This window comes from Pan paniscus, chromosome 16 (genome assembly GCF_029289425.2).
Source record: "Pan paniscus chromosome 16, NHGRI_mPanPan1-v2.0_pri, whole genome shotgun sequence".
In the NCBI taxonomy this organism is placed as follows: domain Eukaryota; kingdom Metazoa; phylum Chordata; class Mammalia; order Primates; family Hominidae; genus Pan; species Pan paniscus.
In genome coordinates this window covers 81911032-82021449 of record NC_073265.2, presented here as the reverse complement: position 1 = coordinate 82021449, position 110418 = coordinate 81911032, and the positions used below count along the sequence as shown (strand labels likewise).

The following is a 110418-nucleotide window of genomic DNA, read 5'->3' as shown; positions in this document are numbered from 1 at the left end:
GAATCCTGAAGACTCACAGCTGCATACGTTTCACTTGCTTTATACCACTGAGCATCCCCACTCCCTCTACCCAATTTCTCTATCTACCTTGTCCTGTATTTGCATTTTTGCAATAACTCCATAAAGGAGGTTGGTAGGTGTCTTCCCCATTTTACAGACGGAAAAATACCAGAGCCAAGTCTCGTTCATGCCCTCTAGGTTCTTGAGTGGCAGGCTTTCAGATCATCTGGTACTCCTTCCAGAGCTCCTGACCAGAGATGGGGCATTTGTGAACACAAGATACAGCCAAGCAACCTGTCCCGCTGTTGTTATTACAGTGAGTTATATTCTTGCCCACCTAGGCCACTGGAATGAGAATGCAGTAAAACAGCTTGCCTCAGAGTGGTCTTCCCTGGAACGCACGGCTTCTCTTAAGCATTCATGATTCTGACGGGCCAGTCATCCCTTCATTGACTTTGTCCGGCAGCTCCACCATTACAGTCTCATTTTAGAAGATAAAGACACTTGGAAACAAATCGAAAGGGCGTTTTCCTGCACCAACCCCATTTGACTTGCCTCAGTATGCTGAATGGAGGGCTGCACTCCCCCCATGACTGCCTGGACCCATCACTCTAGGGTCCATGTGGGTTGCATGGCAGTCCTCCCACTTTTTGGCCATTGGATCCTCATTTTCTATTAATTCCTTAAGGGATGGCCGCTCATAGCTGGTTCTGGGTCAGTTTTGGAGAACGCTTTTAAATATTTAAAAATGTTGTCATGACTGGAGAACTTGAGGTCTTTGTTGGCATGGTTCTTGGAAGCCCATAGTAGCCCCATTTCCCATCCCCCAGGTTCTAGGGAAAGGTGGCTGAGGAAATGGTGAAGAAGACTGAGAAAGGCCACAAGGGACCTTTAGTGCTCTTTGTTGGGTGGTTCTATTGGGCTTTGGCTGCAGACAACTAGGATGATTCTAGAGAAACTATGATCTGGGGCTGGATGGCTCAGTGGACTATATATGCAAATTGCCCTGTCACCTGGATTGCTAAGAACAGAAATTACATTACCCCCATCATAAAGCCCCAAACAACTAAGATATTGCTTCTAGATGGTAACCATGGAAACATCCCATTGTTGTGGATGACCTGCCACCAGAACAAAAGCCTGTTTGTTTTCTGCTTCCATGAGGAGTGGCATACAGTGCTCCCCACTCCACACTCCCCTCTTTCCTGCTGTCTCACAGCATTGCTCCAGGTCAGGGCTCAGGGACCCAAGAAGAAGGGATGCCACTCAGCTCTCTGGGCTCACTCTGCTCCTGGTGAATGCCAAGGGAAGAGCCCTGAAGACAGGAAGCAAAGAATAGAGATAAAGATGAGAAGAGATGACATTCGGCAGTGTTGGTGAGAGACAGAGGCTGGGGCAGGCTGTCAGTGTCATTGGGGATACCATTAAGGACATTCATGAGGCAGTACACATGTCTGGAGTCCCATCTGACTGGCATCAGTAAACATCCTCTTCCGTTCATTCTGGAGAGGGAGCCTTAATTAGGCATGAAGAGATTTATCAAAAAGCAGCCCCCTGGAGTTGTTAGTCTCCCTGCCATCTGGAAGGATGGTTTCCTACCCTCAACAACAGCAGTGGGAATGATTGATGGGGTCCTATAACTCCACCTCCCAGGACTCGTAAAACCCAAATGGCTTTCGTCCTTCCCAGAAAGGAGTGAGATTTTGCCTGTGTTGATGGGGTTCATGCTGAGGTTTGTTGGGTCTCTGTGTCTAGGCCTCTGCATAGGGCTAGTTTTCAGTTTGCAGTGATCCAACCACAAAGATGAACAGGAAAAGCCCTGAAGTGAGGATGAGAAGACCTGGATGAACATTCTACCAGGAAGCCGTGAGGCCTCATGGAGGTTTTTGGCCTCAGTTTTATGACCTATACAACGGGGATAATGATTTCTGCTTTGGTCCAACCCACATGATTTTTCAGAGGTTCTTGTGATATTATAGATGCAAAATGACTTCCTTAAGTATAAAGCCCTCTACAGGTATTAAGGATTTAATCCAACAAACATTTATTGAGCAACTGCTGTGTGCTATGCACCACGCCTAGTGCTGTGATGGATACAGATGAATAAAACACAGTCCCTGCCCTTGGCGAGCTTACAGTCTAAGAACAGTCAAAGGACAAGTGCACAAATAACTATAATACAAGGCAGAATATGGTAAGTGCCATGAGAAAGGTACAAATAAAGTGCTACGGTGGTTCAGCAGAGGGAGAGATCCCAGTGGTTGGTACATCAGGGAGGGCTTCATGAAGGACGTGGTTTCCGCATGGGCTTTGAAGGGAAGAAAAGGGAGCATTCCAGGGGATGGGCATAGCAAGACCAAAGGCACAGAGACAGTAAAACGCAGGCACCCTTTCCAGGAAAAACAACTCTCCTAGGCTGACCAGGGGAGGGTGTAAAGGAAGAATGGGGCCTTATCCGGTGGTCTGTAATGTCAGAATAGAGAATTGTACATTTGTTCACGGGCCGGGGAACTTTTAAAGGTTTGTGTGCAACGGGAGAGGAAAATCACTGTGCATGTTCAGGATGGACGGGACCATGTGTCAGTGTGCACAGAGGTAATCTGGGAGATGAGACTGTTGCTGAAATAGTCCAAGTGACAAAGAGTCGAGATTAGTGCTAGTGGGAAGAATTAGCAAGGCAGGACAGGGAAGAATAGTCGAAGATAACGTCAGCATCTCAGACTGGGTGGCTGACGGGATCACGGGTCTTTTAGTAGAAAAAGGAGGGATTGTGGGGGAAGGGGACACAGATGATCCACTTGGCTTCTGACTTGTTGAGTTGATGGTGCTGCCGTGGGAGCAGATGGGGTGAGTGTCCCTCCAGCGGGTGTAATCCCAGCCTAGAGCTCAGGAGAGGGCTGGGTTGCAGAGAGGAGCTGGGGCAGGGGCAGCTTAGGAAGTTGCAGCCGGGTCTGAAGGCAGGTGTGAGGTTGCTGATGGAGAGTGCGGAGGGACTCAGGAGAGGACGCCAGTGTAAGGCATGTCCATGTGGTGGGACAAGGAGAAGAGAGGGGAATACTGGTCAGATCTACCTTGATTCCTTTGTCAATCAAAGTAGGGGTTTCAATAAATAAATAATAAATAAAAAAACATACATATATAAATAAATACATGGTTGAGAGGGATTGGGAAAGAAGGAGGAAAAAAACACAAGAATGTGGCATTCTGGGTGCCGAGGGGCCAGGGAGCGTCTAGGAGGGGTCGCTGCAGAGCCAAGTGGCGTGGAGAGCTGGGAGGTGAGAGGGGCAATGTGGAGGCGCTGGGACGCTGCTGCCAGGCTGGGGGGAAGCCGAGGGGCATCAAGAGGAAGGGCAGTCGTGGGTGCTGGAGGCCCTTCCTGCGGCTAGTGGAGGAGGTAGGGAAGAGGCGGCAGGAGCCAGCCCAGGTGGAGTCAGTGTGTGCTGATGTGCAGAGGCAACAGAGATGGACGAGAGAGGGTGAGGGTGTACAGGAAACGTTAACTGGTGGGGATGACGTTTCTCAGAAAGGGGAAGGAGAAGAGATTTTCAGGGTAGATCTCATTTCAGAAGGCTCCGTCTCTTCCATGAAGTGGAATGACAGGGGCCTGTTGGGGCTTGAGGTGAATGGAGGTCGGAACCACTCGGGTGGCTGATGGCGGGCAGGCTGGGTATCTGACAGGTGGCAGGAGGTGACAGAGGGGTGCCAGAGGTGACAGGTGGCAGTGAGGGCTGGCTGAGGGTGGAGGCCCATTCTCCCGGGATGCCTGTGACCCTGCAGTTACAGCAGAGGATCTGGGGGCTGGGTACAGGCTGTGTGACTCCCTGGGGCCACCCAACACCAGCTGGCCCACACCAGGAACTGCAGTGGAGGCTCAAATTGAACTCTGAATGGGCAGGGAAGGACAATTGGCCCCCGACTGTGTATGCCCAGATGGAGAAGGACAATGAGCCAGAGAAAGCCAAGGCCCCTGGAGCTCCGCCATCAAATGGCCAGGCCATTTTGGTAGTGCAGGACTCAAGCCAAGGAGGGGAACGGTGCACATGTTGATTGTCCTGGGGTCTCTAACCTTTCTCCAGAGAGAACCTGAAGGCAGGGTGGAAGGACTCCTTGCACTCCAGCTCACATCAGCTTCAATTTTAGGAGCCATGACTAAGATAGGCAGAAGGAAAACCATGTTCTGGTCCCCCAAGGAGTTCTGGCCCTTTGACTCCCCTGCAAAGGGATGGTGGAGTGCTGGCTTGGTGGATAGAGCTCAGGGCCAACTCCAGAACCTGACATGTAGGTTCTCCACAGTGCTTACCATGAAACATTCTGGAATCCAAGGCCTTGGTTAATCCACCGAGGCCCTGCTGGAAATTCTACCTGCTCCTCGGGGCACTTCAAGCTTTAGAAATTAAATGTCTTCTACGGTCTTTGAGATCCTCAAGATGAAAGGCTCTGGAGATGTATAAAATATGGTATTAATTATTTCCACCACCTGTGAGGAGTCCGAAACCACTCAGTTCCCACAGAGGCTATTAGGGCTGTTGCTTTTTAAAATATTCATTTTATAACGCAAATCCCCAATCACAGACTTCAAGCAACAACAAGGGAAAATGCAGAGATATATCACCTTCCTCACGGTTTTGGGCTGGAGTGTTCTTGTGTAGGGTTAATGGTTCTGCCGCCTCCAATCCCTTCCGGTCAACCATTAATTTAGAGCCAAGGTCCTGTTCTGCATTGCCATTGATTAATTACATCTGGTCTCATATGCTTAGGAGCAGGTCTTGATTACTTTTCTTAACTCCCTTCACCTTCAAGATGGTAGTTTTTTACTTACCTTTCAAATATGTTTTAAAACACTGTTATTCATCAGGTGAAGGAATACGACTAACAAATTCAAGCTGGCTATTTCTCTAGGTGAGACCTGTGATTCCAGCCCCTAAGTTGTAGGCCTCGAGCCCAGATTTCCCTGGGAGATTATGTCCACTATTTGGAACTGCATTTGGCTTTGGGTATTTTTTTTTTTAATCTTAAATATTAATCTCAATAAGGGGAAAAGAATTTTGCAAAATTCTAAAATTGCTTCTGTGGGAAGAGGCGGGTGCCTGGGGGTGGGGTGGACATTGGAACCTCTCCCTGCAAAGATGAAAACCTCAATGTCGGAGCTTGGTGTGGGCTAGTGTGACCATCAGGGTAGGAAAGTGACAAGAAAGTAACATTGACACAGCAGTCTGGCTGCAAAGGCCCCGCAGAGTGCAGAATGCAGAAGGCAAACAGAGAGTGGTTGCAGGGACGTGGAGCTAGATGCTGAACATTCTTTCAGGTCTCACACTCTGGGGCTCTGTGAGGCACCCAAAAAGGCAATCATATGTATTTTAAGAAGGATGACATTTATCTTGACAGCACCCTTTCAAGCTCTCATTGTGGCTTCCCTGGTGACAGAGGGGACAGTACAGTCCCTCGTGACATTCTAACAGGGTGAGACAGAGACTAACCCAGAGGGTGAAATCCCAGGGTCTCTTCCTCCTCAGTGGACTCACATTGCTTTAAAAAACACCCAAAGCAGCTAGATTTTAGACACTCTCCTGCCTTATTCTAGGGTCAAGCGGGCCCTTAACAGGAGGTCTTGATTTTTCAAAAACATGATTCGGAACATTACTCCTCTTCATTGTCATCTGCTTGCTTCACCCAAAGTTCTTGGTGGCTCTTGCTAAGCCAGAACATGAACCATCCATTGTGTCTCCTCCAGCCTTCTCTCCATAGCCGTGGAGGCCTGTCTGAAACGTGTGAGTCATTTGTGCTGTCCCTTAGGCAGTCAAACTCTATGTTCGTGGAACGAGGCCCTCTGTGCTGATGGGGCCTCTGCTGCTTGGTTTCCTTGTGCTCCTTTGCCCGGTTGAACTCTCCAACCTCCCTCTCCTCTGTGAATGGCACCCACTTTAGACTGGGTCAAGTGTCCCCTCTGGGCCTCAGCTCTCCCCGAATCCACATATCCCAGAGGCTTGGGGCAGCTGACAACAGGTGGCTCTCCGTTCATCCATGAGCCCAAAGATCCCTCCAAGCCAGGAGGCAGTTTGTCATCCAAAGTCATGGGACTGGCTTCTTTTCATGTCAAGTCCTTCCACCCCCAAAGATGGATTGAGTCTCAATCTGGTTCAGGTGGGTTCTCCACACCTTCTTCCTGTGGCCTATCTGCCTAATGCTAGATGAACACCACACAGTTATAAATACTCAGGTCAATATATATATGCAGGTATAGATATATATATTCTGGTCACTGTTTTACACTTTAACAAAGAAAACCACTAGCCTGCTTGTTCTATTGTTTGTGCCACCCCGACTCCCATCTGCCTGTGGTGTAGCTGGCAGGAAATGTGAGCCACTGAGTCCCATGGGGTGCCCACCCTACGTGGCCCCATCGCACTGGCCGACAGTCAGTTTCAAAGCCCCCTGCTCATGTAGGCTCTTGAGGGCCTTAAACTCCAAGGGCATGGTATGCGGGCTGGCCTGGGAGGTGTAGCCATACTTGAGGCTGTCATAATAGTGGTACTTGACTGGGTTCTGGTTCTGATCCAGCGGAAAGGGCCAGAAGCCGTAGAGGTAGATTTGGTTGCAGAAACGTGTGGCCAGGGTATACATCAAGAGGCCGGTGGTGGGTCTTTTGATGTGGACTTTGTTGGTCAGCCAGTATCTGGAAAAAAGAACAAGTAGGAAAAAAAAAAAAAAAAAAAAAAAAGAAACATGGGTCTGTGAGTCATCCTTTCCAGGAAGACAAAAATTTTATCCTGCCCAGCAGCCTGCCTTCTGCCACTCCAGGGACCGATCAAGCTACACATCCCTGGTTCCCTCCACAGAGGACTGACAAGCACATGAAGCAAATGAACTGCTCCTTAGCCTGGATGCGGTCACAGACACGAGTTTATGAAATTCTCAAAACAAACCTGTTGTGGGTACAGATGCAGAAATGGGGCTCTGAGGTGAAAAGTAGCTTGCCCATGGTTACCTGGGTAGAAAGGGGCAGCACTTGACTTGAACTCAGGCCCGTGGACAGCTCAAGCAGGAGTTGGCAACCTTTTTCTATAAGGGGCTAGATGATCAATATTTTTGGCTTTTGGGCCACAACAATCCCAATACTACTTGACCGTTGTGTAGCTGTAGCATGAAAGGGCCGCACACAACACACATGGGTGTGGCCAGACTTGGCCCTTGAGCAGCAGTTTGCTGACCTCTGAGAAACCACTGGCTCTTGTGTGGTGCCTGCTGCCTTTCCAAGAGTCCCACAGGGCGTCCCCTTGCGGATCTGCATTCCTGATTCCATCCTTGCCTCCTGAGCGTCTTCAGATTTCCTTGCTGTCCCTGCTGCAGGACCCCCTCTCCGATACCCATCTCTGACCAAGGGTGACTACCCTGGGGGCCCTGGACACTGGTTTGCCATGCAAGGCTGGGTTCTGCCCACTCTCTTTCTTCTAAAGACTGCTCACTACATCTTAGTGTATCCACCTCTGAAACAGAGTCCCCACTTCCTGCCTCAAGTCCTCTGTTAAAGGGTTATGAGAGGAAACAAAGAGAAGTGAAGAGAGAAGGGTGCAGGGTGCACCTTAGCCAAGAATGCAGTGAGGAAGAGACTATGTGCATTCCACAGACTAAGAAACATGCTCAGAGGGGGGAAGTAACTCAAGACCTGAGTTTTAGTGACAGTTTGGTCACCAACTATCTGTGTGCCTTTGAGCAAGTCACATCTCTCTGCTGAACCTAATGTTTCACATTTATGCAATGATGAGTCACAGTCTAGGTGATCTCCAAGATATCCTCCAGGTCTCAACATTCCAAGAAAATCTAGAACTTTCTCCCAAAGTGGGAAAACATCCATTCTATTTGTCATCGTCTTACTTTCCATCACAGTTATTCTCCCTCTGGGACTCAGAACGCATGCTGATGTGTGGTCTAATGTCTTTATTTCTAGTAAAAGCTTCCACTTACCCTAGGCTGAATCCCTTAAAAGGCAATGCTTATGGCTTGGTGGGAAGACATTTTCCTTACCACAAATTTCTTACCATTGTGTCTCTAGACCAGACACAATTCACATCTTTCTGTCCTCAAGCAAACTCCATGGTTTGCCCTCCCTAACTAAAGTGAAGGCCAGCATGGTTTCTGTTGACATCTCCACAGAGATGCATGTGACTGCATAATCAAACACACCCATTAAATTCAGGCCAGAAGTAAAGATATATCAGAGAAAACATTTACATATTGCTGAAAGATGAAACTGTTTAATATGATTTAGTGCTTTTAGCTGAAAGGTTGGGGTGGGAGGGACAGGTTTTCTAGAAGCCCAAATACTTCTTTATTTTTGCAAAATTGTTCCTTTTGCAGCTCATAAAAGGAAACCCATAAAACATCCCACAGTGTCGACCTTAAATCCTTTTTGTTTGTGTGTTTGTAGGAGGTGTTAGCCTGTGAATCAGATGAGGTTATAGATTATCAATAACCTATGTAAGTTCAGTGAGTCACCTAATCATGTAACAATTGATGAAATAAAATGCATTTTGAGAATCCTCATTCTCACACCCCCCATCCCGACTATGGGGCTGGGGTGACTTGAATCTCCCCTTCGACATTGCTGATGAAGTCTGTGGTCCTAGGTGGCCAGAATCGGAGTGAACACGATTCTCCCGGGCACGACAGGAGCCTCCTGGGTGGCCCCTAGACAACCGCGGTTGTTTCATAAGCCTGTCTTTCAAAGACCCCTTTCCTCGCACTTTCTCTGATTTCATCCTGTCTGGGCCAAGAAACTTCCTTGCAGCCAAATTTTTCAACTGGAAACCCAAGGGAGGGACAAAGGCAGACACAGAACAGGGCAATGGCTCTGGCTGGTAACTGCAAACACAGTGCAATTGAAAAATAACAGGAGCAAGTGTTTGTGGACACTGAGATCTTCGTCATTTCTTCCCTGTGCTCTCTCTCAGAAGTCTCTGCAGTGGCAGCCCATCACCGTGATCTGTCCTCCACCTAGTAGCCCCCCAGGCATTTCTCCGAAATCTCTCCCTGCTCCACATACAATCCAAGTTCCATAGTTCAGAAACTCTGCAAGACCTGGCCCATGCCACCCTCCAGCTTCAGCTCCCACCAACACTTGCACCCTCCCCAGAAGGTCTGGCCCACAGCTACCATGGCACTGCACTATTTCCTTGTGCCTCCTGCTACCAAGGCTCAGATCGAGATTCCTTTGAGCTTTTGCCCATCTCTGAGCTGTGCTAAGTTTGTCCCTCTGGGCACCCATGGAGACCTGTGCGCCAGGGGCTGCAGTGTCCATGCCTGCCTTACACACTGAGCTCTGGGGTCCTGGAAGGTTATCTCTCCTGCTGTCTCTCTGCTACGGCTCATGACGGCTGAAGAAGTGGATGGTTATTTCAGAATGGGAAAGGATGCTTCCCAGAAGAGATATATATTTTTGGGGCTTTTTCCTCTTATATTTGTGATTCCAGGGGAACACAGCCAATTTTCTATGGGGTGGGGTAGAGGGCTGGGGCGGGGTGGTACCAGTCCCCAAGAAGTTCTGGGAATGTGAGGGGCAGACTATGGGTGGGGTGTCCCACTGGCCACGTACAGAACTGGTGCCACTCTCAAGAACTCCCAAGATGCCTTGGAATTTTTAGGAGGCTGTGTTGTGATCAGGGTTATTAGATAACTGGCCCATGTCTCCACTTTGCTCTGAGCTCTGGGCTAAATGTCTCGTTTGAAAGGCCCATTTCATGCCCCTTTCTCTCTCTCCAAACCTTCCTAACCACACTGCACAGCTCCTCCCTTCCCTCTGTATCACCCAGCTGAGATCTGGCCCTCTCTCAGCATCTTACCCTCAGCTACCACTTTACAGGGTGTCCTCGACTCAGGCCCACACTTCAGACCCAGGCTCCACACAGGGCACGAGGATTGAGCAACACACTCAGATGGCAAGGGGAAGAGCCAGGTCCTCCTTTCAGGCCTTCTGACCCCAAGTCCTTGTTCTTTCACCTTCATGAAGCAGACCCAACAGATAGGTGGGTGGCTAGGAATGTGGTTGGTCTAATGTGATTGTCCTGGGACTACCCCACACGGCCATTTGCTTAGTCATCAGCTAATATGTAGGAGGCAGGAGGGATGGTGCTGGCTCGGGGATGTTTGATGCTGAGCTTGGGGTTTGTTGGATAAGGAGCCCTTGCCTAGACCACCTCGGCAGCATCTACGCTCAATGGAGCTAAGCTTGGGAGGCTTTGAGGGGCAAAGGCAGGGGGACTGTAAAGAGGAGAAGAATCTCAGAAGAGCAGCAGCTGATGCTGAGATCCTCTCACAGATCCCTGCAAAGTATTCATGCACCTTGGCTTAACTACGTCCCATAACAGGGAGCTCACCCCCTCCTAAACTAGCCCATTGCATTTTCAGCTCTAATGCAGAAGTTCTCAACCTACGCCACATACTGGAATCATCTGGAGCTTTAAACCTGCCTGGATCTCACTACCATGTGTGGCCTAGACACTGGGATTCTCACAGCCTCCTCCAGTAATTCAACTGTGCAGCTACGCCTAAGAACTCCTGTGATGACTGGTGGGTGGTTCTGCCAAAAGGACCCAAGAATGAGATATATTTAGAGAAAAAGAAGAAGTGTCAGGAATATAGTCATAGAGTTTTAAAGGTGATTGGGACTGGAGAGCTCAGTTAGCTCAGCAGCCTTGCAGGGCATGTGACTGAGCAAGCTGGGATTTGGGACATGTGTAAGAAAAACGAACACCCAGCCTCAGTGTTGTGAAGGCAATAGGGAATGGTGAGGACTGGGGCATCGTGACGGGTAGCCAGTCTTAACTGTTGTTGAGTATGGTGGTCCCAGATCTTCAGATTTTTTTTTGTGAGTATTAGAAATCAGGATTTTTATGCAAATTCTCCAAATTTTTAAATGTTGGCAACTAATTAAAATTTTACTTTGAGAGGCTGAGGCGGGCGGATCACCTGAGGTCAAGAGTTGGCCTGGCCAACATGGTGAAACCCCGTCTCTACTAAAAATACAAAAATTAGTTGGGCATGGAGGCATGCACCTGTAATCCCAGCTACTCAGGATGCTGAGGCAGGAGAATCGCTTGACCTGGGAGGCAGAGGTTGCAGTGAAACAAGACTGCGCCATTGCCCTCCAGTCTGGGTGACAAGAGCGAGACTCCATCTCAAAAACAAAACAAAACAACACCATGTGAGGTCTTACTGGGTGATCCCACAGGCCATGTCTGTGTGGTGAATGCATGGGCCTCCTAGACTGAACTTGTCCTCTTCTGTCATTTTAGAAAGGAAAACACGGGAGTCCAGTGTGACTTGCTTGAGAAGAGACAAGCTTCTCAAACAGCTGGTTAGACAGAGTTTGGATAAAACACAGGCGTCTGAGGCTCCTGGTTCTTGAGCATTTTTCACCCCATGGCAACTCCCCAGGCTGGGAATGAGCTGGCTGCAGCTGTGGGCTGACGTTACCCAGGGATCGTCGAGCCACTACGGTGTCCCCGCATGAAACATCCCCCCGATGTTTACTTCCTAAGTGAACACAAGCCCTAACACAGGCCAGATAAACAATGGTTTATTTTCTGATAGCAAGGTCTTAGTAGGGGAAGGCTTTCAGAAATGAATTTCTTTTCAGGCCATCAATGTTATGACCAGAAAGGGGGAGAGAGGAATCGAATCAGCGATGAAACGTCCAAGTGGCCCATAGGTGCTTCTGAGGTTACTCAGGCGTGTGCTGGGCCTCCACACGTGCTGGGTGCTCGCCTAGATGCCTTTCCCCACTGATCCCTGTGGTGAACTCTCTTTCCCACCTCCAGAAACTAAGCACGTGCATCCTATCTTCCTGGAAATATTGCCTTTGTTCTACTGTCATCTCCCCAGTCAGACTGTTAACCACCTCCAGATGATTACCATCAGCTTTGTTTCTACTTCTCTTATTGTGCTTAGCAGCCCAGGCTGAAAATTCATTACTATGCTATTTCATGGCACCTCCTCCTATCAAGGCTCAGATCAACACTCCTTTGCACTTTTGCCCTGTCTCTGGGCAGCTGTGGTCACCCGTGCACCAGTGTGCTTTCCTGGCTACAGTCTTACGCATTGTGCACACCTGCCTTTCCCGCTGATCTGTGGGCTCCTGGGAAGGTCGTTGGTCATGCTGCCTCTGTGCTGAGGGCCTCAAGAACTATGACTGCGGAAGAAGTGAATGGTCATTTTAGAGACGGAAGGGATGCTTTCCAGAAGGGGAACATGAAACTGTACTGTGGTCTCCCCAAGCGCAGGGACCACACCTTACACCCCTTTGTAGTAGGATTCAAAGGCATCTTGCTCAGTGCATGCTGGGTCCAAAGCACTGTTGCAGAGACAGCAGCACTCAACAAACATCTCCTGGCATCTCTGGTAACTGGGCTGGGGTCAAGTGACTAGTTCTGGCCCAATAGCCTGCGACAAAAACAATGTGTCCTTTCTTGGTTGGTGTTCAAGAGCAGGCTCTCCCACTTTTTCTTCCCCTGCCTTGGAGAACTTCAAAGTCTCCTGGTCAGAAGATGTCAGCCTAAGACGGAAGAATCCTAGATCCCTGAATCACTGATTGGAAGAGAGCCCCTGCCAGCTCACATCACAGTTTGCGAGAGTGAGAAATAAACTTCTGTTGTGCTGAAGTGCTGGAGTCTCAGGGTGTGTTACTGTAGCATAGCCTAGGATTGATTATCCTGACTTCTGTTGCACTCAGCAAACATTTGACTCAAATGGAATTGAAAAATGGGAAGATGTAGGTAAGAAGAAAGGAGGAAGCCAGCAGTGCACGCAGCTTTGTAACTGCGGCCAGCTGGGACAGGAATAGAAACGCCCAACCTCTCAGATCTGGGGCCAGGCTTTTCACCCAGAATTGCTAACTGGAAAAGGTGTTAACAGCAAATGAGGCTCCGGAATGAATCCAGAGCTCAGTGGCACAGAGGGACCCACTTATTTCCGATTCTGCCTCCACGGGTAAACAAGAACTCCTGAGCGATGTCTGACAGGGACACGGGAGCGCCACTTAACGAGCAGCTTGTAATAGAAGCTGACTGAGTTATACATGAACAAATCACTCTCGATTTCCTTTATCTCTCCTCCGTTGCTCTGGCCAATTTAGAGGCTGTGTGCATGGCCGACTTGTAGACTATTCCTTTCCTTAGGATAACAGCTGGGTGTTAAAACACAAACTAATTAATTTTGCCTTCCCAAATGAGGTTAGCTGGGTGCATCCGGGACGTTGTATTGACAATGCACCTTTAATATCCCAGTCTTGAGATTTTAATTAGAAGCCAAAGTAATCTCAAAGAAGGCAGTAATTATTTTTCAAATTGGCTACCCCAAATGCCATGACAATTAAGCACCGTATTTTATGAGCACGGACAGAAATCAATGAGGATTGCCAAAATCATCTCCAAAGCACATTTGTCTTTTTCCCTGGGTTCCTGGGCTGGGTATGTGGAAAGAATAGTGGCTGTCACTGTTGGAAAAGGGGACCAAAAGGGCTTCCTCCAAGAAGCTAAAAGCACTGTGGGATAAAGCTGATGATGTCCCTAAGGAGCAGGAATGCCTCACAGGTGGTCATCAAGGGAGACTCAGTGATGCTTTCTGAACAATCAGCAGCAAAGCTGGGAACAGAACTTTCGGGCTCCTGCTCTCCTGTCCTCTGCATTGGCAGCCTCAGCCCTGATCCAGGGGCCCTACAGCCCATGGCTGTCCTTTCCTTGGGAACACTGTTGAGGCCTCTGGTGTGCTGCAGGATATCTCAGAATGAGACACCATCTCTGCAGTATTGGAGAGCTGAGGACTTCGTCTTAGAATTTGGGGCTGTTGGGAAAGGCTGATCAAGGCATGGGGATGCTGAGTCTAATTCCAGATCCCCAGGCCTCCCTGCCTGCCTAAGCCAACACTCTTGCTCAAGTAAGCCAGGCTAGCCTCAAATATGGACATGCCACTGAAAACCCTCCAGTGACTCCTGGAGTCCACAGGAGAAAACCTGATAGCCTCCATCGGGCTTGTGAGGCCCTTGGGATCTGGGCCTGCACATCTCTCCCAGTACCCAGTGTGCACAGCCACACTGCCACGAGGAACATCTTGGTTTCTTCCATGACACGTCCTATGTGGTCCTGGCTAGCAGTCCCTTCTTATGGTCTTGGCTTTGAAGCCACTTCCTGCAGGAAGCCTCCTGGACCTCCCTGGATGGTTTTGTGTCCGGTATGTTGTTCTTCCCCTATCACAGCACCTATCACGCTACACTGGAATTACTTGTTTACTTGTCTTTTCCTTCCCTACAGTTTTAAATTCTATAAGCAAATGTACTGACTTCCTGCTTCTGTATAACTCCAGATCCTAGCATGGCACATATATAAAGTGGGCACCTCACAAATCTTTAATAGAGCAGTGAATGAAAAGCAGCAAGCAGAGGCTAGAGGTTCATTCTGGGGACATTATCAGGAGAGATAAATGACCCCAGCTTCACTGCAAGCCCTTTTAGGCAGCTGCCAGGACTGCACATGGGAAAGGCAGGCTCACACCATCCTAGACAGCAAGTTACCAAAAGAAAGGAGAAAGGTATGGCACTGGGGGTTTTTCCTGCTACATGGCGGGCCCCGCCAGGAGTGGTGAGACTACTGCTCATGCCCAGGTATCATCTCTGTCCCCTGTGGCCCAGCAGGAGGTCCAGCAAGACCATTTCTTGGGGGCTTAAGCCTTCTGGCTGGATTCTGGAGCTTCAATCGATGCCACTCCAAAGAAACAAAATTATATTCAATCTCATTCATAATCAAAGGAATCCAATTTCAAACAACAATCAGATACCACTTTTCATTGGATTGGTAAACATAACTAATGTTGATAATACACCCGTTGGTGAGGTTAAGAGAAAACAGGTATTTTCCATAATTGTAGGTGAGGATGTGAATCGATACCTACCTCTAGGGAGGGTAATTGGCAGTAACTATAAAAATTAACAATGCAAATTGGCAAAGACTTCTGAAAAGCAAAACCTATAGATGTGCATATGTTTGCAGATATCAGCACAAGGGTGATCGATGTAGCCTTGATTATACTGGCAAAAAATTGGAAACACCCTCAATGCCCGCCAATGGCTTCTGCTTACATAAATTATGGTCCAGACACACAGTGGACTGCCAGGCAGCTGTGAAGGAGAATGAGGTGGTGTGTGTCAATAGGGAATACTTTCCAGAATTTAACAAGGTGCAGTACTTAAACCACGTTCCGTAGGTGTAAAAAGGGGTTATTTTTGGAAGGATCCACACACAGAAAGCAGGTTTAACAGGTTGCTTCTGTGGAGGAGGACAGGGGGTGCGGAGCGGAGTTTGCTTTTTACCTTAAATCCTTTAATCCAATTTGGATGTCTTTTCACTATATGCATTGCTATTTAAAAAAAAAATTGGAGAGAGAGAGAATCCATTACACACAAATGCCGGGAGCCACCTATGCCTTCATATCACAGACGTCCCTCCTTTTCTCCTTCACGGAGCACGCTTCCAAAAAGGTGAATCTAGTTCACCTCACCCTCTGTCAACCGGAGGAGACTGGGACCAGCACAGGGAAGGGACCAGCCCTAGGGACACACTCTCTGGACTGCCATGGTCCTGTCTGGGAGGAGCCACCAGCAACCTGTGCTGGTCTCTCCCTATCTTTTTGCACCTTGCTTACTCTTCTCTCACCTTGGGCCCTCAAGTCTCTGCAGCAGGGCTGGCTTTGCTGACCTGGCCCCTCTGGCCCTGGCCAGAGGCAAGCTGAATCAGTGCCGTCCTAAAGCCTTAATTAGGCTCCTGGTGCCTAATTAAGCACCAATTCACAGGCCTTGTCTGCACCCAGGGCTGCTTTCCTGCCTGAGGGGCCACCGTCTCTGTGGGTCGCAGCCTCCTTCGATGTTGTAATTAAATTAGAGCCATTCACCACCAGCTGCCTGAGGCCATACTCAATTGCCTCGGTGTCCTTCCACTCCATTGCTCACCTTCCTAGCCAACAGCCAGCCAGGGCTCCGTGCCACCCCACAGGCCAGCAGAGCCAGGGGCCCCTGGGTGAGCTGCTCAGGTTGGGGCAGCTGAAGCCCGCCTTGTTGGCACCAGAGGCTGGGCCCTGCCAGCTGCTGGTGAGAGCGGAAGGGCAGGCCTTCTGCTTGGGTTTCAGAAACATGCTCCCCTCTCCCTACTCACTGCCTCAGATGGGCAGAAATTTTGTAAGTCCACTGTGGGGGCAGAGACTCAGATGTGTTGAATGAGAGAATCTCAGAGTCGGAAGGGAGGCCATCTAACCCAGCTGTTATGGGTTGAATTTCTCCTTTCCCCCAAACTCATATGTTGATATTTTAACCCCCAGTACCTTGGAATGTGACTGTATTTGGAAGGAGGGTATTCACAGAAGTAATCAAGTTAAAATTAGGTCACTAGGGTGGGCCTTAATCCAATATGACTGATGTCCTTGCAAAGAGGGGGGATTTGGAAACAGGCATACAGGTAGAAGGCCATGGGAACAAGAAGATGGCGATCTGCAAGCCAAGGTGAGAGGCCTGGTGCAGATCCTTCCCTCACAGCCCTCAGATGGGACCAACCACGCTAACCCCTGAGTTTTGAACTTCCAGCCCCCAGAACTGCTAGATAATACATTCTGTCGGTTAAGCCACCCAGTCTGTGAGACGTTGTTATGGTAGCCCTGATTAGCGAGCTAATCTGCCAACTCTGTAAGACAGGGATTTCCTCTCCACCATCCCAGTAATGGGGGGTTCGCTGCTGCCTGAATATCTCCAAAGATGCTGAATTCACCAGCTCCTAAGAGGCAGCCAAGCCCATTTCAGATGATCTTATTTGTTGGAATATTCTTCCCAGTGTCCGGAAGGAATCTGGCTTCCTCCCCCAACCCTAGTTCTACACCTGGAGCCTCACAGAGCAAATCTATGAGCCAATGGAGGGCAGGAGCCTTGTTCTATTGACTTTTTTATTCCCCCAGCACAGGCCTGGAGCCTACTGGTGCCTAAAGAGTATTTGCTGAGTAAATAAAACTCTCTTGTTCCTTGGAACCTTCTCTCTCAAAACCTCTCAGCTTCCAAATTTCTCTGCCACTGTGGCCCCTCTCTGGCCTGGCACCTAAAGAAAAATGTGATTCTCTAAGTGGGATCTGGCCAGGCAGAGAAAAGCAAGGCCATCACCAACCTCCCTGACTCTCAGAGATGCTATCCATTCATTGCTGTGACCCAAGACCATGTTATCCTTTTGAGCAACCACACACCCACTGATGGTTGGTGCTGTTCATCTCTCTGTGCTTGTATACATGATTTGAACCTAAGCACAAAATCTTGCATTTGTCCATGTCAAACTTTTTCCTCTTTGGTTGAGTTGGTTCTAATTCTGAGACCCCAAATATGGAGAATCCCCCAAAAGTCACATCACCAGTGAATGTGCTAAGCAGACCACTGATGCTGTCATTTAAGTTATTGGTAAAAATGGGGACAGAGACCAAGCCCCGTGGCTGGTTCAGAGAGGTCTCTCTGTGGTCCACATTAGTCTAATTAGCATCCTTTGGGTGTCAATGGTCAGCAGATAGTGGTTAAACTATCTGTCAAGGATACAAGGAGGTCACAGTGGAGATAGTAGAGATCACTGATGCCTATATACGTGGATTTGAATCCCAGCTTCTTTCCTCTCCTCATCTGCAATTTACAGAAGGGCAGGCCTTCTGCTTGGGTTTCAGAAACATGCTCCCCTTTCTCTGCTCACTGCCTCAGATAGGCAGAAATTTCATAAGTACACTGTGCGGGCAGAGACTCAGATGTGTTGAATGAGAGAATCTCAGCGTGGGAAGGGAGGCCATCTAACCCAGCTGTTACGGGTTGAATTTCCCCTTTCCCCCAGACTCATATGTTGACGTTCTGTAAATTCCAATTGGGCAATTTACTTTGCATTTCTGAGCCTTAGTTTCCTTATGAGTAGAAAGGAGAGGAAAATAATATCTATCTTATCAGGTTGTTCTGAGAAGTTAACATTTGTCCCCTTTGATTCCCTAAACTGTCCGTCAAGTTGCTTTGTCAAGGTAGCTGACTTATGTCCAGATGTGAAATGACTATACTAACCCCTGGTCTACCCGTCTGCTGCCTGCCTCACAAAGGAACATCAGAACAGTGTGCCCAGGTATCTTCCAGTTCTACTTCTCCATCTTTAAGCATTCATCAGCCATAGGATTGGTAACCTATTTGAAACTCTAGCTTGGTGTTGACATTAAGCTCACCATTGTCCATCCTTTCCTCCTGTTTAGAAAATTGGGACAGAGATTGCCTGTCCCTGATTCCCTTCTCTAATTCTGCATGATTTGGAGAAGATCATGGCCAGCTGCTCAGTGGTCTGACTGCAAGTTTGCCCCTGGGAGGTTCATTGGTTTTGACTCTGTGGATAGCAGTGGTTCTCAAACGTACGCTGTGCAACCAAATTACTTGGAGCACTGCTGAGACACAGATTGGTGGGCCCCACTCCTAGAGTTTCTGATTCACCAGGTCTGGGGTGGGCCTGAGAATGTGCGTCTCTAACAAGTTCCCAGTGATGCTGATGCTGCTGGTCTGGGGACCATGAATGTAAAGAACCACTGCTTTAGAGCAGTAAAGTGGGACTGTCAGTAAAGAACCCAAAGGCCCCGTTCCCCTATCCAAGTAAAAGACTCATCTTTGCTGAAAAGACAGATATAGGGGTTGAGGAGTTCATTAGACATTTGCCCTTTGTAGCCCCTATGCCATCTGCTCCTAGCCCTTTGGTTCTTACTTGAAACATAAAAAGACTTTTCTGTTTTTCTTAATATTTTCATAAACTCAAACCCATCCTGGCCTTGGCCTCCCTGACGTGATTCTCTAGGGTGCCATCACTAATTCCTAGTTATGTGTAATAGGGGCAAATGGATGGTGATCAGGAGCAGGGAGGAGACCTAGATCTGTCCCTAACCAGCCGTGGGATCTTGTGCAAGTTACTCCTTGAGGCTCAGTTTTCCTATCTTTAAAATGGGGATAATGGCAGTAGTCCTCTCATGACATGAGATAATGCTACTTGGCATGGCGTGCGGCATGTAAGCGTTCACTATGTAGTATGTGCCCCTCAGCTGTTTTCCTACATGTCCTGTGGCAAGCCATCGAGAGCGGCATGCAGAATGTGTGACTGTATTTCTGAGCCTTTCTGAGTCACCACCCAAGGATGTCTGCTTTCCTTCTGAAAAATGCCTTTGTTGTGAAGGGGCAGCCAAACAAATTGAGAAGAGCGAAACCAAAGGCACACTCAAGGGCAAGTGGCATGGAGAGCCTCAACTGGGGTTTCAGCACAACTGTGTCATGCCCAGGTGCTGGCTGGTGTTGGAGGGGATGCTGAGGAGCTCTGACCTTTCAGCTTGTTCTCCCTGATAAGGTGCTGCCCCAGGCTCTGAACAACTGCAGTGTGTGCACGTGTAGGCTTGATGCGTTGCTACCTGCCGTGGTCTTCTAACACCTCTTCTCCAGTGTGGCAGCTCCTGGCCCACTCAGCTCATTGCCATCCCTGTCCCTAAATGAGTGCAAATTTCTGCTGCACCTGGTGCACCACGTTAGAGCGAGAGAATGCAGTTCAGTTCCTGGTTGTGCCACTTAGATGCTGGGTGGCCTCATACAAATGACCTAACTTGTCTGAGCATTAAGTTCCTCTTTTGCAAAATGAAGGTAACAAAATGAAGGTAACAAGTTAACGTTTGTCCCCTTCAATTCCCTAAACTGTCCGTCAAGTCCAAGTTGCCCATGAAATGCTTTGTCAAGGTAGCTGACTTATGTCCAGATGTGAAATGACTATACTGATCCCTGGTCACTGCCCTAAAAGTGAATTCTCATTTGAAATTCCCACCAGCAAAGCAGAAGCGTTCCTATTTCTCCACATCCTCACCAACACTTGTTATTTTCTGTGTGTGTGTTTACTAATAGCCATGCTAGAGGGTATGAAGTGATATCTCATTGATATGGTTTGGATCTGTGTCCCCACCAAATCTCATGTTGAATTTTGTAACCCCTAATGTTGGAGGTGGGACCTGGTGGGAGGTGATTAGATCATCAGGGACAGTTTCTTGTGAATGGGTTAGCACCATGCAGTGGATACTGTCCTCATGATAATGAGTGAGTTCTCATAAGATCCGGTTGTTGAAAAGTGTGCAGCACCTCCCTCTCTCTCTTGCTCCTGCCATGTGAGACGCCTCACTCTCCCTTTGCCTTCTGTCAGAACTGGAAGCTTCCTAAGGTCTCCCCAGAAGCTGAAGCCGCTATGATTCCTGGCGAGCCTGCAGAACTGTCAGCCAATTAAACCTCTTTTCTTTATAAATTACCCAATCTCAGGTATTTCTTTATAGCAGTGTGAAAACAGACTAATACATTCATGTATTTAATTTGTATTTCCCTCATGATCAGCGGAGCATCTTGCCATGTACTTATTGGCCATTTGTATATTTTCTTTGGAGAAATGTCTATTCCAAGTCGTTTGCCCATTTTCGAATTGAGTTATTTGGGTTTTTTGTTGTTGAGCTGTAAGAGTTCTTCACATATCCTGGATGTTAATCCCTTATCAGGTATAGTATTTGTAAATCTTTTCTCTAATTATATGAGTTGCCTTGATAGACTGTCCTTTGATGCACAAATGTTTTACATTTCTAGGTAGTCCAATTTATCTATTTTTTCTTTCATTGCCTGTGCTTTTGGTGTCATACTTAAAAGACCATTGCCAAACACAAGGTGATGAAAACCTTCTCCTAAGTTTTCTTCTAAGAGTGAATTTCTTCTAAGTGAAATGTACAATTAACAATGCTTAAAATGCAGACAACCTACAGAACGGGAGAAAATATTCACAAACTATGCATCCGACAAAGGTCTAATATCCAGAATCTATAGGGAACTTAAACAACTCAACAAGCAAAAGACAACCCCATTAAAAAATCGGCAAAAGACATGAACAGCCACTTCTCAAAAGAAGACAAATAAGTGGCCAACAAATACATGAAAAAATGCTGCTCACCATGAATCATCAGAGAAATGCAAATCAAAACCACAACGAGATACCATCTTATACCAGTCAGAATGGCTATTATTAAAAAGTCAAAAAACAACAGATGTTGGTGAGGATGTGGAGAAAAGAGCATGCTTATATATTGTCGGGATTGTAAATTAGTTCAGCCACTGTGAAAAGCTGTTTGGAGATTTTGCAAGGAAAGTAGAACTACTATTCCACCCAGCAATCCCATTACTGGATGAGTATCCAAAAGAAAACAAATCATTCTACCAAAAGACACATGCACTGGCGTGTTCATAGCAGCACTATTCACAATAGCAAGGACATGGAATCAAACTAGGTGCCCAGCAGTGGTGGATTGGATAAAGAAAATGTGGTACATATACACCATGGAATACATCATGGACGCATGGTGTATTAACAACAATACCCATTCACAAGTAACTCTCCCTGATGATCTAATAACTAGAGGCCGTAATCCTAAGTGAATTAACACAGGAATAGAAAACCAAATGCCACATGTTCTCACTTATAAGTGGGAGCTAAACATTGGGTATTCATGGACATAAAGATGGCAACAGTAGACACTGGAGAAGAAGGGAATGGGGAAAGGGTTGAAAAACTGTTGGGTACTAAGTTTAGTGCCTGGGTGGTGGGATCATTTGTATCACAAACCTCAGCATCATGCAATATACCCAGGTAACAAACTTGCAGAGGTACCCCCTGAATCAAAAATAAAAGTTGAAAAAAAAAATCATTAAAATGGTAAATTTTATGTTATGTATATTTTATCAAAATAAAAGTTTATTCACACTCCCCCCCACATACCCTATAAACAGGGGGTTTATTGGGTAACACATCTTAACATAAGGAAACAAGATTATTTTGCAAACTGCAGTCCATTATTGGGACTTCAAGGTGAAGAACTCATGAGTGACTGGTTTAACTTAGTCGACTGCTCTGACTACTACAGAGTCCTGTCTTAAATTCAGCCTATTGCACTTTCCTCCTTGTGGCTCCAGCCTCTGGAACTCTTGAGTCCATAGGACAAGTCTTATGTCTTTCCCACATTGTAGCTCTCCAAGTGGCAGGTGGCAGCTGCCACAATCACAGTAGGCACGATTGATTAATTACATGTGTCTTCTGCGGGGCTCTGGGGTAAGGCAGATGATACAACCAAGCCAGTCACGGAGCTGGGGTCTGGACCCTTTGGAGGTGTCGCTACTGCCAAAGCCCATGGTTTTGGTGCTAGGCCACAGTGCCTCTTGGCCAGATTCCTCCTCAGCCTTCCTCTCTACAATCCCTTGGTCTTTTCTTGTGTGACTTTGTACTGCATCCCTCCCCAGCCCATTCCTCCACTTGCAGTGAACACCAGGTAAGGTCCCACCAAGGCAAGGGCTAAGAACATGCTCCCTACCTTTTCATTGGTGTCCTATTAGACCCAGCACCCTGCAGAGTCCAATGGCCCCACGGAGGGAGAGGATCATTGGCAGAATTCCATTCCAAGCCTCCGTTTCCCCTTCTTCTCCCCCTGCTAAAAGAAGAGGCTAATCTCCTGCAGTATTTCCTCCCGGGGTGGTCCTGCAACTGAAGATGTTGCAGTCTCAGGATGAACAGCCTGTTTGTTTAAAGGGCTTATTACTGGTGCTTAATGCTGTTTTGACAGATGAAAGTGAGTCAATTATAGCTGGAAATAGATCTGGCTGCATCAGTTTCTTCCAGGTGGTTGCCCATTCCCCATTCAAGGGACATTTTCTCTCCTTAACAAAGGGCAGTGTTTCTCCTCTTATCCCCAAGGACTCCAGAACCATCTCAAGAGTTTCCTCCTTCTAGGAAGGAACGATATTTAATATTTAAACAGTCCACGAGATGAGGGTTGCCACTGCAGACCTACTCTGACAGGGATGAAGTGAAAACATGGTCCTGAGAGACCAACCTCTAGGATAAAGTATGTAGCCCCATTGAGCCCCGTGTCCATATGGGGATCATTCTGGCTCCATCAGACACACATGTGGCTGCTCCTTATCGAATGTCTCTCTCGGGCTTTCTTGGGGGCAATGGGTTTTCCCTGTTGATACCCATCTTAATGAGACCAGTGTTGGTCACAGGCTTGGGTGACCACAGTCACCATGAGGACAAGAATCCTTTGTGGGTGGCTCAGAGGGCTTCCCAGGGTCACACTGAGTTATGCTAAGTCCCCAGTGAAGAGCATCCTGATGCCCCTCAGTCAGTGGGGAGTCTGTACACTGGGCTCCCTCACGTCCCTGGTGATCTGCCATGTGGTTGGATGGGCAATTGGGTATAGGGCCTGACCCCAAGCTGGGAGGTCAGGAGTGTGGTAGGATATACATTTGTAACAGGCATCTCACACTTCGTATGCTCAAGAAAGAACTCCCTTCCACAATGCCCCCAAACATGCATGGGCTTCTCTAAGCTCTGCTATCACAGACTATGGCACCGCCACATTGTGCTTGTTTGCTTGGGCTTGTTTGCTCAAACTCTAATTCTAAGAGTCATCCTGGATTTTTCTCTTTCTCTCCCCCATTATGGTCCTTAAATAGAATCTACCGGCAAATCCTGCTGCCTTTACCTCAAAATTTTATAGCAAATCTGACCAACTCTTAGATATCCCATGCCATAATCCTAGTCTAAGCCATCATTATTTCCTGCCAGAGCTATTGCAGCAGCTTCCCAACAAATATTCCAGCTTTCATTCTTGCTGGAGGGATCTTTTAAAGACACAACTCAGGTCTTCTCCCTCACCTCCTTCACTGCCCCTCAAACTTAGAACCAAACCCAAACTCTTTACCATGGCCCACAAACATATGTGCATTCTAGCCCCTGCCTCTCTCACCAACATCATCTCCTTCCCCTTTCTCCTTGCTCACTCTGTTTCAACCACATTTGTCTCTTGGTTGAACCTTGAACACACCCTCCTACCTCAAGGCCTTTGCACTTAAGGTTCCCTCCACCTGGAAGGTTCCTACCCCAGATCTGCACATGGCTGGTGCTGTTTTGTCCCTTGAGACTTAGCTCAAACCAACTTCTTTCTAGAGAAGAGTTTCCTGATAGCACCATTTAAAAGTATCTTATTTATTTGTTTACCTGTAATTTATCTTTCCCTATAAGAAAACTTAATTGTTAATGAGATCTGAGATCTTTATTTTATTCACTACTGTGTCTTAGTGTCTAGAACAGAGCCTGGCGCATAGTAAGCACTCAATAAATATATGCGGAATGAATGTGTTTAAGTTTTAAAACATGTACACAAATTGGCACTTTCCCATTGAGAGGCAGGATCTATGTCTACTCCCCTTGATTCTAAGCTAATTTAATGACTAGTAGATGATAATAGAAGTGACACTATGTGGTCTAAAAATGTGATGCAGCTTCTGCCTTGGTCTCTGGGCCACTTGTGCTAGAGCCTGGGCCACCATGTACACGTCTGACCACTCTAAGGCTACTATGCTGTGAGGAAGCCCAATCTAGCCCATGCAGAGAGATCATTTGGAGAAACCCTAATACAACATAAAGAGAGAGAGACGCATGGGCAACCCCAGCTGCTTCAGCCCCCCACTGTTTTACTTCTAGCCAGTCTGACTGCACCTGACCTAAGAACCATCCAGGTGAGCCCTTCTCAGATTCTTAGCCAACAGAAATTGTAAACAATATAAAATGGATGTTGTTGTTTTTTTAAGCCACTAAGTTATGAGATGATTTTTACTGCAATAGATAACTGGAAGAGAGTGAATGAATGATTAATATTAAACTATTTTTCTTGTGGCTGCTATCATGGGCACTAGTAAATTCCTAGCCAATTTACTGATCCAAGTGCCAGGGAGATCTATGCCAGGTCACATGAATGGGAGGAAACAAGGAGGAGACTGGGAACTACTACTTGTTTGGCTGGGGCTGTTTAAGAATGCCATCCAGGTTGACATGGACTTCTTGATAGGAATAGTTCAGACCCTCCTCAACATTTCCTATTTGTTTTCCTTAATTCTTGGAATCTCTTTCCTGGAATTAGAGATCCAGGCCTAACCAGGAAAATCCTTACCTAATTAGTTACATCAAAACTCTTCTTAAAGAGAGTGGATTCCATTGCTTTAACTCTCCCTATCTCTTTCATATGCCTAGGTAAAAAGTTCCCCTCCATCTTAGAGAGAAGACCTTGTGGACAAAAACATATCCTAAGAGACGCTCCTTTGAAGATCTCAGCCCAATCAGTAAGATGTGCTCTGTAGAGTTAGAGAATATTGCACTGAGACATAAAGATAGCGATGATTGATGATAACATTAAATGTTTCTACCGAAATTTTACTAGGCATTTCACATACATTATCTCATTTAGTCTTCACATCCTCCAATGTTACCATTCCCACTCATATTTCCCTGAAGAGGCAACTAAAGTTTAAAGAGATTAAGGTGAATTACTTGAAGTCAAGTGCATCTGATCCTGATTTTCTTGAAAATCACACACCTGGGATGGTATGTGACTTGCCAGCCGCCATCTCTCCTCCCATGTTCATGGCATCTGTTCCCACTGAGCCTCAAGACAGCCCCACCCCCAAGATCATTCTCAACTCAGCTCTCTAGGCAGGCACTACCCATTGGTCAAAATTGGCATGCCAGATGAAACCCACTTGCCAAACCCCCTCATCTCTCAAGGAATGGAGGCTCAGAAAGGCCAGGTGACTTGCTGAGGCCATCCAGCAAATGAGTGGTGGAGCTGGGATGGAAATGCACCTGGGAAAGGGATACTGCCTACCAAGAATCTCCCACACTTAGTGACGGTCCTACTGGCCTGTAGGGAGGCCGCTCACCCGCGAACAGCGTGCAGCAGGCGCAGCGAGGGGTATGCAGTGCGCACGTTGACGTGGTGCTTCAGGATAAGCTCGTTGACCCACTCAACACGCTCCTTGCCGCCCCGGGCCATGAAGGCAGGGATCCACAGGATGCTGCCATTGAGGCTGTGCAGCCGTTGCAGCAGCTTCTCCCGCCATGTGGCATTGACCAAGTCCTCAAAGGCCCGCTGGATGACCGAGGGGTTCATGGTTACCAGGTCTGTCTTGAGCCCCACATCCCGGGCATACTCCTGTACTGGGGCCAGGTTGCACCTGCCGGAGAAAAAGGCAACATGATCCTTTTGGGAAAGCTGAGACCCCTTCTTCTGTTTAACTCGATCCCATCCTTTGCCTCTCCTTGCTTCTTTCTCATCCCCAAACAAAGACCCAGGGCATCTCTCCACACTCACAGGCCCCTCCCATCATCCTTTCTCCTCCTTTTTCTGCCACAAAGGTTTACTGAGTTCATATCGTGTACCTAGAACTTTGCTAGACCCTGTGGATGTAAATGCCTGTCTTCTGGAGTTCAGGATCTAGGAGAGGAGGAAAGAAGCAAGTAAGCCAGTCCTCAGCCCACAAGATGATGATGCTGTTGCCAAGAGTGACCTGGCCCATTAGGTGACAGAGTGAGGGATCTGAAGGCAGACTCCCAGGCTCTAAACTGGCTTGGACACTTTCTACCTGTGTGAGTCTGGGAAACTTGCTCAACCTCTCTGTGCTTCCTGAGACCTTCCATTACTTTAGCTATGATAGAGATCACAACAGCATCCCTCCCAAGGATTAAAAGAATTGCTACATGCCCAGTACCTAGAACACTACTGGATATAAGAGCTTGATAAATGCTAACTGTTGTCATCGCTCTTATGGGAAGGAGGAGTGTCAGGTGGACTTCCCTGAGGTGGTGACCACTAAGCAGAAGTCTGTTAGTGGACAAGGTACACGAAAAGAGTGCTTCTCCAGTTTGCCAAGTCAGAAGAATCACCCCAGGCGCTCGTTAAAAATATAGATTCCCCGGTTCCTCGGCTGGAGATTCTGATTCAGCAGGTGAGCCTAAGCATCGATACCTATTTTTCACAAGCTCTTCCTCTTCAGGTAGTGTTATAGCCAAGCAGGTTAGGAATACCATGCTAGAGCACTGTAGGCACAAGAAAGGCATCCAAGGGCAGAGAGGTGGGAAACAGCATGGGTGTTTACGGAAAGGCAAGTGATTTGGTCTGACTGGAGCATATTGTGTGGAGGAGATGGGCTTGGGGAGGCAAGCAGAGTGAGATATCAAAGGACCTGTGTGCCAGGGACTTGGTTCTGAGGGCAATAGGGAGCCACTGAGGGTTCTGGAGCAGGAGAGTGACAGGGACGGTTTAGAATTTTTGGCCACAATTAGAAAGCAATGAGATGAAGTTGCAGTATGGATTGGAGGGGATGGATTTGGGTACTGGAGGGCAAACTAAGAGGCCACTGCAAACTCATGCTGACAATCAGGCTGCCTGGGTGAGCAGCCTCTGCTATTTAACCTGATGACTTCCTTGTGGGAGACCCGGCCTGGGTGTGCACACCTGGGTTTCCTGCCTGTGCCTGGGACTGGGATGGCAGCAGAGGGCACTGCAGGGGAGGTCTGGCTGCTGTCTGGCACAGAGGATTTAATGGTGGAAAAGCCCTTTGACCAGTGAAAATAAGTCTGAGAAATCCAGTTAAGAGTGTAAAAATAGAGGCTGGAGACATGAAGACAAGGGATCACAGGTCATCATCAAACGAAGAAATCCAGGAACGTACCATTTATCCTCCCTTTAAGCAAGGACTTTCCTTTTTCAACAACTGGGGAGAAAAAGTGGGTTAATCAGAAAGAAAACTAATATTTTTTGAGCCCCTGGTGTGTGCCAGGCACTGACTGGTCCTTTAACATAGGTCAGCTCATTTTTTTTGTGACCCAGTTTTAATCACCCTCCTGTCACACAGGAGGAAATGGAGGCCCAGTGTGTGAGAATCAACTTGCTCAAAGGCCCGGAGCTAGAAAGGGAACCACCAGGAGTCAAGATCAGGTATATTTGACTCAAAGAGCCTGTTTGTGATTTCAGACTGAACCCCCTAAAATATCGCGTCTTCCCATCCCTGCCCCTAGGCCTTGCTATCTTTGACTGTGGCTAAACATTGTAAGCAGATAGGATTGCCCTGGGTCAATTCACCTTCAGGAGCCCTTGCCACAGGCCTCAGAGACTGAGGTGTCACTGCAGCACATCAGCCAGTGTGGGGCTGCTCTGGTCTCAGTTACTTTTATTGCCTTGAAACCCGGCTGAGCCAGGCTTCCAAGGCCTTCCTGAGGGTCCTGGGGCCAATTCTAGGCCAAGCTCTGGGTCCTGAGAGCAGGGCCAAGTGGATTCCATGCAGTTCAGATGGATTGGGATCAACCATGGGGCAGGAGGGGCTGTGAAAGAGGCAAAGAGAATGAAGGGGATGTGGCACCTGACCCTGGTGGCTCACGAGGGGTGAAGCAGGAAATATACTCCCAACTGCAATGTTGGCCAGTCTGGGATGCCACCTCCTGGAAGATGCTGTGGGTAATGGGAACAGGGGCTGTGAGCTCCTTGCAGGCAGGCCCCAGCCCTCATTCAGTATAGGACTCGGCTCACAGTAAGGGCTCCATACCTTACCTGCAGAGACACAAGAAGAGGCAGGCAGGGATGGGCTGTGAAGTCCAAGCTTTTCCAATGACTGTGCCTCAGTGAGGATGCTGGGTTGGGGGAGCTCTGCCCTAAGTGGACTGTCTAGATGTCTTCTTTCCTCACCAGATGTGAATTGCTTCATTTAGTTGAGAAGGAGGCATTAGGAAGGGGTTCAATCTGATCTAGGCTCTCTTTTGTCCAACAGTAGGCCAGGCCTCCCAAAGTGACTTCTGAGTGGGCTTGGCTCCAGGCAGGAGAGGAGTCACTCCCTTCCAGAAACCACCACACCCACAGGTACACATTGAAGAGTACTCTGCAGGGTGAGAGAGGCAGCTTGGGCAGGCTCTGGAGGCCAACTACCTGGTCCACTGCCTGGCTCCAGCCCTCACTAGCTGTGTGGCATTTGCCTCTCTCTGCCTCAATTTCCTCACTGCAAAGCCAGGATAAAAACAGAGCACTCCATACAGAATAGTTGTGAGAATTAAATAAGTTAATAAACATGAAGTACATAGAATAGCACCTGGTACGTTCAAAGTGGCCAAAAAATGGTAAGGGATAACAGTGATGATGATGTGGTTTATCCATGGAAGGGCATTTGTTCATCAGATTCTCCCTATGGAAGAAGTGCGTGTGTGTGTGTGTGTGTGTGCATGCACAATGAAGTTCTGTTCCCCAAACATCTGGGAACTTATACTCTGCACACACGATCCCAGATAGACACAGTGTCCTCAGCCTGGCACTGCAGGATCATGGGGCTCTCCTGGGCCCAGCCCCTCAGACATTCCCAGCAGCACTTTGTGCAGCTGACGCTTGCTCGAGCAGTGCCCTGCCGGATCCATGCATCTGCCTTCTTGCTTCCACACCCCTCTTCATGCTGTTTCCTCCTCCTCACCACTTTCACTGGTCAAAGGCAAGCCACACTCCAATGCCGCTTCTGCCGGAAGCCTGCCTTGGACTCCCTAGGAGGCACTAGGTTTTGCAAGATCGTTGCATTTTGCGTGCCATGTGTCCCACCAGGACTTACAAGCTTGTGTTCCCCACACAGAGTTTTCTGAGAGGGGGTGAGGTCTTGCGTGTCTTTGTGTTTCTCCCACAGAGGAGGTAGGGTGAATGGATTGAAGACTTGGATTGGCAGAGACAGAAACCTCCATCAGGAGCTTCACAGTGTCTGCCATTCTAGTAAAGCCACATGGAGGCCCTCCTCTGGCCTGGCACAGCCTTGTACGGGAGGCCCAGAGATGGACACAGCCACTCTGCTCTGGAGGAGCTCACCACCTGGGGGTGAGGTGGGTGGAGTGGAGACAGAGTCCATGGGGAATTAACACTTAGTGTCCCTGTTGTGTGGGAGAAACCATCCCAGGCGTATTCACATATGCCGTCTCATTTAATGCTTGCAACATCATGCTCTCTTTACTGTTAGTGTGGGGCTTTGGCCTGTAGGATATTTCCAAGTGCAGGGCACGGAATAAACTCCTAGATGGGAAGAACCCAGAGGAATAGTCCCAGTGGGGTGGAGGAGCTAGTGCCACTGCTGGGTATCGTATCCCTGATGTCAAACGTAAGTCTGTACCCAGTGGGGCTGCATAATCTTGTCCTAAAACACCCCTCAGGTCCACCCCAGAGACACGTGGGAGTTTCAGAGCCATGGACATAAGCCTAAGGGACAAAGAACAACTGTACTTTTTGAAGTAACTTGCTCCTTGGCATTTTTGATCCATATTTTCCAAGTATGTGTGGACGGGTGTGGACACGACTCCCAGGAGTGAGGCAGAGCACACCCTGGCTGCACCTCTCCACGTGCAGTCACACACCAGCAGTGGCGTCCCCTGGGGTGCTTGTTAGAAATGCTGAGTTGCCGGCCACACCCTAGACCCCAAAAACTCTGCATGTCAATAGGCCCAGGTGACTCCTGTCCATGGTAAAGTCTGAGAAGCACTGGGCTAGAGCACAGACCGTATTCATAATGAAAGAACCTCAAGGCCAGCCAGTCCACCCAGCCCGTTTTACAGATGATAAAACTGAGGCCCAGAAAGGCAGAGAGATACACTCCAAGTCATGTGACAAATGGGTAGCAGAGCCAAGGCACAGCTTTGGACTGTGCGCTGCTGACTATGTGAAAGGGTCCCAAAAGGAAACTGTGGCCAAAATCTGCCTCTAAAAATTCCTGGGTCAGGACTTCATGGGGTGTGTAAAGCTCACTGTGGGGACTCACGACTTGTGACAATGGAAGAGGCATGGCTTACATGTGTGGCATTAGGTCAGACAGCCACCCCCCCCTCCCCTGGATACTGCTGGGCACTCCTGGAGAGGATCCGACCCCTTGGGAGGAGGCCTTGGCCCCCACACACTCACCGTTAACACCCACCCGTCACTCCTTCTCCGGCTTCCAATCAGACAGACCTGCCACTCTTCCTTCTTCCTTTCCCCTCCCCTCACCCTCCCTCCACCAGTCTTTAGGCTAAAGGGCTTTGAAAAACAGGGACTGAGCTGTTGGATATGCCAGGCCCAGACAGACCTAGCAGAGGATGACAAAACTCTGGCTGCCAGGCTGTGGTAGCGTTTCAATCCCAGAGGATGCAAGATTAAAGACACGGTTTCTTCCCATGTCCCAAGGTTTAGGGAACTCTACAATAGGGCGGCTTCCCAAAGCCCCAGGACAAGGCTGTCTTTGCCTGGAGTTGGTCCCCACAGAAATATGAGAACGTTTGCAGTTCTGCCAGGGCTGGGGAGCCGGCTGAAATGAAACTCGAGGCTCCGCGTGCCCTAATTTTGACCGGGAGACAGCAAAGCCTTGTTTCCATGACTGTAGTGGGTTGGGGGTCAGGTGGCAGGGCCATGGGCAACCTTGTGTGCAAATGTCCCAGGCAACTGGAAAATGAGAGCTGATATTTTAGAGAAAATTATAGTCAGGTACAAAATTCAAGTTTCCCTGTTACTCTCGCACTTTCCAGATTTTGAGAACAGGGTAATAAAGTCACTAGTAGGGCACCCCCTCCCAAGATACTTACAAGAGTTTTGCAAACTTGAACCAACAACTGGCCAGCCCAGGAGATTTTCTTACCAACCTTTTGTACCAGGCTCTACCTCAGGGGATCAGCAAACTTTTTCTATAAAGCGCCAGATAATGACATTTTTGGCTTTGCAGGTGATATGATCTCTCTGTTGTGACTCTGCAATTTCACCCAATGACTTAACCGTGCCCAGTGACTCCACTCTCCTTGTAGTGAGACAACAGCCATCAATGATATGAAAACGGGTGGCATGGCTGTGTTCCAACCAAACTTTAGGCTGCAGGCCAGCATCTGCCCATCTTTGCTGTGGATCAGTGATTCTCAACCTTGGCTGTAAATCAGAATGACCTGGGCTCCCTGGGTTGCCTGCACCCCTGCCACGCCTCTCTTCCCCTCTCCTCCATTGATTTAATTGGTTTGAGGTACATTCTGGACATTGGAGGCGAAGCTCCCCAAGTGATTCTGATGAGCAGTCATGGTTGAGAGCAGGGGCTAACTCCACCAGGGCCTCTTGTTTCAATCTCTTGGGACAGCTGGCAATGCTCCACTGAAACACAGCCTGCCCGCCGCTCTGGCCCCAGAGTGCCTGCTGGGGCGTGTTACCTGATGACGAAGCTGTGGGCGTCAATCTCCTGCCCACAGCCGCTGTTCAGCAAGACCCCTGAGTTGCCCACAATGGCACAAGTCCCAAAGTGCTTATTCTTCAGTGGCGAAGTCCTGGGGAGGAGCTCGTAGAGGTTCTGGGACACATTCATGGTGCTGTCTCGATCGAAGATGTAATGAATAATATCTCCAGGCTTCAGGGTTCCCTTTAGGACAGAAATGTCCTTTTCAGCATCCAAGAACTTTAAAATTTGCTTCCTGTGAAAACCAAACATGCGTGAGGAAATTCTCCAGGGTGCCAGCTGCCCTTTGCCAGCCCAGCTTTTCCTATCCAGGGTTGCCCTGCACGGTGGCTGCAGCCCAGCAAACACGCAGAGTATGATGAGAGTTCAGATGCCCTCGAGAACAGGTTCCAGGCAGGGATGGCCAGAAGTGGCCCAGAAGCAACTATGGTGGTGGCCAATATGGGGGTTGCCAGGGTTACACCCTCTTCCTTTGCTAGGTGAAAACTGCCCTGTGGAATCACTCCATTAGGGCTGGAGTGAGCTCCTCACAGCGGGCCCCAGAAGGAAGGGTGGCCCACTACCCCAGTTTCCCCAGGACTGCCTGGCTCGGGCACTGAAAGCCCCATGTCCCTGAAAGCCCCACAGTCTGGGGCACACCCAGACATTTGGTGAGCTTACATTACCCTCACTGTCTTAGGGGGATTTAGGGCCATCCTCTGACAGGGATGAAAATGAATGGCTAGGTATAAAATCTAAGTTTCTCTGCTACTCCCACACTTCCTAGATTTTGAAAAAAGGATAATAAATTTGTCTAGGAGCAGAAAGCCAGATGACAGGCGCCTCTCACTCCTTACCGGCCCATTTTCTTCCATGGAAGGTTTCTCTGGGCACATTGCAAAGGGGCTTTCTGGGGGGATGGATACTGTGACGTGTATGGACACTTTCTGCCTTTGAGACACTGAGAGGATGGCCTGCCATCCTGCAAGCTGGAGCACGTCCCCTTGCTGCCCCCTCTAGTTGCTCTCTAGTGTTTATGGGGGGATTGTAAACATGGACCCCTCCCAGTTCCACGGAGAAGGGCTCCTTTGCATTGTTTCAGAACGAAGCACAGCTCTCTAGGCTCTGGGGTAGCTTTGATTTAGAGAAAGTTCTCGAATCGAATCATCTAGCAAAGCACAAAGAAAGGATGGAGTGGGGTCAGGAAAGGGATGGGTGTCCTCTTAGCCTTGCCAGAAAAGCTTTACCTGAAACACACAGCCTTCTGCCAAGGAACCTGAAAATCCTAGCTGGGAGTTTTACTTAAAGAACTGTTTAAATCACCCGAGATTTTAAGAAATGATTCCAGTCATAAAGAGAAAGGAATTGAGTACCTAGATAAGCTGAAATTAATTTCATATTCTGCTGCAAATTCCTATCTAGAACAGATACAAAGATGCTGTTCTTTGTTTTCAGAGTCCTGGAGGTGCAGAATTTTCATGCACTTTGCAAATGTTAGACGCTGCAGGATGGCTGTCCCATCTCGCAGATAGTAACACTGAGGCCTAAAAGCCTGCTGGATTTGAGATGTTCACAACCTATGGTACGTTCCAGTAGGCTGCACATTCAGTCACTTGGGGAACCTTTAAGTATTTCAAATTTCCAGGCTGACATGTGAGAAATCTTGATTCTGAGAGTGGCCCAGTTCTCAGCATTGCTCTCAAAAGCTCCCCGGGTGACTTTAACGTGTGTCCAGGTTCAAGAGCCTCCGGGGCAGCCAGGGGGCAGCTAGAACACTTGGTAAGCTCGGCGCTTCTCATCCATTGTCTTTCCTTATTGATGACCTGCCTCTCTTGCTATCATGTAGGGGAAACCACCCTTGTAGAATAATTCGTATCTGTTGATGGAAAACAGAGGCACTGTTTTTATTTACTGTACTTTACCAAGGATTATATGACTTGACAAACTAATATAGTTGGGAAATTGCTGAAACCTTTGCAATTACTTACCCCAAAGCATTTAAAAACAAAGAGAGCCCCTAGAAAGCCCATAAATAAACACCTCTGTGAGTGAATTAATTTCTAACTAATTATGAGAAATTACCATCAATTATTAAACATCATTCCAAATCACTTGCAGAATCTTTTATTATGGATAATCTTGGTGATTAATTGAAGCTGGAGGAAATTCTTTTTCCCTCTGGGTAAAGGTACATTGTTGCTGCTGAAGGGACTGTGTTTGCAGGGTCTTTATGAAGGACACAGTCTCGTCTTCACAAGGGGTGGGGGAGCTATTTCTCTATCCAATGGTTGGAGAAAGGGACATTGGGGACCATGGGTAGCTCATACTGGCAGGAGGATTTCATTCACGGTGGTATAGTGGGGAGAATGGTGACCCCCTCTAAAATATATGCCCACCTCCTAACCCCTGGAACCTGTGAATGTGACCACATTTCAAAAGAGCATCTTTGCGGATGTAATTAACTTAAGGATCTGGAGATTAGATCCTGGATTACCCGGGTGGGCCCTAAATACAATGACAGGTGTCCTTATAGGAGACAGAAGAGAAGAAGATAGAAGCACAGAGGAGAGGGCCACGTGAAGATGGAGGCAGGGGTTGGAGTTCTGCGGCCACCAGAGGCTGGAAGCGGCGAGAGGATGGGTTCTCCCTTGGAGCCTGCAAGGGGGTGCTCAGAATTGTGGCATCCAGAGCGGTGCAAGAATAAATTTCTGTTGTTTTAGGCCACTGCCACGTTGTTGGTAATTTGTTACAGCAGCCCTAGGGAACTAATGCAGTTGGGGTTGCCAACTCCACGGTGTCCCTGATCAAAGGGGGCGGTTGTTAGGGCTTCGTGAGGGGGATGGAGGGCCACCAGGAGGCCTCTGAAGAGGCGGTAAGTAAGGAGTGCAGGGTGGCAGGGAGTCAGCTAATTCAGATGGTTTCTCAGCTGCTAGGTCCCCAGAGCTCATGCCTTTCAATTCCCCAGCCCTGCACAGGTCCCAAAACTAAGCTTCAAGAACTAGGGTGCAGAGGCATTTCCATTTTGACAGTGAGCCTTGTGGAGGGGGCAACTCCCTGCTCTGTGTGGTGACATTGCTGATGGCTGCTCTCCTCTCTCCCCATGGTATGGCCTGGGATGGTCATCAATCATTCCCCGTCTGGTTCTGCCTATCGTCCCAACCTTACCCCCTTATTCCTTGCCTCCTGCTTCCTGCTCCTGCAGCACTGTCCACAAGCACCAGATCACAGACTCTGTGCATGTGGGAAGCAGCTTGGTGAACTCCTAATTATCCTTCAAAACCCACTGCTCCTGGCCAGCCTTTCCTGGCCAGTCTTCTTAGTCCTCTTACAAAATGAATGACTCTTTGCTCAGTTTGGCCTGTTTATTTCCATCTATGTGTAAGATGCAGCACCACCTCATGTGTATGTCATACCACGCTGTCTTGTCTTTGCTTATATTCATGTCCCCAGCTAGCATGTCTGATTCATGCTAGCACTCCCGGGGCCCCAGCACGATGCCTGGAACTGAATAATTGGATTATACTTACAAATATTTGCTGGGTCAATCATGGCTATATCTAAGCTAAGTGTCCAAAATGCCGAAGTTGTAATTCCTTCTCTACAGTTCCCCATTGCCACTACCCGATGATGGCTGCAGTGCTCTGAAAACATCACTCTGCACAGATCAGGACGAGAGCTGCTCTCTGGCTAAACAGACCTCTGCTTTCTGGTCGGGTGTCATGTCAGTTCCTGGGTTCTCCGGATGCCCCTGTGGCTCTAGGTTTTCATTTTCACGTTGTTAGGGAGGAGCAGCCTATACAAGCCCAAGGCCTGAGGGAGGGAGCAGCTCTCCAGGAACAAACTGGAGGACTGTCACTGAAAGGGGATGTGACTCCCAGGCAGACCCCAACAAGTAAGGACTCTTTATGCCTGGGAAGAAGCAGCCACCTGTAGCCTCCACTGCCCAGATTCCCTCTGCTGCTGACCCGAGACTCAAGGTTTGCTGCTTCTAAGCCCAGAACCTCAGCGGGTGTTCCTGCCACCGCCTGGCCCCAGTCGCCACGGACACAGGCTGGGCCGCTGGGCTTGTCTCGGGTTTTTATTTCCGATTGATCACTTACAGATGAAACCTGCCTCAGTGGGAGGTAAACATTTTATTTCTATCCTGACTTCTTTAGATGACGAAGAGCGGCAATTTGCCCGTGTATGCTCAAGACCAAGTCTACCTCTTGTCCTGTAGGTAATTACCAGTACCTGATCCTCAGAGAGAGCGTCTGGTTATGTCTCCATTTGGACGAGGCTGGCTGGATGTTGTGCTTGATGCTTTCATTACTTCTGTCAACAACAGCTGGTGATGAGGAGCCGTTTATTACAACTTCAGCTCTGGAAGGAAAAAAAAAAGAAAGAGGGTAGACACGATGTGTTAGCAAGCCGACGACAAGTCTAATAGTTTTGTTTTCGCACGGGCTTGAATGTAAACTTCTCCAGAAGAGCAAAATTGCAGTTATTACCTGAGAAGAGAAGGAAGTCTATTTATCTTCCAGTAATGCAGAAACTCTGTCCCTAAGGTATAACCTACATACATTCTTGGAGACAGGAAGTAGGGTGATAAACTTATTTTTCTTCCCCTGCCCCTAGTGATTTTTTTTTCCTGGTAAAACCTGGCAGTCACTGTCAGAAGAGTAATATTTCTTATTCAAGCTATTGATAAGAAACTCTATAAGGAGCAGGTATATGAGCAACAAAGTATCAAATGATGGGCTTACAAACTTAAAAGAGAAAACAAGAACTCATACCAGGACAATGTAATTGTAGCCTGTGGCTTCACCTTCCTCCCTGGCAGCCCCATCACTCTCTTGAGGGTAATTCTGAGATATGCTCCTTGAAACATGGACCTTGTTACACAGTCATCTGTGCTGTGTCTGTCCCTCATAGGAGACTGTACGCAAGGGATCTCCCACATTCATTTTATATTCCCTAATGGTCTAACATAGCGGGTGCTCAATAAATAAGTATTGTTGAATTTAGGTTGAAATCGATCCTGGGGGAGCCTCGAGTGAATGAAAGAACTGGCTGGTTTATACTCCCTGGGTGGATCACGATTCTGGGTAAACACCCCCTTTCCATCTGACTCAGGAACACCAGGTATTATAGGACTGGCTTGAATTCAGAGGCTTGAAATCTATGCTAGTAGGTTTCTATAAACTAGGTTACAATTCTATCTTTAAAGGCAGTGTAAGAGTTAGCCGCCTTGTTGCCGGATGCACACAGATATATGTGGGTCACATCCAAAGTTCTTTTTGTCTGTGCTGACAGCAGATTCTCCCAGTTAGAATAAGTGGATTTGTGATGACACATTCTGAAGCTTCAAAGAGTTCAAACCAAACATCTGTGTCCTCTCCATTTATCTTGAAACAGCCAAGTTAAAAAAGATGAAATCCTGTTAGTGAGTTCTAAACCTGACGCTCCACTTTGACTGTTTTCTTTTTTTTTTTGGAGACAGAGGCGGGCTCTGTCACCCAGGCTGGGGTGCAGTGGCGTGATCTCAGCTCACTGCAACCTCCACCACCCAGGCTCAAGCAATTCTCCTGCCTCAGCCTCCTGAGTAGCTGGGATTACAGGCGAATGCCACCACACCCGGCTAATTTTTGTATTTTAGTAGAGATGGGGTTTCGCCCGTTGTCCAGGCTGGTCTTGAACTCCTGACCTCAGGAGATTTGCCTGCCTCGGTCTCCCAAAGTGCTGAGATTACAGGCATGAGCCACCACGCTTGGCCCTAGTTTGACTTTTGCAGGTAGAGAAGGACTTCGTTTAGGGGTGCATGTTGTCTCACACATTCCCTTCATGCACCCACCTCCATTCCTCAATATTTCTGACTCCTTCTGGCTGATATCACTTCTCTTGAATTCAAATATCTGTAACTTCGCAGAGGATAGAGAATTGACGAGTTTTGAGTAAGGCAGAGGAACTCTTCCTAGCATGCAGGCTTAAGGGAGCTTCCGAGAGGGTACACAAGACCTAACCCTTTGGAATTTTTACTGTTTTCATGCAAGACGCAGAGGGTACAGTGGAAAGATTTCATAAGCTGTGTGACTGTGGGTCGATCGCTTTACTTCTCTGAGCCACAGATTGCCCATTTATAGAAACAAGGTGTAGAAGAGACAGATACCCATCTCGTGAGGTTCTGGAATTTTCAAAGGAGCACCGATGTTTCTGGCATGCCCCACTGGCTGCCACCTCATGAGGCTCTAGCAGGAGCTGGCATTGCTGCATCCTTTTGATACCACCAACTTCTATGCAGAACACAGGCAGGGGCACTGACCTCAGGGACACAGAATTAGCGGCTTCACCGCAGCTTTGTTGAAGCCTACCTCAGTAGGCACGCACAACAGAAATGCTTTAATGTTGGTGATGAGGAGTTATCGCACTAAGAGGCTAGCTGATGTACTCATCAGAAATCAGTGACTGGGCTCTGGTGTCTCATGGCTTAAGGTGGGTTCAGTCTAGGGTGATGCTTCTCAGAGACTGGGGCACACTGGATGGCACTAGGCTCAGGAAAGAAGGAGCTGCAGAGGAATTCTACCGTGGATGCCTGGAGAGGGGACATGCTCGGAAACCTCCAGGAAAGGTTTCCAGGCTTCTCCTGGACACAAGATGGCAAAGGTTGGAAAGGGAGAGAGATAAATGCTGGTGTGGGTAATGGTGAAATTCCATTTCTCTCTCCACTTTCCAGGGTGAATTTGGATGGCATCCTGCATAGCCCATCATGGTCTTAAGGGATTTTAACCCTGGCTCAGTTGCAGTCTACCTGGGGGACTTGGAAAAGTCACTTCAGATTTCTAGACTCTGCCTTCTTATCTGTAAAATAAAGGGGATGGATTAGAAAACTCCAGGGTCCACCTCGGTTCACAGGTTTTACACGCTGTGTGCTGCACAAACACGTTGGATTGGTGAGTTGAGATATTCCTTTTCAATGAATGTGTCCTCCTGTTTCCAGTCCCCTCCCCCATTTCCAAAATGACACTAGAGGTACATTTCAGGCTTAAGTTGCTTCACCTCCCGACTCCTGAACTTCACTCCCAGTGACCTTCTTTTCATGCCACAGATATATCCACAGTGGTAGTAACAAGCATCAAATAAGTACCTTTAACATATCAGGTGTTGGGTTATATAGATTCTTACATTTGGTGGTTCTAATCCTTAAACACTCCTCATAGAAGACACTGCAGTATTATTCTAATTAAACGGGGAAGCCAAGGCTCAGAGGGGTAAAATCACTTGCCTAAGGCCCTGGCTAACAAACACTGGGGCTGAGGCCAGGGCTGCCTGGCTCCCAGGACTGTTTTTTTCCACTTCTCATACTTGATTCATATGAGACTGTGGCCCCTCAAGCTACCACGAGGACTTGGGCTTCAGGGGCAGGATCTTCTTTCTCCAAAATGGGGCATCATTTCATAATAGAACAGAGAGAGACTTAGGAGCACATGGCCTTCTTTCTTTCTGCCATATTCACATTTCACCTGGCATAACACGGGCTTCATGCATAGCTCCAAGGTGGCTAAGAGGTCATTAGAGAGCTAGAAGCAATGATGTCAGGGACAGAGGGAACAGTTTCTCGAGTCAGTCATGCAGGGTCAGGGACAGATGTACTTCACAGGTCTCATACAGAAAAGAGATCTAAAAAAATATGGAAGGGCAAATAATAGACCATCCTCTGCATCATATGGACCTCTTATTCCCACAATGACCAAAATAGGATATTTAGAAAGAAAAACAAGGCCCTGATTTTGAGTAGTAGCCTTTGTTTACATCATATAACTTAGCACTTCCTTCCACCGCTCCTTAAGCTCAAGCTTATAAGACTACAGGCCATAGCTATGGGGCACTTGTCATTGATGGAGAATGGGGACTCAGAAGCATGGTGCAGCCACAGCCAGGGGCAAGCCTGGGTTTGCGGGCTGTCCTGCATCAAGCTGTCCCCTGGCAATGACTGTTCTGCACCATTACATGAAGTAGAAACACTCTTTCAGAATTTGGAGCGTACGTTCAATAATCAGGGTTAACATTACTGTGTTGACGCCCTAAATATTTTAAGAGGTCTCAGCAAACTTCCCGAATGCTTTATTTTCCATCTTAACCTCCTGGACGAGCCATTTACCACAATGAAATTGAGTGAAAATGCTGGTTCCCTTCAGGGTCTCCGTTGCTCAGCAAACATGCAAGTTTGAGTAAGCTCATTGGTGTCCCAGGCATTACAAAGTGGGTGGGCTGTTTTCCAGAAAGTGACTCTTACCCATCTGCATTTTCCATCTCTGCAGCCTCTAGACCTTGGGCCATTTCATGTGATCTTCCATTGACAGCTCCCCCCAAAAGTGATTAGGGAAATGCAAAGCCAAAGTGAAACAAAACAGATCTATTTGCTAAGTAAGAAGGGCACCATCCAGCAAAGAAGAGAAGCAGATTAATAGCTGCCTTACAGCAAAAACAAATGAACACAAAATCTAATTTACAAACCTATTAGATTTGCTATGTAAGCTGTTCACAGCTGATCTGATTGTACCTCTGCCTCCCGAATTCCTGCAAGACAAAGGAAATGCATTATTTATAAACCCAGCTCATCTTTGCAAAGCCCTCTTCAATTGCCAGGAGATCCCATAGCCCACCTGGAAAACTACAGAGGGTGGAAGAGACCTCATTCTGGACTCTGCAGAATGGGCAAAGTCCTGGCCCCAGACACAGCCCAAACATTTTATAGGGTGTGGACCTCCTGGATCCTCCCCTGCCCCTCTCCCCACTTGAATATTGTTCCAATTAGTAAGTACCCAGGTTCTCACTTGAGACCCTCATTTAAGACAGCAAATAAACTCCCTGGGGATTAGTCTCCCCTGGTGAATCCCACAGGATAGCATAATTCAACATGACTCAGCATCTGCTCTAGCATGACTCAGCACCTGCTGGCTGTCTTCTCTTGCTTTTACTCACATGTAGTGAGCTGTTGTCCATTGCATTCTCTCCAACTTTGAGACACCAGAAATTCAACAGAGGCAGCAAGGTTAACTCAACAGTGCCTCCATTCAAATGTGATCACAATTTGCTCTTTGGTGGCAAAAGAAATAGTATTAAGTGGTGTCACTCTACTGGGAAGTGAGAAGGGTGTATGTGAGTCATGAGATCCCTTGTTTCTTCCTCTGTAGGATAGGCTTTTGAAGTAAAAGCACTCTAAGGCCCTTTCCAGCCCTACACTCTATTCGGTTCTGCCAAATCCCATTCTGTCTGGCCACACGGTTTCATCCCGCTTCACCGACACATTGGGTTGGTGGATGGATAAATACATGTGCCTCGAGTACCCCCGACTTTTTGCCCTGCATGTTTTAGAAAAGTTGTATGTGAGATACATTATTTTTATTAATTAAAAAATGATGGGGTATGCGGTGTGGGGAGGTACTGGGTGCTTTTCTCAGTTTTTAAAGTTCCATTTAGCCTTTCAGTCAAGGTGTTGGCAGACTCCAAATAAATAATTAAAATCACTGGGGAAGCTGTGTATTGAAAGGAACCTTGTCATTAAATGAGAACACTGCAGGGGGAGTTATTGCCTATCCACACACTGGTTTTAAGTCTGGATTTTGTATCTGATTTCCTTAGGATTCGCATACTTGTATATATCACATTGTATGTGCACACACATGTGTGTGCATGCTTATATGTACATGTCTTTTCCAGATAAATTGTCTTTTCAACATTATTTGGCAACAGGCTATATTTACCCATTTCATAGGCAGATAATTAGACAACAGAAAGGGTATTATGACCTACCCAGTGTCTCACTTTAGTTCTGCCTTAAGGTTCCAGATTTCATCACTACAAATCTAGTTCTCAATTGCAAAGAGTAACATTGGGTCTTCTCATTTTAATTTGATGCCTAATATTTATTTTTGTCCCTCCCCATTTCCCCTTGGAAATATCTCCTTGGGATAACAGTGTTCTTGTACTTCCATGTTGGGGTCCGGGAATGTCAGGTCAGCTCCTGTCCTGTAACCCACATTCACCTGGGTTGGGTCCCAAGGGCATTGCTGGATGTGCTATGGCCCGTGGGTCACTGTCTGCTCACATGCCACCAGCTGGACCCTAACCCTCAAAATCAGCCCTCCTTGGGGAGAGGGGAGACCTGCTAGGCCAGACATTAAGTCAAGCAGAGTAATTCTATAAATAGTTTGGAAGAGTTGGTTAATGATCTGGTGGTTGAGTTGGGAGAAAAACAGTTGAGTGTTACCTTACTCTAGACAGAAAAAACATCACAGATTTAACAAATGTTTCCCAAACTTTAGTAATTTTCAGATCCCTATCACCAGTTTTTCATATTTATCAACTGCACACACTATTATCCACTTAAATTTTAAAACAGACCCATCTTTAAAAACTTACCCTTACCCTAAGCAATATCCTCTGTGAAATCAGGTTTCATGTCTTGATTACAAAGTTATTTAAAAAAACCCTACACTACCATTAACACAAGAATATTTATCAATAGAATTCCTAAGATAATCTTACATTATCATGACGAGTACCAGGAGTACCTGCACCACCCTCTGAGAAAGACAGAATGAAACAGTTAATTTTTGTTTGTTTGTTTGTTTTTTTTTTGAGACTGAGTCTCCCTTCATTGCCCAGGCTGGAGTGCAGTGGCGTGATTGTGCATCACTGCAAACTCCGCCTCCTGGGTTCAAGTGATTCTCGTGCCTCAGCCTCCAAATAGCTGGGATTACAGGCACCTGCCATTACACCCAGGTAATTTTTGTATTTTTAGTAGAGACAGGGTTTTGCCATGTTGACCAGGCTAATCTCAAACTCTCGGCTTCAGGTGATCTGCCCACCTCGGCCTCCCAAAGTGCTGGGATTACAGGGAGGAGCTACTGCACCCAGCCAGCCTGGCCAAAACAGTTGAATAGTTAAAGAAAGAAACTGGTAAGAACAGGGAAGAGGATATTCATCAAATCTTTGATGAGGGCTGAGGAGTGTATGGGAGGGACTTTTTAAATTTAGAAGAAAAAGAAGAAATTACAAAAAAAAAAAGTCGACAGATTTAACTTTATAAAAATCCAAAATTTGGCTTGTACTAAAAGCAAACCTCAACAAACCCAAACCCAGTTTCTTTCATGAAATCTAAGGTGGCTCTGGATGAGGATAGCAATATATCTAAGTTATTTTTTTCTTATTCATTCAACAAAAATATTTTGAGTAATATTATATTTCAGGCTTTGGCCAAGCTAGATATATATAGTCCCCATGCTCATGGAGTATAGCTTAGGAGACAGTAGAGATGCATTAATCTTTGCTTTTTTTTTTTTTTTTTTGCCAAGTGCCCAACCTCCCACCAGCTTTATTAAGACATAATAGACAAACAAATTGTGTATATATACTATGCGTAACATGATGTTTTGATATCTGTATACATTGTGAAATAATTAAATGAAGCTAACTAACATATCCATCACCTCATACACTTACTTTTTCTTTTTGAGATGGAGTCTCCCTCTGTCACCCAGGCTGGACAGTGCAGTGGCCTGATCTCGGCTCACTACAACCTCCTCCTCCTGGGTTCAAGCAATTCTCCTGCCTCAGCATCCCAAGTAGTTGGAGTTACAGGCGCCTGCCATCACGCCCGGCTAATTTTTGTATTTTTAGTAGAGATGGGGTTTCACCATGTTGGCCAGGTTGATCAACTCCTGACCCCCTGACCTCAGATGATCTGCCTGCCTTGGCTTCCCAAAGTGCTGGGATTACAAGCGTGAGCCATCACGCCCGGCCCACACTTACCATTTTTTGTGTTAAGAACATATAAGATCTACTTTCTTAGCAATTTCAAGTACACAATACAGTATTATTAACTGTAGTTATGCTGTACAGACCTCTAGAACTTATTTCTTCTGTCTGAAACTTTGTACACTTTGCCCAATACCTCCCCTCCTCACAGCCCCACCCCCAGTCCCTGAGAGCCAGGCTTGGAGGAGACCAAATGCCTTGAAATAGCTGGCTCCAGCCTTTCTCTTTTCCTGCTTCCAGCCAGGTCCTGGAGAACATCAAATCTCGCTGATTTGGGATACTACAAATCCATGCACTTTTCCATGCCAGTTCTTACTCAAACTCAGGGGTTCTCAACCTTGGCACTCGATATTTTGGTGGAGATATTTCTTTGCTGGTGAACTCTTGTTTTCTGCCTGGTGCCTCTCAGAAGAGGAGTCCCCCATGCCTCACCCCCGGTTCCACCAGCCCGCCCATCCACATCATCTTTCCATGCAAACCCCCTAACCCAGCATCGGTGCCTCCCTTCCAAACCATCCCAATTTTCAATTCTCAGCTGCCATTTCCTTTTTTCCCAAAGCACTCAATTCTATTATAGCATTTGCCACCTTCTTCTCATATTTAATTACTTCATGGAATCACAGATGGGAGGCTTTACAAAATCTTGTCATTTACACAATCCGAACTCCTCCTCATACAGTCAAAGAGACCAAGGCCTGGGGATTTGTGTGCCAGGTTCGGCTTCCTCCCGCGGGCCACAATAAAGTGTAAGTCCTCGAGGGGGCGTGTTAACCATGTCTTTTATTTTCTGTATTCCAATGCTTTGACATCTGGGGCTTTTCTGACGCTGGAGAAACTGCCCCTCTCAGGGTTAGCTGATTTCTAGAGACAGCAAACGACTCTTCCTGGGAACGCTCCTGTCAAATTGCAATCTTGAATCCACACCCCTACTGTCTCATTTATTGGGGGCCAGTATTCCCCTGCCCTGTTGTAGGGCCAGGTATTCCCCTACCCTAACTACCCTAGGCTAGGTACCATGCAACTAGCGACAGCTCCCACCCTGCAGAGCCTGCTGAAGTTACTCAAACTAGCCAATCCTAGAACCGCTCTGGCCCCACCGTGCCCATTCTTTCCTGTGCAAACCACAATAAAGGCTCTTACCAGTTTCCCCCTCCTCCTGCCTCCAGACCAACCCCAGTATCTCCTTGTGTAGAGCCCCGTGATGTGAGTATAACAAACTATCTTCTTCATGGCAGTCATTGCTTCATCTGTTGGCCTTGACATACCTAAATAATAACAGAACCTACAGTAAAACAGAATAGAAGCCTGTCTTGTTCACTTTCTTAGCCTTGCACAGTGCTTTGCCCCATTGGGACTCAGTGAAGCAAATCAGGCTTCAAGAGTTAAGTGGGGGTTTTCTTCTGAAGTCGTCCCTGCAGTTTATGTGCTGTGTTCCCGCACATTATTTACACTTGTACAAGACACTGCTTCACCTCTCAGTTGTTCATAGAACAGAGAAGACCATCATTCAAAGAAACTGGGCTGCAGATGTTTGGCTCTAGAATAAATCACAGGAATTGATGAGGGATTTGTTTTTTCTAATTAGGTTTTGCCTCAAATGTTATTAAAATAAGCTTATATTCCTTGCGATGGGGAACTGCTGATACCTGCCTGGTTGATTGATAGAAGATGATCGGGTAAGAAACATTTGCTAAAGATAATTCACAGAGTGCTGAAATTGTAGAAACAGAGATGCTTAGATCATCCAAATGAGAAAACATATGGGGATACTTTTTGCACACTATAAAGAACTCTATAAAATAAGGTATAATACTAGTAATAACAACTGTCCATTTGACCCTGCTGCAATATTCTCAACCATTGTAAGGGTAGAGGTTGACGACTTTAAAGGTCTACATTTTAGAATGTCAATTTTTACTTTGGGAGGCTGAGGCAGGTGGATCACCTGAGGTCAGGAGTTTGAGACCAGCCTGGCCAACATGGTGAAACCCCATCTGTACTAAAAATACAAAAATTAGCCAGGTGTGATGGCGTGCGCCTGTAGTCCCAGCTACTCAAGAGGCTGAGGCAGGAGAATCACTGGAACCCAGGAGGCAGAGGTTGCAGTGAGCTGAGATTGCCACTGCACTCCAGCCTGGGTGACAGAGCAAGACTCCGTCTCAAAAAAAAAAAAAGAATGTCAAACTTTTTTTCACACTATGGACATTATATTCTCTCCTAGTAGAATGTACACAGTAAACTATGATAGTAAATAAAAATGGTATGTTAAAAAAATGTAAAACAAAATCACACCACACACAGCTGGATCTATTCTAGTGAAAAGCAAGTAGCAAAACCTGAAAACTGCATTTTTGCTTAGCCTCTTCATCCAAGCCCAATTGTTTATTTTATTTCATTTTTAATAATTTTTTAATTGAAAATTCGTAACTGTGTATATTTATGGGGTACATCATGATGTTTTGATATATACACCAAGCCCAGTTAGTTATAGGTAAGGTAAGGTCCAGTATGTTGGAATCTCCTAGCTGTGTTAGAATTTCCCACGTTTACAGTTTCTCATGGGAGAGTCAGGCTCAGAATGAACTTTCAGGAGCTGACAATTTTAATTAAGAGTCTAGACCCAACTTAAACAGGTGATTAGTCTTGAGAATAGAAGATGAAACTAAAGCACAATTCATGAATTTGCAGATGGTTCTTCCTTCACATTTTTGGGAGACTAATGAATGCTTTTTTTCAATTTGCACATTAAAGCCACTGAGGTTTATGCCTGTTGACAGCCCAGGAACAAACTCCAAGGACACATGGACAGGAGAAAAGTGAGGAACAGGATGACTTGGGGTCAGTCACATGACTACAACCAGGGCTGTCAACAGTGGTCGAAGGCTTTTCAGAATTCTTCCCCTGAATCCCAATTCTTAAAATCGTGGTAAAATACGTATAACATGAAATTTACCATCTGCTATGCTTGAATGTTTCGTTCCCTTCAAAATTTATGGTCGAATAGGAAAATTAACCTCCAATGCAACAGCGTTAGGAGGTGGGGCCTAATGGCAGGTGTTTAGGTCTAAGGGCTCTGCCCATATGAATGGGTTAATGCCACTATAAAGAGGACTTTTGGGAGTGGGTTCACTTTTTTCTGCCATTCTGTCATGTGAGGACACAGTGGTCCTCCCCTTTGGAGGAGGCAGTGCTCAACGTGCCATCTTGCAAGCAAAGAGACTGGGCCCTGCCCTGCTGGTGCCTTGCTCTTGGACTTCTCAGCCTCCGGAACTATGAGAAATAAATTTGTTCTGTCTAAGTTGCCTAGCCTGTGATACTCTGTCATAGCAACACAAAATGGACTAAGACAACATCTTAACCACTTTTTTTTAAGATGGAGTCTTGCTCCATAGCCCAGGCTGGAGTATAGGGGCGTGATCTCAGCTCACTGCACCCTCCACTTCCCAGGTTTAAGTGATTCTCCTGTCTCAGCCTCCTGAGTACCTGGGATTACATGAGCCACTGCGCCTGGCCCATCTTAACCATTTTTAAGTGTACAGTTGGGTGGTGTTAAATACATTCATAATGTGCAAGCATCATCTGTCTCCAGAACTTTTGCATCATCTAAAGAGAAACTCTGCACTCATTGGGCAAAAACTCTCCCTCTTTACATCTTTTCCCCATAACTACTATCTACTTCCTATCTTTATGAATTTGCCTATTTTAGCTATTTTATGTAAGTAGAACCACACACTATTTGTTCTTTTGTGTCTGGCTTCTGTCACTTAGCATATGTTTTCAAGGTCTCATCTGACACACAGCACGTATCAGAAGATGTGGCATTTGATGCAGAAGTTGATACGGCAGTTCTAAGGAGGCAGAACATCACAGAGATGAGCAAGGAAAGACCCCTCCAAAGTGGTAGTGTCTAGAGTCTTGAGCACAGATGATTAGAATAGCAGTAGAGGTCCCACCAGCTGACAAGTGCTTGACTGGCTCAGGCACTCGCCTGCCCCAGAACTTACTTGGCTAGGAGCTTTTTGAATTTGTTGTCTGCAGAACAACCAAAGGTGCTACCCATCTTCTTTTCCACCTGAGGAGGTGGCTGTACTTGGCCAAGTGCTTAGATGGGCAAGGGGCCTCAGCCTTGGTTGACCTAGTACAGATCCTCACCATGAGTTTGGCAATGCAAGAATCTTCAGTCACCCCAACACAGTGGGAAATAGCGCCCTATCCTTCGGCCTGGGCCACTTTGCACCCCTGAAGAGATTCCATCATGGGGTCTGTCTGATTCACCTTGAGTAGGAGGCAGTTGCCCGAGTCCTTGTCTGTAGTCTTGGTAGTTCCTTTCCGGCTGGGCACAGGGAGATGATTCCCTGTCACATGGATATAACCTGCACTAGCAGAGAGCTTCTGCCAAGTTTCTCGGTCATCCTGGTCCAAGGCATCTTCAGTAGACACCACTGAGTAGTCCTTGATGAAGGACTTGTACCTGCCTACCAGCTGGTCAGAAGTGATGTAACTGCTAAGGACATCTGGAGGCTTGAACATCAAGGTCATATTTCCTGAACTGTAAGAACTAGAGGCTATTGTCCATGCCATTCACTACTTATAATACAGCCAGGCTTTCTAATCACATTCCATAGCAGCTCCAGGGTTCTGTATTCTCTAGGATATGAGTCAGCAAACTTTTTCCAAAGAGGCCAAATGTAAATATTTTAGGCTGTATGGGACAAGAGGAAAAATAGATGGTACTATGCAGGTACTTAAGTAACAAGAGAGAAAATAAGTTTCTACCAATAATTTATTGACAAAATTTAAGCTATAATCATAATTGAGACCATGTTTTTGTCATAAAAAACTTCATTAGGCCTGGTAATGAGAATAATGTAATTTTGTGGGGGAGGGCACATGATTTTGCTTAATTAGGATTCAAAGTTATTATTCCAGCCATCATGACGGAAAGGTAGCCTCGTTCTTCTACAAAGCCTTTCCTTGGTTCTCTGAGACACTGTTATCTTCCCTCTTGTGAACACACCAGAATGTGATACCTGAATCTCTCTTTAGGAACTTACCTTCTACCTTTAAAGCACTAGGGAACTTTTCATACAAGGAAGCACGTTAAGAGAGTAAGCTCGGAGCTAACACTCGCTGGGTCTGTAATTATAGCTGAACAAATCATTATCTGTATGATCTTTGAGTATTACTTAACCTATCTAGAAGCTTCCATCTGTTTTCTCATCTATAGAGTAATAGTATCTACTTCATGGGTTCGTTGTAAAGATCACATGAGCTAATGAATGCAAAGAGTAAGAACAGTGTTTGATTTATTGTAAATCATTTGATACTGATGTTATTCTTCTTTTGAATTTTTCTATTTTTGGCTGGAGGACAAGCCATGTAATAACAAGGAGCTGGCTGGATTTCACCTGTGAGCCAATATTTGCTAATTCCTGCTCTACGATGTGAAAAGCAAAACACCCCTTGTCCTCACTAGGAGGAATCTTTGCCATATTTCTGCCTGATGACATCCTTCTGGTAAAGCACGGCTTTCCTGAGGTTACGGTTCTAGCAGGGAGAACCATGAACTCCTGCACTGCCGGCCCATTACCAGTGTGAAAACTACCATGGACCTTGCTGAAAGCTGGCATTGGCTAGATACTTTTGGATTGCCAGCCAGGACCCATTGTGACAGTACAGGTGGCTCCTTGCAGCAGCTTCAACATCACAGACAGCAAGCAGCACTTCTAGTAAGGTCTTTGCACCCAGTTTAGATGTGTTCCCAGTTAGATTTAAATTCATGCCTTCTTCCAGTTTGTTACTGTCCCCCAATTTCACACACACAGCTTCTTGCTCACCAAGACGGGCGGAATAGCTTTATTGAGGTGCTCAACAGCCTTTGAGATACTTTTCCTATACAGCAAGTCTTAGCCTTGTACTGAAGCTCTTGAACCTCATAGATACTGAGACACCGCTGGGCACAGCAGCTCTGGAGACCTATGCTGGTTTCAGCCTTGATAGTATTGTTTCCATGACAGTTGCCATCTCTGGTATTGGGCGTCTGAGGGTGTTGCAGGGGCCAATGGGGAGAATTTTGGGTGTCTCTCTTTTTATGATGACTCCTGAGCTCTCCTTATTGTCTGCTCAGTTCTTTTCTTGCCATCCCTTCTGCCTTCAATTTAAATATTAGCTTGATTGGATTTATCTTTTTGCTTTGATTCCAGCAAACTTTTGCTTGTTAATCAGCTTTTACTGGTGTACAAAAAGGTACCAGCTCACTCTTGGCTCTCTCCTTTGCTCAACTTCAGAAAACATCCCTGAGAACTTTGGGCTTTCATTATGTTCCAGCCAATTTCCCTAGTCTTTACATAAAGGTACTTAGAGGCATCTGCACATCAAAATGCAAGTAAACAAGTCACCTGGATGCCAAGCATTTCTCACTGCAATCGTTCCTGATCCTTCCTCTTTCTCATAATGAAACTGTGGGTCACCTATAACCGGCGGGGGGACAATATAACTTATCATCCAAGTGAACAGAAACGCCAACCAGAAAGGATTCATAAACAGGGACTACCAACTGAAGCAGGACTCGTCCTCTGATCTGCATCCATCTTATAAAGGAGACAGCCTTTAAGATACAGACTTCTGGCTGGGTGCAGTGGCTCATACCTGTAATCCCAGCACTTTGGGAGGCCAAGGCAGGCAGATCACAAAGTCAATAGATCGAGACCATCCTGGCCAACATGGTGAAACCCCGTCTCTAATCAAAATACAAAAAATTAGCTGGGCGTGGTGGTGCACGCCTGTAATCCTAGCTACTCCGGAGGCTGAGGCAGGAGAATCGCTTGAACTCAGGAGGCGGAGGTTGCAGTGAGCCGAGATCGCGCCACTGCACTCCAGCCTGGCGACAGAGCGAGACTCTATCTCAAACAAACCAACAAAGCAACAACAAAAAACAGACTTCTAAGATAATGCTGCATTCTGAAATCCTTAACACTCAAAATCCCAGAAACCAAAGCAATTAAAACCCAGGGCAATACATATATGTATGCTGTTGGTTGAACTGGACCTAGTGAAAAGTTGTGGGCAGAGAGGACTACTTCTCTACGGTGCTCATGGCTATAGAGCCTTTGCTGGTTCCCCCATCCCAATTTTGGAGCTCCCTACTATACAATGAGCCTGGGCCTCTCACCCTGCCTCGACGTCCTGGACATACCTGCAGAAGGGTGCCCCCTATATTCAGCCACCATTATCTCTATGCGTTTGGCTTCAGCACCCCCTCCCCAGACCATGGCCAGGCACAGGATGCGGGTCCTGCTCATCTCTGCGTTGCTGTGGGGGGGTGTATTTCCCGCACACCCAGTGTGTTCTAGAGAGGACCACTCCATGGAGAGATGAGCCCAAATCACCGAAGATGACCCTCTCCTGTAGAAAAGAGGATTCAGAGAAGTCCATATTCCCCTCAGCGATTTCTCTCTCGCCAGCTCTTTGCAAACTTTCTCAGGTCCCTCTACACTAGTTGTCTCTGTTTCCTCACTCCACCTCCTGCTTCTTCTGAGCCTGCCTGGTTTGTGTTCCTGTCCCTGTACCAAGAGAGCTCTGATATGGCCACCTTGCAATGACATTCTTCAGCCCCCAGATGGCTGGAACCGCATCGGTGATGGATGAGGGTGGCCACTCCCTCCTTCCTGGAGAGGTGAACTGGGGCTCCCTGGGTCTGGTTCCCACCTTCTGCCTGGCTCACACGTGGCCCCGGAGAGACCTTCTCTCTGGGAGTGGGGAGGCAAATGTCCCCTTGGGCACCCCCTGGAGGAAACATGCTGTGGCTAAGAGACATGACAAAGGATCCCAAATGAAGGGATGGGTTAGAGTCCCCAGGGCATCTTTAAGAGCCTTCTGGCCCAGAAAATCCTTTATTTTACGTCATCCCCTCGCAACACTTTACGACTTCATTTAAAATGGCATAAAATTCCTCCTTGATCCTACTGTTCCCCTGGCAGAGGTGCCACAATTAAAAATTGTGATTTTTCTCTGTATTTACACCAAACAAGATTTTGTTCAGCATTACTTTCTACAGTTTTTCTTAGCTAATGAAAGTTTTGTAAAATTTCCAAATACTAAACACCGTTTGAATATATACATATATATTTTCAAACTAAACAGCTTCTCTCCCCCTCAACCAAAGTTCACTCTGTAAGAGTGATGCCTCCACCATCCCAAATGACCATTCTTGTCCCAGACAGGACAAAAATTCTCTTGCCTGTCTCTTCCTTAGACATGGATGCAGATTCCAAGACATCAATTAAAAATATTAAGAACTTCATTCCCTTGAGCCCCTCCATGTGCCAGGCACTCTACCAAAGGCTTTTTTTTTTTTTTTTTTTTTTGAGGTAGGGTCTCACTCCTGTCGCCCAGACTAGAGTGCAGTGGCGTGATCATGGCTCACCGTAGCCTCGACTTCCCGGGCTCAGCTGATTCTCCCACCTCAGCCTCCCAAGTAGCTGAGACTACAGGCGTGTGCCACCATGCCCCATATTTTTTTTTGTTTGTTATTTTTAGTAGAGTTTGGGTTTTGCCATGTTGCTCAGGTTGGTTGATCTCCTGGACTCAAGTGATCTGCTGGGCTCAGCCTCCCAAACTGCTGGGATTATAGGCGTGAGCCACCATGCCAGGCCCATAGTAACTTTCTTATTTCTGACTTGGTTTTGGAAATAGGACACCCAGGCTCAAAAAGGTTACGTGATTTGCCCAGGGCCACCCAGCAAGCAAAGCAGCAGAGCAAGGATTTGATTGTGGTCTGCATGAAGCCCAACCTCCTATGCCTGCAGAAAGTGGCCCCCTGCGTCCTGCCCTTCACCTCCTGCCTAAATATATGTCGAGGAGGCCCCAGAGAATTAAGAGGAAGCAAGGGTTACTCAGCAAATAGTTGTGAGACGGCGAGTTAGCTAAGTGGGAAAATATTCAAGCTAGACTCTCCGCTCACATTACACTATAAGGATAAGGTGTGACCCAGCCACTCAAAGCGATGTATAGGAGCAGTTTTATATGAAAATTCATGCAATCCGCCATTGCTCAGTTATTCAGCGTCCATTATTGACAGTCACTGGGCCTCGCACCGCAGATACATTGTTAACCTCGGATGTCATTTTTCCTTTTTTACTGTAGGAGAAATATACTACACAGAACCTTAACCAAGAGGTTGGCAGCCCTGAAAACTCCTCATTTCATTCATGTCACATGGTATGGATAAATCCATGCTCTTTAAAGAGAAGCAGAACACCCATCCAGCGTGCCATGCTTTGCTCTTGAGTCTGCCTCGAGGGGACTTGAAAGACCCCTGCCTTCAACCAGGCTTTCTTCCCTCTCTTTTGTTCCCTTCCTGATGTACCCGCATTCAGACACAACATCCCTGTGAATGTCAGCTGCAGCCTCTTCGTGAGAGAATTTCTGGAGGGCACTCAGTTTGGGGAGGACTTTGAAGTCACTTTTCTTCTGGGTATTTGATGTGTCCCCTTCCCCACCTGCCTGGTTCTAAGGCAATGGCCACTCCCTCTGCTCCAGCGGCCATGGTGGTTACCACTCAGGAAGCCTTGGTGTCAGATGGAAGGAGGATGGATGGGACCACCGGCAGAGGGGACTGGAGTTCTGGTTCCTGATGGGTTCTAGTTTTGCAGCCCTAGACCTCTCTCAGTTTTGATGTCCTCCTCTGTCAATTGGGGTTCCTGCTGTAGGATTAAAATAAGAAGGACTGGACAGAGGTGGATGTTAGTTGCGGTATTGTTGAAGGTGATGGCTACTGCCCTTTGGAAAGGAACAAACCAGTTGCTGCCTGTGGAGTTTGACAAGTCCCCTTGGAAAAGCTGTCCTTGGGTAAGTTGGTTTTGAAGAGTGCAGTCCATTAGGGAGAAATAAGAATCAGCGGAGGAGAGAGAGTGGAGTGTGCTAGCGTGGTAGAACAGGCACCTGCTGTTGCCCCTGCAGCTTTCATGGATGGAGTGCTGGGGCCCGTTCAGAGCGGGGCCTGCTGGGGAGTGGACATGTGCATTTTCTTTTCTTCAGCACAAGAGGCACATCCGAAGATCACATGGCCAGGAGGTGGGCAAGGCCTGCCCACAATCCACGGGGCTGTGCAGGACTGAACCCCGACGGGACCCTGGCAGGGAGACCCTTGCAGTATGTCCCCATGTCTCCCGGAGCGGGTCCAACGGCACGTTCTCTCTGCTCTGTCAGTGACCTGAGCACGACCCTGAAGTACCCCTTAGGCCATAGACTCCCGCCTCCTTCATCCTCTGGCAACACTTTCTCCGGGTTTTCTTTGACCTTCTCTTTCCCAGCCCCTCAGGATGCTGGGGTTGGTGTGAGTGTGCCCTTCGCACGCGCCGGTTTTCCAAACCCTGCTTCCATTGTCCCTCAGTGTCTGATCTGCCTCTGGACACCTCACTCCCGGCTCCAGTCACAGCACAACCTGGCCGCCTCCACACACCTCCCACCCACCTCCACCCCTTCCACCTGTCTCTCCCGGTGTCCTCTCAGGGAATGGCAGCCACCCCTAGTTCATTCAGAACCCGGTTGATGTCCACACTCCCCACTCTCCCTCACTACACCCCCACCCCCTCTTCAAGTGTCCCCCAGCCTCCAGATTTGAGCTCGCCCACCTGAGGGTGAGTGCCAGTGCCCTCATCCCTCTGCCATGAATCTCTCCTGTGCCTCCATCTTATCTGCCCATGTGCAGAGACTGCTTATCTGCCAGCCCTCCCTACACAGACACAGCTTTCCGAAATGCAGTGTGCCACATGCCTCTCTCTCCTTTAAACTCTGCAGAGTCTCTTACCGACCCCTGCAGCTTTCAGAATGAGGTTCAGATTCCTTAGCATGGCACAGAGACCCTTTCTGAACTGCCCCTTCAGCCTCATCTTCTTTTCCACACATCCACCTCCTACCAAGGGGCAGTTTCTGGAATGTGTGACTCAGTTCACAAGCCTGTGTCTTTAAATATCGTGCCCTCTCTCTGGAATCCCTTGTTCTATTTTTCATTTGCTGACTTCAGAGTTTATACACTGCCAGCCCTGGGTCATATCTAGCCTAAACATGTGTTCAGGGGCTTGCATGTTCGACCTTTTTAAAATCAGAGGCTACTGTTTAAAACTCAAGAGACTAGTCGTTATAAAATATCCTCATTTCTGGCTCCTTTTAAACAGTCAGAAGATCTGGTAACACTGAACCATAGTCATTGCTGGAGTTGGGAAGTATCTGTGTCCTCTTGTTGTGGGGGCGGGGTGGGGGGTGCATATGCTACATTTTTCTACAGCCCACACTACTCCCTACTGTCTTACACTGAGCGTCATCACTTATATCTGTGACTTGCCTGGACCCTAAAGGCATTTGGGTTTAAGATCCCTAGACTCATCCTATCAATTAGCAAAATTCAGCTCATGTCACTTTCTCCACAAACTTCCCTGACTCAGAAACCCCTCCCGTGCCAGGTACATTAGGACTGCAGGCCCTAAGGAAATGGCAGAGGTGCTAGTTTCTTGCCTCTTCTCAGTCTCAGCTGACCAGATCCTTATTGATAAAATCAAGCAGAAGCAGTAGGAGGAACACCCAGGGGCATGGTCATTTTCTCCCTGTAATGTTCAGAAACAAAAGCTTAGGAGAAGGAAATTCAGGAGTTCTATGCTTCCTAAGACACCTGATGAGGCTGCTTCCTGGGCTTGCTGAGGACCAACAGATAGAATAGGAAGAGGAAGCCAGCCCTGGCCTCTGGAAGGGTAACAGCCCCAGGTGTCTTCAGGCATCAGCCATGACCTCCGTCCCCACTTTTCCCAGCCATGCTCTTTTAGGAGCCCAGGGCTCTGGGGAGGAAAAGGGGCGGAGGAGAGGTTCTGCCTCTTGGGTCCTCCCTGTGAGCCACTTCCTGATTGGCTAGGGGAAAGCCCAAATATGTGTTCAGGGTGGAAGAAATTAACTCCAGCCATGTTGATTTAGGGCATGGGAAATGGCTGCGTCCAACTAATGCCACGATAGCTTGTGGTGGGTACGGGTGGTGTGGTGACGGGTCATAGAGAGGATGGTGGCCCCAGGGATGTGACCAGCTTGATGCTAGAATCAGGTGACTGGATGCAAGCATGAGAAGAACCTTGCTCGGATGGATGGATGTTGAGAAGAGTAATCATTACCAGAGTTAATGCTGCCTGGGCCCTTGCCACATGGCAGTCCCTGCTGTGGATTTACTCCTTTCATCCCTGTCCCAACCCTATGAGTTCAGCATTTTTCTTCCTCCAATTGACTTAGAGATGTTAAGCATCGCATGCCAAGATTGACAGTGAGGAGGGAGCTCTAGGCGGGATTTGAACACACCTCTGTCTGACAGATTGTCTCCAAATTGGGGAGTAGGTGCAAAGGTGAGGTTGGGGTAGGGGCTTGTCAGAACCTGAGATGAGTCAAAACTGGAATGTAGTGTCACAGGAACAAACTGACAAGGGAAGCCAGAGGACAGGGCCAGGCAGCCAATGTACCTGGGTCACTACACCTGACTCCAGACAGACGCCAGAGCTTCACCCAGCCAGATCCGAGAGGCAGAGGTACGAAGCCAGGTCAGGGCAAGGGGAGTGTGTGCAGGGACCTGGGGTTGTCCCCTGTGATTTTATTCCTATGCCTTCCTTCTTGGCAGTTCTGGCCCTGTGCTTTGAATATTTCCAGCAGATTCCATCAGGACGTTCAGGCTGTGCAGAAGGCGGGGAGGCTGGCTTGTGTTCTGAACACCCACAGAAGAGAGGTACAAAGAAGAATCAATGGGTCCTTTCCTCTTTGCTTTTCCCATTGCCCTGAGTATCAGCACAGACTCCCACTTTGGGCTGGGCCTGGAGGGGACATGAAAGTCACAGCCTATTAGCCCCCAGGGTCTGGGCTGGTGGCTATAGACGGTGCCCTGAGGGCAATGGCTGAAGGTGTCATTGAGGGCATCACACCCGGGGCTGCCTCAGAGCCTCACCCTCTCCCCACACTCCTGCCATCAATTTCTTATAGAAAACTGCAAGAAAGAGGGCCGGAGTGAAAAGGGATTGTCTGCCGCTCTCTAGGGATTAGAAGAATCCAAAGGCAGAGAGAATTCTTCCCTGCTGACTTCTCCACATGACCGCAGGGGCCTGACAAGTGGACAGGAGATTTAACCCTTTTGTCCTAGGCAGATCACATGCACGTGTCAAGCACCCTGGCACACAAAGGGCTTCCCGGGACACATCTGGAATAGGGCAGTACTTCAGTAAGTGTGCAGTGAGGATGCGCAGAAACTACCCACCCTCTGGCCGGGAGGAGGAGGGAAATGGGACATGGCTTCCCTGTTTTCTTGACAAACATGCCTCTTTGATACAACACTATAAAAATAAAATGAGGTGGCAAATGAGAACACAGTCTTCAGTATGGTCCCTAGCTCCACCTTAACTCGCAGAATATTCAGACTGAGTTTCCTCACTCCTTCAGAAGGGTGAACTGTGAAGAGTAAAAAAGGTAATGAAAACATATCAACAGCTGGCAGATGCTATTTTCATTTTAATGTAATTACTGTTCTGATTAAAAGTTTTCTGAGAGGAGGCTAGGTTACGACTGGGTTCTACCTTCCCTTCTCTTTGTTTCAATTAACATGCCTTTCTTTTTCGAGCATCATGGAGCACCTACTCTGCAACGGGCACTGAGCAGGGCTCTAGGGTCGCAGTGGGAATGGAGACAAATTGTCTCCAGTTTGAAGGTGCTTAAAATAGAAATTTGGGGACATGAAACAAACACACAGTCACCCCCCTCCCCACCCTACACCTCCCACCAGCCAGCAAAGGAACAGAGCTATAAACACCTACCCATTACTGGGCAATGCTGAGAAGAAAACAGAGGCAAGGGCTGGGTGCAGTGGCTCACGCCTGTAATCCCAGCAGTTTGGGAGGCCGAGGTGGGCGAATCACCTGAGGCCAAGAGTTTGATACCAGCTGGCAAACATGGTGAAAGCCCATTCCTACTAAAAATACAAAAAATTAGCTGGGTGTGGTGGCACGCGCCTGTAATCCCAGCTGCTTGGGAGGCTGAGGCATGAGACTTGCTTGAACCTGGGAGGCAGTGGTTGCAGTGAGCCAAGATCGCACCACTGCACTCCAGCCTGGGTGACAGAGCAAGACCCTGTCTCAAAACAAACAAACAAACAAAACAAAAACAAAAACACAGAGGCAAATGGTGGTGCATACCAGACTGCATGGATACTGGGGAGCGGACAGGAAGGGCTGTTTCAAGAGATGGCATCTGTCAGAACTCTGAAGGAAGATGGGGAACCAGCCTTGCAAAGGGCTGTGGGAAGAATATCAGGCAGAGAGGTCTGCATGGGCCACAACTTGAAAGGCAAGAAGAGCCTCATGGGTTAGAGGATCCCAATCTTCCCTCCTTTAAAATTTACCATGTTTCCAGGCCCTGCTCACCCCTTCATCTCTCCTCTGAACCTTCATCCCTCCTCTTCCCCTCCCCACCTCTGAACCTTCATCCCTCCTCTGAACCTTCACCCCTCCTCTTCCCCTCCCCACCTCTGCCATTTGGTCTCGTTTTCACCTGACTGTGACCCTATCATTGAACCTCTCCCCCTTTCCTTCCCTCCTCTCATTTCTTTAGTTATTTTTACAGATGCCCTCTTTTATTTTTAAAATATTATTCTCCTGCCTGCCTCCACCCCTCACCCACTTCTCCTTCCTTTTCACACCTCCGGCAAGGCCAGTATGCCCTCACTGGCCCCTTTATCAGAGACCTCTCTTTGGAATCTCGCTTCACCCCACAATTCCAAGGAAGGAGGTATCTCTCAAATGCCACTGGGGATCTGCTGACAACCTGGCCTGAGGCCCTCCTCTGTAAGGACCCTCCCACCGGGAGCACCTGCCTGTCTTGCCTTGCTTCTTCCTCTTGGTTGTCTCGTACTTCCCTCACTGCCCTTCTGCATGGCCTTTGCTACCTTGGTTTCTGTTTCCAATTCTCTAAATCAGAGCAAAGACCCAAGCTTAACTCTGGGGTCTTTTCTACTTTAGAGATTTTATCTACACTAAGAGCTTCAACTGCCGTCTCCCCCAGAGGGCTTCAGATCTAGCCTAACCTCCAGCCTAACTTCTCTCCTGTTATTCTCTTACGAATTGGTCCCCAGCTGCCCACCATTGAGGTGACTGTGGACAAGTCACTTCCTATCTCAGGGCCTCAGTGGCTGTACCTATAAAATGAAAGAGGGGTGGTTCTGCTGCCCTCTTGTCCCCTAGTTGCTCCAGTAAGTGGTGGCTTAATAATTTTTAAATGTCTTCATTTCCACATAGATAAACTCAGCCTCTTAAAATAATCATGTTTAAAACCAAACTCACTATAGGACCATAACACACAGCTTCCCCTCTGATGTCCTGCACCCACAGTGGGCTCAGTTGTTCATGCAGGTGTTACTGACTGTCCCGAGAGTGCTGCAGAGCTGTCATTTCTTCTTCATAACCATGGCTTCCTAACTCCCTCTTCCTTTTCAACACCCCCGCCCGACCCTCAATGCTACTCCCATGGGTGGTCTTCCCGGCACCTGCCCCCTCCAAGCAACTGATGCATCGTCTGCACATACCTTTGGTCAAAGCACTTCAAGGGTCCCAACTGTCCACAGCGGCTCCTCTTAAGCTTTTGTGGGTCCCTTTGGGAATCCTTTGAAATGTTTGAACCATCTGCTCAGAAAAATGCCTACAATTTCAAGGGGTTCGTGGATCTGAACCCCATCACAGATTCTTTAGAGGTCTCCGGACCCCATGTTAAACCAAAGAAACCCTCAAAGAATCAAGTCTGAGTTCTTCAGCCCTTGACAGCCTGGCTCCAAGCCCTCTGTCCTCCCCTACTTTCCTCCACCTCTAGGCACTGCCAGAGTCTGTGGCAGCCGCGTCACAAATGTGAGAACAGCTCCTCCTTGCACATGGGAAACTTTCTTGGTCCTGGCCATTCTCTCCATCTAGGTCACCAATGTCATTCTTTTTCCAGCTCAAGTCCTTGGGCTCTTCCTTCAAGTCCCCAAATCCTGCCTTCTCTCATCCCTAGTCCTTGGTAGGGAACCCCCTCTTTGGAGCTCCTACGGTAGGAATCAGCAGTACTATGAGCACGCTATTGTTATTTTTGTTTTTATTACATGTCAGCTCACCATAGGAGGTCAGGGATGGCAATTAGGCTGATATACTACTCTCATAAGATGTTTGTTGGTGATAATGAATTTTCCTCATAGTTAAGTGAAGAAGGCTTCCAAAATCACCACATTTAACTATGCTTGAAAATAGCTTTTCTACATCCCGTTACGTGCACTCATGTGCTTTTCTAAAACTCGGTATACAGGATGTCATTTGACGGGAACACCACTCCTGCTGTGACGCAATGGTCCTCTAAGTGGACTGAAGGGTGCAGCAGTGACGATGCTATTGCTCCCCGTCCTGCAAGTTTATCAGGACGTTCCATTGAGATGTGAAAATGTCAAATGCAGTGCCTGGCAAAGAGCAGATACTCAGTATATTAGCTTGTCTTCCTCTTGCCATATAGCAGCTTTCTTTTCTTTTTAATGTAGAGCAGGTGGTAGGTGAAAATAGACCAACACCTATTTATTGCCCTGCTCTAAAATTTCAGGGCAAGGAATTTAGGGGCGTAGCAGCAAATGGACTTGCTATTTCCAGTGAGGCTGAACTCCACTGCACAGGAAAACTCCTTGAGACAGCTGTCCAGTTTTGTTGCTCTAGAGCAAGTGAAGACCTGTAGGTCCATTGAGTCCACTTTTTATAAATGCGAAAATTGAGGCCCAAAGATGTTAGGGCCTGCCCTTAGGGCAATGGCCTGGTGGTGGCAAATCCACAACCAAAGCCCAGACCCCCAAACTCTCACCTCCAGACACATTCCTCGTCATTACACAACTCGCTCCACCACCAGATCACAAACTCCATGAGTACCTTCCCTATGCTGTACTCATCTTTTCAGTCGCCAGCACTCAGCACAGGGCTTGTAAGCACCTGTAAAATGGATCGGATGCACTTTGCTCACACACAGCTTTGCAATGACTGCACAAAGCTCATGGTAACCATCACAGAAACCAGGTCCCAGGAAACCGTCCTGACGCCTTTCTCCAGGGGCACTGTGAGTGCCTTATAAGGCTGCTGTTTTTGCACCTAATCAGGAGCAGATTGGCTTTTCCAGCAGGGTGGTTCGTGGCACACAGTCTGTGCTGGTGATGCTGCAATGCTGCATTTGAGAACTAGTTACTGAGCATGTGCCAGGTGTCATGCACTGGCTATACAGAAATGAACAGGAAAGAAACGGGCCCTTCCCTCATGAAGAATCATCGAGCGGAAAATGAAAAAAAGCAGAACAAAAGTAAATAGACCACCTAGTCCAGACAGAACAACCCTCTCCAGCAGCTAATCTCTGCCTATTTCCAAGACAGAAAATAAAAACAACACTACACAATGGGACTCTGATGAAGACTAAAAATCCCAAAGTCAACATATTTTACTTTATTTTATCTCAATTGATCTCAACTCCCAAATGCGTGAGCTTCAAAAGGTAAGATTAGGTACCATTAAGCCAGCCAGACCAGCATTGATTTGAAAACCCTCCTCCCTAATACAAGACTGAGGAGGTTGCAGGCCCTCATTAATCTCCTTGTTATCAGCTTGATCTCAGCCTGCCTGGAGCCAGCTTGCCTGATTCCCAAATCTGGTCACATCCCTCCAGTCCTTTGGCTTCTGTGCACGAGACCTCAGAGCCCATATAGAACTGTGGATTCGCCTGTTAGGAATACTTACTTAAACTGTGGGCTGGTCTTTCCTCATGAAATCAGAGGCAAAAATGAAAGTGGGTGTCTTCTCTAAATAAGACGGAACTCAGCTGGGCATGGTAGCTCATGCCTGTAATCCCAGCATTTTGGGAGGCCAAGGTGGGCGGATCATGAGGTCAGGAACTCAAGACCAGCCTGACCAACATGGTGAAACCCCGCCTCTACCCAAAATACAAAAATTAGCCGGGCATGGTGGCGCACACCTGTGATCCCAGCTATTCAGGAGGCTGAGGCAGGAGAATTGCTTGAACCCAGGAGGTGGAGGTTGCAGTGAGCTGAGATCACGCCATTGTACTCCAGCCTGGGCGACAGAGTGAGACTCCATCTCAATAAATAAATAAAATGGAACTCAGTGGATTTCAAATCAGACAATTGCACAGGGAGCTAATACAGCCCCTACCACATTTTTTTCTCCTTTGGCCATAGACAGAAATATGTAAGTGATCCTAGAATATCAGTAACTGGGGCCTATCTCAGCCTCCCTCAAGGAACTTACTCCCTCCCCTTCATCCCTTCCCTCCTTCCTTCCCTTCTTTCTCCAAAAGAGCACCTACTTTCTACCAGGAACTGTAGCAGGAGCTGGAAGTACAGTGGGGCACACATCTGAAACGGTCCTAGCCTTCAAGGAGCTACAAACTAACAAGCAGGCAAGAAACCATGCAACAAACATGGTGTGGGGAGATGTGCCAGAGAGAGGCAGGGAGCTTCAGAGGATGGTGAGATGAGGGTCTAATCTAGCGGTGTTGCAGGGGTGAAAGGGGTCTTCTTGGGCCTAAGGCATCCTCCCCTCTCGGTGGGACCACCCTCTCTTGGAGGAGGGTTGTTGGACACTGTTTGAATCATTCATAAGGTTGTTTTATTCAAGGATTCTTTTGTTGTGTGCTGGGCCGTTTCCAGACACAGTTATAAATGGTTTCCGTAAGTAGGTACTTTCTGAAGGATTAACTCAGTCACTCTGGAGAGAAGTTTTGCAAGGAGTTGTCATGAGTTTGCTGCCATCCAGGGCAGATAATGACTATGAGGGAGAGGAAAGGCTGCGATGTCATTGCATAAACTTCAAACATTTTCCGGGTCTACCTTCATGCGTTTTGCTAACTAGACTTTATTGACTTAATACTTTCCTTTAAATTGACTCACTTAGAAACTTAAATGAATTTATCACAAAAGGAATCTTTATACCACTACCACAGATAGAATACCAATATCCCTTGCCCTAAATAGAAGGTAATAGCAAAAATAAATACAATTAAATTCTTGGCTTCCAGCCTGCTTGGAGACTTTCTTTATCTGGAAGAGCAGATTGGTTTTAAAAGGCTCCCCTAGACTTGCCTTCCATCACCCCTAGAGGCCTTCCCTCTCCATTCCCCTGCTTTTTATAACTGAGAGTGGAGTTTGGAATTGGACTGCAGGCTGGGCAGGCCACCAGATCCACCCAGGAACCCCCAGAACTCTAGGGAACTGTGACTGCATACGCCAACTGTGAAGTGGGGCCCTGTGCTGTGTGAATGATCGCATCCTAGCCAAGCTCATTAGAGGGCTTAATGACACAGCTGATGAGCGCTTTGCTGTCCAGTTTCTCTAGAAATTTCCTTCAAGTGCTCCAGCAGCGGGTCAAGCCTGTTTCTGGACACACTGTATCCTCCTTGGACTTATGTAATAAATCACTTCAACCCTTGGTTAAGATCTCTGCTCTCCTCATCTTATGCCTCAGGCCTCATTTGGGAGGACAGAGGAGAGAAATACGCTGATGGCTAAAGGCTAAACCCCTGGCACCTTGGAAAACAGCCAGCTAGATCGCCATACAGTTTAAGTTCTTTTTCTGTTTCCTAAGCAGTCACTCTATCTGAGTCTCAGTTTACTTGTGCGTAAAATGGGTTTTGCAGGGGTTTTATAATAAATGTGTGAAACAATGTATAAAAAGCTCCTGGCATACACTCAGGAATCCAACCAGTGGCTGTAATAAGAATTATTATTCATTTTTCTTTGTAGTGTTTTTTTTTTCTTTTCTTTTTTTTTTTTTTTTTGAGACAGGGTTTCATTCTTGATGCCCAGGCTGGAGTGTAATGGTGACATCTTGACTCACTGCAACCTCCGCCTCCCAGGTTCAAGTGATCCTCCTGCTTCAGCCTCCTGAGTAGCTGAGATTACAGGCACACACCACCACGCCCAGCTAATTTTTGTATTTTTGTAGAGATGGGTTTCGCCATGTTGCCCAGACTGGTCTCGAACTCCTGGGCTCAAGTGATCTACTCACCTCTGCCTCCCAAAGTGCTGGGATTACAGGCATGAGCCACTGTGCCTGGCCAAGAATCATTATTCATTTTTCTGATACCCATTTGGAGGTCCCTCTAGGCTGACTCTGTGATGGGCAGTGGAGCTACACTGACAGGCTACCCCTGGTGTGATGGGCCAAGGTCACTGCTTAGGGCAGGCGCTCTGCAGAAGGCAGGGAAACCAATCATTCCCCCAGCAAAGTGTGCATACACTTCACCTGGGGGCTTGTTACTGAGCGGATTCAGATTCGGCAAGTCTAGGGTTTGGAGGAGGGCCTGAGACACTACATTTCTGCCAAATATCCAGATGATGTCCCTGTTGCTGGTCTGAGGACCACACCGAGTGACAAGGCTCTAGCTCACTGGTTCTCAAAGTGTGGTCCTGAAATGGGCCAGCAGTGTCAGCATCACCTGGAACCTGTTAGAGATGCAAATTCTCAGGCCCTGCCCCAGGCCTGTGGAAACAGAAACTCCAGGAGGTGTCCAGCGTTCTGTTTTTAACAAATCCTCGAGGTGATTGTGATGCTCTCTCAAGTCTGAGAACTGGCTTTGGCATCTCAAGCCTCCTGGAATCCACCTCACTTGCTCCTTCCTGCGGTATCATAGAGAGCCTAAAAGGGAAAAGACAGCTGTGCCCTACCTCTTCCCAGCTCAGCAGGAGCCAAATCTTGGGATCAGTATCTCGGACTCTTTTCTTTTCAGGTTCACCCTTGAGCCAGAAACAGTTTAGAGGCCACCCGTAGGCAGGTGATAAAGAAAGGGACTTCCGGAAGCTGCGTCTGGGAGGGAGGGGGTCTGCACTGTCTTGGCCTCTCTCCCCCATCACTCTGGGCCCTCCTTGCAACTTAGGCTTTGGCAAAACCTTATGGGCCCCTCCACTAAACTTAGATGGGCAGGGCAGCCAACAAGAATTCAGAGTGGCCACACAAAAGTATGCTTGCACTTTCCACAATCCTAAATCCCAGATGTTGGGTATTTGGGCCACCTCCAGCTTGGGTATCCAAACATACAACAAAGTGATGATTTGTATTTTTCTAATTCTGTGTCTATAGCCACACCTCCCCCCTTTTCTCCCTCCATTTCCCCTGTATCTGCTTTTTGGTCCTGTATTATTTTTAAAATTAAATAATACCCACATTGATGTTGCTTTGTTGAAAATCACAACTGTGCTCTTAAAATAAGTCAGTGTGTCCTGAGCACCTGCCAGGCACTCTTCTGGCTGCTTGCGCGTGTGTGTGTTTCAATTGTGCTAAAATACACATAACATGCAATTTACTATCTTAGCTATTTTTAAGTGTTCGGTTCGGTAGCATTAAGACATTCATATTATTCTGCAGCTATCATTACCATCCGTCTGCTGAACTCTTTTCATCTTGCAAAACTGAAACTTTATACCCATTAAACAAATTCCCCTTCCCCTTCCCCAGACCCTGGCAACCGCCATTCTACTTTCTGTCTCCATCAATTTGACCACTCCAGATGCCTCATGTATGTAGAACCATACAGTATTTGTGCTTTGGCCACTGGCTTATTCCACTCAGCATAATGTTCTCAAAGTTCACCCATCTTATAGCTTGTGTCAGAATTTCCTTCCTTTTTAAGATTGAATAATATTCCATTGTATGGATATACCTTTCAAAAAAAATTTTTAAGAACAGGGTCTTGCTATATTGCCCAGGCATGTCCAAACTCCTGGGCTCAAGCTATCCTCCTGCCTGTGCCTCCCTAAGAGCTGGGATTACAGGGGTGAGCCACCTCGCCCAGCATCTACCATATTTTGTTTATCCATTCACTCATTGATGCATACCTGGGTTGCTTCCACCTTTTAGCTACCGTGAATAAGGTTACTGTGAACATGGGTGTACAAATATCTATTTGAGTCCCTGTTTCCAATTTTTTTTTTTTTTTTTTTTTGAGATGGAGTCTTGCTCTGTCACCCAGGCTGGAGTGCAGTGGCATGATCTAGGCTCACTGCAACCTCCGCCTCCCGGGTTCAACCTATTCTCCTGTCTCAGCCTCCGAGTAGCTGGGACTACAGGCATGCAGCACCACACCCAGCTAATTTTTTTTTTTTTTTTTTTTTTGGTATTTTTAGTAAAGACAGGGTTTCACCACGTTGGCCAGGCTGGTCTCAAACTCCTGACCTCAGGTGATCCACCCAGCTCGGCCTCCCAAAGTGTTGAGATTACAGGTGTGAGCCACCACACCTGGCCCCTGCTTTCAATTCTTTTGAATATACACCCAGAAGTGGAATTGCTGGATCATATGGTAATTCTACGTTAAATTTTTTGAGGAACCGTCATACTGTTTTCCATAGTAGCTGTACCATTTTACATTCCCACCATTTGTGTTTTATTTAATCCTCAGAACACTGTAAGTTGGGTATCATTAACCCCATTATACAGATTAGGAAACTGAGACTCAGAAAGGTGAGGTCATTTGCCTGAAGTCACACAGGTAATAAGTGTTCCACTGAAGACTAGAGCCTTAATCTTCCAAGAGTAGCTCTCAGTTGCTCCAAAGGTCTGGCCCAATGTCCTGAATTATATGCCATGAATCCAGCTCTGGCAAGAACTTGTCAGTCCTTACAGATAAAAGTAAGGCCCCAGGTTGGCAGCAGGGAGAGATGTATGATGAATACCTAAGTGACTCATTCTGGCATTCTGCTGGAGGTTAGAGCTATGGTGGGCAGTTCTGGCAGGTTGGGGAAGGGCCTGTGGAGCCTTAACTGGCTTTACTACCAAGGCTGGGCCATCACGGGTCTTTCTTTGGGATGCCGTCTGTCAGCACGTTGCTGCCTTTGTGTCCAGCCGGCCTAAGAGGCTCCCTGCCCGGGCCAAGACAGAACACCACGGGGAGTTTCTCTCTTGCCCTTCTCTTTGCTTCTCCTGGGAACTAAATGTTTTGATTAGCATACAATTTGGGCATCATCCTGAGTCCACCTAAAGTCAAATCCCAAATTGTGGGAACCTCAAGAGATGCAGTAGGAGGGCCTTTACTGCTTATAGGAAAATAGCAAACTAAAGTCACCTGCCCTATCAATTTACTAATTCACTTTCTCCAGACATCTTATGCCTCCCGCCTTCATTATTAAGCTACTCTGGCATTTACCAAGAAGGCGTGAATTAACCCTGGGTATCACTCCTCCGCGTGCAGCCGATTTTCAAAATTAGAACTGGGGAAGCTCAATAACAAGTGCTCACACCTCCCCAGGTAGAGTCCAGGTACGTCTGCCTCTTCCAGAGCCTCCGCTGAAGTGTTGTGCCCGATGGTGACAGATGCCATTGTGTTCGCGAAGCTATCTGACATGATGAGTCTATTCTATCATCTCAAAAGTTTCCAGCATCTTTGTGCAAACTCTCTGCATGGTACAGAAAACGGGATAAAGTGTAGGAGGCCCGGGGCAGGAGGCATGAGGAATGGGGGCGAGCAGCCAGGTAACCTCAGTATAAAAAAGTGGCTAAGACCAGATGGACCATGGAGTCAGGCAAACCTGGGTGGAATCCCAGCTCCATGTTTACTAGCTGTGTGACCTTAGCAAGTCCCAAGACCTCTCTGAGTCTCCATTTCCTCATGTGCAAATGGACTAACAGGGAGCTTGGGAAGGTTGAGTGAGGTGATAAATGTGAGCTCTCAGCAGAATGTGGTTACCGTAGGAAAGGGGGCTCCTTGGGATGTGCTATCTCCTTGCATTAAGCCTGGCCCCTCCCCGAAGGGCTCCCTCCCTCCGTCACTCCCTCCCTCCCTCCCTCCCTCCCTCCTTCCCTCCCTCCCTCCCTCCTTCCCTTCCTTGTCAGGCTCCACTGACTGGGGAAGCTGACAGCACCAACTCTTCTCTCTTCCCCTAGAAGAAAATTCCTCCAGGCCTTGATCATTTGTGTTGTTTTTCTCTTCTCTCTCAGTGTGTCTCTCTCTCTCTCTCTGTGGTAATGAGATGGTCAAACAAATGCCATGCTCCGGAGCCATTCTGATGAGACTCTGTGCGGGGAAGCTGGTGTGAGAGGAGAGGAAAAGTGGGGAGGCAGAGGCGGAGCGGTGTGCCCCTGGCCGTCATTCCGCATTAAGGTGTTTTGGAGCTGGCAACCCTAAATTGTACTGATCTTTTGGCTGCCATGTCCCATTATGGCCTGGGCTCCAACATGCTATCCCCTAAGTTTCCTTCAGCATCGCTACATCCCAGGGTTCTCTCTCCCACAGACCTTTGTGTTTCCAAGGCTTATTCCTTGAAAATACAAGCACGCATCTCTTCCCCACTGGATGTCATTTAAGACATCGTTTTTTGGAGAATTATCCTTGTTCCTGGGAGCCTGGGTTTGAATCCCAGCTCTGCACCTTACTAGCTGTGTTACTTAACTGCTCCGGGCCTCAGTTCACTAATCTGTAAAAGGGAGATAATAATAACATAGACCTCCTCAGACTGTTGGGAGGATTACAGGTGTGAATACAGCTAAAGTGTTTAGAAAATCATTTGGACCCCAGCAGACACAGACAAAATATGACTTTGTTGTTATTCTCTGCTGGCATCAGCCTCCATGGGGAAGAAAATATGTGAGGAGTGAGGCTACTTCCTGAAATGAGCTTTTCAGAATACCTTGTGGATCCAGACCCCAGACAATCAGATTTCAAGGACCCATAGTATTTCCAAAACACTGGGGGTGGGGACTCATGAGGTTACCACCCTCTTCAGCCAAGGGAGAATTTCATAGCTACCAGCACTCCCTTTCATAAAAGAAAGGACATCTTAGTATCCCAAAGGAAAAAGGAACATTATCTCAGAATATAGAAGAGTTCTTTTCAGGCAATGGCAGCTGGCAACTTGAAACTATTAATAATCATGGCTACATTGCACTTTTTTTTTTTTTTCTGGCTCCTTTCAGATCACCACTCATCTGTGGCTCACTATTTGGGAACCACTGACCTAGGGGTCCTTTCATCCTTTGGCCATCAACTAAGAAGCTGGAGGAGGAGGAGGAGGAACTGTTTCCCTGAACCTTAAAAAAGGTCCAGGAAGCAAAGCTGAGTCCCTCCGCATTCCTTCACTAATAACAAAAAGGCACTGGGAAACCCTTGGACAGAGCTGAGAGCTTCATGCTTGCAGAGCAGTTTGGGAAGTCAAAGGCACACCCACACAGTGAGGCGGGACGCTGGATTTCCCAGGGGAGTGAATCGGGATCCCAAGTGCTTGAAAGTGTCAGGAGGAACCTCGACTGCCAACGTGTAATACAGACACATGTCGTGTCGGGGCCGCTGCTCTCCCCAGTTGGAGCCGTTCCCTCCTTGCCATCGTCGCGAAGTCAGTGACAGCCAAAGCTGAGAAAACATGGGACACACAGGTCCCGTCAGGACACCGGGCAGCTTCCTAGCTGGGTGATAAATTGCAGGAGACTAAGGAGAATTTAAAACCAGCCCAGATGCCACCCAAGAGAGTGACTAATCTCAACGCTTAAGGACCAGCCTTGGCTCTGGAGAGATGGTAAGCAAGCCCAGGGGCGGTCAGCCAGCCGGCCACAGGCGACGGTGTCTCACCCCACAGTGCCTCTCCGGAAGATGAGCTTGTCCCCACGCCCTGGCAGGAGACAGCCACCTGACTCACCCAGCTGGTGGCTTTCATGTTCCTGTCCCTCCCCCGGCCGTTTCCACTGTATCCTCCCAACTGTCTCTAACTCATGTCTGCTTGAGACAGCTGAGAGAGATGAGGCTCCGAACCTGATCTAGGATCCACACAGCTGCCCCAAGTCTTGACCCGTCATGAGGATTCACTGGTTTGACCAGTGTTTTCAAATAAAAACACCACTAGAAGGTGCTTCATGAGGAAAATCTTTGAGATGACACATCCCGACCTGACCTCACATTTCTTACTGTCAACGTCTCTAACACTCAGTTTCCAGCATCCTACCTGGCGACCAGCCCTTGCACGGAAACAGCTGGCCCTGCGTTCCTGGTCTGCTCTCAACGCCACTATGGAAGCCCTGAAGGGGATTAAGGTAGACGGGGCCGGCTGTCCTTCCAGGCAGGAGGGGGCAGCCTCAGCAGCACCGTGGGCAGTGGAGGGCTGGAAAGGGCTCTCTGGAGAACCAATAGCCGGCAGAGGCTTGGCATCTGGGCTCTAGATCTTTGGTTTTTACCTAAACTGGCAGGGGGCAAACACCACTGGGTCCTCTGCTTTTACAAATTAGAAAGCAGCTTTTATTTCCATTGGCCCCAAACATTCCGCAATGGTGAATAACGTCATAGCCAGACTGTGCTCTTCACTGGGATGCACCCTCCACGCTAGATACATAGGAAAAGCAGGGGGCTTCCAGATCAAGCGGAGGGTGTTTAATTGTTGTTAGAGTAGTATGTACTTTTGGGAGCAGAGAGGCTGAATGCTTATTTTTGGCATATCCTCGGTCAGAGTTTGTTCCTTCAAAAAATATTTAATAGGCTTCATTTACTAAACCATATACGTATCACCAGGGGCTGGAGATAAAGGATAAATAAAATATAATTGTGAAATGCATGTCCATGGGGTGCTGCATGATGGGGTGCTAGGGTGCACACAGGAGGGGCAACCAATGCAGATGTCTTGGAAGGGGACGGGGTCTAGGAGATACCAGATCTTAGCCTGGAAGAAGACAGAGCAGTGAGAGAAAGGAAGGGCCTGGGAGGAGCAGGGCAACAGCAGGAAGGATGGTGTGTGTGCAAGGAGGGCATTCCACAGAGCAGGAGCGGGATGTGCAAAGGCACAGAGGTATGAAATCCTAGGACATTTTGGGGAACCTGTAAGCAATACAAAAATGGCTGGAGCCCAGGCCGGCTACAGACAGAGGCAAAGACCAGATGATGTGTTGCTTTGTATGCCCTGCTAAAAGCAATGGGAGCCTTTCTAGAATCCCCTCTCGAAGAAGTATTTATAATTTGCAATCTACAACATTTCCAATTTGTAAAACCTAAAACATGTTTAAAACCTAGCAACCCTGCCTTACAGGGGGAAAGAGGCTCTGAGTGGTGAATTGGTTTCTAAGATGGTATCTATTTACAATTTAAATGTGATGTTTGGAACAGTTGGCAATAAGGACTTGGAGCAAGTGAGTTAAAACCAGATCTTTCTCTCCTATTTTATCTTCCAATCATGCTTATACTTCAGTGAAGTACACCAGTACTAGGGAGAAGAATGGGCTTTTTTAAAAAAATGCATCGTCTTGAGCAAACGTGTACTTCTTACAGAGTGCCTGGACTGCAACTGCTCAAGGTCATTTTCTTTCCCATCCACGTGCACTCATCCACTAAATGATTCACCTCACCTCACTCTTGGCTGTTGGCAGTAGTTGCTGCCTGCTCACAGATCTCGTCATGGCTGATGATCAGAGCTAGCCTCTCCTTGTCTAGTGTTTTCCCAGACAGGGCCTGGTGTTTGGCTGGGGTGCACTAGGACCCCTGGCCGTGGTGTACTGGATGGCATCAGTTCTGATGGGTCAGATGTCCATTCTAACAGGTTGGTGCTGGAGAGGGAGCAGTTGTTAAATATCTTTACTATCTCCCCTGCTCCAGACACCTAGATGCCCAAATATACAGCATGTAGTATCGAGGCAGGCCCTTTTGATTGACATCAGAATCAGGTTTGCAATGGAATAGGAGCTTTCCTTCCTCCTGTCACTTTAGCCCCAGGCTCCACCTCAGTCTGGAATGCTCATACCTATGGTAGGTGACCTTGTGTAACAGGTTGGGGTTAATGCCATTCTGTCCTCCAGCATGGCACTGAACTTAGCTGGACTAGAGGGACATTTTGGGGAGATGTGCTCAGAGTCCTCCTCTGGTCCTCCTCATTCACCTTCTGTCTTTCTAAATGACTGATGGAGAAACTACTAAGGCCAGACCAGGCTCTCAGGAAAACTCTGGGCCTTTAGAAGAACCACTGGGGATGAGTTGGTCTTCAGATATATCCCTTAACATTATTAGCTCAGGGTAAAAAAAATAACTCAGAGGACAGGGCAGTCTAGCACGATGGTCAAGAGCATGCATGGGGTTCGGCCTTCCATAGAGCTGCTTTATCACAAGTTTATCAGCAGGGTATACAACCTCTCCAGGCCTCGGTTTCTTCATCAATAAATGGGGATAGAAATGGTACCTACCTTAGAGGGTTCTGGTGAGGATCCAGCAAATGTGTTTCAAAGCAGTTAGCCTAGCATCTGGTTCACAGAGCTCTACAAACAGTGCCACTGGCAGGTGACCACTGGATTGCCATGAGGCTGGAATGTGTTAACATCTATAAAGCGCTTGGAGTAGCTCTTGGCTCTTAGGAAGCAGTCAGTAAACGCTAACCGTGATCATCATCTTCACCGTTGTCATAATTGCTATTGTTACCTTTACTAGTCACTCAACTTCTCTTTAACAAGATTTCTGTAATTCCTTTATGGGTAGAGGAACTAATATGAGGATTAGGACATTGGGTTACAAAAGAGGAGACCTGTGCAAGCCTGCTCTGCCCTTAACCAGCCAGGCTGTGATCTCAGATTAGTGATGTTATTTCTCAGTGTCAAATTCACCCTAACTGATAAAAAGGAAAGGTTTCTACAGGGAGAGCCCTATGCTCTCTTCTTGTCCCAAGGCTCAGTGAGTTTCTTTCTTTCTTTTTTTTTTTGAGATGGAGTCTCGCTCTGTCGCGCAGGCTGGAGTGCAGTGGCGTGATCTTGGCTCACTGCAACCTCTCCCAGGTTTCAAGCCATTCTCCTGCCTCAGCCTCCCGAGTAGCTGGTATTACAGGCACCCGCCACCATGCCTGGCTAATTTTTGTACTTTTAGTAGAGATGGAGTTTCACCATGTTGGCCAGTCTGGTCTCGAACTCCTGACCTCAGGTGATCTGCCTGCCCCGGCCTCCCAAAGTGTTGGGATTACAGGCGTGAGCCACCGTTCCCGGCCAGCTCTGAGTTTCAACTTTGCCCAAGGATGCTGTGTGTGCCCATCACTGTGCCAGACTCAGGAAAATATTTATCCAACAGATGTTTATTGAATGCCTTGTGTGCCCAGTTCCATGGACACCATGATGGGCAAGACAGCTACGCCTCACAATCCCCTAGTGGAAGTTACACTCAAGATTAAAGGCCAAGAAACAATCAGAAGATTTTAGCTTACAACTTGGTCGAATTGGATCTAAAACTTGGGAGTGTGCAGGAATTGATCAGGGACTATTTTACCAAAGCCCCACCCAATTTCTGACTTAGAATTTGAATTCACTCCTTGGCTACCAGGCAGGACTCTCTAGGTGCTTTGCAGAGAACTTATCTTTCTACATTTTGTTTTCTTAGTCAGCTCCAGTTGAATGAGAGCAAGAGAGTCAGAAATGGAACTTTGGAAAATAATCACTAAGGAAAAGAGATGTGTGTCTCAGAAAACTCCCCTCAAAGAAAGCCATGCCCCTCAATTCATGATGTATAATTTTTCAGGCAGGACAGGACCTCTGAGACCACCACATTAAAAGCCTCATTTTATAAAAAAAGAGAATCAAAAGCTTCAGAAAAGTAAATCTCAGTTTTATCCCTCCAGATAATACACATGTAATTCACTTTCTTCTTTCACTTTTTAAAATTCCTTAATCCTTGAAAAAGTTACCCCCAAAAGAGGTTCCTTCTATCTTTCCTTCCTTCCAACAGATCACAGGGTCCCACTGTTCATTACTTTCCAGAAACAGCCATCCTTTTACAGAGCCATCGCTTTCTCCCAGGGGCCGACACGCGCAGATCATCTGTAATCCTCCCTAGCACAGGTCCGGAGTAAGCTGGGGATGGAGGGGCAGGGCTGGTGCAAAAGCCTCTTGTGCCTGAGTATGATTCGAGGTCTCCAGGAAGGCATATGGTGAGGAAGGCGGAGCCCCCTTGACGCCCCTCACTGGCCAGTGTGCCAAGGCTCTTACTGGGCACTGAGCCCAGCTGCCCAAAGTTGGGGTAATTCCAAGAATGAATTTAGTGTTAAAACCTCACTTGTGCCGGGAGGGGTGGCTCACGCCTGTAATCCCAGCACTTTGGGAGGCTGAGGTGGGCAGATCCCCTGAGGTGATTGAGACCAGCCTGGCCAACACGGTGAAACCCCGTCTCTAATAAAAATACAAAAATTAGCCTGGTGTGGTGGCTCGTGCCTGTAATCCCAGCTACTCAGGAGGCTGAAACAGGAGAATTGCTTGAACCCGGGAGGCGGAGGTTGCAGTGAGCCGAGATTGTGCCACTGCACTCCAGCCTGAGCGACAGAATGAGACTCCGTCTCAAAAAAAAGAAAAAGAAAAAAAGAAAAATGACAAAAAACAAAAACAAACAAACAAAAAAAAACCCTCACTTGTAAGCAGACAGAAGGTGCTGTTGGGATTCCCATGCTCTGCCCATGTGTTTCCTCCTCCAGCCGTGGTGAATCCCAAAATATGCCTCCATTCCTCTGGATTAAACATGTGTGGGGCTGACCGTGGATGGGGCAAGAGTGCCCATCCCAGTCGAAAGGCATATGCAGTGTTGACCTAAGGCAGCTACATCAGCCTAGGAGAGAGGGTGTCTCAGGCTTGGTCAGGACTGGTCAAGCCAGTGGTCAGCCTGGGACGAGAGGCAAGAGAGGGAAGGAAGATGCCACAGGAGGTGACACATCGTACTTGTTTGACCGTTTTTTCCTAGGATTGGCGCAGCAGAGACAGGATAAAAAGAAGCAGGGAGCACTCAAGTGAGACAAGTCCCAGGGGTGTGTACATATATGGGAACAACCTGATGTGGGGAGCGTAGGCTTCACCGTGCATTTGGCAAGGAAGTGCAACATTATGTGCAAAGTGATCTCCTGATTGCATTTTAAAAATTAAAAGTTCCCAGCATGTGGAAGGTATTTGGTAAGAATTCAGTGAATGGCTGACCTAGGGGTGCCTGGATAAGCACAGCACTTATGTTTTTATAACAGAACAATGGGCAGCGCCGGGCCTTCCCTCTCACATGGGCAAAGGTCAGCAAGTGATCTGAGCCGGGCAGTGCCCACATCCGGAATAAGAAGCCGAAGAGCCTAGAGGAAGGCCCTCCTCACCGCATCTTCCATTACCCCAAGACGTGACTTGCCCGATTTGCTTTCCGATCCACGTTTCTGAGGCGAGCAGCTATGAAAAGTAGCATGTTTATCTCTGCGTGGGAGTTGGTGGCACGTTGTGTATTAACTGCGCAGCATTTGTGAAAGTTTTCAGAGCTCTTGGGGAAACCGAGAATGAGAGGAGAAAGAGGCAGGGAGAGGGGTTCTGGAAGCCCAGTGGAGTTCACAGAAGGAATTCCGGGGAGATGGGCAGGGGCGGGGAGAAAATGAGAGCAGGAAGCAGCACTTGTCCCAAGTTTTTGTCCTTGGGGCCTCGGCATGCCCCCTGGGCCCAGGACTGGCATCTCCCATTTGAGGGACTGACAGTGTGGCGGACCCTCAACTAGCACAGATAACAAATGAAGTAACAAATGGGACAAAGGAGGGGCGCACGCGGCGCGGGACTCGAGAAGAGCGCCTGGCAGAGCACAAATCCCACAGAGGAAGAGACCTTCTGCCCTCTCTGAGACCTCACCTTCCCCTTGCCCAGGGCCAGGAAGCTCTCCTCGGGCCTCCTCAGAACCCCGGCTGCCTCCCCACCTGTCGTCTACCGCCCTTTGGAGGTTCTGGAGAGGGGCCCGGCCCGGCGAGCCGAAGGCTGCGGGGCGGGGCGCGAGTCTCAGCCCCTGGGACACACAGCCGGTGCGTCCCGCGCCTCAAGTGCGCACTCCAGGAAGTCCGGAGCCGGGAGGATCCGGGATCGCGGTCCCACCCTATCTCTGGCGAGGTCGGAAGAAAAAAAGGGCCAGATCGCCCGCCTGAGGGCCCAGAAGCCCACCGGGCGGCGGTACAGACTTTCCCGAAATGTCTCCGTCTCCGCGCTGCGAGCGCACAGGAACCCAGGGTCGCCGGGGTCGCCGCGGCTTGGCTGAACGTCCAAAGCCAGGCGAGGGCGGGGGTCTCAGTCCAGCTATGCGAGCCCTTCTCTAGTGGTGCCAGCTCCTACGCCGGGCTCCCGGGCCGGCGGGAGGCGCGTGTGCCTGTCTGTGTGTGCAGGGGACATTCCGCTTCCCAGTAGCCCATGCAGAACCCCGCCCTCCGCTCCGGCCCGGGGAACCCCTCCCCCAGCTCAGAGATCCCTGCGCGCCCCCTGCCCACTTTGCCAAGGCGAGAAAGCGGCCGTGCTAGAGACAAAGAAACTCCTGCCTCCCTCCACTCTCGGCCCCTCCGCCCGCCCGAGACACTCCCCGGCGCCCTCCCTCGACCCCGGCGACACTGCGCTTGGACACGCCAGGCAGGGGGGCAGGGTGGGCGAGTCCGCTTCCAGACGCGGGCCAGCTGGGGGCTTCCCGTGAACCCCGCCCGGGGACACCCCACAGCAGCCGCGCCCCCACCCTCCTCTCCCCAAACCGTCCCGGGCCCCTGTCGCCGCCACCTTCTGCCAAACCGTCCCCATCTCTCCAGCGGAGCTACAGCGGGGCGCGGCGCACACAAAGGGGGTCGGAGGGTGGAGAGTACAGAAGGAGGGAGAGATCCCGCCAGGGCTCGTGGCACGGGCCTGGGCGCAGCTATTTACCCGATTTCTTCTTCGATCTCTGAGATGTCTGCGAAGATGAGGAAGACCACGAGCAGCGTGAGCGCGGCCAGCATCCAGCTCCGGAACTGCAGCTGCATGGTGGGTTCGCGCCCGCCGGGACCCACGCGGGCCGGCGCGAGGAGCAGGGGCTGGAGGGCGCAGCGGCGGACGCCGGAGCCTCCGCGCGCCGCGCGCAGCTGGGCAGACACCCTGCGCTCCGGACGAGTCCGGGCCGGCGGCGGCAGCGGCAGCGGCAGCGACAGGCAGGGGTTGCTCAGGCGCGGCGAGCCCGCTCGCTCCCTCTCGGCTCCCGCCTGCCCCTCCCTCCCTCCTCTCCCTTCCCCCGCCCCGCGCCCGGCTCCGCGCGCAGTTTGACAGCTTTGCTCCGCGCCTCTGCTCGCCTCCTCCCACCAACTCCAGCGTCCGGGCGCTAGCCTTTGCTTCTCCCGCCTGGCTTTATTCAGCTCCCGAGGGCGCGGGGATGCAGCCGGACGCCACTCCTGGCCTAGAGAGGCTGGGCTCTGGCCACCGCGAGCGACCGGGTACGGAGCTGAGCCCAGGGAAGTGCGCGCACCGCCCGGCGCACCCCTCAGGCTGGCAAACGCCCTCCCTCGCCCGCTCTTTGTCCAGCTCCTTCGCCTCCTCGCAAAGTTTTCTCGACACAAAGACCAACACCTGGGGACAGCCCCCAGCGCGCGGCGAGAAGGCGGTTTCAGCCAGGCAGATGTTTCAGCAGTTGATGAATTAGGAGGGGAGGTGGGGGAAGGGGAGGAGAGAAGAAATATCCAAGACAGGCCAACTTCGGTGAAGTTGCTGACTACAGTTTGTGGGCGAGGCTCTCAGCCCTCGAGAAACCACTCCCTCCAGGTGCTTATCTTGATCTCCATTTATAGACCCGATACTGGGTCGGGAGAGCTCTCCGAGCTGCCCCCAGATCACGCAATCCTGGCTGGAACCCTCGGCTAGAACCCCAATGCGAGACTCAGCGCCCGCCTTCCCTCCGCCCTCGCGGTGCTGACGCCGGGTGGCCTTCATCTCCCCAGTTCTTGGACTCTCAATGACCCTAAAATCAATAACCGCGGGAGTCCTGTCTTGATCAAAATGCCTTCTGGAAAAATATGGCTCCCACAAGGGGTAATGCCCCCCACCCTTCCGAATATTTTACACTTTCACAGCCTTAGACAGTTTAAGTCAAATTACATTTCACACCAACCATTAGCCAGGGGTGGGAAGGCCCCATTAAGTTTTACTGGAATTAGATAATTACCTTTTATTTTCTTTGCACGAATTGGAACAATTCCTGAAATTAAGAAATGTAACTTTCCAGAAATGATCATCTGGTTTATGAAAGCGTCCTTTGGGTTTGAGTGTGGGGAGGAGTCCTGTTGGAGAAGCTACATGGAATGTCCTGAGTGCTGGAAACCACACCCCAGTGAATGGGAGGGGCGGGTTGGCCTTATCCCCTGGACCACTCAGAGGAGTTTGGCGAGGGGCTGGCAGCAGCCAAGTCCCTTCATGGCGCCCCCGGGGATGTAAGATTTTCTACCAAAGCACTGCTTGTGCCCAGAGCCCTTCTGCCCCTTCGTGTGTAAGGAGGGGCAGGAGGGAGGCTTCCAAGCCGGGGGCTGCTGCGCTTGTTGACCCTGGGAGCCAGGGCAGGCTCTCCCCTGCAGGAAGAGGTCCCATCACCCAGCCTGGAGAGTGGATTGGGGAAGCAGCACAGCGTCAAGGGAGAGCTCTGCATCACCTCCTTTCAGGAGTGCCAGGAGCAGATGTCTTTTCCCCAGAGGAAGCGTGTACTAATTCCCACCTCAGCGCTTCATTTCCTTCCCATCCCTTGGCGAAGTCAGTGCACCCTGCTCCTTTTACAGTAAACACTTCGAAAATACCATGTATTTTTCTTGGGGTGAGGTTTTTCTGATGTTGAGAACAATGTTGGACGTCACTCTCCCTGTCTGTTAGAGGCAGGGATGAGATGTCAAAGGAGGGTTTCCCATCAGTGTGGCTGGCACGGGGTCTAACCATCCTTATTTCAAGTTTTCAAAATGCCAAAATCTTTCCCTTTGTCTTGCTTGAAGGGTGGTTTAGGAGGTGTGGAGTGGTTTTTGTCATCATTTTGCCTTGTTTTTCTGAAGGGAATGGTTGGGATACCTGAATAGGGAGAGGAAAGTACAGGATGCGCCTGGTATGCTGCTCTGTATTTGAATCGCTCCTCCACTCACTCCAACGTGCAGCAATATTTAACCTACCTTGTACCAGGCTCTGTGCTAGGAGCTAGAGACACCAAATGGAGAGAGACACCTCGGGTTTCCTGCCCTCTAGTGGCTCACTGTTCAAAAGGAAGACAGACATTCAAGTGTCTACTTATGATAGGGGATTTGAGCTGCAGTAGAGCTAAGGTCTCCTGGCTCACTTATAATTGATGAATAAGATCCCCCAAAAGAGCAAGAAGAAACTGACCTTTCTCTCCTCTGTTCTCTGCTTCTCTACTTCTCTACCTACTGCACTCTTACCATGTAGAACATCGTGGAAGTGTTGCCGTGATACTAAATTCACCAGGTCGGTTCAACCTCATTGCTGCAAGCACGATTACAACAGAGTCTATTTCCATTTCCTGTTAGGTGACCCACGATTACAGCAGAATCTATTTCCGTTTCCTGTTAGGTGGCCCATGTTCTCATCCCAGGCTCAGTCTTCCTCCTTCGCACCCACCAGACAAAAGTCATATGAGTGGACAGGAAACAGTAGAACCTTTTGTTGAATGGTTCGATTCCGTATAGAGAAATCCCTGTAATCAGACCCACAGAGCAATATCTCTCAAGCATACCTGCTTGGAAGTAGAGCTAGCTTCCTCACATAGACGCTGTCCTTGCAATGAGAGTCACTGAAGTGGGATTTTTCTTGGAGGGTGATGGGGGACCCTTGTGATCGTTGACTATAGAATACCTGCTATCTGTGATCACTTAGGTTTGGGTCTTGTTGGGCCAGCTCCTTTAACAAGTGTTCGTGTACATCCACCACCCGTTGCTGCCTCTGCAAAATGAGTTTGTTCCTGGAATCTGGAAAGAGGAAGACTGATGAGATTGGCGGAGAATGTCAGACTGGTGATGTGAACTGCCACATGGGCATGTGCTTGGCTCGGCCACCCTGACCCCTCCCCTCCTGCTTACCCCTCTGTTTAAGCAAGTCTCTTTTCCTGCCTTGGATTTTCCAAGAAGCCCGAAGGTCCTACAGCCATCACTTCTGTAGACTAAGTCATTGAATGTTTGGGTTAAAATGAGGAAGTGGTGGCAAATTAAAGGCCATTACCACCCATTAACATTTTAACTCAAATTAATTGAGTATATAAGCTATTCAGGCAACTGGTAAGGCCCTGGGCAGTTTGTAGTAATGAGGGACAGAGGGCCAAGAGGCTTTTCAGAAGCTCAAAGGAGCCCAACAGGGTCACACATGGACACCCCTTCCTTGTGTCTGACACTGGCTGAGGGCATGTTTGTCCTTCTAGCTGCAACCTGGAGAATGGGGAACCACCCAAAGCCTGAATTCGTGGAAACTCTAAAACTGTATCTACCATTTACACATAGGGCTAAACTCCCCCTCTCCACCCCAGCTATGCAGAATCTTCACCTGAGCGACTTCTTGGGAGTAGTAAGGTCTGTATTGATAATAACTTGTCCAAGTGACTGGCTGGAAATGGGGGCAAGTCAGACGGGGGAGGGAGCAAGGGGGAGTGGAGCTAACATTTGGGAGCGCACACAAGTTCAAGGCGCTGACCTGGGCTATTTCTCTGATTTAATCCTGGCAATCCTTTCATATAGATATCATTATCTCCCTTTTACATTTGAGGAAACTGAGGCTCAAAGAAGCTGATTTCCTACGCTGACCCAGCAACATGTGGGACAGTGGGATGGCCAATATCCTCTTCCGCACGTGAGGCAATTCTAAATAGATTTGCAAACAGGCATCTTCTTTAATTCTGACTATGTGCCCTTAGTTCTGGCATGTGAGGATTCTGGGAACAAATCTATCTTCACTCACTGCACACCCTTCATCATTTGTGAGACTATAGTAATAAATCTCTGTTTTCATCTTTCCACATGGAAAAAACAAGTTATTTCAATCAATTCAGACTTAAAAAAACCTTAAGAATAAATAATAACAATCGCATTCAAAATTCTGACCTAACACCTTTGAACTCGCTCCAAGAGCAATTTAGAATGTGAAATAACTACAAAGTGGTAATGGTCTTGCTTTTTCATCATTTCTGAAGGGGGAACTGTATGTGTGTTGGGACTGGGTAGGATGGGAGGGTGATGCCAACAGGTAGAGTATCATAGTCGGGATAGATTCATTGGCTACTGTGTTTCTGCACTGCTAATAAATGAGAGAACTTGCCTTATCTTGAGAAATTTACATTAAATTTGAGTATTCTCACAAATGCAATGTTTTCCCCTTTAAAATCAGACTCAGAGTGGTAAGAATATGGAAAAGTTAACCGGCACATTTGCATTCCTTTTGTAACTTTTTCTAAATAGCAAAATTATAGTTTAGCCAAGGAAAGAAAAGAAATGTACTCAGGCGATTGCTGTAAATATTTCCGAGACTATCAGCAAGAGATCTTGGGAGGGATGTGAGAATGAGCTCCACAGCGAGCTGGAAGTGGTAGTGGGCAGGGGGATGGTTCAATGTTTGTTTGTTTGTTTGTTTGTTTTGCTGGGATTTTAACAAACTCTTCAGCTGGCATTCAAGGCAGTATTGAACCAAAGCATGAAGTCAGGTACCAGACAACAGAGAAGAACTAAAAGGAATGTCCACTCACGACTCTCACCAGGGCTTCCAGGAATGATCACTGTGATCTCAGTCAGACTTCCTCGCTTGCCCAACTTCTTGGCTTGCCCACCTTTGCCCAGAGTCCAGCATGGCCCCTTCCTTGTAGGCATCTGAGGAAACTGGCCCGTGTTGACCATCCCTGGCTCTCAGTCTTGTGCCACTTCTCTTAACTTTAGTTTGGATCATGGACCTCCGCATTCTCAGAGCTGGAAGGGTTGGTGGAGATGGTGCTTTCCCACTCATTCATTCACTTGACAAGCATTGCTTCATTGCCTCTTACATGTCTGGAATTATGCTGGAGGGCTGGGATGTAGCAGCAAATGGGGTAAACGCAGCTGCTCCCCTGGTGGAGCTTGGAGTCCAATGTGATTTTCCAGATGAGAAACGCTGTGATGAGAGACCAAGAGGCTTGCCCACAGTCCCACCACTTGTTTCAGAGCTGAGAACAGATTCTAGCTTTCCTGCCTCCTAGCTGAGTTCAGTTCCAGTTCTCCTTCATACATAATATTTTATTTCATGTTTGTGATACTTCAGTGAGATTGGAAACTCCGAAGGGATAGGGACTTTTATTCCTCTCTGGCCCCACATTATCTGGGAGGAAAGAACCCCAGTCAATACCTGTTCCCATCATGGTCAATTTCAAACCATCATCGTCACGTTGCTGAAGGCAGAGTTAGGAAAAGATGTGAACTGCCCAGCATGACACAGTATTCCCACCATATTCATATAAGAAACAAGATAACTTCAAGAACATAGATCATGGTCAAGGGTGGAAAATGAAATTAGGAAGTGATGAGTTCTGAGTATTTATTGCCTTTGTTTTTGATATAATTTATTGAACTTCAAGTTGATATATTTCCATTTTTAATTATGACTATTGAAGAGCCAGCATGAGCCACCTCCAGCACAAAACTAGGGACCAGCGGCAACAGGTCACCACAGTCACAATACCTTTGTGAGCATGCCAGGTGAAATACTGTTTCTAAAGTAAACTCGAAGCGGCATAGTCCCCAAAGACATGGCAGTGTTTGCCAGGATGTTGACCCGCTGGGATGTTGGCACCAAACACTGGACAGAGGAAGGAGACTCTTGGTGCCAAGTCAATTTCTTGTAAAATGTCCCTTTGGGAATCCTCTTCCACTTCTCCCCTGCCTCAAATGCCATCTGTGTAGTTATACATCCTCTCTTCCCAGTCCTCAGATCAGATTTGTCAGAGCAGACTAGGGAAAACTGGGAGAGGGAGGGTGATCAAGAGACCAATTTGGCTGCATGAGTATACTAGTTTGGATTGGATTTGGCTACAAGGGACAATAAACCCCAAATGCTACGGACTTATTCGAAACAGAAGTTTATTTCTTCTTCATGTGCCAGTCGTCCAGCAGGCAGCCAGCACTGGTTTTGCTGTGGCTAGTCTGCGAAGTCCTTAGGGATTCTGATCCTTCCAGCTTCCCTTCCACCATCTCCAAGGTGAGACTCTTTCCTCTTGGCCCATCAAATCCAGGTTCCAAGCAATAGAATAGAAGCAGAGATAATAAGGAAGAAAGAGGAAAGTTCCTGACACCTCCAGAGATGCTCCCATTTACACCCCTCTGTGTGGATCCTGTCCTGTGTCCCCCCACTAGCTGCAAGGGATGCGGGGAACAAATCCTTATTCTGGGCTTCTGTGTGCTCAGCTGAGACTCAGTTTTGGAAGAAGGGAGGGAAAGATGGAGGGGGGTGGGGACAGCCGGTAGTATCTGCCACAAGAATGGAAAAGCCCATCATAGGATTTTTCTCTCCCATCTTCAGCTCTGCAGGCAAGTCCTCACTGGCCCTGTCTTATGCTTGGGTGGAGCAAGGACTCACCAAAAGTCACTCACCATTAATGACAGAATTTGTGGGCAACAAAGCTCTTTCTGAAGCTGAGCTTCATAACACTGCATCTTCCTATTTCTTAGCATCTTACTCGGCTACATTGATTTCTTTGTTTTCACTCCAGGGAGGCAATATAATGGTTTAGAGCAATGCTTTGGAAACTATTTGTGGCAAAGGACCGAATTTGTTTCTTCTGAAATCTCCAATTGATTTCGGAGCGAGTGTCCTACTGTCTGACTGGTATTCAGTTCACACTAGGTGCCCCTCGCCAGCCATGCAAGTTGTGTGCCCCCAGACCCTTCATCAATAAGAGTCAGTGATTATGCACATCACAATGTGAAGTTGCCACAAAGGCATCTAAATGCTTGTCCTGGATTCCTATACTTATCTCAGCATTGACCAGTAATATACAGTTCATAGATCGGCACTGGTCCCTGGACCACACTTGAGTAGTTCTGGTTTAGAGTTGATTCTGAGATCACACCTATCAGGGCTCAGAACTCATCTTTATCTTTTGCTATTTGTGTGATCTTGGTCTGTTTTAGTTCCTTGATGTTAAATGGGAGCAATAATGATACTTAATTCACAGGTTTTAGTAAGAATAAACTAAGATAATGTGTCTAAAGCACTTAGCAGAATGTTAGCATAAAGTAAGTGCTCATTTCATAGAGAACTTTATTATTTATGATAATGCAAAAATAGAAAGGATAAATAAATATATATAATTATTTATAAAACAGCAGTTATCTCAAGGTAGTAAAATTGGCATTGATCTTGATTTTTCTTCATACTTTTCTCTGTTTTATAAATTTTCTACAATGATCATTAATTACTCTGTAATCAGGAAAAAAGTTATCAAAATTTGTTATGACTATTTTCTCTGCACTGAGGTTCTTTTTTTTGCCAGAGCTTAATATTCTTTCTCAGTAAACGATATAAGCACACATATTTAGTAAAATTGGGTTTGCAGACAATTTTCAACCTTTCTTTGATGTTTTGTAAGCATCTACCTAATATTCATGTCGCAATTTTCAGGGGAGGAAAATAGGCTGTAACACATTCCCCCGCTGGGCCAAAAACCTTGGAGACACTTCAGGGCTCCTTTCTTACATCCTGTTCACCTTGTGACGACCTCATCATCACCCAACCTGGATGTCTCTGTTCATGGCTGAGAATCACAGCAAACCCCCAGCTTTTGGAGTGAGGGGGCGATTCAAAGAAAATACGCGGTGGCTTCACATCCACATGGTGTCCCAGTCTCAACAGCAAACGCAGGCAGAGCGGGCTATGTCCCCGGCTACCTCACCATCGCTCAGACACCACTGCTGGTGATTTCGTGCAGGAAGCAACACAGAGGATACATTAACATGGGGGAGGGGTAGACAAGTATGAGGATCATAATAAAGAGACTTTCCAAATCTCCACAAATAAAGTCCTTGGTGAGGTCTTCCAGTCATCCCGCACTGCTCAGCTCTCTGTGAGAATAATTATCTTCACCTTGAATGCAGCAGCGTGGAGACTACTACATATTTTGGAATAACTTTTTTTCTTTGCTAGGAGAGAATTTATTGAGATAAAAAAGACGACAGTAATTTAAGTTTCCTTGGACGGTTTCTTAGAGATTTGTAAAATCCAAATGGTCTCAAACTCTTCCAAACTCTAAGAGGGCATTATAACTACTTAGCATTTATTAGTGTTAACATTTGTTTGGAAAGACTATCTTTATGACCTAGTAGTGTTGCATGCTTTTGTGTTACAAATATTCCTTAGGGTACATTGAAATCCCAGATATAACTGAGGCTTAGAGTAAATGTTTACTAACAGGGAGATAACTTTGGCAATTCTATATAGGAATCTATAACTGTGTATCTGCCTCTATGTCAACATGTTATAATATGGTAATAGCTATGATTTATTCACTTCCAAATCCTTGGGCAGTAACAGAACCCTCCATTATATCCTTGATCCAATGGAGAAAATGCAGTCCATTTTGGAGGTTTCTGGAAATTCACTGAGATGACAAGAGGGCACTGCATTGCTCTTAAGGTCTGAAAGCAGTTCAGTAAATTTCCCTAAAGCGGCCCTGGGAAAAGCCATGGCCTCAAGCTATCTGACATCACTGGGAGGTAGATTGGGCTCATCACAGCAATCCCTGTGAGCATCTAAGTTACTCACACACTGAGTCAGAGAAATGCATGTGACTTTCCCAATATAGCAGAGCATGGGCCGGAGAGAGATCAGGAAGGCCAGCTTGAGCTTCTAGTTTTCTTCCCAAGGGAAAAGACTGGGGGTCTTAGAGGAGGAAAGGCTCTAGAGGTGGTTATCATACCCCTCTAAATCCCCATAAGATCTTTGGCCAAACTCTCTCAATTTTACTGGAGGGACCCACGGGCTCAAGTCCATCAGCTTTTGGCTGTATGGGGAGAGTTCAGGAATGCAGAATCGGTAACAGTTAGATGCCCTGGAGGACTTTCTTAACCGATGTCCTTCTCTTTCCCTTTTTTTGGTCTGTGTGAATAACCCACATTTAGGCCAGCAAGGATACGTTTGAGAATACTGCATTTATGTTGCAGTTTTTAAGGTATAAGGGACTTCATCCGGCATGAGGACCACTTACATTTTCTAACGTTGTCTTTCTACCTTTCCAACTGGATTGCTAGCTTCCTGGCTCTCGTGTATTTTATAAAGCTCTTATTTTCTGTAGTGCAGCTCATTACAAAAGGTAATATTCACTTGTGGCTCAAGGCCTAGCAAAAGAAACCCATCCTCTCCTGCCCTTCTTTCCCTCTGGTTTCCAGCCTCTGGGAGGAACAGACTCCTCCCTGCAGGATGAGTGCCCGCAGCTCAGACCACAGCTGGCCTCTGGCAGAGGTGTGCCAACAAAGGAAGAAAACAAAATCCAAGCTGCATTCATTTCAAGCTCCATTAGGGGCACGCATTGGGTGAGGAAATCAGTGGGGAAGATGAAGCTGGCAGGAGAAGAACTTCTTTTTCTCAGTTTCTACAATGGAATTCACCACAAATAATGGTAGGGCAGAAATCACTAAGCAACACCCATTTTAAAAATAGATAAGTGTAAAAATCACATCCAATAAACATTTTTGGGGTCATTTCCAAAACATAGCTAAAACAAAAAAGATAATTGCCACTTTGTTCTTTTCTTCTTTACATGGCAAAATACCAGCCAGGACCCAGGATTACGGTACCCAGCCAGCCTTTGTGAACATCAGATGCTTTGCATGAGGTACGAATTGTTGTTCCGAGGTTTGCTGCAGCCATTTGAAAGGATAAACTCTTAAGTATCAATAATATTGATGATTCATCATAATTTGCTAGAGAATAGAAAAACATTTTATAGTTTTGCTTTCAGAAGCCAGTAAAGAGAGAATTTCCTTAGGGAATGGTTAACCACTCAAAAGTCCTCCTCATCCTCTGACCATTACAATATAAAAGGTATTTTGAGAAAAGATGTGAACAGAAGTATAGTTTTGGTGTTTGTAAATAGTCTCCACAGAATCAATTCTTACTCTGTTTTCATGCAACTTTTGAATCTATGGGAAGTTCCATAGAAGGAAGATTTTTTTTCTCTCTTTCTCTGTTTCTCTATATCGGTCATTTGCTTTCTTTTATGTGGTTAATCTTGGCTGTCTTCATTTTCAAGGATTGGGTAGGTTTTCTCCTGCTGTTGTTGTCCTGCTGTAATAGCGGAGGGGGGCCACCAGGTGGCACTGTGCTAGACGAGGGGCCCCGGAAAGATAGCGGACTTGGTGTGAGCCAGTGGCAGGTAAATCCTGGGGCAGGGAGGGGTCAAAGGAGAAAGTGAGAGAATGAGAATAGGAATTCGGAGAGGTTACAACCAACTGGAGGGCAAGAATCTTGCCTTTTGCTTATCGACTAACCTGAACTCCTGGAAGCCAGTTTCAATCACCATATAATTGGAACTGAGATGAAAAGTGGACATATTATCTGTGGAAATCAGTATTCAAGGCAAACAAATCGAGGGGAAGATGCACCTGTATCATCAAAACTTGGTTGGAAAGCCCAGGTAATCTCTGCAGATGGGTCTTTTCATTAATGCTGCTAGCCTGGGTGAAGAAATTAAATTTGAGCAGTTCTTCCAATAATCAATAATGAAAATCAGTAACAGATTGACACCTTGCATGATCAATGAAAATTAATAATACTTTGACACTTTGCACTATCCCTGATTTGGGCACAACCAGAGTAGGTGTGCATTTCTAGCTGTTTACACGTAAAAGTTAAAAAATATAAATTGTCTCCACTTTGCCCAGTTATCCTTATAGTATAAAATTAGACCGAGAGTCTTTCTCTTAATGCCCCCACCCCCTACTCTCCAAAGGAAGGTATATAAAACAGTAAATCCACTTTCTTGGGGGAGGAGGAGGGGGGTTACATTAACACAGCATTTGTATTCATGAAGTCTGCACCAAACATCAGGTAGTTACTAAATATCTTCCCCTTATGTACCCTGCACTGTGCCCAGCACTCTGGTAGTTAAGAAATAGAAGCCATAACTTCCCTCAGAGTTTTTGCAAAAAGATCCCTTATTCAATTATGGGGTGATGCTTGTCACATGTTGCACAGATATAGCTGCACCTAACCCCTCATTAACTTAATGGATTCCTATAGTCAGTTCTCCAGGGATGTGGAATTGAAGCTGCTGAGATTCACAGAAAGCGTGGGTGTATTTATAAATGCATCTCCCATTACTCCCAGGTTCTCAAAAGGAGAGAGCTCTGTTCCCATAGCAGGTAAGGAGAAAGTGAACACTGTAGCAAGAAGCTGTCATCGTTTGTTCATTCAGTTATGCTTTTTATGACACCTAGTTTTGCATCCCAAGAAGAGAAAGTCTGGTCATTTTTGTGTTCTTTGTCCATCTTGGAGTTCCTGATGGCCCACTTTGTATGATTTTTTATGTAGTAAGGACTGAATATTTTACTACACACGGTCACTTGTATGAGCCAATTGGCTTTGCTTAGGAAATGCTTTTGTTTCATGATCAGAGGCAACAATTCTACTTTTTAAAAATTACCAATTGTTTCTCAGGAATAAATCATGGATTATAAATTCATAGCCCACATATGATCTGAGCCACAAAAATATTTTGTTGGCCCAGCAACGTGTTTAAAAATGTTTTTGAATATGAAGGCCTTCAGTGGGCCATAGACATTCCAGTTCTTTACAGGGTCCCCACTTTTTGGTGATTTACATCTAGTCTGACTCACATATGAGAGGTTTTCAAAATGTTCATGAAAAATACATATTATGAAAAAAACTATGCATGGATTTCAAAAATTTGTTGCAAGAAAATAAACTCATACTAACTTGTTATAACATGTCTGAACAGGACCTAGATTGAGGCACTAAGAAAGTTAAGACCTCAGTCTGAAAAGAGCCCCTATCAGAGCAACATGAATTCTGCTAAAATTGAAGCAAGAGCAAACATCAAATTTATAGTGAAGCTTGGATTGAAGTATGGTAAAATAACTGATGCTTTACAAAGATTTTATGAAGCCAATGCCCCCAAAGAAATTAGCAGTTTACAAATGAATAATGTGTTTTGAAGATGAAGCCTGCAGCAGCAGATCATCCACATCAATTTTTAAGGAAAAAAATTAATCTTGTTCATGTCCTAATTGAAGTGAACCAATGATTAACAGCCAACACCAAAGACATCTCAGTTGGCTCAGCTTACATGTTTCTGACTGAAAAATTAAAGTTGAGCTAACTTTCTACTCAATGGGTGCCAAGATCATTGCACCCAGGTCAGCTGCAGACCAAAGCACAGCTTTCAATGGAAGTTTTAAACAAGTGGGATCAAGATCTGGAAGCATTTCTTTGAAGAATTGTAGCAGGAGTTGGAACATGGCTTTACCAGCATGATCCTGAAGACAAAGGACAACCAAAGCAATGGCAACCAAGAGAAGGAAGTGGTCCCATTAAAGCAAACATGGATCAGCCAAGAGTGAAGGTCATGGCAACAGTTTTTTGGGATGCTCAAATCATTTCGCTTGTTGTCTTTTTGGAGAGCTAAAGAATGATAACATCTGCTTAGATGAGAGCATTTTGAGAAAGTTAGCCACAGCTTTAGCCTGAAAACTGCTGGGAAAGTTTCACCAGAGAGTCCTTCTTCACCACAAAAATGCACCTGCTCACTCCTCATCAAACAAGGGCAATTTTATGATAATTTAAATGGGAAATCATTTGGAATTCACCTTATAGTCCTGATTTAGCTCCTTCTGACTTCTTTTTGCTTCCTAATCCTAAAAGAAATCTGTAAAGGGCACCCATTTTTCTTTAGTGAATAATGTAGAAAATATTGCATTAACAGGTTAAATTCCAAGGACGCTACGTTGTTTAGGGATGGATTAAATGGCTAGTATTATCACCTACAAAATTGTCTTGACCTTCATGGAGATTGTGTTGAGAAATAAAGTTTATTTCTTCTTCTTCTTCTTCTTCTTCTTCTTCCTCTTCCTCTTCCTCTTCTTCTTCCTCTTCTTCTTCTTCCCTCCTCCTCCTCCTTCTCCTCCTTCCTCTTCTTTTTCTTGTTGTTGTTGTTGTTGTTCTTCTTCTTCTTCTCCTTCTTCTTCTTCTTGTTCTTCTTCTTCTCCTTCCTCTTCTTCTTCTTCCCTCCTCCTCCTCCTTCTCCTTCTCCTCCTCCTCCTTCTTCTTCTTCTTATTTTTAGAGACAGGATCTTGCTATGTTGCCCAGGCTGGTTTCAAACTCCTGGGCTCAAGCAATCTTCCTTCCTCAGGCTCCTGAGTAGCTGGGACTACAGATGCATGCCACTATGCCTGGCTTCTATTTTTATCTTTCAGTTCCATTTTTTCCACGAACGTTTTGAAGTCCCCTCACACTTGTGATCTCTGCCTGGCTCCAGAGGCATCTGGGAAATGGAACAGCATAAAACCCACATATGTACTTCATTAAGGATGGACCAGAACCTTCTCATATAACAGATCTAAAATAAATGGGGATAAATCCCATACACTGTTCACAGGATGGTAAATTGGAACAACTTCTCTTGAGGGCAATTTGGTGATATAAATAGAAGCCTTGTTATATGGGGTTCCCATTATGTAGGGTGATTTGATAGTGAGAATGGAATATACAGACCCACCAGAAGGAGGCTGGCTCCTCGTGTACATAGGCATGCCTTGGAAAGAGAAGCATGCTTTACCACTGGGAGGAAGGGAGAGCTCTCGCCAATCTAACAAGTCCTTTATTTGGAGATCAATTAAAAACATTTCATAAAGTAACAAGTCTTTAAAAAGAACATTGTCTTCCAACTCAACAATGCCACTCATCTCTAGGAATTCTTTCCCAAGAAAATATATAAATGAGTGTGGAAATGTTTAGATACAAGGATGTGCATAAGAGCATCACTTGTAGAAATAAAAACTGGAAAAAAATCTTATGTTCAGTAGTAGGGCTTGGTGAATAAATCATGACAGTGATTCAGTGGAATACTATGCAGCCAGTAACAATGATATACAGACGACTGTTATGGATATAGAAAGTCACTTGCATTTAAGAAATTTGAAGAAGATTACCAAACAGCACAATTCCACCTTTGCGAACATAAATTCCCACATATTTAATGTGGTGGGCAGCCTCTAAGATGGTGCCCAATGACATCTCTCTCCTGGTATTCACAGCTTTATGTAATCTTTTTCCCTTGAATAATTTGTTTCTAACTGATAGAATTTTGCAACATCGAGGAAATGTCAACTCCATGATGAGGTTACAGATTTGGTGACTTCCATCTTGCTCTGAGACTCCCTCTATTGTCTTCTTGGTTTGCTCACTTTGATGAAGCAGCTTCCACGTGGAAAAGGTCCTCATGGCAAGGAAAGGAGGGTGGCTTGCCACCAACAGCCATTGGAAAAATGAGGTTCCAGTTCAACAACCCACAGAGGGGAACTGAATCCTGCTCACAATCACTGAGTGAGTTTGGAGAGGGATCCTTCCCTAGCTGAGCATTCAGATGAGACTCCAGCCCAGGGCAACACTTTGATTGCAGCCTCTTAAGAGGCAGTAAGGAAAATAACACAATTTATTCATGGCCAGTTGAAGACAATGCTCACTTACTACGAGATAATGTGCGTGTTGTCTGAAGCTGCTAAGTTGATGGTAATTTGCTACATGGTAAGAGAGAATTGACACCCAGGTCAAGAGGTCTGGATGCTACAAAATATTGGACGTTGTTATGTCTGGAAGGCATAAATGTAGAATTCTTAAAATGTTTGGGGGCTAAAGATCACTTACATATGGTACTGGCAGGCTTTTATATTTTATTCTGATGAAAAAGTTGAGATTTTGACATTGTCATTGAATAAACAGAAGGATGACTTTAACAGTTTACAATTTATTTGGTTGATTTCATATTCTTATGACAGAGCTATCATGTCTTCAAGACACACTATGTTTATGGTGGTAGTGGGGGGTTGTGATTTGAGGTGACTTTAATTCACATTCTTTTTTTCTTTTTCTTTGGCACACGTTGGGTTCTCTAGAGGTAGACACTGAGATGAATGAAGTATGGGTTACAAGATGTTTATTAGCTATCAACACTTGTGGAAAGGAGGGAGCAGAAGCAGAATTGAGTGGAAGGAGATCAGCCCTTCTTACAGGGGACAGCCACCTCTGAACATCTTAGTGATGTTGGTGCCCCTAACTCCTGGCCTTAGAAAATGGTATCTCCTTTGAGTCTTTCTTACCACATCTGTTGAACATTGGAACATCTGTTGTATCTTCTGGCTGTACATGATATATTTACTCCAGAATGCCTACTTCGCAGAGCCTTTTAATCCCTTCCTGCAGCATCTGCCATGCTGTTCTGGTATTTCAACTTCATTTCGCATGAACTGTCACTTGTTCCGTGTTTCTAGGGTCCATCATAGTAGCAAGTTTGCATCATTTCCCAGACTTCTTGACAAGGTGTATCTTGGGAGAGAGCTCCCAAATCAATATACTCTGGCTGAGCCATGTTCTCACCCCACTGATTGAACACCCATGGTCACTGATTAAACACCCCCCCTCCTGCTAGCACATCATGGCTAGAGCTTACAGCCTGTTTGGGATATAGCTCCTTTCCTCCTGTAACAGGCCCACAGACTGGTTATGTTGTGACTTAGCCCTATTACAGGCCTAATGGGCAGGAGAGGAGGCAGGGCCAAATCCTGAAAGGGGTATATGTTGTCTAATGGGGAAGCAGCTTCTGCATTAAATCTTAGACCTTCATAGGGAGGGTTAGGACTTTTTTTTTTTTTTTTTTTTTTTTTTTTTTTTTTTGCAGGTGTGGAGAATTCCGAGGAATCTGGGAATTCAAAATTCCAGAGGCATCTGCCTAGATATTCTCATTCCAAAAATGTGGGCCTGATTTTTCCCATTCCAGGACCCTGTCTTTGACATAACAGAGCTGTCTTGGTTGAGGACTGAACTTCTCTGGAGTTTGTCTGCTCTTACTATGAAGTCCTGAGCCTGGGCCTTAGCTTTCTCTGTCCTCCCACTGCAGGACATGAAAGCCTCTTTGTTAGGTACCAGGAAGGTCCTCTGGCTTTCATACTTGCCTTTCAATTGTAGCTTTTCAGGAACGTTTTCTAGAATATCAGTGGTGCTTAACAATAGCCTTTCAAGCCATTATCCTTATAGTTATAGTCCTATAGTCCCACCCCAGTACGTACTTGTGGTCAGTTGCTCCATCAAATGTATTGTCTTCCATTGTCGTGCCATCCCAGCTCATCAAAGCTGAGAGTTTTAACAACTGGACTGCTACCTCATGCCGGAGGCTGTCCATGCTCCACCCACCACCAGTGATGGGGTCCTCATTGCCAGCTGGCAGCCAGTGCTCCTCCTCAGAAACTCCAGCCTGCTTTCTTGAACCACCCCCAGTACCAATTATCCTAGGTTGCGTTCTCTGAAAGCAGATGGGATTTTTATGGGTACTAACACCCGTGAGAGGAAGGGAGAGGCAGCAGGTTTGGGCAAAGGAAGGAGTAAAGCTTGAGTGCAGGCTTGATAAAGCCTTTGCCCAGCCCCTGGAGCTCTGGAGCATGCATGGCCCAAGTTGTCCCCTGTTGGACAGAAATAGCCAGGCATCTGTGATGAGTCACGGGATGTAGGCTTCCCTGGGAAGGGCATGCTCATGACTGAGCAGCTTTCAGGAGCTGAAAGATCTGACAGCTGGAGCTATCAGCCCACGGCACCCCCAGCAGCTGGGGCAACCAGTCTTTTCTTGAATGGGAATCTGGGTGGGGCGTTGTCGTGTTCACCACACTGCTGAAATGTAATTCTTCATTTTGCCCTACAATGTCCATGTGTTACTTTTCTAACTAAATTAATAAAGAAAGAAAATAAGATAAAATTTCTTTTTCTATTTCAGGGTGGAATTCAAATCAGATCACCCCCCATCTCCACCTCTTTTTTTTGAGACAGAGTCTTGCTCTATCGCCCAGACTGGTGTGTATTGGTACAATCTTAGCTCACTTCAGCCTCGACTTCCTGGGCTCAGGCAGCCCTCCCACCTCAGCCTCCCAAGTAGCTGGGACTACAGGTGTGCACCACTAGACCCGACTAATTTTTTTTTTTTTGTAGAGGCAAGGTTTCGCCATGTTTCCTAGGCTGGTCTCAAACTTTTGAGCTCAAGAGATCTGCCCACCTCGGCCTCCTTTCAAAGTGCTGGGATTGTAGGCATGAGCCACTGCACCTGGCCCAGGTCACCGTTTCTTACTTCTATTATTTGCTTTGTGAGAATACTGATTCGGTGGTAATTTCTAGTGTGTATGGGAGCACGCGTGACCAGGATTCCAAGCATCAGGTTACAAAGGGTAAATTCAGTCAAACCGGTTGATGAGTAGATCATCCTAGCATCTCTGCAGAAGCCACTGCTGTTTCAGCCTCTCTTGGGTTGACTAAATCAAGTGCATCTCATGTCACGCAGGAAGGATTCAGATCTAATGGCCAATCTATGGTTTGGGCCCTGGTGGGTAGTGACATCTTATGTCCTTAGGGAAGACACTGAGTGACAGGCAGCTCCGGACCCCATCTCAGAGTAGTGCTCACTTGCCCATGTTGTGATTATTTTTAGAGTTATCTTTTTTGGCTGGCTTAGATTCATGTAGCCATTGGAGCCAGTCCCTTTACACAAACACTGGCTTATTAACCTGGGGCAATCAAAGGGAGGGGGTGTCAATCTTCCTTCTCCCTGTTATCACGTTGAAACTTCTTTTTCTGTGAAAGTTCTTATGGAAGGAAATTAGCAGAAGGCATTTGCTTTTGAAGATACAAAGACCAGCCTGGGGCCTCACCCCTGCTTCTGCCTAATTACATCTCTTTTCCAATAAGAAAAAAGTCACCTCCTGAAAAGACGCTTTGTGGAGTAACTAGGGAATTTAGTTTCTTTCTAATAAGTATCAGAAAACAAATCCAGAGAAAGGAACAACTTGAACAATTGTGGAATGTCTATCTGGGGGAGGAAACAGAGCACAGGACTTGGTGACAGTCAGCCTCAGGGTAAATGGGTTTCAATGCCACCTACTAGTCTGAGACCTTGGTCAAGTCATAGAAACTCTCTGAGATTGAGTTTCTTCCTCTAAACAGCCAAGACCCTGGCAGTGGTGCAGTCCTCTGTCCCCTTTCATAGTAAATGTCCTTGAATGGGATGCCAATTCCCTGTCTTCTCCACTTCCTCGTCCTTTATGCTCATTCTCCCTCAATCACTTGCAGACAGTTTCGTCCCTGCCATGCCTCTGAAAGTGGCTTCTTTTGTTTCACCAGTAGCTTTCATCTTGCCAGCCAAAGAGTCCATTGTCTATCTCCATCAAACAAGACCTCCTGCAGCCTCTGACTGCATCAGGCCCTCCTTCTCTTCAGACACTCCCACCTCAGGCTTCCAGACAGTCCATCCACTTTCTAGGGTGGCCCCTTCTTCTCTAGGTCCTTGACTATTTGTTCTTTCTCTGGTCAAAAAGGGCTCCATTCTGAGTCTCCTAATACCTTCTGCAGCTGCATGCTCTCTCTGACAATGCTATCTTAGGAATTTAAGGCTTTCAATGCCATCTGTATGATGAAGACTTTCACATTGAGATCTTCCTCTCCAACCTCACCCCTGAGTCTCTGTCTCAGGTGCGCAACTGCCTGCCTCACACTTCCACAAAAATGTGTCATCCTCACCTCAAACATAACTCTTGTTTCTTTTTTCCTGTCTGTGCTGGATGGTCTGCTGGCAACTCAACACCATTCTTCCCTTTATGCTCTGCCCCCGATCACAGGGGCTGGGCATCTGTCAATTACATTCCCCAGAACCCCTGCCTATGGGCTTCCAGTTTAGAGCCCACCAGTAAGAAGCATCTGTGTGAGATTTGGAGGGAGGAAAATAAGCAGAAACCAAATAATTGTTCCTCCTGGACCTTAGGCAACGAGGGGGTGGCTTCCAGCCTTTTTCTATGAATCATCTACCTCTGAAGCTGAAATTATTGCAAGAAGTTTTCTGAATTTCCTGCAACTTCCTATCTTTTTGAAAGCTGGAGGTGAACCAAGCTAGCAGAGGCACCCTCCCATGACCTGTGTTTCCCCCCTACCACTCCTTTTATGGGTTTTAAAGCACTTATTACCTTAAATGCTTTCCTGCCTAAAATACCTAAAATTGCTTCACTTCTGATATATCCTTTAAATCACCACTCTTCAAATATTACCATGCATCGGAAATGGAAGAAACAGGAGGCATGCTAAAGCAGGTTGCTGGGTCCCTCAAGTTTCTGACTCAGTAGTTCTGGGGCAGGGCTGGGTAATTCTCATCCTGCTGCCCTGGGGGCCACACTTGGGGAACCACTAGTCTAAACCTTTGCCATCTCAGTTAATGGTGCCACAATTTATGCAGTTTCTTAGGCCAAAACACCCAAGAGTCATCCTTGATTCTCTCTTTCATTCATAGTCATGACCAGGATCTTGGATATCTAGATGAAGAAATGGGATTTTAGAGAGTTTCTGTGACTTGCACAAGGTCTCATCCTGGTAGATGGCATTTAAACCCATTTAGCTCTGAGGCTGACTGTCTTAAAATCCTGTCCTCTCTTTCCTCTCCCCTGGTAGATTCTTTGCCATTTTTCAATTGGGAAAATGAGTTGTGTGTGCGTGTCTTCCTCAATGAAGCCTGAAGAGGAGTCTCCAGTTGGCAGAAGTTAAGAGTTTAAGAAATGAGGGGCTGGTATGATAAGGTCATCCAGGAGAGGAGGGCATTTGACTTGAGAAGAGTGATGCAATTGCTGAGCAGGGTGGGGTGCCTGTGTGAGATGCGAGGTTACAATGTCAAGTGATTCTAGTGTGCACAGGTGTGGAATTTTTCTTTGTAACATTGACATAGTCTATGGTAGCTTTGGGATAAAGTCGTAGGAGGGGAATTGCTAAATCAGGAATCATGTCCATTTTATGTGTTGGTGTGGCAATTGCCAAAGAGCTATGCCAGTATACTCTTCTGTCAAAATGCTTGTCCACACTTGGTAATACGGTATAGTATCAAACTTGTGGATCTGCCATCTGCTAGGTAGAAATTATTTCATCATGCATGAGAGTGAACATCTTTTCCTGTGCTGCTTCTGTGAACTGCCTATTCATGGTGGGACTACTTAGGAATCTCAGAATAGTCAGATTAAAGGGAAATGCATTTTGTCCAAACCACTGAGCAAAAATACAGATATTAAGAAGAAAGTCATATTACCCTGGGGCCAGAACTCAATCACTGGAATCATGTGTGACTTTTTGGAAAGTGAGGCTTCCTCTGTCCTCACTAGAAACGTTTTGATTGAGGCCATCACTGTCCTTAGAAACATGCCTTTTCCACCCAGGTTGTAGGTGCCATCCACCCGGAGACCTATACCCAGATTCCCAATTCCCATCACTGTAATCCCATAGCTAATCACAAATGAAAGTGTGCCTATGGCATAGTCCTAGGGAAACACTGAAAGAGAAGGAAAAGCAATGAAAATAAAAATGAAATGATAAAATAAATCCTTTTGCTTATAGGTTCAGTGGGAACTATGCATCAGAATTAGGCATTTGGCAGCATAGAAATGATACTAATGAATGCAAAAACTTTGAATCATGTACTTTTAACCTACTGTACAACTCCTCAAGAGAAAATAAGACTTCTAAGTCTAGCAAATTTGTCTAAGCTGAGAACCATGGTGCGTGCAGGTACACACACTCACGCATGCACCACACACGCCCCCCGCCCAACACACACACTGTACTCTTCCAAATTTTTAACCTCAGGTGTGAAAGAAATATTTTGGATTTTTTTAGGGTGGGGTTATATATAGGCTCTGTTGAAATGGGACTTGGGAATTACTGTAAGTTCATAGTTGGAGAGGTGCACATGGTACTGATGAAGAGAGAACACAGGGCATTGGGATAAGTTGCCAGTGCAGGTGCAAAGGGAATTGTTCTGAGGGTGTGGATGTGGCCAGAGGAGCCCAGCCCTCCCTGAGATATAGCAATGTCTTCATGTGTGACTGGATGTATGTTTTATATTTAGGACTCCTGGGAGTGAGAATGGGAGCACCACCCAGCAGATGCAGTGGAGTCTTACGAGGTGGGTGGTTTTTAAATTAAGGTGCTCTCTGAAGTCCTGGCTCCTGGAGTGTGATTCCAGATGTGAGTAAGATCCAAAGGGAAGGGCTACCTTTGCAGAGCAGTTCTGCTCTTACTTCCTATTTAGATTGTGCTTCTGTCTAGGAAGAAAAGTGTTCTCCTGCCAAAAGCATATTCGGGACAGTTCTAAATCACCTCCTATGTGTACTACTACTGTATTAGTCTATTCTCACACTGCTATAACGAACTGCCAGAGACTGGGTAATTTATAGAGAAAAGAGATTTAATTGACTTATAGTTCTGCATAGCTGGAGAGGTCTCAGGAAACTTACAATCACGGGAAAAGGGGAAGTAGGCACGTCTTACATGGCAGAAGGTGAGAGAGAGCATGTGAAGTAGGAACTGTCAAACACTTATGAAACCATCAGGTCGCAGGAGAACTCACTCACTATCACGAGAACAGCATGGGGAAATCTGCCCCCACGATTTAATCACCTCCCACCAGGTCCCTCCCTTGACACGTGGGGATGATGGGGATTACAATTTGAGATGAGATTTGGGTGGGGACACAGAGCCAAACCATATCAAGTATGTTGTGGTTTTCATGTACTTTCACTCATTTAACTTTGACAGTTACCTAATAAGTCTCCCAGTTTTAGACACGATGGAGACTCAAAAAGCTTATGTGGCCTCCCCAAAGCCCCAGCTAATCAGTGGCAAGGCTGTATGTTGTGGGCTGGACATCTGTGTCTCCCACATATTCCTGTGTTGAAGCCCCAACCCTCAATGTGATTATGGAGATGGGCCCTTTGGGAGGTGATTGGGTTTAGATGAGGTCAGTAAAGTAGAGCCCTCGTGCCTTTATAAGAAGAGACATCAGAGAGCTTGCTTCTTTTCTGTCTACCTTGAAGAAGGTGGCAATCTGCAAGCCAGGAAGAGAGCCCTCACCAGGACCTGGATATACTGGCACCCCGATCACTAACTTCTAGCCCCCAGAACTGTGGAAAATAGATTCCTGTTATTTAAGCTACCTGGTCTATGAATACCATACAATATTGTATGGCAGGCTGAGCTGATGAAGACACTGGATTTCAACCCATGTCAATCTGAATGCAGCACCCATGTTCATTCCAGTGAACCATGACACCTCTCCAGGATGGCCTGTGATTCCATTACGTGGTTCTGTTAAAATATCACACAATAATGGTAAGGCAACTTACAATGAAGCACATGTAAATTTCCCTGCAATATCTGCAATGCCTTTTGGGATCGTTTTTGGTGTTTAAACTTGTCATAGGATGCTGCTCAAAAGGAAAGGCTTAATTCCTTCCTTTGGATTAAAAAGAGGATGGAGCTCCTCCTCAATAAATCCATCACCCCCGGAAGTCCACTATCACGTCATGATCCTGGTTCCTATACAACTCTATTTCAAAGAAATGATTTAAAAGTCCTAAGCAGTAGGAATTTCCTCTTACAGAGAAGTTGTTCTTTCACTATTCACCAATTTTTGCCTTTGAAAAGTAGACTTGGTGAAAAGTGCACACAAGGCTTGTTCTGGGTTGATCATACACTTGTGAAAACATCTAAAGGCTAAGCCATATTCAGAGCTTCTCAGGGAGCACACTAGATCCAAAACAGCTATAAAAAAGAAAATTGCTTCTTATTTTTTTCCTTGTAAGTGAAAGGGGACTGAGCACCAAGTTCATTCCCCAGCTTCCTCTGAGACTAATCTTGGTTTGAGGTTCTTGACTGCAGGGGGCCTGTCCCTGGGCACTAATTCAGGGTAGTCCAACCAAAGGAGTCTTTGGCCCTTGACAGTGACCACCCCCCAATCTTAGTTTCGGTGCTGGCCAAGACACTATCCAACCCCACTCCATCAACATTTCTCTGCTCTCCGATTTTTTGTCTGAAAGCCCGATTCCATTCTTTGCACCGACTCCTACCGCTGAAGAAGCCAGTGATGTGAAAGATCCGAGATCTTGGAAGCTCTCCACCTGCCTCATCACAGGCAAACCAGGTATTGCTAACTTGCCTTTGAACAAACATAATAATTTTTCTTAAATCTAGAAGTGCCAGACATTTGAAAATTATTTTTTAAGTTACTTAAAATTGATCATTTAATGCAACCGCATGTCATTTTGGTTTAAATTAATGCTTTTTCTCATGTAAAATTTAAAAATGTAAATATTAGTAAAGTGTACATACATGTTTGTATCCTAATTTTTCATAAAACATGACAACATATTGTTTTCCAAGTTATTATGGAAATGTCATACTATATTTTAAAATTACCTCCTAGCACAGCTAGTGAAATGAGGAGGCAACTTGGTATCGAGGGAAGACTAAGGGCTTCAGAATCAGACTTATCTTCAAATATCTACAGTCACTTAGCAGTGGATGTGATTTACTTGCCCTCTCTGTGCCCCAGATTGTAAAGTGAAGTAATATCATCTAAGTTTCATAAACGTGAGAATTAAATGAGAAATTAACTCGGTGCTTCATAGTTGCTGTTTTCATTGCTGTTTCATGATTAAAAAGCAGATGTGTAATACTGAGCTTTTCTCCAGTTCTTGGGCATACTGTACCTGTTCTCTTTAAATTTGTGTTTAGAGGGTCTCATGTTTCTCCATGAAACTTTGCCGCAGGTTTAAAGAGCAAATGCAGCCAGGTGCGGTGGCTCACGCCTGTAATCCCAGCATTTTGGGAGGCCAAGGTGGGCGGATCACGAGGTCAAGAGATCGAGACCATCCTAGCTAACATGGTGAAACCCCATCTCTACTAAAAATACAAAAAATTAGCAGGGTGTGTTGGCACGTGCCTGTAATCCCAGCTACTTGGGAGGCTGAGGCAGGAGAATCTCTTGAACCTGGGAGGCGGAGGTTGTATGAGCCGAGATCATGCCACCGCACTCCAGCCTGGGTGACAGGGCGAGACTCTGCCTCAAAAAATAAATGAATAAATAAAATAAAAATAAAAATAAAAAAATAAAAATAAAGAGTGAATGCAATTCTGTTTGAGGCCTTGGCCACTGAATCTCTCAGTAGCTTATGCTATTGTTAAACAGGTAATGATAAGAGGAAAGGTACAAGCTCTTGAAACCTGAGGACCAGTTGGCCTTCTAAAATGTTCCAGGAGAGCATGATGCTGTCCGATGCCTCTGGACTCCACTCTGTGGCAACAGGGCAAAAGACACCAATTCAGTTTGCCTAAAATCAGTCTAACAGAAGATACTTACAGAATGCCTTCTATGGGCCAGTCTTTGCTCTAAATAGGGAAAAAGATGAGGTCCCTGATCTCGATATACAGAGAGGAGACAGACTATAAATACAGTTCATGCAAGCTCAGCGTTCAGTAAGTGATGAAAAGTGGAAAGGAATTGGGGTGGATATTTTATTTTATTTTCTGAGACAGAGTCTCTCTCTGTCACCCATGCTGGAGTGCAATGGCATGATCTCTGCTTACTGCAACCTCTGCCTCCCAGGTTCAAGTGATTCTCCTGCCTCAGCCTCCTGAGTAGCTGGGATTACAGATGCCCACCACCACAGCTGGCTAATTTTTGTATTTTTAGTAGAGATGGGATTTCGCCATGTTGGCCAGGCTGGTCTCAAACTCCTGACCTCAGGTGATCCACCCGCCTCGGCCTCCCAAAGTACTGGGATTACAGGTGTGAGGCACCATGACTGGCTCTGAGGTGGGTATTTTATAAAGGTGATCAGGGTATTCTTTTTCAGGAAGTACCATAGAGCAGAGCCTGAAGGAAATGAGAGCCAGCCATGTGAACATTTAACACTGAAGGGTGACCAACCCTCCTGTTTGCCCAGAGTGAGGGATTTCCTAGAAAGCAGGGCTTTCAATGTTAAAATCAAGACAGTTTCAGGCAAACTGGAATGCCTGATCACCCCAGTAAGAGTGTTCCAGGCCCGAGGTAACAGCCAGCGTGAAGGCCAGTAAGAGAGAAAGAATGTGGTGTGTTTTGGAGGTGTCCGGGAGGCCAACGTGACGGATAAAGCAGGAGAGAGAGGAGAGATGAGTACAGAAAGGGAGGCCAAGCTGGGCCACCCAGGGCTGCTGGTCAGGGTAAGGGTAGATGGATGAATGATCCCCATGAACCACTCCCAAGTATTCAGGTGCAGGGAGATGACAAAGGTGGGGAGTGATGAGAGGCTGCTGCAAAAGCAGGGCTCTGCGGCCACCGAGAGTGAGGCCTGCGAGTTCTCCCGACGCCGCGGCAGATGGAAAACTGCATCCTAGACCATCCCACAGAGCTGACAGTATTAATGCTCTTCTTTACCCACCGCCATCATTGGGAGAATGCAATTAGTGGATTTTTCTAGTAGGAGCAACAAAACAATTTTTCTTGAGCTGCATAGGCCTGAGCATTTAATGCCAATGCTGTTGGCAAACATCCCTGGTAAGTGTCTAGGCTTCCCTTGGGTCCCTGACTGTAACAGTGTTTCTCTGAGGGCCACCCTCATGCCTGCACAGCCCCATGCTCACCAAGGTCAGAGCTGAAAGGATGTGGCCAGCCGCAGACTTTTTTCTTCCAGATGAAGAAATTAGGACCAAAAGAGGAGGAAGTGACTTTGTCCAGGGACACTCTGGAAGTTAGAGGCAGATCTGGGAGGGCAGCAGGCTGAGAGACTGGCCTTGATATGGAGCCAGGGTGGCTGCACCTGACCTAGATGGGCCAGATGGGCAGGTGCTGCCCCCTCCCAGCGGTTTCACTTGGGCTGTGTGAACAGGAACTTGGTCTTGAGGACATGGGGAAAGCCTGTCTGATTTTGTTCCTCTCGAGTTAAGGCCACGGCATGAACATGGCAGGAATGTGCTGGAGGGACCCCTTATTGAAGGGGTGCACAACAAAACATATAGAGTGCATTCGGAGAAGAGTGAGACCAGAGGGAGAGAAGAATTGAAAGCATCCTGCCTGGCCTACGATTGGAGGGACTGAAACTTTCTTTAAAGGTCAGAAAAGGAGCTGGGGTCAGCAGTGCAGAACATGAGGGCTGAGTCCAAATATTTGAAGGGCTGACATGCACAAATAATGTACTTTGCTTGATTTTTATTTTCTCTGTCATTTATTTAGTCATACTTTTGCCACAGGGCTACTTCTCATGTTTTATTCCAAATATATAGCACTGTAACTTCTGCAGATAGGATTAGCTGCTTATTTATGGGCCTGGGGCCTGAATCACCCTTTAGAAGAATGAGTTTCCATCCTAGCTGTACATTTTAGGGGGCTTTGTCAATGCTGATATCCTGTCCCAGGAATTCTGATTTAATTGGTCTAGGGTGGAGCCTGTGATAGTTTAGACCATTGAGTGGAGTATTTTTTTTCCCTCATCCTCTTGATATTGGGCTTGGCCACATAAACTTGCTTCAGCCAGTAGGATATTACTGGACATAACATGAGCAGAAGCTTTAAATATGCTGTTTGTCTTGTCTCTTGTAGTCCAGCGATCTACTACGAGAAGAACATATCCTCGTTGGCCACTGGTCCAAGGAGAGTGAAACATATGTGAAGCTGACTTGAATCCAACCTACAATCTGGAGCAGTCACCCAGGTGAGTCAGGCTAGAACAGTTGTGCTCTAGCCATCAACAGACCTATGAGTGAGAAATAGATGTTTGTTGTTTTAAGCCACTGAGTTTTGAGATATTTGTTACACAGCATTGTTATAGCAATGTCTAACTGATACAAGGCCTCAGCCCTAAGAGATTCTAATTCAGTTGGTTTGGGTTAATGTCCAGTACTATGGCCTGAATGTTTGTGTCTCCCCAAAATTCATAGGTTGAAACCTAATCACTAATGTGATGGTGTCAGGAAGCGGGACAACTGGGAATCAATTAGGTCATGGGGATGGAGCCCTCGTGAATGGGTTTAATGTCCTTAAAAAAAAGTGCCTCAGAGAGCCGCCTTCTACCAGGTGAAGAGACAGTGAGAAGTTGGCATCAATGAATCAGGAAATGGGCCCTCAGCAGACACTGAGCCAGCTGGTGCCTTGATCTTGGACTTCCCAGCCTCCAGAACTGTGAGAATTAAATATCTTTTGTTTGTAAGCTCCCCAGCCAATGGCACTTTGTTATAGCAGTGCAAACGGACTAAGAAAGCCACGCATCAGTATTTCTTAAAAATGCTCTCCAAATGATTCTAATGTGCAGCCAGGGTTGATAACTGCCAATCTGAAAATTGCTTTTCCATCCAGGAGTCAAGCCAAGGTTTACAAATGATGAGATCACTCAGAACCAGTATTTCTAAAAACTTGGCTTTGGAACCACCCGTGTAAGAATGCCTGGGCTTGTAGCGCTTCTTACTTGTTAAAAATACAGATACCTGGGGCCCACCCCAGACCTACTGAATCGGATTTTCTGGAGTGGGCCAAGCAACATGCATTCTAACACACTGCCTCTTGGTCACTTTCCAAGCTCACTAAAGTTTGAGAAAGGCTGATGTAGAGATTATGCCACATTTCCCACCACCCTGCAATGAGAGAGTTGATGATAATTGAAATGTTCCTATAAAAATTTCAAGCCACTCCTGCTTGCTTCTATGAATACCTGACTTGAGTGTTTTAGTCTTTATAGTGAAGATCTGTGGGAGGAGAAACACATCCTGATCTGATTTTGATGTAATGAAGGAGGTTGGACTAAATTATTTCTTTCAGCCCTAACACTGAATGATTTTACATCATTGTATTTGTTGTGATAATCAGCGTAGGTCTGGTATGGTGTGATTCAACTCTTAGCTCTTGCTGGAAGAAGGGTGTGAAATAGCCTTGAGCAGGAAATCACAGACTCCTGTGGTTCCTGCCTCAGGCACTATGCCACGCTGCCCCAACCCTTCTGGACTTGAGACTGAGCTGTGGGCCCACCAGGGTATGGGCCTTGCAGCGGGCACTCTGGACTTTTGTGGCTCTTGTCTGATTTGCTTTTCTTTTACCCTGTGCTCCATTTCTGCCCCAGTTTGGACTCTTGGCTTTAAGTCTGGACTTTATTACCATTGCTCATCCTTTGAACTTGAGCTTGACACTTGCTCTCCCCTTAATGTGAATCTCAGTTTTTTTCTTATGGACTCTGATTTGATGTCACATTTCTAGCCCAGTGGTTTCAGTGTCACCTGGGGAACTTGAAACAAGCCTGATTCTGGCTGCCTCCCAGATAATTCATCAGAGTCTCTGGGGTGGGACAGAAGTGTCTGAATTTGCAAATGCTACCCAAGAGATTCCAAAGGGCAGCCAGAGTTGAAAAGCATTCCCTGGAAGAAACCAGACCTCCCCGCAGCCCTCATCATCCTCATCCCCAAAGCCTGGGTTAGATCTCTATCGCCAGGGTGCTGCTTCCCTCAAAAGGATTTCAACATAGTAACCACATTTCCATGCAATAGAAGAGCTCTTTTAATGTCAATCCCAAACTGGTAGTTACTTCCCCACCCTCAAGGAGTGGAGTTTGAAATATGCCACCGATCATCAAGATGCAGGCTGAGAACAGAGGCAGCTGGCCAAAGAAAACAGAACGCTCACATGAGAGAGACACAGACAGAAAGCTGCGGGGCCATGCAAAGTAGGGAGGAGAAGCCATTCCCCATAATGAGTCACCGGCGGCGGGCACTTTGCAGAGCAATACAGTTGATAAATACTCTGTACTTAAAGTGAACTTTGAACAAATGCATAAGCAGAGATTGAGAGTTTTCTGCAAATAGAAGAAAGCAAGGGCTTGGTACAAAGAAGCTGTGTCCCAGCACAGACTGAAGTGGAACAAGAGTGTGGTTGGAGACAATGGAAGTAAGCTAGCAGAAGCTAGGCAGGAAAATCAATTTCCAAATCCAGATGGATCAGATGGCAGGCAAGCTTCCAGGTATAGTAACGAAGGTGGGATCACACTCGTTTTGCAATGATAAGAAATTGGAAATTCGTATCAGAATCTCCCTGTGCATTATTTATAGTTTGCCGAATGCACCACAGCCTAAACTGACTGTATAATAAGTAGTTTATCATTTTCATTCCAGAGGGTGAACTCATCATTTTCAATTAATTATTTTGTTGTCTCCTTGAAGGCTAGAGCTAAGGAATCCCATCAGTTTCTTTAATAGAAACATATCTGTACGGAGAGTTTGAGTGTTCAGTTTGGGGCAGAGCAGGTGAGTAGCTCCCCTTAGGAAACGGGGCTTCATCATTCTAATATCTCTCTAGGACTGCAACAAACAGTGTTAGTACCATCAGCCCCTAAAGTAGATGAACACTGACGGTGAGCAAGGAAGAATGGAAAAGCCCCGGCAACGATGTGGCTGGGACATCCTTCAATGAGACAGGAAGTCAGAAAGATCTGAAAAGAGCACCAGTCTTCAAACTGGAAGGTTGGGGGAGTCAAGCAGAACATTTCAAAGCAGCATGCCTGCTTGTCATTAAGATGAGAAACCAGACACACCCTTTCCTCGTGCAGCACCAGGTGATCTTAACAAGGCAGCCCAAACTCACTGGCCCATCAGTTCCAATGACAACGTTTGGGTGAGAACGGGATCCGACTCTCTTCATCTCCCAGGACCAGATATTGATTTAGGTTTCTGACGGGAATATAATTTTATTTTCTCAGTGATTTAAACAGACATTCTTTAGAAAGAAACATCAGGGCTGAAAGTGCAGTCCTGTGAATGGACTTACTCTTTCAGCCTTCCCTTCTTTCCTGGTTGGCTAGGGAAGCACCTCTCAGCTCCTCCACCTTCGGGGATTCTCTTTGAAAGAGCTTGTAGAAACTCAGCAGAGGAGGGGGTTAAACTACATTGCCACTGAAAACAAATGAAAAGTGAATGATTACTTCGGAGCTGAGCTGAAACTGAGCTCTGCCGTGGCAATATGCTCCTGATGACAATGTGTAGTTACGTGAAAGGCCTCCTTGGATTTCCACAGAAAAGGGCAGATTAAAAGCAAACAAAGGGATAAGAAGCATAAACCTTAAATAGCTGGAGCAAAGCCGGGTAGTAGGAACAGCCCTTGCCAGGTTATGTCTCTTGGGGCCTCTGGACCAAATCCCGTTTCACACCAGATTTAATGGAGAATTCTTCTGCAAGTCAAAATCTGTCCTCTGCCTTTGGACATCTTTCTTTAAAATGATGTGAATGAGCTTGACCTCCTCTTCAGGACCGCCAGGCCCCACTAAAGCCCCTGTAGAGTTGGTGTCCATCTGGGGTCTGCTACCTGAATTCTCTCATTTGGAGATCCAGTTTCATCACTGATTTTTAAAAATTCTTTATCTGAGAAGAAAGGAATATTTAGACATTTAATTGGCATATAACGAGATAACTATAACAAGTTAATTAGTTCTCAATTAAGTTGCATTTACCATACTTCCTGAATGTGTTCTCAGCAATTAGGGGCATCTAATGAACCTGCAATAGCTGCTTGGCTTCCCACAGTAAGTAGGAAGATGAGACCATCTCTTCTTGAGTCTGAGGCAGCATGGCATTGTTTTCTTGAAAGCCAGCATCGGGGTATACGTCCAACCTGTCTCAGAAGCAATTGAATGTAACTGCTGGTCCATTCAGTGAAACAATAAGCTGAGTGAGGTCTGTGACACAGGAACGAAGTCGTGGGATTAATGTAATGGAAAGAGCACTGACTTTGGAATCCAATGGATGTGAGTTCAAGCCCTGACTACTGCTTTCTAGTTACGTGACTGTCTTAGTCCATTTGTGTTGCTATAAAGGAAAACCTGAGGTTGGGTAATTTATAATAAAAAGAGGTTTATTTGGCTGATGGTTCTGCAGGGCTGTTCAAGAAGCATGGCATTGGCTTTTGCATCTGGTGAGGCCTCAGGAAGCTTCCACTCATGGTGGCAAGTGAAGAGGAGCTGGTATGTGCAGGGATCACATGGTGAGAGAGGAAGCAAGAGACAAGGGAGGGAGGAGCCAGGCTCTTTTTAATAACCAGCTCTCTTGGGAACTAAAGGAGTGAGAACTCACCCTCCACTCACAAAAAGAGATTTAACCTATTCATGAGGAATTTATCTCCATGACCCAAATACCACCCACTAGGCCCCACCTTCAACATTGGGAATCAAATTTCACGTGATATTTGGAGGGGGTCAAATTAACCAAACTATGGTGGTGACTTTGGGCAAGTATCTTAGAATCCCCAAACCTCAGTTTCCCCATTTTTATGCTAGGCATTACAATACAGACCTCAATATAAAGTTGCTGTGTAGATCGATGAGAGAATGCAAGGGAAAGTCCTACAGTTTCTGTGTATAGTAAACTTTTTCTTTTTTGAGACTGAGTCTCGCTCTATTGCCCAGGCTGGAATGCAGTAGCGCAATCTCAGCTCACTGCGATCTCAGCCCACTGCGATCTCAGCCTCCCAGGTTCAAGCAATTCTCATGCCTCAGCCTCCTGAGTAGCTGGGATTACAGGCGTGTGCCACCACAACGGGCTAATTTTTGTATTTTTAGTAGAGATGGGGTTTTACCATGTTGGCCAGGCTGGACTTGAACTCCTGAACTTGAATGATCCACCTGCCTTGGCCTCCCAAAGTGCTGGGATTACAGGCGTGAGCCACCACGCCTGGCCAACATTGTTACTAGTTTGTGAATGTTTCTCTGTGGCCTCTGTCATTTTGAAAGATTTGGCCAAGAGATTACCTGGCTAAACCCTTGGAGTGTTAATTGTCATATTTAGTCATTGCAGGAATCCACTAGTCAAATTTCACTGCCCTGTTAGTGGAGAAATCATCATGAAAGCATTATCAGAATGCTACAGCATGGCCAGGGAATGTACGTGGAGAAGGTTAATTATTCATTTTATCCTGGTGTTTTCCCTTAAGATCACATTGTTCAGTGAGATTGAGATCTGAAAAAATGATTGAGTGTTATCAGCGAAGCACCGTGGAAGAATGAGACTGAAACTGTCCTCTCTGGGGAGGAAATAGAGTTACGGAGAGGAAAGGAAGGGGTTACGGTTCTCAGAGAAGCATGTGCCCTGCAGCTTCAGGGTTCTGGCTCTCCCTCTGTATTCCTTTCTATCCACAGGTTTTCACCTCTCCTTCAGCGCCAGCTATGATTAAAAAGCCACGTTGAGGAATCATCAGAAGGAGGGAAAAAAATTTACAAACTAATTTGCATTTTAATGAATTTTTAATTGAACCAAAATCTGTTGTTTCTGTTTAAAGATGCAGTGCTGACTTTGTGGTCTCTGCTGCTGAGGGCCAAGTGGGAACTTAATGTGATAAAAACAATGATAATGCTAAGCTTAATTAGGTTTGAAAGCTTGTCTGGAAAGGCTGCAAGGAGCCTGGGAATGGCGAGCATTTGCTAGCAGTGGGCTAAGAAACTGGATTGGATTGGTAGAAGCTTTCTGCTTCATACCAAAACCGCAGCCAGGCACTCATGATGGGCCAGGTGATTGGTCTCATGGCTATAGTGCTTAGGAATTTCTAAGTATGGGTGTCAGACGAGTCCAGCCAGTAGTTGGTAGACAATACATTTCTACACTGGCTTTTTTTTTTTTTTTTAAATCACCAACGTCGCCTCCTTTTCTATATGTCACTTAGCAGGGTCTTAGTTGAGGTCATTCATGGATAAGACACACATATGGTGGTTAAGGTGACTGACGTGCCCTTTTGGAGAAGGCGTTGAGAGACCACCATTGAAAACAGTTGTCAGTGGTCTGAGATTTTACCCTTCTGCCTTATCTGGGACAGGGACAATGAACTTTATTACTTACAGGGAAATCTGTAGCCAGAGTTTCATGTTCATGCCAGTTCTCCATGACCTGAAGTCCCATGAGGATGGGAGGAAATGACATAGGTGTGCCTTGATGGGTACCTGCACAGGCAGTGGGCTGGGTGACAGAGGATGAGCCCTGAGCTTGGAGGATTTATAATTTTTATAGGGAGGGAAAGAAAGCCTGCTCTTTGGGGAGAGAGATGTCCCTGAGAAGCAGCCCAAGTGAAGAACAGTCAGGGCCTTGCATCCTGGCACAGCCAGCAAGAATGTACAGGGATGTTCAGGGGCCATGGCTGGTCCCTCTCCCAACAACTGTGGCCACACACTACTTTCACAGCCAAGGACAATGTCTCAGCTGATTTGAATGCACTGTGTGCAGGAGGAAGGTTGGGAAGAGATTTCTTTCTTTACTGGAAAGGAGTAAGATATTTGTTGAAATTACTGTGCTATTAGTCCCCCATTTTGGAATATTTGTGTGGTGGGGGAGAATTCTGGAAAGTTAACTGATGTGTACCTCCTTCCCCTCTGAATGTTAACTGATGAGTACCTCCTTCCCCCATTTGCTCCTCCAGGCCTGTCTGCCATTTCTCCATCTGCCACTTCCAGTTTTCAGCCTTCTGCCCAGCAGCCCAAGGTGAGCCCACTTTCTCCCAAGGTGATGACTGCGGTAGGGCCAGAGGAAAAAAGACTTTGCATGCTTCGTTTTAAAGATTAAAAAGCCACTGCCCGGGAGTGTGGCCGAAAAATTTTGAAACATTGTTTGCCAAGCAGATGTTTTCCTTTTGT

The 110418-nt window shown here is 46.9% G+C and overlaps 1 protein-coding gene and 1 non-coding gene across 2 annotated transcripts; both read right to left on the bottom strand.

Annotated features, from left to right (window-relative positions):
- Positions 1 to 2020: 2020 nt before the first annotated feature.
- ST8SIA2 (ST8 alpha-N-acetyl-neuraminide alpha-2,8-sialyltransferase 2) lies at positions 2021 to 77322 on the bottom strand. Its single transcript, XM_003816786.6, has 6 exons — positions 76624 to 77322; positions 40637 to 40699; positions 36377 to 36505; positions 32142 to 32399; positions 25850 to 26143; positions 2021 to 6673 (listed from the first exon to the last, which is right to left on the bottom strand). Exons 1-6 carry the CDS (start codon positions 76719 to 76721, stop codon positions 6388 to 6390), a joined length of 1128 nt encoding a protein of 375 aa, XP_003816834.1. The 5' UTR covers positions 76722 to 77322; the 3' UTR covers positions 2021 to 6387.
- LOC112437371 (small nucleolar RNA U109) lies at positions 53079 to 53216 on the bottom strand. Its single transcript, XR_003025991.1, has one exon. It is a non-coding gene; the product is annotated as a small nucleolar RNA U109 (small nucleolar RNA).
- Positions 77323 to 110418: the final 33096 nt, after the last annotated feature.

Excerpts from the sequence above, each read along its gene's own strand:
- ST8SIA2 (XM_003816786.6), bottom strand. The coding sequence starts at position 76,721 with ATGCAGCTGCAGTTCCGGAGCTGGATGCTGGCCGCGCTCACGCTGCTC. Across the intron at positions 26,144-32,141 it reads GCCCACAGCTTCGTCATCAG|GTGCAACCTGGCCCCAGTAC; the intron begins GTAACACGCCCC and ends TTTCTCCGGCAG. Across the intron at positions 6,674-25,849 it reads CTGCTGCACGCTGTTCGCGG|ATACTGGCTGACCAACAAAG; the intron begins GTGAGCGGCCTC and ends TCTTTTTTCCAG.